Here is a 144,179-nt window from a genome sequence, read left to right on the forward strand (position 1 = left end):
CTTTGGACACCTTCAAACATATCCACAAGTTTGTAAATGTCATAACTACCCCATAATAGTGTTGTCTGCCATTGTAGCCTCATTTCTAAATTGCAAGATAAAACTTCATGAAAACTAGGGTTCTAATGCATGGAAACCTCAACTCGTTCAATGAACTGATGGAAATTAGATAACCATTCAATAAAACTCAACCTCATAATCCTCATGATTAGTTATTAACAAATAAAATCTTGTTTGAATAATTCTTCCCCCCAAAGTCATGAAACGTGGGCTCTTTGCAATTTTGATTAAATCTAAATTCAAAACCATAAAAAAAATACTATTATTGCATTTCACATACACTATTTTGACTATATTTATTCCTTGTAGTTTTTTGTGCATTTTATTAATTAAAAAAAACCATAAAAAAGCAATGTGGGAATTCATTTTTGATTAATTACTTCCGCTTTCCCCTTTTCTATGCAAATAGTTATTCAAGAGAGACTATTCAAATCCACAACAAATAGCTTAGACACGTTTCAACAATTTGGACAAAAGGAAAAAATTAATGCTAACATTTATTTAAATTGCAATGGATAGAACTAAGGCTCATTAGCAGCATAACAAAGATGACATGATGAGACAAGGTATAAACCCATTTTAACATTAAATGAAAAAAAAAAAGTGTAACAAGTATATCCAAACTTTATTCTAGTTAATTAAATGTATTTTATGATGAGATTTCATGGAACTACTACCAAAATGTCAAGATACTTCTTAGCTTTCAAGTTATAGAAAATTTTTAACATTTGAAATGTATCAAGATATTTATTTTTATTTTCTTTTAATAATATCTTTATTTGTCTATCTAAATTTGAAAAAATATATAGGATTGTTCTATACTTCTATATACATTGAAAAAATCATATTTATTATTATTATTGTAGAAGTTATGTGATGTCCTCACTTAGTGATAATATTTTTAAGATACATTTTCTTTGAAAAATAAAAAAGAAAGATCAATGAATGATAAACTATACATCTTATAATGCTCTCTCTTAGTAATATGTATGCCAAATGATTTTGAAAATTACTTAATGTTACAAAAAATTGACGGCACACACTAGACATTGGCATATTTTAGTGATAAAAAAATGAACACTTATTATTGCATTAAATATTTGATTCTCTTAATCATAACCAATATAAAAAATATCATGTAGTTTAGAAACTAGATTTAAAGTACTATAATTATTATCTTTTTTGGATCTTCAAATTTTGAGTGTGAGAATCTTATCGTACTCATCAAAGTTTCAATTTAGTTGATTTAAGAAAAAAAGTGGCCATGCTTGATTCCTTTTTTGTCTCCCATTTTCTTACAGTTACTTACTTTGTGCCTCATGAGCGAAGCCAAATGCCTTGAGTTGAGAGACTATAATCATGTATTTGTAGATAGTTTGAGGTTATAAGTTGTCATTAGAAAATCGTATCAAATATCTCATTAGAAAGCATTTAAAGCATCTCACTACAAAACATTTGTGTTGACATTTCATTAAAATTGACATCCTAAACATTACATCACTTGCTTGGTGTCTCTTTAGTTTTTATCATCGATAATGGGTCTAAACTATCCATCAAGTCAACAATCTTCCCTTTGATTTACAATATGGCTTGTACTTTTCAACTTAACCTCTTGTTCCAATGAAGTTGCCAAACACAAGATCACACATAGGTCAATTAACACATGACATATTCACAATAAAAAGACCATTTGTCAATTAACACATGACATATTCACAATAACAAGACCATTTCATGTTGAGGAAACGTGTTTTAGAAAAATAGTATCATAAGGAAAACAGCAGACAACCTATTCATACAACAATCCTAATTTTGATCGATATTCATCATAAATCACTAATAGTATATTCAATAATTAAATTTCAATTCCAATTATCAATCACAATATATAACATAATCTTTCTATATTAAGGATACAAAATTGACAAGAACTAAACATCCCTTTCCATTGATCGTTACTTTTCTTTTTTAGGCTACAAGAATCGAATAACTACCCTTATAACAACCTATTCATACAACAATCCTAATTTTGATCGATATTCATCATAAATCACTAATAGTATATTCAATAATTAAATTTCAATTCCAATTATCAATCACAATATATAACATAATCTTTCTATATTAAGGATACAAAATTGACAAGAACTAAACATCCCTTTCCATTGATCGTTACTTTTCTTTTTTAGGCTACAAGAATCGAATAACTACCCTTATAAATGCAGTCTACTGAATAAACTTTTCAACATGTCCGATGATGCTGGTATGGCATGACCTTCGATACCATAAAAACTTGGAGAGGCTAAGAGAATTGATGGTTAATCATTTAATTAGAACCTAGATTTTATGGTAGTGTCTCTTTATTTTCTCTAAACAAACCCACTCCCTACCTATATCCCCGTATTAGAGATCTCGACAGACGTTGCCCGTCGGATTAACTCATTCAACCAAAGCTTTTTACATTTACGCTCTCTCAAAACCCTAGCCATCAGGGTTTTATGCATCCACTCAAACAATATTAATTCTGCAAGGCGAACGGGGTTGCGAAAGAAGTCGAATTAATGGCTATTTCGTCTGTCTAATGGACAGAAACGCCTTCAATATCGTATTGTGCTCATCGAGATAAGCTCGTTGGTACCACATTTGATGTTCTCTGTTACTCATTAGTCTTATTTCTCCAATGGCGTTTCAGGGTAGACTGAAAGAGCTGTTTGTCAAATACGGTAAAGTCGGTTTAGGAGTTCATTTATCTGTGTCTGCCATGTCTATAGCGGGCCTTTACGTTGCCATTAAAAACAATGTAGATGTGGAATCTATGATTGCCAAAATAGGGCTTCATAGTCATTCCAAGGAGGAGACAGCGAAAGAAAATGAAGTTGCAAATCGGTTGCCTGGGGATGAAGAAATATTGAGTGGAACTAGAGATGGGACAGAAGAGACGAGAAAGCGGGGTTCTGATGTGCTAGTATCGGGTGGGGGAGCACTGATGCTTGCACTTCTATGTAATAAGGCGCTTTTTCCTGTGCGCGTGCCCATAACCATTGCTCTCACGCCTTCTGTTGCCAAGTTCCTTGCCAGTCGGAGTCTTGTAAAGGGTGGTTTTAGATAGGGTTTTACTTTTTTAAATTAGGGTTTCAGGTGATTTCTGAATTGGAGTTTCAAGCCCTTTTTTATCTAGGGCTGACTGAAATTTTATTGGGGATTGTCGGGTTATTGACTCAAAGAAGGAAATTTTTTACAGTTTTAATAGAATGGACTTCATATTTTACCGCAGATATGGTGTCAACTGTGATGAATTGTGAGGAATAGTGTTTATTTAATGAATATCCTCTTTTCCGGCACGCATTTTGTTCATGGAGTGTTTGTAGATTTATTTTAAGGGGAAACTGCTTATAGCCTTTTTAGTATCCGGCCAGAAGTGTTTTATAAAATTGAATGTGCTTTCTATATTGGTACAAGATGGCTTCTGTGTTATGTTATATTTCTCAGTTTGTTACTAGGTGTTATTCTATGCTTCGGGAGCAAGAGTGTAATAAAAAGAATCCAGTTTACGGGGTTCATAAATAATCTGTGTCTCAGAAATGAATATTTCTTGCTCTGTTTATCCTTGATGTTATTTTTGCATATGTATTTTATGTTTTTTTATGGCACGATTTACTGTTTAGGAAACTTTAAAGACTCCTTACTTTTGATTTGTCTCTTGAATTTACAAGTAAATGCTTCAGAGATGTATGGCCAATTGCCTAAATAATAAATGAATTGTTATGTAATGCCAGTTTTTTCTCTATGCATATATATGTTGTCACCACTGACCTCTTCATCAAATAGTCATTTCTGATATGATTTGCATTTCTGGGCAGGCATCTCTATCATATTTACATTGTCACAACGGACCACTTCATCAAATAGTCATTTCTGGTATGATTTGTATGTCTGTTCAGGCTTCTCATTCATATTTACATTGTCACCACGGACCTCTTTATCAAGTAGTTATTTCTGATTTGATTTGTATGTCTGTTTAGGCATCTCATGCATGTTTGTATTGTTACTATGGACCTCTTCATCAAATGGTCTTTTCTGATATGATTTATTTATCTGTTTAGGCATCTCATACATATTTAAGTTGCCACCATAGACTTCTTTATTAAATAGCCAGTTCTGATATGATTTGTATATCTGTTTATGGATATCAAGCATGAGAGAATGTTGTTAAGGCGCCTCAGGCTTATGAGACTGTTTCTTAGGTATGTTATGCTGCTTGAGTCTGTGTTTTTCTGTCCTGCTTCAATTTTTTTAACTCATCCTATTTGTTAATGCTTCCTACGTATGTAATGTAATAAAAAGGGACCTATAGCCATTTTTAGTAAACATGGAAAAGCCATTTGCAGAAGGTTCAAAAGTAATAGAGCAAATGGTATCTGTAGTTCCTTAAACCAGAGATTAAATAAGGAAGAACATGCATACGATAACACACATTCACAAATATCAATTTCACTATACTAGATCATTAATGCAAATTGACATCGTAAGTTGTATTGCGCTCTTTTGAGAGGGTGTCTTAATCATAAAGTTTTGCTCCCATCTCTACATCTTTGCTTCATTATTAGCCATGATCTTTATATTCTCGATCACTTCCTTAAAATCCACATTCCCCTTTTGTCAACCATTTTTGTGCTGTGTGGGAGGGATCCTACATGATGTGGATTTGATTTGAAATTTAAATTTTTAACCATTTCCTTATAGCCATTAGGAGCTGATTTTGTACTTGTTTGTGGAAGGGATGTATTATGTCTTTCTTATTTAAAGATATTCATTCGAGTATTAACTATTTTAGTTATCATTTGAATTCCTAGAACATCAAGGATTATTTAATATCAACATTTTGATTTCGTGCACACAAAAAATAGAATAACTAGCATCAAAATTTTAAGTAGTAAACATTTGAGTGAATTGTGTTGTAGAAGGGAAAATCGTGCTAGGTTAGATTTGTCAATCAACACCACATCAATAATACATAACACCAATTTTTTTGACTTGGGAAGACTCATTGCCAGCATCTCCTCATGCTTGGTTATAGTTCCGGTTAAGCACACAATCTGATCTGCTCCGCCACACTTCTTCACACTTGTGAAGGATCAAAACATTTGTTCGCACACTTATCTGATCACACACATTTACTACGCAGATACTCTCACATGACTATCTTTCAAGGTTGGCTCAACACATTACAAATTACAAGAATATAACCACATGCTACAACATAACATGCGGACCAAAACAATGTCAGTTAAGACATAGTTAGGACCTAAATCACCACTTCGAAAACGAAACACTTCCAAGAACTATGCTTCGAACAGTCACAACACGCTACAATCATCCGGTTGGCCAAGAACACCACATAACATGAACTTACTGAGGAAATCATCAATAATGCTCATAACAATCAACGCGGACCATCAACACGGATAGGACACGATCTAGAAACATCCATAAGCATCATGAATTATCACAACAACAACCGCAACATCACCACTTACTAGAATCTTCATCATCATTATACCGAACCTCAAGAATATCAATTGAATTGACTGTCAAACTAAAAGATTCACTTGTGGACCTCCAAATCACAAATCATCTGAATCGAGGACACAGATGAACGTCCCAAACACTTTGCCAAACCGGCAAACCAAGATATTGCAACTCAGAGCAATGCAGAGTAAAATTCAGAACATTGATCAACACTGAGCAACAAAATAACCAACCACAATATCGGATCTCATAGCTCGATCAAATCTCCATGCGGACCATTGAAACTTTAGTTGAATCAACTAGAGATACTTAACTCAAAACTCTTTAATCCACAACAACTCATCTGCAACACACTAGCCAAACCATCTCATTTAAACTAACTGCAACACTAAGGAATATGTTGACATCAATGACAACACATTACTCAACAAACTTCTCAACAATATCCAACACATACACCTAGCAAGATTTGTGGGTTACAAAGTAGATCCATACAATGTCTCGTGTAATTCAACAACCTCACCAACATAGATCTAAATTATCTTGTAGTAGGATCTTGTAGTAGGAGGTATACAATGTCCCTTGTAATTCAACAACCTACCCAACATATATCTAAATATTTGTGTCCTTACATGTTAGGTAGGAGGTATAGACTTAGCAAATTGTTTTGTAAAAGTAACCATCTTTCTAGATAAGTCCTTGGGCTACAAACGAGATCCATTTGTGTGGGATTGATCCATTCTAGGACTAGGTCGCTACAAACAAGATCCATTTGTGTGGGATTGATCCATTCTAGGACCAGGTCTTCATAGAGTATTTTATCCATTGTTGTGGGTGTTAGATAGTTCAAATTACCAAAAAACAACTGAGAGGGGGGCGGGGGTGAATTAGTTGTCACAAATTATCAGAACCATTAGCAATTTAAACTTTAATACCGGAATCTAAAACATTAATACTGAAATAACAGGTAATTCAATTAAACATAAACAATAATAACAGAATACAAGCCATTCACATAACACCAAGATTTATACGTGGAAAACCCGGTAAAGGGAAAAACCACGGTAGGAAGCCTACCCACAGTCAGATAATACTCTTGCAGTATGTGAATTACAATTGAGGGCTCTGCACTTGCAGGAAGGCCAACAGCCTAGAGCGCACTGCTCATCACAAAAGGAGCCTCACTGACTACATATAAATCCTGACTACAATCCGGAGAAGTGTTGAATTGCAAAAGATAACATCTCTTATGCTTGAATACAGTTCCAGTTAAGCTCAATACTAGAGGACTAAATCCTCTTACATAAACCCAATTCGATCTCCAATGATCGACCAACTCCTCTACTTGAATGATACTACATTATTCGCACATTACATTCTCTAACTACGACCTCTAACAATAACCATGATGATCTACAATGAGATCTTACATCTATATAGACAAACCCTCGACCATAAACAATTAGGTCAGCCACCAGATAATAAACCAATTACATAATTACAAACCATGTCAGCTTTAGACTAAACAAATAATATCTAACACAAAACATCCCGAAAATACATCGATAGGTCCAATCCACACGTTACATTAAAGTTTGTCCATAACCTAGATCAATTGGGACCCAATATAGGTCCACATGCCTCAACAATGATCTCCATTCGCCAAGTCTTGAAGATGATCACCAACAACATCCTGAAACTCCACCAGAAGTTGCACCAACACCACTTATGCAATTCATCAAAGATCTTCACCAAAAGCTCTGTCGGTGAAACCCACGTCGGAACCAGAAACCAAGCTTCTAAGCAACCAGGATAACATCCAATTATCAAACCAAAACCAACTGATCAAATATGAGCATGAGTATCATGAACAAGCCAGTTCCATCACCAAACTATTCCGGAGCCTACCAGATCATGCCGGATCCAAGTCAACCAGAAACCATTCATCCTATCGAGACCAGAAGGGTGTCGGTAAAGCATCCAAACAACTAGTGTTGACATTAATGACAAAACATCAATGCAACACATAATCAATTCCACCAAACCACCAACATTCTCCTCCTTTGACATTGATGGCAACACTAGATGTGAAAAACATCAAGTACCAAAAAAATGTCAAACAAGTCTCCTCCAATGGAAGATAACCAACTTCCAACAATCTCTCGCATACAACTCTGAATATCAATATCACCCCCCCCTTTTTTTTTTTCACATCAATATCACTCCCCCTTTGACATCAATTCCAGAAATCTGACAAAAATATCAAAGCAAGAACATAAACCACTGGATCACAAAGCTAACTACTCCCCCTAAGCAGTAGCATCCCACATCAATGCCAAAATGAATAGTTTGATAATGCATGCCAAACTGATGTCAAACCGCATCAATCAAGTTTCTACTGGAAAGGCAGAAACTCCCAATTCCTTGGGCAAAGGTTTAGTGAAAATATTTGTATACTGCTCTTTAGTGTTCACATAAATGTTTAACTTCATTTGCTTCCACCTTCTCTTTCAAAAAGTTGTACTTGATAGATATGTGCTTTGTTTTGGAATGAAATACTAGATTCTTTGATATCAATAGCAGTAGAGTTATCACAGTGAATAACTACCAGTGCATCACAATCCACCTTTATATCCTTCAACATTTGCTTCATCCATAAAACTTGTGTACAGTTAATAGCAACAACAATATACTCAACTTCAACAGTAGATAAAGAAGTACATGACTATTTCTTGCTGATCCATGAAACCAATTTCTTTCCAAGAAAGAAAGCTCCACCGAAAATATTATTCCGATCATCAACATCTCCAACCCAATCAACATCTATATATGCACATAAAGTAAAGTTATCATCCTTAGGGTACCACAAGCCATATTCCGATGTACCTTGTAAGTATCTAAAAATTATTTTCACCGCAATCTCATGATTTTCTTTAGGATCACTCTGAAATCTTGAAACAATACAAACAACATTCATAATGTCAGGCTTAGTTTGAGTCAAATAAAGCAGACCTCCAATCATAGATTTGTATCTTGTAGGATTTACCGATATAGAAACATCTTTTCTTGTCAATTTATCACTTGTAACCATATGAGTACTTACCAGTTTAGAATCTCCCATACCAAATTTCTTCAACAATTCCTTAGCATATTTAGTTTGACAGATGAAAATACCTTTGTCAGTGTGAGTAATCTGCAAACCTAAGAAAAATTTCATCTCACCAATCATAGACATCTCAAATTCTTTCTCCACATTCTTAGAAAATTCTTTGCATAACTTATCTTCACCTCCAAAAATAACGTCGTCAACAAATACTTTAATAATCAGTATATCATCATCAGTGATCTTATAATATAAATTACTGTCAACACCACTCTTAGTAAAACCAAGCTTTAAAAGATATTTATACAACCTTGCATGCCAAGCTCTAGGTGTTTCTTTCAATCTATATAAAACTTTCCTTAACCTGCAAACCATATTTGTATCATCTGATAGTGAAAAACCACCAGTTTGCTCAATATAAACTTCATCATCAAGATTCTCATTCAAAAATGCACATTTAACATCCATCTGATAAACCTTGTAGTTTTTATAAGCAACATAGGCAATAAATAATCTTACAGTTTCAATTCTAGCTACATGTGCATTCCTTCCTTCTAAGGATATCCTTTACAAACCAATCTAGCCTTATTCCTTATAACTTGACCATCTACATTCAATTTATTCTTAAAAACCCATTTAGTTCCAATAACATTTTTATTTTTAGGCCGGGGAATCAAGGTCTATGTGTTATTTTTCTCAATCTGATCTAATTCTTCTTCCATAGCTTTCAACCAATATTCATCTTTACATGTCTCAATTATTGATAACTGTTCAACTTGTGAAATTAAACATACCTCATTAGTTGTCAGTCTTTTTTTTGTCATGATCACTCCATTTCTCTTATCCCCAATGATCTGATCTTCTGAATGATTTAATCTCACATACCTAGGAGTCTTCTGACTTTCTATTCATCTTCCTTGTTCTTCACTAACTGTAGAATTCTCTGATGTTGTCGGAGTAACTGGTTCAACACTATGTTCCAGTAAAGGTGCTACCGGTTCAGATATAATCATTTTCACTGTCGGTTCCTTCTCATAAACTCGTATTTGACTTATGTTCAGCTCATCTACTTCGACATTAGCACTCTCCACAATTCTCTGCAATCTCTTGTTATAACATCTATATGTTGTGCTTTCATTAGAATAACCAAGAAATATGCTTTCATCACATCTAGGATCAAATTTCTCAATAATATCATCTCTCTTGATATAACATTTAATACTAAAAATTCTGAAATACTTAACTGTAAGTGTATTGTCAAACCATAATTCATAAGGTGTCTTATCAGTTTCTCCTTTGATATGTACTCTGTTGAATGTATAAACCGCTGTGCTCATTGCTTCTTTCTAGTAGATATGAGGTAGACTAGCTTCCATCATCATTGTTCTAGCAACATCCAAGATAGTTCTGTTCTTCCTTTCCACAATTCCATTCTGCTGAGGTGTCTGAGGAGTAGAAAATTGTCTTCTTATACCATGTTTCTCACAAAAGTTAGTAAACTCACTGGATGTGAATTCTCCACCATGATCCGACCTCAAACATTTAATATTCAATCCTATCTTAGTTTCCACTTTAGCCTTAAAGATCTTAAACTTCTCAAATACTTCAATTTTTTTTATTCAGAAAAATAACCCACATCATTCTAAAATAATCATCAATGATTAGCATGAAATATCTATCACCTTGAAAACTCTTAACTCTAGCATGGCCACACAAATTAGTATGAATAAGATCAAGAACATCATTTGATTTATCCTATTTACCCATTTGACATTCTTTACATACCGTATTATAGGGCTTTATAGTCTTAGGTATATCTCTAACTGCCTTAGCTGAACTGATCTTCAAAATGCAATCAAAATTCACATTATTAGCCTTTTATGCCATAGCCAACTCTCATCAATCTGTGTAATCAAACATGTTTTCTCACTAGAGTTCAAATGAAATATATTACCTTTTGTCTATGTACCGGTTGCAATCTCCAATCCAGACCTGTTAACGATTTTGCATTTTCCATCTTTAAACTGTAATTGAAATCCTTTATCTACCAATTGTTCTACACTCAAAAGATTATGCCTCAAACTTTCAACATAATAAACATTGTCAGTATTGTTCTTACCATCCAATGATATAGTTGCCTTTCCTTTGATCATACATGCTTTGTCATTTCCAAATCTAACCAAACCGCTATCAAATTCTTGCAAAGACAAAAACTTCCCTTTATCTTCAGTCATATGATGTGAACAACCGCTGTCAATTATTCATTCATCCGTGTCTTCAATTTTAGTAGCAAGTGCCTTTTCTTCAGGTACATTCTCTTCCAGTGTCGGATCATCCTCTTTGATAGCCAGGAACGCCCATTCCTTCCCATTGCCGAAACCACTAGCAGAGTCTTCCACCGGTTCATCATCTGAATCAGTAATGCCTTCCTCATTCGCTATGTAGCATTATTTGTCTATGATTTTCTTGTACTTATACCTCTTCTGATATCCAAGGTTAGGCTTAAATGATCTTCTAACTCTTTCTTCAAATCTTGAATTCCTTTCAAGACATCTAGATGCAAAATGGCCAATCTTATTACATGCAAAACATTTAAAAGGTGTTTTTCCTTCATACTTACTTCCTACCGGTCCTTTAGGTACTCTTGTAGCAAATAGTGCTTCAAGTTGCTCAAACTCATCATCTTTTCTCTTCATATCTTCTAATTCCTTTGCATACAAAGCTTTCCAATCTTGCTTACTAGTTGTAGATGTAGATGCATGAAAAACAGGTTCAGTCTTCACAGCTCCAGAAGGTCCAAAATCTTCAAGCTCAAAAGTAGATAGTCTCCCAACCAAAGTATCTCTGTTGACAGATGTATTAGCCACTGTTCTTAATTCATTGATAGCAGTAGCCTTCATTTTGTAAGCCGGTGGTAGGGCTCTTAGGACTTTAGAAACAATTTCATCTTCGCTCAGAGTTCCACCACAACATTGAATTCCCATAACAATCTCATTTACTCTTTCCATGAATGCAAAAATCCTTTCACCTTCTTCCATCTTCAGGTTTTCATATCTCACCTGGTAACCATCAAGTTTAGCAATCTTCACTGTAGGGTCACCTTCATTAAGAGTCTCCAACTTATCCCATATAGCCTTTCTAGATGATTTGCCAGTTAATCTCATTATTTGCTGATCATAAAGTGCACACAAGAGGGCTTCTCTTGCTCTACAATCATTCTCAAGCTCCTTGTCCAGGTTTGCTGGAGGAGGATTGCCAGATCCCAAATTATAGGGTGTGACACCATTTTGTGTGACCTCCCAAATCTCCTTGCCAAGACATCTCGGATGAGTCTCCATCCGAATCTTTCATACTATATAATTTGTTCCATCAAGCCTCAGAATATCCCTCCAAAAGATAGCTCTAGAAGAACTGGATGAACTTGAACTGTTAGTCGCCATAGGATCTTCCTCAAGCGGTTAAGCTTTTTGCAGATAGGATCAAGGCTCTGATACCAATTGTTAGACAATTCAAATAACCAGAAGACAACTGAGAGGGGGTGGGGGTGAATCTGTTGTCACAGATTACTGGAACCATTAGCAATTTAAAATTTAATACCAGAATAACAGGTAATCCAATTAAGCATAAACAATAATCACAAAATAAAAGCCATCCACATAACACCAAGGTTTATACGTGGAAAATCCGGTAAAGGGAAAAACCACAGTGGGAAGCTTACCCACAGTCAGATAATACTTCTGCAGTAAGTATGTGAATTACAATTGAGGGGCCTGCACTTGTAGGAAGGCCAACAACCTAGAGCGCACTACTCATCACAAAAGGAGCCTCACTGCCTACATATAAATTCAGACTACAATCTGGAGAAGTGTTGAACTGTAAAAGATAGCATCTCCTATGTCTGAGTACAGTTTCGCTTAAGCTCCTCTTACATAAACCCAATTCGATCTCCAATGATCGACCAACTCCTCTGCCTGAATGATATTACATTATTCACACATTACATTCCTTGACCATGACCTCTAACAATAACCATGATGATCTACAATGAGATCTTACATCTATATATACAAACCCTTGACCATAAACAATCAGGTCGACCGCCAGACAGTAAACCAATTACATAATTACAAACCATGTCGACCTTAGACCAAACAGATAATATCTAACACATAAGACATCCCGAAAATACATCGATAGGTCCAATCCACACTACATTAAAGCCGGTCCATAACCTAGATCAACCGGGACCCAATATAGGTCCACACACTTTAGCAATTATCTCCATCCGCCAAGTCTCGAACATGATCACCAACAACATCCTGAAACTCCACCAGAAGTTGCACCAACACCACTTATGCAATTCATCGAAGATCTTCACCAAGAGCTATGCTGGTGAAACCCACGCCGGAACCAGAAACCAGGCTTCTAATCAAGCAGGGTAACATCCAATTATCAGACCAAAACCAACTGACCAAATATGAGCATGAGTATCATGAACAAGTCAATTCCATCACCAAACTATACTGGAGCCTACTGGATCATGCCGGATACAAGTCAACTAGAAACCATTCATCCTACCGGAACCAGAAGGGTGTCAATAAAGCATCCAAACAGCTAGTGTTGGCATCAATGACAAAACAGCAATGCAACACATAATCAATTCCACCAAATGGCCAACAATGGGTTTAATATTATACTTTACTAAAAATAGTTTATAGCATAATATTGTGCCTATTTTTAAGTTCACTTAGGTGTAAAGGAATAAACTCTCCTTGAGGGTAGTTTAGGTTAATCAACTAAAATACATACACATAAGTACAATTAGCTTACAACAATTAATGAATTAATGAATGGTAGACGTGATTGATAATTTGTAATAATTATTTTAGGAAAGTAATACAACATAAAATAGGCACTTTACTTTGTAGCAAAAGTGGGGAATGCTATATGAAATGACATATAATTTTGAAATGTCTTGGAATTTGAAATAGTAAACTATAATGAAGTATATGTCTTTGTCTTGGGATTAGAAATTGTTGTCATTTAGTTTGTGATAGTCGATATGTCCCATGCCTATAAATTTATATTGTGAGATAAGTAGACATTTATTCTTCATTTAGCTTATGCACCTCTATGTATTTTGCAACTTTTGATATCTAAGGGTTAGTGGTATTTGTAAATACCCTGCTAAGGTTGTTAATCTATCACTAGGGGACACATTCTCTTAGGTCAACTTGTAGATTTGTGTACTCATTGATGAAAAACAATATTCAGTAGTTATGATTATGCACTAGGATGAATATGCATATCTAAATTCAGAATTTAGACATTACAAATGTAAATGGTTGCGATTTATTACTTCTATCTAATCATTATTACAATAAAAAATGTTGCTTCTTCGGGGAATACTCTTTGGCTCCATAATTTCATAAACTCTTTATCTTCTAAGATCTTAATCATAAATTGCATCAATTTTTGGAGCGCCTATTTCTTTCCTCACATTACAAAAGATATTTAATTTTATGATTAATATCACTAATATCTTTTTAAAAAGATAACTATATAATAATTCCTTTCTCATCAGTAATGTATGTCACTTGGTGTAGGCCATCATCATAAGAGACTTTTACTTGATTAATATTTTTGATTGATATCATTAATCTCTTTTTGATAAAGATAACTATATAATAATTCCTTTCTCAATGACAATATTCCTTTCTCATTAGTAAAGTATGTCATTTGATGTAGGACATCATCATAAGAGACTTTTTTTTCAAAAAGATAACTATATAATAGTAATTCCTTTCTCATTAGTAATGTAATATATGTCACATTACTTTTTTTTTTTTTTAATTTGTTAATTAGCACTAGCTTTTCTTTCATCATCCCGTGTATGATACTCAACATCAAATTTCAGAAACTCTAAAATTTATGTTCAACTATGAATCTCTTTCTCTTAAAGGTTAATCCTCTATAATAATAGGGAATGGAGGGAATAAGGTGAAGGTATTCTTTTATTGACCAATAAAATACATTCGATTTATATCCTTCTATTTGTCTTAGATAATCTTAGTAAAAACCTCTTTATCACATGTTATGGAAGATTGTTGGGTTTTATTCCTAATCCATGAAGTTTTAAGACTATAATTCCATAAGTATCAATCAATCAAACTATTTTTAATTCTTAGTTGAATCATTTTTTTTTTCAAAACATAATTGTTTAGTAAACTTTTTTTTGGACTAATTAACAATTATATAATATGATTTTATAATAGGTTTGAATATAAAGCTTGTCATAGTCAACATATAATAAAAAAATTATACAAATAAATAGCAAGAGTATAATATAAATTTAAAAGTTTTTTAATCTACTTATTTAATCCATGTATGGATTTTGAAACACACTAAAAGTTATATGAAATAAGATTAGTACCTCATTGTAGTATAAACCAATTTAAGGAGGGAAAAGTTATCCATTAATTCATCACTATATAATCTATAACCAAATACAAGCATAGAAGATTAAATCCATGTATGGATTTTGAAACGCACTAAAAATTATATGAAATAAGATTAGTACTTCACTATATACTATAAACCAATTCAAGAGGAAAAAGTTACCCATTAATTCATCACTATATAAGCCAAAACTAAATACAAGCATAGAAGTGGATTCTTGAAACCATAGTTTAAATATTGCCCTTTATCTTTAGGTGCCATTTCATCTCCTATTATTTTATGCAACAAGCATCCTTTGTTTTAATTTTTGGGCCACCTTATAATCACTACCAGTTATGCAATAAGCATTCTTTGTTTAAATTGTTGAACCATCTTATAATCACTACCAACTTAATTCGTTATTGGAATTCCAAGGTGCCAATAGTTTCCTCAAATACATACATGATGACTTCTTGGATGCCTTGCTTAACAATTGCTCTTATATTCGAGTCATAATTTAGAAAATAAAGGTTGAAAATTTTAGAGCAAGGAAAAGCCTCATCTAAATCTACACTTCCATAACTACTCAAATAAGAATGAATTCCTCTACTTTGTGACTTAAATTAAGAGAAATTTAAGAATACCATTTTATTCATTAATATATCCATTGATATTATATAATCTTTCATATGAGAAATAGGTTTAGTATCACTCTTTTGACCTTAGTCCTTTACATATTTAACTTCCTTATAATTCAACTACTGCACATAATGGTAGAGATGCTTCTATCCAATAAAATTTAATTGTGAGAAATTTAAACTTCAGAGCTTGGATAAAGGACCCAATTTTTTTTTTTATCTGCAAAAAGAACATGCCCATATGTCCCACTAGTGATATACACCTTAGTGTTAGCTCAAAGTAGACGAATTATTTTTATTATATTAGCTTAAAGCATTGTCGCATTGTGTTCTTTCTTCTATAAGTTAAATAGTCTAGAAGTATTCATTAAAAAGAAAGAAAGGGCTAGCATGAACTCGTGATGGACTTGGAATTTTTTGTGTATATTAACACTTGTATTTAAATTGAAAATATTTGGAAGGATGTAATCATGACTAATTTCATTTCACCAATTTTTATATCGATTTCGATAAAAAAAGATACAAGATGGAAAATCATTATGACCTTCAAAATCAATTTTGTAATTTGTTCAATGTTCATTGTAAATTAAAAATATAATGATGCTTGTGTAAATTATATTCAAAATTGATTTTTACAAATTTTGATTGTTGATCTAATAATGTAATAATTAAATTTTTATTTCAAAATTTATTTCACCTATCAAATTTATGTTCCAAAATAGGAAATATAATAATCAAATAACGTTAATAATTATAATATTATATATAATTCAAAAATTAATAAAAGGAACATATAAAATAATAGAAAATTAATGAAACTAGTTTTCTAAATGGGAGTGATAATTAATGTGCATTGAATAAAATTTAGTCATCAATCTTTATCATTTTTTTTATTAGTAAAGGGTCGAGGCCGATATATATATATATATAACTGTCTCAAAGATTATACCCTAGACTATAGATAGTTACAAAAAACCCCTTATATTTAGAGGGCAATAACCTGATTTTCTCCAAAAACCAAAGTACGAAATTGAAAATGAAAAACTAATTCTAAAATTAACTGAGACAAAAGGAAACATAGCTTCCTAACCCGAGCAACGAAGATTTCTGTCAAGAAAGAGTTCATCAAGCCGAAGAGGAAGAGCCTAGAGAAAGGGGAGAGTCTATCCATTCAATAATAAGAGGAATCCGCTTACCTCAAACCAATTGCTTTGGTTTCGGAAAACATTCAATCACCTCTGAAGGTTCTTGGCCTTAGCAAACCATGATATCTTTTAGCTCGGCTTCCCATTTCAGTAGCTTATCTTTCAAGACAATTCCAGAAAATCCATGAAAATCAAAATAATTTTTGATCCAATCTTTATCATTGGGTGTTGAAACATAAATTCATAGGTGGAGAGATTGAATTTGATGCGTTTTTCCCTCCATATAATGTCCTACTACATGCACTTAATAAAAAAATACCTTCAAAATCAATTTCTCATATTATTTATTGCAAATGAAAAAAAGATATCCAAGTCAATCTTAATAGATTCAACCATTTACTTATCTAAACAAATCTAATAGATAATCATTTATTTTGTATTTTGTTTCACCAAAGGTTGCCTTATCATATTTATGTTTTATAACAAAATTCTATTTATCAATCTTCAATCAGCATATGAAAAATTATATCATAGAGAAAATATATCTAACCAAACAAAGTTAATTTTAATATTAAGCTTCATCTAATTTTCACTCTTCTACACAAGAAAATTAGGGATTCTTTTGGCTCCTTTCTGAAACGTGAGCTAGATTTTGTGTAATGCCCCGCCAACAAACTCCGAAGGGATTAAGCCATAACACAAGAATAGAGTGCAATAATTTTTTTTTTAAAGTTACACAACATTAAAATACAACAAGATATCAAAGATTCAGATTACATAGCGAAAGACATCAACTAACACCTAAAGAGTTTCCCAACAAGATTACTTAATTCCACATTTAACTTAACTCACACTAATAAATCCAATAAGCTGATTATCTTATAACGAGATAATTATTAAACAAGGATAATTTCTTTCTGAAGATGAAAATATAATTCACAAAATAAAGTTCATCTATTAAGATTTATCTTTACCCTTCGTTAAAACTTTTCATTAAAATATAAGCCATGCATCTAATATTCTAACACACAAGAATTTCATCATAAACTTATGAGATCTTTCCATGCATACTATATTTCCTTAACAACAACTGAATATATTCCATTACTCTAAGCTAAATTCTTTCGTGATACAATTTACTGCATTCAAGAGAGGACTGCATACATGCATTTTAAATTAATTTCATCTTATCCACTTATACATTCTATCAAAATGTCATCCATACATGCTAACACTAAACATGAAACATAAGAATAAAAGCATCACATAACACCAAGATGATCTCGGAGTTCACCCCTAAAGGGCTACATTTCCGGGTCTGCTCAACTGCAAGACCCCTCTAATAATTAATAAAGGTTAAGAATACATGAGGTTCTCATAATTTACAATCCTGCCATCAAGGCGAAACATAACCAATATACAAATGACCACATCAGTCAATAAATACATAAACGATCCCTGAAAAGGAAAGGATCCAGCTGAACATAATCGAAGCTAATACAAAGGTCCACTAGAGCATCCATAAAACTGAGTCATCGTAACCCCAGGTCTAGCATAAAATCAGGTACTCACAAGGGTATAAGCAACAGGACGACTCCACAAAAGGTGCTCCTATCAAGACCATACAACAACACACTAGCGAATGTAGGGACAAGTGTCATCACACAACCTGGTATGGTTACCATGGCAGGTCTTCATAGGTTCCGACCCCATACACTGGGTTACCCTGGCAACCTAATCCAAACTTCCAGCCCATCCAAGCCTCATGTGGACCCACACATCCTTTTACGAAGACAAGGATGATGGTTTGCCATTTCAGGCCTTCTCACAGCATGTTGAGTCTTTGTTAGCACTCGTCCCATGTGTGAGGCACAATTATCTTACTTAGAGATTAACATTCTAATCTACTGTTAGGTTATCACTTATTAGACTTACTTTCGATGGGTTACCCAACAGCCACTTTGGGCGCGGCCCCCAATTGAAAGCCACTTTCCCATATGACACTAGACTATACTCAAACGAACTCAAAAACCAAGGAACACACAGGGTCAAGCAAACAAAGTTCAAAAAGGAGGAAACAACCATTTGGTCAAACACGACTCAAAAGAGGTACACTTACTGACGGTACTCTAACCAGAGACCTGACCAACTATGGTCAACCACGAATCATCATTCGACACCCCCATAAAGGATATGACCAGTACAACACCACAACAAAATAACAATCAACTCAAGACCGAGGACAAAAACAGGTACCCAAATAAACCTTAAGACAGGGTCCAATCAAACAAAGCAAGGCTTGCCATTACTTAAGCAAAAGCGAATACAGAAATTAAACTCGCATAGGCAATAACCAACAAATACAATCTTTTTCGAAATGATTTAAACATTAAATGTCGATCAAGTTTTCTAAATGGTTTAAGTTAGATTACAGTTATTCACCTCATCTAGGTACAGGTTGCTCTTGGTTTTCTAACTCTCTAAGGTTCATTTGCATCGAACATACATAAATACGCCATTATGAGTTCTTAAACCAATTTCACATGAATATAATTAAGCAACCATTAACCAACTAAATATGATATTTAATCTTCAATTAAAACATCATTGTCATACTGGTTCAAAAATAATTCCTCCAAATTCGTCTTTTCAGAACCAAGTTAAACTATACGGATCAAGGAAACATAAACATATAAGGAATCCAATTAAAGATAGTCCATTCCTAACTTAACAATTATTTCCTTATGCATATAGAAAATTACCAGAATTAAATATTAATTACTATATATTTATTAATCCGCAATTAATAAAATATATACAATTGATAATAACAAAATAACAAATTAAGTTTCTAATTAGAAAATATGCATTAATAATAAATACAATTTGAAAATTAATTAAAGTATATTGCCACTATACAATTAATTAATTACAAATATCATAATTTATTATTTAAATACCATATTTAAACTTAATTAAAATTTACATTTAATAATATTAAATTATTATTATATATATATATTTTTATTATAAAAAAAAAATATTAAAAAAAACATTTACTTTTTTTAACGGAAAAAAAAGGGTAGGGGGGGGTGGGGAAGGGGATGGACCCCACGTAGGTCCCCCTTGGTATCTCCCCCCATACCCTTTTTTTTTTCGTTAAAAAAAAAAGGGTTTGGGTGGGGGGGGGGATACCAACGTGGACCCCACGTGGGTCCCCCATGGTAGCCCACGCCACCTTTGGCAGCACTGCTACCAAAAGGTAGTAGTTTGCTACCTTTTGGTAGCAGTCCGCTACCATTGGTAGCGTTGCTGCCAAAAGGTAGCAGCCGCTACCTTTGGTAGCAACTGCCTCCCGCGTGGTGGGGGTTTGTGCCCTGCCACATGGGTTTATATTATTATTTTTTTTAATTTTAATTTAATCAAAAAAAATTTTAAACATTGTTTACTGTGAAAAAACACAGTCAGTCTCCTAGAGACTTAAAATTTATTTCCAGCATGATAGAGGTTTTCAAAATTGGAAGAATTTGTGGAATAACCATCCAAATAAATAATCTTTTTGGGCATAAGGAAGCTCATTTTTCATACAAGAAACAAGCAATCAGCCAATCTTAACTAATTTCCACAATAGTTCTTAATCTTGGGCAATCAATGGATAATTTGAAACCAAGATTGCATGAAGAGCATTCAAGCCCTTTTTTTTAATAAAATTTAAACAATAAATAATTGATAACCAAAATTCCTACCTCAATAAGCATTCCTGAAAAGGATCTGATGAAGAGCCCCAACCTGCAGCTCAAGAAATCCTTCTCCTTCCAAAACCCCCAAATTTTCCATCCAAAAACATTTTCCGAAAAAAATCAATCCGCAATATTTTCCAAAAGTCTAGGTTAAATGGGAAAAGTTTGACCAAAAAATTTATTTTTGGAATTAAAAATATTTTATTTAAAATAAATCCCAAAAACAATTCTTTTCCAACTATATCAATAAATTAACTTTTCTTTTCAACTTAAAATTGATTTTTCCAAATAACTGAATTTAACCTTTCTATTTCCAAAATGCTAAGAAGATAAAATTAATTCTATTTCAATTAAATTTCGATCTTTCATTTCATAAGCATAAACATAATGCATTTAATATTTAAATTTAACCATTTAATTGCACTTGCTACCAAACTGAATTGGGCAATTCAATTAACGATTAATCACATAAAGAAACCCTGTTTAATTTAGTCCATTAATCTTTAATGCACAAACACATAAATAATCACATTAAATACTAAGGACTAATTACTCAATTTAACCATACACACCAAACACGCCACCCAAGAACACCAAACAAACAGACGACCCGCAACCCAACCAAAAGGGAAAACAGACGAACGATTGACGATGCTCACTTGAGCACGACAATGGTCAAATGAGGGTATCACGACCACCTAATCCAACTCTAAGGATTAAAGAGGTACACTCAAACCTGCGAATCCAGGTGGAGACGAACCTCGCACCCATGCGGTATTGTACCTGAAATCTCCTGCAACCAAGAGTCACACATGCATACATATATATACTTAATGAAAGTGTTAGCTCGAGACAATAACAATAATATGATAATTAATTAACTTGCATACAAACTGGTGCGAAAACCACAATAACAACTATGCACTAAAATCAAAACACCTGACTATAATCATTATATTATGATAAACTAACCAAGGTCAAACCGAGATTAGAAGTTGATTAGGGCAGGGGTACTACATTCTTCCCCCCTAGGTTCCGACTTACTCCTGGAAGTCGTAAGGCTAGATGGAGAACATGTCGCACGCATTAGCCCTGAAACTCATTCAACAAATATCAAATTGCACATAGGAATCTTTCCATAAATAATTGAAACATTATTGCTAAGTCCTTTACAAATGCCATTATCCATTGGCAAGATACATCTTAAAACCATACACTTCTTAAAATATTCCAGTAATCATCAATAATCATAGTAGAGGAACAAGAATTTTCTCTCTTTCATTACACCAAATTAATGTATTACAAAGAGGTAAACAACAATTACCATACTCATCTACCAAATATGACAAGAAAACATGCCATCAGGATTAATTTCTGTTACCATTACAAATTTTTCATAAAACTTTATCACAAAGAACTAGCTTCAAATATCAATTTATACAACCAAATTAACCTTCATGAATAAGAGCAACGTAAATAACTCAACTGTTTACACTTGCCAGGCATAAGAAAACCTTTCCAAAGACTATGTCCCATAACATAGTGACAAGTTAACACAATTTACTCCATGATACACATAATAACCATCCACAAACTGGAATGCATAACTCAAAAGGCCACATGTGAGCATGTCTAATGCTCAATCAAAGATAACATGCACGATCAACATCTCTATGCCTGATCTCAGAACAATCATATGATCATAAATATCCAATATCTCACTCAAGGCTCGATGGTGCTAGGCACACCATAGCAGTGCTACCTTCCATACAAGACCTTCGTGAACATCCCTTGTTGAGTAAGGTGGTTAGCCTCCAAGAGATAGTCACCACACATAGGTAGGTAGTGGATCCTAGCTGCATCACAACCTCACATACCCCCATCCTCAAGGTTCCTTACGTGTACTTCCTTGTACACACTCTGCCAAGACTGTCTCGTACGTCCTTGGAGAGGAATTTCACATTTCAACACAAGACCAGCATACGAAAACAATAAGGATAAACCAGTTTAGCCACCAAAGTACAGATGAATAAAGATAATAAGTCATCAATTCCAATAGTAAGACAAGAAAATAATTTGGAATTTGCAACACCAAATCAAGAATGCAAAAGATCACAAGATCATGGCTAAACCTTCAAAGTCAAAGTAAAATAAATTGCTGGTCCCCAAAGAAATATAAAGAATATCACAACTGCACATAAAATCACTATGTGAGCATCTAGCCACCAACGAGGAAGGAAGGAACAATCGTCTAGCTATTGCAGTAGCTCGTCATGTGGTGTGACATAGTCACACTACCCACATGGCATGGCGGTGTGCACCTCGACATCACCCCGCATCACGTCGTCACACGACATGGCAATACCCCAAGCGGAGAAGACACGCAATGGACATATCCCGCATGGTAGTGTACCTCGCGGAAACAAGCACACGCAGGTCACGTCCCGCACAACGACGTATGTATAAGGATACTCGCCGTAAGTCAGAGGTATACATGACTAAGGTCCACCCACATGCCCACCAACACATACTAACTGGAAGCTCATGTGGATAAACCTACCTTTCATGAAGACAAGGCAAAGGATCCTCCAAATTACACCATCACTATGCTCAAGAATCACCATCAAAATGCTCAAAAAAAGGAAGGAATAGGCTGCCACACATAAAACTATAAATAGATTCATCAAAGGGAAAGTATTGAGTACACCTTTGATACAGTTTTATTGTATAACTATATCATTCCTCAAAATAGAGAAGCTAAAGTCGCTTCGCACCGACATTACTCGTACGCCAATCCATACTATTCAAGGAATGATGACTTCTAATACTACCCCTTAACATACTGAATTACCCACAACTCGGGGTTTGGTACTTAGTAGGGAAACAAATAAGCAACATCACATAAACAATATGGTTTCCCATACTCATAAGCAACATATCCTCCATGGTTGATTACTTCACCAATCCATGGGCACATACAATAAGTACTGGTTTAGTCACATTTACGGGGAGTACTTTCCAGTACGCTATCATCTACACAAGGAAGATTTAAATAATGCTTCCCACCTGCATAACTGAATAAAGTTTACTCTAGATACAAGTACTGAAATTATTAACAATTCACAATTACATAAGGAAATAACATCATTCCTATATCTTTCTCGAATTTCACTAAGCATCCGTATTCACATGCTTAATAAACATTCTATTTAAATCAATGCATTCTTTAATACCATTTCTAAAAATCTTATAATATAGTCAATGAGAAGGGAAAGAGAGTTTGATAACCAAACTATTTCCTACATAGACACAATATTAACAAAATCACACTATATACTAAAATTTCTCACTATAAGCCTATCATTTTAAATGCACGGTTTTCATTTCGCTATCATTTTAGAAGGATGCCAAACAACCTAACATGACATTTCCAATTAGTATGGTTGCAATAGGAGGTTCTAGTTTTTCCAAACAACAAAGATCAAAACAGGCAATCTTTCGATAATACCAAACCTCTTGAGAACACTCACTTATTCTTAATACAATACAGACACATGTCATAATTTGCAACCTATCATTGAAAAGCAAGTTACGATCAAAAGGTAAGCGAGGAGCTATCACCAAAATAATACATACTAATGCATGCACATCAAACAAGCTTTTCATTTGCACTATCTAAACATAATAAGGCAATTACATATATTCAAAAGCAAGTTCAATGGAGCATTGCTAAAATAGATCCACAATCAAACTGGTTTAATGAAACACATAAAAGAATCTTTCGTGGAACACATTAATACACTCTTGAAGCTATTATAACATGTTCCCTTTAACACCTCTTTTACAAACAAAGTAGCTTCACATAACAACTATTCGCATACTAATGCACATTACTTAAAATAGAACTTAATTATGTTACTCCCACAATACACATGGATAATTCTTTAATGTAAACATACCGTTTCCTCCCAATTACCACTATTAACTTTCAAACCCCTAGCCCCTTTTATTATCTAAAACACATAAGCGTCATAGGGTTCACACAAGGGTTCAAGAAGTCACAACCTTTCTCTTGCAAAAAGAAACCTCATATAAGAGATAATTACACATATCCCAAACATTTTAATTTCTAGAGAGAGAGAAGAATGGTCATAATCATTCAATTTGCTACAAAATAAGAATTCAATATCTTCCATACAAGTCCTTTAAGCAAACAACACTAAGCTAGATCATAATCTTAAACAAGCACATTTCACACTTTCTGATTCAAGACAAGCACTGACCAACCCAATTGGATTAGTCTAAAGAATACAACAATCAATAAGGAAGGTACATAGGAATCTCTTTCAGAATATGAGTAATCGTAGACCAAAAAATCAATAAGCAAACAAAGCACAGATAATCACTTAAAAGCACCAGCATCAAGAAGGTGAGAGCAAGGTGTGAACACACACATTACACACAAGTTAAGGTCTGCTCAATCACTCACATACAAAAAGGAGGATAAGCATACACATAAGGTCGATACACCTCACACCAACTAAGGGAACATACAACACCAGAGATCCCAGTGTTTGCAACATGGGCTCTGATACCAAATGTAATGCCCCGCCAGGAAACCCCGAAGGGATTAAGCCATAACACTAGAATAGAGTGCAATAATTTTATTTATTTTTTTAGTTACACAACATTAAGATACAACAAGACATCAAAGATTCAGATTACATAGCGGAAGACATCAACTAAAACCTAAAGAGTTTCCCAACGAGATTACTTAATTCCACATTTAACTTAACTCACACTAATAAATCCAATAAGCTGATTATCTTATAACGAGATAATTCTTCAACAAGGATAATTTCTTTATGAAGATGAAAATATAATTCACAAAATAAAGTTCATCCATTAAGATTTATCTTTACTCTTCGTTCAAAATTTTCATTAAAATATAAGCCATGCATCTAATATTCTAACACACAAGAATTTCATCATAAACTTATGAGATCTTTCCATGCATACTTAATTTCCTTAACAACAATTGAATATATTCCATTACTCTAAGCTACATTCTTTCATGATACAATTTACTAAATTCAAGAGAGGACTACATACATGCATTTTAAATAATTTTCATCTTATCCACTTATACATTCTATCAAAATGTCATCCATACATGCTAACACTAAACATGAAACATAAGAATAAAAGCATAACATAACACCAAGATGATCTCGAAGTTCACCCCTAAAGGGCTACATCTCCGGGTCTACTCAACTGCAAGACCCCTCTGATAATTAATAAAGGTTAAGAATACATGAGGTTCTCATAATTTACAATCCTGCCATCAAGGCGAAACATAACCAATATACAAACGATCACACCGGTCAATAAATACATAAGCGATCCCTGAAAAGGAAAGGATCCAGCTGAACATAATCGAAGCTAATACAAAGGTCCACTAGAGCACCCACAAAACTGAGTCATCGCAACCCCAGGTCTAGCATAAAATCAGGTACTCATAAGGGCATAAGCAATAGGATGACTCCACAAAAGGTGCTCCTATCAAGACCATACATCAACACACTAGCGAACGTAGGGACAAGTGTCATCACACAACCTGGTATGGTTACCATGGCAGGTCTTCATAGGTTTCGGCCCCATACACTAGGTTACCCTGGCAACCTAATCCGAACCTCCAGCCCATCCAAGCCTCATGTGGACCCACACATCCTTTCGCGAAGACAAGGATGATGGTTTGCCATTTCAGGCCTTCTCACAACATGTCGAGTCTGTGTTAGCACTCGTCCCATGTGTGAGGCACAATTATCTTACTTAGAGATTAACATTCTAATCTACTATTAGGTTATCACTTATTAGACTCACTTTCGATGGGTTACCCAGCAACCACTTTGGGCACGACCCCCAATCGAAAGCCACTTACCCATACGACACTAGACTATAATCAGACGAACTCAAAAACCAAGGAACACACATGGTCAAGCAAACAGAGTTCAAAAAGGAGGAAACAACCATTTGGTCAAACACGACTCAAAAGAGGTACACTTACTGACGGTACTCTAACCAGAGACCTAACCAACTATGGTCAACCACGAATCATCATTCGACACCCACATAAAGGATATGACCAATACAACACCACAACAAAATAACAGTCAACTCGAGACCAAGGACAAAAATAGGTACCCAAATCAACCATACGACAGGGTCCAATCAAACAAAGCAAGGCTTGCCATTACTTAAGCAAAAGCGAATACAAAAATTAAACTCGCATAGGCAATAACCAACATATACAATCTTTTCCGAAATGATTTAAACATTAAATATCGATCAAGTTTTCTAAATGGTTTAAGTTAGATTACATTTATCCACCTCATCTAGGTACAGGTTGTTCTTGGTTTTCTAACTCTCTAAGGTTCATTTGCATCGAACATACATAAATACGCCATTATGAGTTCTTAAACCAATTTCACATGAATATAATTAAACAACCATTAACCAGCTAAATATGATATTTAATCTTCAATTAAAACATCATTGTCATACTGGTTCAAAAATAATTCCTCTAAATTCGTCTTTTCAGAACCAAGTTAAACTATATGGATCAAGGAAACATAAACATATAAGGAATCCAATTAAAGATAGTCCATTCCTAACTTAACAATTATTTCCTTATGCATATAGAAAATTACCAGAATTAAATATTAATTACCATATATTTATTAATCTGCAATTAATAAAATATATACAATTGATAATAACAAAATAACAAATTAAGTTTCTAATTAGAAAATATGCATTAATAATAAATACAATTTAAAAATTAATTAAAGTATATTGCCACTATACAATTAATTAATTACAAATATCATAATTTATTATTTAAATGCCATATTTAAACTTAATTAAAAACTTAATTAAAGTTTACATTTAATAATATTAAATTATTATTATATATATATTTTTTATTATAAAAATATATATATTAAAAAAACATTTATTTTTTTTAACAAAAAAAAAAAGGGTAGGGGGAGGGGGGGGGGGGGATACCCATGTGGGTCCCCCTTGGTAGCCCACGCTACCTTTGGCAGCGCTGTTACCAAAAGGTAGCAGTTCACTACCATTGGTAGCGCTACTGCCAAAAGGTAGCAGCCACTACCTTTGGTAGCAACTGCCTCCCACATTGTGGGGGTTTGTGCCCTGCCACGTGGGTTTATATTATTATTTTTTAATTTTAATTTAATCAAAAAAAATTTAAACATTGTTTACTGTGATAAAACACAGTCAGTCTCCCAGAGACTTAAAATTTATTTCCAGCATGATAGAGGTTTTCAAAATTGGAAGAATTTGTGGAATAACCATCCAAATAAATAATCTTTTTGGGCATAAGGAAACTCATTTTTCATACAAGAAACAAGCAATCAACCAATCTTAACTAATTTCCACAATAGTTCTTAATCTTGGGCAATCAATGGAGAATTTGAAACCAAGATTGCATGAAGAGCATTCAAGTCCATTTTTTATAAAAAATTTAAACAATAACTAATTGATAACCAGAATTCCTACCTCAATAAGCATTCCTGAAAAGGATCTAATGAAGAGCCCCAACCTGTAGCTCAAGAAATCCTTCTCCTTCCAAAACCCCCAAATTTTCCATCCAAAAATATTTTCCAAAAAATATTTTTTTTCCAAAAAAAATCAATCCCCAATATTTTTCAAAAGTCTAGGTTAAATGGGAGAAGTTTGACCAAAATTTTTATTTTTGGAATTAAAAATATTTTATTTAAAATAAATCCCAAAAATAATTCTTTTCCAACTATATCAATAAATTAACTTTGCTTTTCAACTTAAAATTGATTTTTCCAAATAATTGAATTTAACCTTTCTATTTCCAAAATGCCAAGAAGATAAAATTAATTCTATTTCAATTAAATTTCGATCTTTCATTTCATAAGCATAAACATAATGCATTTAATATTTAAATTTAACCATTTAATTGCACTTGCTACCAAACTGAATTGGGTCAATTCAATTAACGATTAATCACATAAAGAAACCCTGTTTAATTTAGTCCATTAATCTTTAATGCACAAACACATAAATAATCACATTAAATACTAAGGACTAATTACTCAATTTAACCATACACACCAAACACGCAACCCAAGAACACCAAACAAACAAACGACCTGGAACCCAACCAAATGGGAAAACTGATGGACGACTGATGACGCTCACTTGAGCACGACAATGGTCAAACGAGGGTATCATGACTACCTAATCCAACTCTAAGGATTAAAGAGGTACACTCAAACCTACGAATCCAGGTGGAGACGAACCTCGCACCCATGCGATACTGTACCTGAAATCTCCTGCAACCAAGAGTCACACATGCATACATATATATACTTAATGAAAGTGTTAGCCCGAGACAATAACACGAAATATGAGAATTAATTAATTTGAGAACAAACTAGTGTGAAAACCACAATAACAACTATGCACTAAAATCAAAACACCTGACTATAATCATTATATTATGATAAACTAACCAAGGTCAAACCGAGATTAGAAATTGATTAGGGTAGCGGTACTACATTTTGTGAATGGGGTGTTGTTGATAAATTAAAGTCTAAAGTTTGATTTTGTAATGTTTTGTAATGTCAAAATATAATAGTAATGAATCATTAGAAACATCTTATTATTGATCAAAAGTACCAAAGAATTGATCAAAAGAATAGGGCAATAGCTAATAAACATGGTTCAATATCTCAAAAGTGCATTTTTGTCAATCAAATGTGCAAAATGATAGATCAAAAGTGTCACTATGTTAGTGAGATCCATAGGAGGATAAATCAAAAGTGTCACTTTGTTAATTAGATGCATAGAAAGATAGGTCAAAAGTGCACCTCTATGTGTCAAAAGCACAATTTTGTAGGTTAAAAGTGTGACTCTGTGTGTCAAAATTACAATTCTATAAGTCAAAAGCATATCTCTATAATGGATAATTTTTAAAAATCTTGTTTTCCAGAAAGAGATCAAACAACAAAAGCAATGGCTAATGAATTTTCACGATGTGAAGCATGAATTGTCTTTTACTAGTCTCACATAAGAAGACACCAAGCACATTAACAACCTAAAATCATTCAAGTGGGTGTGTATCCCCAGTGCAAGCCCAATGACAAAATACCTTCAAAAGTCAATAGGTAGGTATCTAGTGGCATAAAGGCTCATCTTTTCCCTTTTTGGAGGCCTTAAAACCTTTTCCCCAAAAAGTCTCTCTCTACTTGGGAAGGTACATGTTGAGTAACTTCAAGCTTGATATTGAACCTTGCACCACACTAGAAAGATGACCAAAGGTCTTAGGCTGTCCAAATACAAGGTTTTTAGGGGAATATATGAACTAAGGGGCCTGTCTACATCAACGAGATTAGGAGGGTCTCTCCTTCTCTCTTTACCACCTAGTCTTGATAGATGGACGATCTTAGGACTCTACTAGACATGACAAATCCCTCTAAAAGTACAATTTTTTCTCTCCCCCCTTTACATACCCAACCAAAAAGTGTGGTTGAGTTTGTCCCTTGGGGTGATGAAATCCACAAATAGGCCTCTCAAAGGGAAAGATTGATACTAGTGTTTCTAATCCTTAGGCTCACATAAAGTGCAAGGAGAGATCATACACAAGATAGGTCAACCTTGGGTAAACACACCAAATAAGTTTGATCTCCAAGTACACATGAAGCACAAGGATAAATCATACGTGCACCACTAGCCTACACAAGCACAACAAGAGGTTCATTTACCCTTTAAAAATGAAATTTAATTCATGTGGATGAAGAGGATAAATTATTCAAATAACTAAATAATTCAAAACTATTTAATTAGTGTTGAGAGATGAATTTGATTAATTAAAAATTATTTAATTAATGGATGTAATGTTACTTGATTAAATAATTAAATTCAATAAATATTTGATAGAAGAATTGATGAAACACAATGAAGTATTTTGATTAGATAAGCATGGGAAAGGGCCCAGACTCATTATAATAAAAATAGCCTTTGAGGCAAGTAGGGCTAGTGTCACCAACAATGAGATTGGGAAAACCAGCCAAAGAAAAAAACATGCTTTTGACTGAAGCAAAGAATTGATGGGAAATAAGGGTCTTGACCCTATACTAAAGACTTCTCTTTCACAATAGAAGAAAGAGTTTTGGATGAGGTAGAAAGACCTTTCCTCCTACAAACTATATTCCAATAAATATCATTATATAAGATCCGACTACAAGGGGAAACGAGAGGTGACCCCTTGACCCACAAGGGACCAACAACTAAAGGGGGACACAAGATGATAAGGAGAAAGGCATTCATTGACCACATGAGAAGACAAAATATGAGAGGAATACGTCGATACAATAGGAGTAGAACACATAGTTGGAGGAACCTCAACAAGGATCTTAAGGCACGACAATACCACACCAAAAGAAAGATGCTCATTGAAATCTTGGGAGGAGCCATCCTTCAAAGAGACTAGATTCTAGAAAGTCGAGTAGTCCTTTGTGGCATTCTTCCACCAAGTAGCAATTCCTTTTCGACATAAAAGAGAGCAATTCAAAGCCAAGTGACTAATAGCAAAGCAATGGTGACATCTAAAGGGGACACCCTTATAATCCACCATTTGTGTCCAAGGTCTTATCCCCAACCATCAAAACCACATCTCCATGAATACACTTGGAGATGTTAATATCCATCAAAATGCGAGTATATGTGGAATGCCTCATATGAGAAGTGAAATCATCAACCTTCAAAAAATGACTAACAAAATTGTCTATCACCTCGTAACAAGAATCTCCACAAATTGAAGGGAAAGATTGAGAAGTCTAATCCACATAAAACACACATTGAGTGGTTTGGAAAGGGGGTTAAAGGAAGAAGATCAAGACTTGACTAAGAGAGAGTGCTCTCCCAAAACCCATAGCTAACCTAGCATGAAGTTTTTGTCCTTTGAAGATGAAAAATAAGAAATGAAAAACCCTTTAGTATAGGGGAAGGGCTCAATCTTACTAGCCACAATGGGCTTCGAAGAAGCCATAACCTAACTATGCAAGTTAGGAAGAGAAGCCTAGAGGTTGGAGAAATGACACACCAAACCTCTATGTTGGTAGAAATCCTCATTTTCAGCCACGTCTGTACTACAAACAACCACTTGGGATGGTATGACACAAGAGAGAGACTGAAACACAAACTATGGACAAGCATGGCTAGACCTAGCAGCTTGAACAAAAAGTCAAGCCCTCGCAATTCAGTTACAAACATTAGAGGAGGGGCAACACGACTGGCCTCAACACCAAAAGTAATCTTAACATCATCAACAATAGTAGAGACAACCTTAGGTGCCAAAGGTTGGCTAAAGGCAACAAAAATGCCTTGTAGAGGACCATGGCAAGCAGAGACAACCGCACATCCATGAATATGTGACAACTCATAAGAAAGAGAAATCAAATCCACTAGAGAGACTTGACAAGGAGAACAACCAAGAGGATGGGTGCCAACCAGAACATCCCTCACCCCAAATGAATATACAAAGAGCAAGGGAAGGGTTATGCCTATGACAAGTGCAAAGGCGAGCTATATGAGCTCTATTTGAATTTTTGTAAGAAATAAATTAAAAAATGATAAAGTGTTGACACAGAAATGTGTTAATCATTTATAGGTGTCTATAAAATCTTTATGATGTCTTATTCTTTGATATTGGAGTGACAATAGATGAAAAATATTTTCACATAAATCATTATTTAAAGAATTTTATTCAAAGCTATATATTCTAAGATAGATTTCCTCTTCCTAAAATTCATATTTTGTATTCAACAATAAGTATATATAAAAATAATTTTAGGCAATCATATATATATATATATATATATATTTATACAAAATTAGTTTATTTCTTCTACTAAGATGTAACCCTCTTTTTTTCTCAACCAACCACCACTTAACCATTTACTCAAATAGATTAACTCTTAATCATTTCTAATAACTAAGATTAAATGATTATTTTTTCGGTCCTATTTGAATATCAACTAAAGTAATTATTTAACTACCATACCCATATTTTAAAAAATCTATGTAAAATACATCGAGAGATATCAAATTTGAAAGTATATAATATTCATAAATAATAATAAAGATTTTCATTGTAATGAATTTGAAGCAAATTTTTTAACAATTTGAGATAATATCTTAATCTAAGAATATAGACATTTTGTTTGTTAAACAATATACACATAATAAGCAAATTTGAAAACCATTCTTCTTGTCTCTTGCAGGCATAACGCAACATTAAATGCGTCATCTTATAACTATGCCATCTAAATTACCCCAAAATTTGATGAAAAAATTCACCATTAGAATTTTATTTTGGAGAAAGCAAAGCTGATAAATGGCTTTTGAATTGTTCACCAGACAAAATCCCACAAGGCTCTTTTGCCTCCGCCTAAGTGTTACTATTGGTATTTTTAGCCATCCCTATTAATTTATTTATGTGGTCTTACAATATTTTTTGAACTTTAATTCAGAGATAAGCAGACATAAACATAAGGAAATCATGCCTCAAAAAAAATTCAAAATCACTCTATGAATTATGATCAAATAAAATGTTCCATCAAGCTTCTCGACTAATTCACAATCACCCAAATGAAGATCACATTAATAAAAAAAATTAAACCACCTAAATTACATGTTGAACCCATATCAAACCTAGATTAGATAATCATTGCAACTTCATTATCATTGAGGAAATAAAACTATAATGTAAGGGAAAAAATACAACTTTCCAACTGTCACAACCCTCCCTTATCACTTTTGGATTTAAAATACAAACTCTATTATATTTTTGGATAAGCTATTTAAATGATTGAATGAATATTATAAAAAGATAAAATAATAAAACACACACACACACACATGGAAAATATACATTTTTCTTATTTATTTATTTAGTTTTCCACATCCAATTATGGTACATGTTGTAGGAAGAATAGGAAGCTTCTAGAGGATTCTCCACCACCTTGCATGTAACTCCTCCACTAAGTCTAATCAATTTGCATGACTTCCAAAATTGGGAAAGAATCTTTTTTTTTTTAATTAAAATTCTAGATAGTGGAATAGAGGGATTTTTCTTATAAATGATATGCAAGTTTTCAAAAATGAAATTCTTCTCTCAAGTAATTTTTTTTTGGTAGTCATATTTCATTTTTGAAAATAGCTTAGATTGCTTTGGAGGATTTCTTTCAAGTTTGAAGGATCAAGGGAGGCTAATTGAAGGATTCATAGGGGATTCTACATCAATTGCAAGCATCCAGGTTCTTTTATTTAGTTTTATTTTATTTTGAATCATGCATCTTATTCTTGTTGTGAATTAGATTAGATATTTTTGTTTCAATTTCCTTGATGAGAATCAAATCAATTTGTTTCAGTTTCTTGCTGAGAACTAGATTAGATCAATCTTTATTCATCTCTCTGGTTTTTTGAATAGAAATCTAAATCTCTTCCTTTTAATAGATCTCGTTGTGAATAATCCTCTGTGATATTCTCATTTGATTTCATTATCTGGTTATATATATATATTCTCTGTGAAAATTAGTTGAAATGAAAGGATAGATTTCGCTATGAATAATCCTCTGTGATATTCTCATTTGATTTCATTATCTAGTTATATATATATTCTCTGTGAAAATTAGTTGAAATGAAAGGATAGATTTCATTGTGAATAATCCTCTGTGATATTCTCATTTGATTTCATTACCTGGTTATATATATATATATTCTATGTGAAAATTAGTTGAAATGAAAGGATAGATTTCGTTGTGAATAATCCTCTGTGATATTCTCATTTGATTTCATTATCTGGTTATATATTTTCTCTATGAAAATTAGTTGAAAAGAAAGGATAGGTTTCACTGCGATTATTTCCTCTGTGATTATTTTGAATCTCTCTGTGATTATTAATTAGATAAATCTCCCTATGAGTTGAACAAAGACCTCTCTATGAATATCAGTTGAATAAAATCCTCCTGTAAATACTGGAAACGAATCTTGGAAATAAACAATTTCCTTGTGAAATCTGGAATTAAACTCCCTCCCTGTGAATGCTGGATAAAGCTCTCTCTCCCTCTCTGTAAATGTTAAATTCCTGTTTACTGTGAAAATCATTCTTAAAAAAAATAAATATTTATTTGATCATCTATTTTTGTTCTTACTTTCATAAATAAATCTCTTTTGTTTTTTTTAAAGTAAGGGAATATGAAACTATATATATATAAAGTTATTTTGAATGTTAATGCATATTAACGTCACATTTTAATTATAATAAACTGCATTCAAATGTCAATATGCATTAATGACTACAACACACTCTTCAAAAAACGTTTGAAGGCATGATGGCAACGTGCAGGGTGGTGGGTATTGAAACCACCGAGGGTAGCAGTACCCCCCACTACCCTGCGGTCACTGTCAGTGGCCGCAAGGGAGTGGAGGGGACCACGAGGCTCCCTCAACCCTACGGGCCTGCATATGCAGGACCGCAGGGGGGTGATGGGACCCGTGGTCCTCACTTCCCCAATTGCAAATAAAACAAAAAATTCGTTATCACTTCCCCAATTGCAAATAAAACAAAAAATTCGTTATTCTTTTTTCATTTTGTAAATAGTTTTTTTTTATATAATCTTTTAATTTGTAAATTAGAAATTTTTAGTAATTACTTTGGGATTAAATTTAATTGCTTGAATTTTAATTTTAATTGTTAATAATTGCAATTTAGGGAATATTAAATTCCTTCCTTAGTATAAATTTTAAGTTGTGAATTTAACTTAGAAAAGTTTATAAATATTGGGGATTATTGTGCAGTGAATTCATGATTAAAGTATCCTTGGTAAATTTTATATTCGTAAATTATAATAGACCAATTCTTTTAACTAGAATCATTCGTTCCATATAAGATCCATTCGACACTTAGTTGGCCTTTAGCAACTAATTCACATTAATATAATTTGAATCGAATGCCTAAATTAATCACTATTTTTGGATTGCTTAATTATGCTATTCTTATATCATGCAAATTTCTTATAAATTAACTACATTTATTTGACGATATCATGCAAGTACACATGTAATTATTAATATACAAGTTTTTTGTATCCAAGTTATATTTCAAGTTATGGTTTTATTCTACGTAATTCATCAAGTAGTTATTTCAATCAATTAGAAATTATGCACGTTCAATTAGTAATTGTTTTCAAGCATGATGTTTTCACAACTTCTTAGTTAGAAAACTAAATAAAGGAAGATGGAAACCTAAACCTAGTAGCATTCAGTATATACGGTGCCTCTGGGTCACGCTTACGAGTAATGCCATCGTGTTGAGCTACTGCACTTAATGCCTAATAAAGCTACATCAATGACGTCTGTGGCATTGTCCCTATAAATCATCGAGGAGTAATAAGGGACACTTGGAAGTTAAAATCCAAGGGGCGAGTAATCCCCCTTGGATCGATAATCTAATAAGATAATTTTTAAATGATTTTTCATCCGTTGAGAGAAACCATAGTAAACCCCCTTTAGGGCTGGTTTAAGTAAAATGCTTTTATGAAATTGATTTTTAAATCTTGAAGGGATATTGGTGATTGACAATTTGGTCAAGGGTGATGCTCATGATAGGTGTTAGGATGTAGTTGTTAGGCCACAAACAATAGGCCATCTTGATCCTTTGTTTAAGTGCTACCGCCGTGGGTAGCAACCGCAGAGAAACTGTCTGGGACATTGACCCTAGAAAGGGTTGCGTACCCACTAATCAGTTTACATCAAACCATAGAGTAGAAAATAGAACTACATACTTTATGCCTTGATCCCGTGCCGAAGCGGTTATGTAGGTAGTCTTGGGATGGAGTTGTCCCTCGTACTTAGGTGTTCGTGGGTGGGGTCTAGGCTTGGTAAAGGAAGGATTGAGTAATAATCCTATTTTGAAAATATAAAGATAATTAAATTGGAAAAAGTAATTCAATGCATACTCGGAAGGAATCCCGTATGGATTCGCTTGATTTCTTGAGGCTTGAAGCCAAATTTTGAGGTGGAATTCAAGCTTTTATTATGTTATTTAATTACTCCTAAGGATGGCGACCTCGGTGCACTTCTGTTAGAAGAGTGTAGTACTTAGTGAGTGGCTCAGGACCCGAATGGTCTCGATGAGTCTAAGTCTTTGGGCAGAGCACCTCCTATCCCGATTGGATAGATGCCTACCCCGTATGGGTAGATGCCTACCCCGTATGGGTAGATGCCTATCCCGTATTGGATAGATGAAATCTTATGTCTCGTATGGACAAATGCCTAACCCATATGGTTAGATGCTCATCTTGGATGGATGAATGCCTAATCCAAATGGATGGATGCCCAGAGTATGCGATTGAATAAAACATAATGATTAAATTAAACACACACAAAAAAAAGAGTACTCAATTTTGTTGAGTTAATTATGGTGGGTTATTACATGTGGTATCAGAGCAAAGGTTCAAATCTAGGCCTTGTGCTCACTTCAATTTATTCAACTAAGGAAATGTTTTGCAATGGTAGAAATTGAATTTTAAAATCCTAAATCAAGAACTAACTACATAATTTAACTTTTAGGTAAAAACCTAGAATGGCTAGAGGAAGAGGAAGAGGAAGGGGTAATGGAAGACGTACTAGGAGTCAAAGGGAGGAAAACCATGAGGAAAACCATGAGGAAGACCATGAAGAGGATCGACACAACCCAGGAAATAACGAAGATGGGGTCCAAGCTATAATCGACCTTCTAACTGAACAAAGAGATAAAATAAACTTCCTAGAATAATGAATGCAGGACCTTAGGGAAAGGCATAATGCCTTTGAAAATAGAAGTGATACTGAAAATGGAAACCCTGGTAGCAATTAAGGGAATATGATGGGTAATAAAAAGGAAAATAACATATTGGAACTCTCCAAGGACTTAAAGAAAATCACCCCTCCTAAGTTCGATGGGAGGCAAATTGGTGAAGGAGTTGAGAATTGGCTATATGAAATGGAAAAGTATTTTGAGCTGAGAGATTTTAGCGAAACAACCAAGGCTTTATGGGGTTCCTATCAACTCACAGGGGAGGCAGCTAGTTGGTGGACCAACACCAAGGAACAAAATGGGTATAGCAGGGATACGGTCACATGGGATCAATTTGTTAACCACTTCCGAGATAGGTGGCTCCCTCAATTATTATTTGATGAGAAGGTGACAGAATTCCATAATCTACGTCAAGGGCCCCTATACGTTCAACAATATTGGGATAAGTTCGCCAAGTTGCTTAAATATGTACCTATGTACCAGAAAGATGAAGAAGGCCAAGCAAGGAAGTTCATTTTGGGGTTAAATACCAACATAGGGGCAGAAGTTGACATGCATGGACCCAAAAACATGAATGAAGTACTTGAAAAGTCCCTAAGGCAAGAGAGGAAGATTCAAACACTAGCAGGGCAGAACTATAATGGGAACCACTCATTTAAAAGGAAACAAGAATTCAATGGAAACACTAATTTCAACAAGGGTCAGAGGAATAATTCTTCCAAAAGAAGGCCACCTCCTAATCAATATCAAAGGAATGGAAATAATAATAATAATAGGGGCAATAATAACAGAGGCAACTATAACAGGAATGACCAGCAGAACATGATAACTTATCCACCCAGGGCTAATGAAACAAGGAATGATCCCCCTAGGAATCAAGGTAGGAGGGGTCCTCCAAGTGGATGCTTCATGTGTGGGGGAAACCATTTTGCTAGAGAATGTCCCAGAATGCAAGGATAGATTAGGGCCAATCAACCCCAACAAGGCCCCCAACAAAGGATTCATGCAGTAGTTAGGAACCAAAGAGGAAGATACCAGAATGTTCCCGTGGAAACCACAGGTACACTATTTGAGCAACCAATATCAATTCTAATTGACACTGGATCATCTGAATGTTTCATCTCACCTGAATTAGTAAGAAAATATGCATTAAAAGTTAATCAAATGGAGTCATCATGGATGGTTCAATATGGGGATAAGGCAACTAGGGAAGTAACTAAGTGTTTTCCAAGGGCAAGGGTACAATTTCCTGAGTTTGAAACAATGGTAGATCTCTATGTGGTACCCCTAGGATTATATGATGTAATTATTGGAATGAGTTGGTTAACAGACCATCAAGCTAATGTGGATTGCTATAACAAAGTTGTTGAATGTTTGGATGATGGGGGGAAAAGGGTCAAAATCCAAGGAAAGTTTAAACCCATTGATATAGAAACCATATCAACAATGCAATTAAAGAAGGAAAGAAGAAGAGGAGGCCAAATCTATATGGTTGAAATTGATGAAGGAAAAGAGGAAAATACACCAACCTTTGAAAATACCCCTTTCTTAAAAGAATTTAAGGATGTTTTTCTAGAAGAATTACCCGGCTTACCCCCTAAGAGGAAGTTTGACTTTTCTATCGAAGTACTACCAGGAGCTGAACCAGTATCAAGGGCACCTTACCGAATAAACACAACTGAATTACAAGAGCTCAAAATGCAATTAGAGGAACTCTTAGCTAAGGGATTAATAAGGCCAAGTGTGTCACCATGGGGAGCGCCAGTTTTGTTTGTTAAGAAGAAGGATGGAACCTTAAGGCTATGCATCGACTATAGGATGTTGAACAAGGTCACGATAAAGAATAGGTATCCCTTACCTCGCATAGAGAATCTTTTTGACCAAATGAAAGGAGTAGCAGTTTTCTCAAAGATAGACCTCCGGTCAAGGTACCATCAACTCAGAATTAAGGAGGAAGACATTCCAAAAACAACCTTCAGGACTAGATATGGACATTATGAATTCACCATAGTTCCTTTTGGTGTAACCAATGCCCCAGCTGCATTTATGAACCTAATGAATAGTGTACTCCATGACTACTTGGATAAATTTGTTTTGGTATTTCTGGATGACATATTGATTTACTCTAGAAATGAGGAGGAACATTTAGTACACCTACAAATTTTTTTTCCAAAGGTTGAGAGAACATAAGTTATATGGGAAATTGTCAAAATGTGCCTTCTTTGAGGAAAAGATTCACTACCTTGGGCATATAATATCAAAGGAAGGAATAGCAGTTGATCCAAATAAAATAAAGGCAATAATAGAATGGCCAATCCCTAAAAATGTTTCAGAGGTAAGAAGCTTTATGGGGCTAGCAGGTTACTATAGGAGGTTTGTGGAAGGATTATCTAAGATAGCAAACCCCATCACCTCATTACAAAGGAAGGGTAAAAGGTTTGTGTGGACAGAACAAAGTGATAAGGCATTCCAAATTTTGAAAGGGAAACTAACTTCAGCACCCATTCTAAAGGTACCAGATCCAAATGGACACTTCACAGTCGTAACTGATGCTTCTATTGAAGAGTTAGGAGGAGTACTTGTCCAAGATGAAGGGGTAATAGCTTACGAATCCAGGAAGCTAAAGACTCATGAAGTCAATTATGCACCCCATGACTTAGAGTTGGTAGCAATTATGCATGCCCTACAAAAATGGAGACACTTCTTGCTAGGGAATCCCTTTGAATTGAAGTCAGATAACCAAGGACTATAGTACATCTTTACCCAACCCCACTTAAATGCCAGACAAAGAAGGTGGTTAGAGTTTCTAAGTGAATATGATTTTGAAATTGAATATATTAAGGGGAAGGAAAATAGGGTGGCAGATGCCTTAAGTAGGAGGAGACACTTGATGACTATAGCAACTTTCAAAACTTCTTTCAAAAGACAAGTAATGGATGAACAAGGACATGACCCATGGTATGAGCAAGTCAAATTGACTTTAGAATACGATCCAACCAATCCTAAGATCGAAGGGTATACATTAGATGAAGATGGTTTCCTCAGATACAATAATAGAATCTATATTCCTAATTCAGGAAACTTAAGGGAAGTAGTCTTGTCAGAGGCTCACAATGCCCCTTATTCAAGGCACCCAGGAGTTAACAAACTTTATGCAGATCGAAAGAAGTTATACTTTTGGCAAGGGATGAAGAATGACATTGTCAAGTATGTGGCTAAATGTTTGGAGTGTCAAAGAGTAAAGGCAGAACATAGACATCCAGCTGGATTGTTGCAATTGCACGATGTACCTCAACACAAGTGGCAAGATATTAGCATGGATTTTGTACAAGGGTTGCCCATGTCACCTTCTAGGAATGATGCAATAATGGTGATAATTGACAAACTCACTAAGGTGGCACACTTTATACCAGGGAATCTGACAGATGATGCACCTACCTTGGCTAGGCACTTTGTTAAGGAAATATTTAGGTTGCATGGAATACCAGAGAAAATCATATCAGATAGAGATGCTAGATTCACTTCAAGGTTTTGGACCACTCTTCAATCAGCTCTAGGAACTCAACTAAATTTTAGCACCACATACCATCCTGAGACCGACAGTCAGACAGAAAGGACAAATCAGATTGTGGAAGACCTACTTAACATGTATTGCATGGACCAACAAAGGAAATGGGAAGAGTACCTACCTCTGGTAGAGTTTGCTTACAATAATACATATCAAACATCTTTGGGAATGACACCTTTCGAAGCTTTGTATGGTAGACCATGTCGAACACCTTTGAGTTGGGATAGTATTGAAGATAGAGTAATTGTTGGACCAAATATGTTGAAAGAGATGGAGAGGAAAACTAAGGAAATTAGGAAAAGATTGAAGGAAGCCTCAGATAGGCAAAAAAGTTATGCAGACAAAAATAGGACACCAAGGGAGTTTGAGGTGGGAGAGAAAGTCTTCCTAAGGGTTAGACCACACAAGAGTTCCATAAGGTTTGGGAAAAAGACTAAGCTTGCACCTCATTATGTTGGACCCTTTGAAATATTGGGAAGGATTAATCCAGTTGCATACCGGTTGGCCTTACCTCCCCAGTTGAGCCGAATCCATGATGTCTTACATGTATCTCTTCTTAAGAAGTATGTACCTGATGAGAAACACATTTTGAATTGGGATGCCTTATAGGTCCAGGAAATGGGAGGAATAATGATAGAGCCATTCAAAATCTTGGAGAGGTGCCAATGCCAGTTGCACAACAGAGAGGTTGATCAGTGCAAAGTACAATGGGACCAGTATGATGAAAAGAATGCAATGTGGGAAGCTACTAAGGAAATGCAGCAGTTGTTTCCATTTTTGTTTAAATCATGAACTACAGTGCATCGGAACGATGCACAAATTAAGGCGGGGAGGATGTCACAACCCTCCCTTATCACTTTTGGATTTAAAATACAAACTCTATTATATTTTTGGATAAGCTATTAAAATGATTGAATGAATATTATAAAAGGATAAAATAATAAAACACACACACACACACATGGAAAATATACATTTTTCTTATTTATTTATTTAGTTTTCCACATCCAATTATGGCACATGTTGTAGGAAGAATAAGAAGCTTCTAGAGGATTCTCCACCACCTTGCATGTAACTCCTCCACTAAGTCTAATCAATTTGCATGAAGTCCAAAATTGGGAAAGAATCTCTTTTTTTTTTAATTAAAATTCTAGATAGTGGAATAGAGGGATTTTTCTTATAAATGATATGCAAGTTTTCAAAAATGAAATTCTTCTCTAAAGTAAATTTTTTTTGGTAGTCATATTTCATTTTTGAAAATAGCTAAGATTGCTTTCGAGGATTTCTTTCAAGTTTGAAGGATCAACAGAGGCTAATTGAAGGATTCATAGGGGATTTTACATCAATTGCAAGCATCCAGGTTCTTTTATTTAGTTTTATTTTATTTTGAATCATGCATCTTATTCTTGTTACGAATTAGATTAGATCAATTTGTTTCAATTTCCTTGATGAGAATCAAATCAATTTGTTTTAGTTTCTTGCCGAGAACTAGACTAGATCAATCTTTATTCATCTCTCTGGTTTTTCGAATAGAAATCTGAATCTCATCCTTTTAATAGATCTCGTTGTGAATAATCCTCTATGATATTCTCATTTGATTTCATTATCTGGTTATATATATATTCTTTGTGAAAATTAGTTGAAATGAAAGGATAGATTTCGCTGTGAATAATCCTCTGTGATATTCTCATTTGATTTCATTATCTGGTTATATATATATTCTTTGTGAAAATTAGTTGAAATGAAAGGATAGATTTCGCTGTGAGTAATCCTCTATGATATTCTCATTTGATTTCATTATCTGGTTATATATATATATTCTCTGTGAAAATTAGTTGAAATGAAAGGATAGATTTCGCTGTGAATAATCCTCTGTGATATTCTCATTTGATTTCATTATCTGGTTATATATTTTCTCTGTGAAAATTAGTTGAAAAGAAAGGATAGGTTTCACTGCGATTATTTCCTCTGTGATTATTTTGAATCTCTCTGTGATTATTAATTAGATAAATCTCCCTGTGAGTTGAACAAAGACCTCTCTTTGAATATCAGTTGAATAAAATCCTCCTGTGAATACTGGAAATGAATCCTGGAAATAAACAATTTCCCTGTGAAATCTGGAATTAAACTCCCTCCCTGTGAATGCTGGATAAAGCTCTCTCTCCCTCTCTATAAATGTTAAATTCCTGTTTACTGTGAAAATCAATCTAAAAAAAATAAAAAATTATTTGATCATCTATTTTTGTTCTTACTTTCATAAATAAATCTCTTTTGTTTTTTTTAAAGTAAGGGAATATGAAACTATATATATATATATAAAGTTATTTCGAATGTTAATGCATATTAACGTCACATTTTAATTATAATAAATTGCATTCAAATGTCAAAATGCATTAATGACTACGACACGGTCTTCGAAAAACATTCGAAGGCATGATGGCAACGTGCAGGGCGGCGGGTATTGAAATGTCAATATATATATATATATATATATAAAGTTATTTCGAATGTTAATGCATATTAACGTCACATTTTAATTATAATAAACTGCATTCAAATGTCAAAATGCATTAATGACTACGACACGGTCTTCGAAAAACATTCGAAGGCATGATGGCAACGTGCAGGGCGGCGGGTATTGAAACCGCCGGGTGTAGCGGTACCCCCCACTACCCTGCAGTCACTGTCAGTGGCCGCAGGCGAGTGGAGGAGACCATGAGGTCCCCTCAACCCTACAGGACTGCAGGGGGGTGATGGGACCCGTGGTCCCCACTTCCCCAATTGCAAATAAAACAAAAAATTCGTTATTCTTTTTTCATTTTGTAAATAGTTTTTTTTTATATAATCTTTTAATTTGTAAATTAGAAATTTTTAGTAATTACTTTGGGATTGAAGTTAATTGCTTGAATTTTAATTTTAATTGTTAATAATTGCAATTTAGGGAATATTAAATTCCTTCCTTAGTATAAATTTTAAGTTGTGAATTTAACTTAGAAAAGTTTATAAATATTGGGGATTATTGTGCAGTGAATTCATGATTAAAGTATCCTTGGTAAATTTTATATTTGTAAATTATAATGGACCAATTCTTTTAACTAGAATCATTCATTCCATATAAGATCCATTCGGCACTTAGTTGGCCTTTAGCAACTAATTCACATTAATATAATTTGAATCGAATGCCTAAATTAATCACTATTTTTGGATTGCTTAATTATGCTATTCTTATATCATGCAAATTTCTTATAGATTAACTACATTTATTTGACGATATCATGCAAGTACACATGTAATTATTAATATGCAAGTTTTTCGTATCCAAGTTATATTTCAAGTTATGGTTTTATTCTACGTAATTCATCAAGTAGTTATTTCAATCAATTAGAAATTATGCACGTTCAATTAGTAATTGTTTTCAAGAATGATGTTTTCATAGCTTCTTAGTTAGAAGACTAAATAAAGGAAGATGGAAACCTAAACCTAGTAGCGTTCGGTACATACGGTGCCTCTGGGTCATGCTTACGAGTAATGTCGTCGTGTTGAACTATTGCACTTAACGCCTAATAAAGCTACATCAACGACGTCTGTGGTATCGCCCCTATAAATCATCGAGGAGTAATAAGGGACACTTGGAAGTTAAAATCCAAGGGGCGGGTAATCCCCCTTGGATCGATAATCTAATAAGATAATTTTTAAATGATTTTTCATCCATTGAGAGAAACCATAGTAAACCCCCTTTAGGGTTGGTTTAAGTAAAATGCTTTTATTAAATTGATTTTTAAATCTTGAAGGGATATTGGTGATTGACAATTTGGTCAAGGGTGATGCTCATGATAGGTGTTAGGATGTAGTTGTTAGGCCACAAACAATAGGCCATCTTGAGCCTTTGTTTAAGTGCTACTGCCGTGGGCAGCAACCACAGAGAAACTGTTTGGGACATTGACCGTAGAAAGGGTTACGTACCCACTAATCAGTTTACATCAAACCATAGAGTAGAAAATAGAACTACATACTTTACGCCTTGATCCTGTGCCGAAGCGAGTATGTAGGCAGTCTTGGGATGGAGTTGTCCCTCGTACTCAAGCGTTCGTGGGTGGGGTCTAGGCTTGGTAAAGGAAGGATTGAGTAAGAATCCTATTTTGAAAATATAAAGATAATTAAATTGGAAAAAGTAATTCAATGCATACTCTGAAGGAATCCCGTATGGATTCGCTTGACTTCCCAAGGCTTTAAGCCAAATTGTGAGGCAGAATTCAAGCTTGTATAATGTTTTTTAATTACTCCTAAGGACGGTGACCTCAATGCACTTATGTTAGAAGAGTGTAGTACTTAGTGAGTGGCTCAGGACCCGAATGGTCCCGATGAGTCTAAGTCTCTGGGCAGAGCACCTCCTATCCCGATTGGATAGATGCCTACCCCGTATGGGTAGATGCCTACCCCGTATGGGTAGATGCCTATCTGGTATTGGATAGATGAAATATTATGTCCCGTATGGACAAATGCCTAACCCGTATGGTTAGATGCTCATCCCAGATGGATGAATGCCTAATCCAAATAGATGGATGCCCAGAGTATGCGATTGAATAAAACATAATGATTAAATTAAACACACACAAAAAAAAGAATACTCAATTTTGTTGAGTTAATTATGGTGGGTTATTACACCAACCACCATAAGTGCATAGATGACAACCCATTGTGGTTAGAAGAAGATGAATAACCAAAAAAACTTATAGTATTCAATTTTCTAAGATTCTATTTATAACATACTTGATGAATTTCTTCAAATTGCTAATGCCTCCTTCTTCCACTGGTCAAACTCTTCTAGATCAGGAATGGATGATATTGTCATGGTTTCTTTTCTTGCTCATTTTAAATAGAATTTTACCTTTTGCATCTTTGATAGTATTTTTTTTTTTAAACAGTGGTTGTAGAAATATTTATTTTTAGAATAAAAAAGAACATTGGGTTGGTTGCACAATTGATAGATTTTCTATTTTTATTTTTAAAACAAAAAACATTGTTTTCATAAAATGTAATAGAATTTTTATTTTTTGTTTTCAAAATTTAAAAAAAAAACATTGCTTTTATCAAATTAATCACAAACATAACATCTATTTTGTTTAATTTTTCTTTTTGTTATTTAAAAATATTGTCTTCATAAAATGTAATATAAATCCTATTTTCCTATTTTTAAAATGAAAAATGTTGCTTTTATAAAATTAATAAAAAAAATAGAATCTATTTTGTTTTAGTTTTTGTTTTTGTTTTTGTTGACGAAAGTATTTTCGTCCATCTGTGACTATAATACACAGCCCAGTGTAATTAACCCAACCAATATATTATGTGTAATAATTTCTTACATGAATATGTATTTAGCTTCCATGACAAATGTAATGGCCTACCCAATACATAAGGTAAACTAGCAGTTGCAAGCTATGTGCGTGCAACAGGAAGTAGATAGGCAAAGTTGTTGCAAAATTGCAGTATAGAAGAGGCATATATGCACACAACAACATTAATTTAGAAAATAATGTATTCACATTAGCATTTGTATTGAATTAAAAAGGTCAGTGAATAAGTAGTGGCAAATGAAAATTTGAAATGGAAGCAAATCCCTTCATAGAAGAATGTGCCTGCAATGTCATGCAGTTCATGGAACCTGAAGAAATGAAATGACAATAGAAGTGAGGATTTAAATAGCGTATATTGTCGAAGAAGCAAATGAAGGAAATAAGAGGAGTGTAAAGGAGGGGAAAGAAATGTGTACCATAATAGAGTAATGTGCATAACTGCTAGTGTAGCAGACTTCAGGAAGGGAGCGACCATGAAGAAGAGCGTTGTTATGTAGAATTGTGTGCAACTTTAGCAGTAATTTTACATAGAATAAATGAATGGCAAATAACAATGTTGAAAAAAACCAGATGATTGAGGTATACAAACCTAAAACGGATGAATGGATGTTGAACCTTTGATCAGTTTCTTGTTAGTCTCACAAATTTGCAGTAGAAAAATGGAGAAAACAACTAGCATGTGCAGAAAGGTAAAGAGTATCCCTAACTCCTAGTTAGAATTATACATGCTACAGAGAAAAGGACAACATGTCATTAAACTTTGAACAACATGCTAATAAAATATTTTGATATAAACATGATTTGAAACAAAGAAGCAAGTTAATGCATGCAAAAATAGGGCATTGTAATTGTTCAATCTCAAATGAGAATGGTAAGACAAGTAAATATTTAATATTAGTGAAATACCTGATGGTAGCAACAGGAGCTTTAATGTTGCTCTATGTAACAATAGCAAGGATATGAACAATAGTTTTGCAGTCAAAAATGTGGAATGAAGAATGCATGTAGTACGAATGTGCAATGCTGTAAAATCTATGTATATTTTTAGAGCCAAAAAAATAAAAAGAAAGGATTTTTTTGTACTGTAAAGGATGCAACAATCAACTAGTGAAGAGCAAACAAAAAGTGCCAAGTAGAGTAACTTTTGGAATGAAACAAAATGTGCATTATTGAGAAAAAGAAGTATTTACCTAGGTAGGTTAAGATTGTTTGGAAGTGGCTTTGTGTTAAATGCTGATAATGAGAGAATGATCTAACAATTAGGTAGCAAAGGATGAGTAGGAAAATGTTAAGAACAACAAGGCTTGAAATAAAAGATAAATGTGGACAACTTAGTAAGAAGAGGATTTACCTGTAGAGGTAGTTGATATCGCAAGGATGAATTAAACCTACAAGATAAGAATGGACATCCTGTTTGAGATGCAGAACATATAAGTACAGAGACAAGAGAGTTAAAATAAAATGAAAAAAATGTAACTGAAAGGTTGGAGCAGCACCTTGCTGTTGTTAGTGAGCCAGTAAGCAAAAGTAGAAGAGAAAGATAAAGGCATAACTGTATACTATACATGCAAATAAACCTGTGCAAAGGGCGCATCAAGAGCGAGCTGGTTTTTTTCTTTTTTTCCTAAGAGGTATCCTACACAATGTAGCAAGTCAAGAAATGAGGAAATCATAGACATGGTGGAAGGAAAGTGGGATTTTAAGACAAAGTGTGAAGATGAAATGAGTAGAGTGGATTTTTGGAAGGGGAGGTGGAAGTTTGATCAGAGAGATCCAACAATCTATTTTCTTCTTTTTTCCTGATAGTGGTATAAGCATTGTTTTGTAATTTTGAGTACCTTTCAAAACTGAAAGGGGGATCAATTCTTAAACCTTGAAGTGATTTGACTCTTGAGATTGTAGTAAATGTGAGGCCTTGGTTTTCAGTCTTCCCAATTTCTTTTGTTGCTCTGTCCAAAGTGAGACCTTGGGATTTGTGAATGGTAATAGCCCAAGACATTGTAAGGGGGATTTGTGTGCAAATCCCTCAAGTTATAGGAGGTATAGAAACAAATTTTGGATTCACATTGTCCCAATGTGGCCCACTGTAATGTTGGAATTGAACAACCACATACTTTGGCAAGTTAGGAGGTTTAGAATTTGTATAGTAGACAATGGTTTTGATTTGTCCTAATGAGCCATTGACAAGACCAACTTCTATCCATAAATTAGTAATTAACATTACTTGTTCATTTGGACAAAGGAGTATCTTAGAAGGGATCTGTTCGTCATTATCGTAATAAATATTAGTTTGCCTTGCTATTTGAGCAACACATCACACAATTGGCAAGTGCAATTGCTTTAACATTTTAATATTGTGCTACTTGGCAGATGCATTTGTTGCGAATAAATGTATCGAAGTGTCAAAATCTTTGCTCTCTTTAGCAATCAATTTAGTGGATGATCGAGACACAAGAGTATCCCAATCTTCTTGAAGCACACAGGCATTTCTAATGTTGTGTAGGATTGCACGAAATCGTTGTTGCATTCAGATGCACCTTGCTATCAGAAAGTGGTATCCAATGTAACCACAATTGTGAAAGAGCCCCATAATGTAAGTGTTGTAGAGTGTGATGCATACAAAGGTTTGTCCATCACAGGAGGTAGCTGACCAAGATCACCTACAAATATTATTGAGATACATCCAAACGGTTCATGTTGTTTATGAGGAAATTCTTGGCATAATCTGCTGTCTATTTTCAAAAGCAATTTAGGACCCAAAAAGCTCATTTCGTCAATTAGAATATATTGTAACTCTCTATATTGCTCTTGGAATAGCATTAAATCTTGGCATGCCAAAGGTTGGATATCTTTAATAGGGACGCGAAGGGCAACGTGGATTGTTGTTGCTTGAATATTATATGTAGAAACGCCTATTGGGGAAAGTACAAGCAATGGATTATGCTTTTCATTAGGGAAAAGGTTTAGTTTTTTTCCTAATAAATTCTATCAAGTAGGATTTACCAGTGCCTACAGTCCCTTGTATAATCATTCGGAGAGGTGGAATGCTTTGACGAGCTACATAATGGGAAAGTATAATGTCAAGTGCAAGTTTTTGTTTGGCTGCCAATGGGAAAGTAGTATTGTCAGAAGAAGTTGTTTGGCGAACACCAGGGTAGAATTCTATTTTTTTGTGGATATGAAGTGAACAAAAATATTATCAAGTTGTTTGGCGAGGTTAGTGGCATTCCAATTGAAGTCAATATCATAATCATGTTTGCCCAACATTTGCAGGGCATTCATGTTGAAGTTGTTTGAAGCACCCATTTGTGAAAGGTACTCTAATTCATATTGGTATGCATTTTGTGAATGTAAGAAATTATTATCATCAGAGTTTGCATCATTTTCTGTTGTGCAATCTTCTTCGATTCCATTAATATGCCAACGTAAGTAACCATTCATGTGCACTAACCTCCAATTTGTAATGATCTGGTCTCTTGATGTTCCTATATTCCTATGAATATGATAAAATGGTTTGTATAGGAGCAACTCACTCCAACAATAGGCTTCAAAGTTGTCATCATCCTCATTTGGCTAGCATTTAAATTGTGGGTAAACATTGACAACTGCTCGTTTTTGTAGTTTTTGCCATTTTTGTTTCTTGTGTTGCCTATTGTATGAAAATTGTTGTATTGATTGTATCAATGACACATGTTCCAACTCAATAGGCCTTTCCATATAAGCAAAAATAGAAGATATACAAATTTTGGTATTGTCAATTGGACTAGCAACAAGCTGGAGAACTTTCCTACCAACATTGAGGGAGACAAATTAACGGCTACAACTGATAAATGGTAGCTTTTGCAACATATGGCAAGTTTTCTTGTGCACTAATGTCTCAATCAACAACTATCCCCATCATGAATTTTTGATATGTCAATAAAATGGTATCTTTAGTATTAGTTGCAATGACTATTTTTTTGAGCATGTCAACATATCTTTCTAATTTTCGTTCTATTTTTGAAGCATATTTGGAGATATATTGGAGAGCAACCTTTTTGGAACAAACAGGTTGGCAATCGACATTTGCTCACCAAATTACAAGCATAATTGGGTTGTGGATATTTAAACGTCTGTCATTGCTTGCTGGTTGATAACATGGCTTGTGGTCATTATCAATATTTAATGTTGATATTTCTTGTTCGAGCCATGGAGCTCTATATCGACAGTGCACTGTGGAACCATTTTTTTTCAAGCAAGTATGTTCAGTTGACTTTATATGTCGCTGCATAACATTTACTAGCTCCTCATAATTAGAAAAAGGGTCAGCAGATAAAATTTGGTTTGTATCAGCCATGCATGGATCAAACATTGAACCGGTATGGAGTCTATTGTCTCGATCAAGTTGGCTGCGAGGATTCCAAGTTGTAATATACCTATCAAAGAAGGAATTTTTTGATTGCACCTCATCGTAATTAGACCAATCTATGCCGTCTATATCAGGTGCACTAGGAAACCACAAAAAAACCGTGTATGTGTACTGAGCCGCGATGTTGCCATTCATACATGTACCAATGGTCTTTTGATTTCAAAAGTTTCTCTATAGCCTCTTCACAAAATATTGTAAATTTGAAACATAAGAACAATGCTATCATGTGAGGATTGTGTACAACATTTTCTATAAATTGCTTCTTTGTGGATTGCAAAGCTGTAGAGGAGTTTGTTGAGAAGAATTTATGCAGATCTACCCATTTTGTATCAGCTGAAATTAATGTGAAAAACAACGTGGGCATTCCCAATTGGTATATCATTGTAGTGAGGTCTCTACAAGATCTATTCCAATAAGCTTGAGTGCCTCGTAATGAAGCTGCAAATCGCATCAATTGGTATGGCAGTTGATCAAAAGGTGTATCTTGCAATCATTGGTGCAAATCTTGCAAAGTAGTTGGGAAAGAGTCTTGTAAATTGGTCCTTATGAAAACAACAACTGATTGTTGGGAACGATGTCTCATTATTAGATTATAAAGATAATATCTAAATCTAACATATCCAAATCTCTAGTCATGATATCTAATTAAGTGCAAAGCATATTGATGTAAATGAACATGTTTTGTTCTTGGTTGGAGTGGTAGTGCAGATCCATTTGGAAACAATGTTGGGAAATCCATTGAAAACAACCCTTCAGTGTTGTATTCATTTATGGATGAGCAAGCTATTTCAGGCCAAGCTATTACATTTTCATCATCCTTATCTAGCTACAATATTTTCTTAATGACATCTAGTTCACATGCTGAACATGGTAGCTTTGGAATAAATGATGATGTGCTCTTTGATTCAGCTCCATTATCAGATGGTGTCTCTTGAGTTGTCGAGATAGTTGGTTGATCAATGCAATCTTCAAAGCCATGCAACAAATCCGATATATCAGTAGATGTTTTTGGCAATAAATTTGTTGCAGCAAAATCAATTATAACATCATTGTAGTATTGGTCATGTTGGATTTTGTAATTTAATGCATCCATAACATGGAATCTGTTTACATAATAGTCATAATTTTTCCCTTCTAAATTTGTTCTTCCAACAATAAGTATTTCCAAATGTTCCAATTTGCGTGGCAAAGTAATTGCTATTTCTGAAATGTCTTGCGGGAAATTTATAATGTGTCCTGTATATTTGTATGGACCACCTCTGGCATGGCTAACTTGCAAAATAGGAGCAACCCTTTCTATAAGCATTTCCTCCACTTGTGAAAGTCATTTTGAAAAATATGGTTGTTCACCGAGATCCATATGGTTTGCAATCGAGAAGCGATGAATACCCTTTTCATTATAGCATCTTGAGTAAATGACCTCAGGTTGATTTGATCTCAGAAGCATACCAACATACTTTTCTTTACAAATTGCACACATGTGTAGCTGTGATAAGTTATCATTTCTTGTTCAGAAAGCAGCCAATGCTTGTGTAAATTCAACAAATTTAAAAGGGTTTGACATTGGTGCAGTTATAGAAATGGAAGGTGCGTTTATTTGTTGAATCATTGACAAAGGATGCTCATGGGGTTGATGTGTTGTGCAACTGAATGAGGGAGCACAATCCTATGGGGTTGGAGCGCATATAGAGGATGGGTTTCACGTTCGGCACATAAAGTTTGAGCAATCGCAATAAGTTCAGATTGGGTTGCAGCCGATTCTTGCAATGGTTGTAGTAAACTGGAGGCCATTTTTTGATTTCATCATTTGAATTGCCACTTTTTTTAAATATCTTCTTTATGTTCCGCATAATAAAGCCTATTCTGTTCTTTCTTTCTAGATTTTTTGAAATCAAATTGTTGCACAATGGTCTCATTGCAAATTTGAGAGATATTGGAGCATGAAGGTGAGTTAGAATGACAATTCATGAAGGCAAAAGGAATGCACATAGGACTATTTACTATGTGGCGCACACACACACACACACACACACACACACACACACACACACACACACACATGCACACACACACATAGATACATATACAGTATGTGCATCACAATTTGGTTTTGTCTACAATCAATGGACAGTTCAAATGAGTGACAAGAATCAATTGTGGGAATTTGTATTTTGGTAATCAACATTGCTTGGATCCATGAAAATTTTAAACAATGCATATAAATATAGGCAGATTTGGAAACCAAAAAACAATGTACATATAAGTGTAAGTATGAACTGTACTAACTATGCATATGAAGGTTCTGAACAATTGAATGAAAACAAATTTCCAATAGGAGGAAAAAAAAGTTATATGGACATACAATTCTGCAAGTGGAGTTTTTTTGTTTTTTTTGAAAGTATGCAAATGAATAGAGGTATTGTCCAAATAACAACAAGTAAAAATTGAAGAGGAGCCATCAAACTGTTGACAAAATTGTAGATTGAACAAAATACAAAAATCTTGGACATATACATGTGTGTAAAATGGTTCTGAAAACAATGTAGATAATTTTAGGCACTCTTTAAAATGCAATTTTGTATTTGAAAAGCCATTACAATTCATTGGAGTAAGAGGGCAACAAAGAACATCTATATAAAATAAATTTTTAAAAAGCACGATATGAAAATTTACATGGACATATACATATAGAATTTTTTTTCTTGCAAAAAAAAGGAACGTACATCAATACAGGTATGTTTGGAAATAAAATAATAAAATTTCAAATTTCAAATAGTTATTTTGACCTAAAGCATAGTAGACATAAAACTACAACATCTTTGTAATGGTTCTCATTCCAATTTTAAACAAGGCATATGAATGGAGTTACATCATAAATGGAGAAAACAATGTTGATTTAAATATAATAATGAATTGTACTACCTTTGTATATGAAGGCAATCAATAGTTAGTGAAATAAGATAATTAAACATTAGAAAGGATCTTCCCAATTTGAAACAAAATTGCAAATTGAGCAAATTTCAAGAACTATGCAGATCATTCAACTAAACCTAACTAGACATATTGTTTATATATGCACATATACACATGACTTTACAATCAGGCCTATTTGCACCTATACATATGCAGACATCAACGAAGGAGCAGGTAGAAGTAAGAATACAACTTGTTTCACATACAAACATCAACACATAGAAAGATAGTTAAGTATATATCTATGTGTTAATGGTAGTATGTCTAGGCATTTTTTATTTCTTCGATTTTGTACTTGCCTATGTCTACATATGAAAAGATGCACATAGTAGCAGAAATATTTAGAGCGCCATATAAAAGTCAAAATCTTGTTTTATTTATTTATTTAAAAAGAACAAAAATGAATACAAATATGCTGCTAAATAAAACAATGAAAATACAAATTCTCAAAATACTTATTTTGAACTAAACCTGATCAGACATAACATTTATATATGCACATATACCCACCACTTTACAATCAAGTCTATATGCACCTATACACATACAGACACAAATGAAGGAGTCGGTAGAAGTAATAATACTACTAGTTTCACATACAAACAACAACACATAGGAATATAGTTAAGTATATATATGTGTGTGTGTGTGTGTGTGTGTGTGTGTGTGTGTGTGTGTGTGTGTGTGTGTGTGTGTGTGTGTGTGTGTAGGCAAATTTCAATTTTTTCTTTTCATACCTGCCTATGTTTGCATATGCAAAGATGCACATATCAGCAAAGATTATGTGTATATATGTAGATAAAAAATGCAATGTTATTAACATTGACTCGAAGTGTTTGTTGAAATGTAAGATTGTTACAATAAAAGAAAGCGATAAAAAGAGGTATTTAACAAGATAGGGCATTGTAAGACCTAGCCGCAATTAGCCAAAACAATTATTAGTAAAAGTTCTGAGAAAACCCTCTTAAAATGCAAAACAACATAATATTGATTTGTCCTCATAGTTAAGAGTACACTGTTTGCAATAACTGAAAAAGAGTTTGTACGAACAAAATATTGTCCAATCGTTTGAAAATCCATAGAGAGCAGCTCAACATAGTGCATGAACCAAAATGGGAATCTAGCTTTTTTTTTGTGCAGTATGGAATCATGTGGTTGCAGCCATATGAGCAATCTCTGCAAGTAAATTGCTGCATTCAGCTTCAAAATCAATCTTTTGCACTTTGTTAATTGTAACTTTCAATCCACGCTCAGAGTTGTATGTTTCAGTAGACACCAAAACTATAAAGGTGTAGTGGGTGAACATAGCTTTATCAAGTATACTACGAGGTGTTTTATCTGTTGTCAAATCATATTGCAGCATGTATAGATCCTTGGTAGATATGCCCAACAATTGTGTCCCAACCTCATCAAATGCATTACCCCAAAGGGTGCCTATTCAATCTTGTAGTTTCATCCGCAAGAGGTATTTATAACTCCATTCAAGGACTTGTGTTTGACATCTAGGGACATTCATAAATTTTTGCCTGATTTAGTACATTTCTTTTTACATTATTTACCATTGATTTGTAATGGACAAGATGTATAATAAAATTGGTCATCTCTTATGAATTGCAAAACAACTATAATAGTAGTTTCAATAGTTTCTAGCACAACACTCATGCATTCAAGGATGGATGAAATTGTCATTCTACTATACTGGCTATTAATGTGATAGCCACTTGAAGAGTGTGGGTCAAGGCATGCTAGTATTGGGCCTCTCAATCTAAGGGGTTCTGCTTCAAGAATGCAAGGTTTAATATTGAAAGTTGTTGAAGCTGTCATATTGATAACTTTTCCATTGAAATAACCTACTCGAGCATTCTGAAAAACAAGGATGCCAAATGTTCCAGATGCATGCATATTTTTCAAGTCAACACCTAATTGTTCTGATGGTGGTCCCTATAGGTTAACATCAATTGTGAAAGTTGACATATCATTTATTTTGACTATTCTCTTCTTTATGTTAGTCCCATCCTTTCTACGAATTACCAAATTATCTCCAACTTTGACCACAACACCAATAACATCAACCAAAGCATTGTTGTTGCAGTCTATAACTTCATTAATAGGGGTGTATTAAGAATTTTTTTTCTGATTCAGCAACATCAGAGGCACAACGCTTCAAAACATAAGTTACAATAAAAAAAATCTCAAGGTGGCTGTTCAACTTATTGTATATTGTGTTTGCTTCTTTTACGAAACCTTTGGAAATGACATAGTATGCTCCTTTTTCAACTCGATGATAATGCAATTCTACTATTTCATCAAAGCAAGTAATTCTAACTTCACATACCTCTTCATATACAATATCAAAACTAAACACTTTCCCATTGCATTTTGTTGTATTATATTGGTGCATTTTCCTCTTATTTGTCACCCGACCCTTTATTGTCCATTTATTTTGATAAGGGTTCAAGCTTGTAATGGGGCTTATATTTCCAAAGGGATTGTTCTGTGCAGATGGCAGATCTATACCAAATCTAAGAGTACGTTTAGAGGGGGGCTTTTTTTTTTTAATCCCAAAGTTAGTTTTTGTTCTTTAAAGAGATACCCAGGTTTCCAACCAAGCCACAATTTGTAATTTTCATTCTACAGTGAATACAATTATGAACTTGTAAAAGGAACAAAGAGGATTGTTCAATTGTATAAAAGTTGTTTCAAATCAACATGTAATTAGTTAAAGATAAATGAAGAAAACATACTACACATGCTACCTTGTGTTCCAAACATATCTACAAGCATAGTTTGTGAACAGGAGAATGGAACCTATCTTGAAAGTCTTTGTATGTAACAAATTAGTATACTTGGGTGGTAAAATGGCCAATTACACATGCGTGCCATCAAATAAGACTATTTTGTATCTATCATCCTCATTTGGATCACCTGTCATTTTCTCAAATGACATAAGTTGGAGAAATGTTAAGGGACATCATCTCCAACATTGATAGATCAGATTGCATAGGGTAAGCTCAAACTGCTTGTCAAGTCCCTACAAGGACAAGACAACAAGGCTCGATATATACACCAAGAAAGTTTCATAGCAGTAATACAAATATCAATATCAATATATATATATATATATATATATATTTATCCAACCTTATGTTAATCTATATATCTATTTATGTAGTCACATTAAAATGAAAGTTGTACTTGAAGATGTTGGAGCACTTTTCAGTTTCAGAATGCTTTTCTGTATGTCAATGTGTTTGTACAGAAATGTATCTCCCTAATCTATGGATAGAATATATGTCCATACTATTAAATATAGGAATCTTGAAAGCCAATAAGAGGCAACCAAACATCCATATAACTATTCCTTTTTTTGTTGTCGAAACACCCAAAAGAATGCTTGAAACTTGAAATTTGCAACAGTACGTAATGTATTATCTTACCGAAGTTTTTGGGGGAGGTTGCTATGAGGGACCAATAGAGCTTGCTGGAGATGACATGGTGCTTAAGACTCTTTACAATTGGAGGAAGGGATTTTGTGTGACAATAAACAATGTCTATAGAACAATAAGGAGCATAAAAAGAGATTAAATATGAAATTCAAATGAATTTTCTATAAAAAAATGCAACATTAAAAATAAACATTTATATATATTCAAAGTGATATAGATGCAGACTCCATTGTGTAACAAAGACAAAGCATTTCTTGCAGCTAGTCAAATTTCTTCTCAAACATATTGTATGAGATTATATATATATATATATATATATATATATATATATATATATATATATATAAAGCCATATACAATATATTCAACAAAAAAATTGGATTCTTACATATACAACATGTTAAGTGAAACAGACCACAAAATTATAGCCTGCCATATAATCAAAACTTCCAGAGGTGGAGAATGACCTTTGTGTAAAACTCAATGATCACAAAAGTGTAAAGCATATTTGAAGCTATGATTTTTGCAACTATCACGATCACGATTGATGTTAATATTAATCAGGGCAACTAAGGCCATGGAGAATGACCTTTGTTTAAAAGTAAATGATCATAGAAGCATACAACGATATGTATATAACACAAGCTAATCATTAACAAAGAAAAACTCCGAGGATAGTCCCAAACATGGGTTACAACACCATGTGTCTTAGATTTTGTAAGTAAAGAAAAGAAGGACAATCTTTGCAACAAGGTTTTCTTATTAAATCTCATTGACTTGTTTGTAAAAGCATATAATGTCAAATGGTTCCATTTTGAACATCAACATTTTAATCCATTTTAGAGATTTTCATTGCATGTAATATATTGGTATTTTGGTTTCCTTTCAAGTTTTGAAACAGACAAATGCTAGTTTCCTTCATAACTCAATAGGATTCATTATGAGACTGATTGCTGTGTACCCATAACATTAATAGACATATAAACATCATGTATGTGCAAATAGACCGGACATACATAAAATATGAGTATATACACATACTTTGAATCCAATGAATATACGTTGTTCTCTTCAGGAGATGATAGGATTCTTTGGAAATCTTAGTCTAATTTTTAAACTCTCATTTCATATACATACACATTCTTATAACCATATGCATATCAATGAAATGGATACTTAGCAATTCAGACCTATAAAAAAGATATCAATGAAATGGATACTTTGTTATTCAACAGTTTAAACTTCTATGAATCAATGAGAACCTAACTTGCACATGTGCAATCTTTCAATATTTGGTAATATTGCTGCAATATGAAAAGCTCCGTTCCAAAAATCCAAATATAAAAAATGTATCACCATAAAACATCCAAATTAATGGGGCTGTCCAAAATCGAAAGTAACTGCCATTTATTGTCTGAAACCCTCAGCTCAAAAAACAAAATTGCTAGCACAAATCGAAAGAGGTGTTTTCCCTTAAAACCCTTTGCCGCCTAATTGACAAAATTTTAAAACCCATACAAAAATGTATGTAAACATGCATATGCATATATGTTTACAATATATTTAAGAATTTGTTAAGGTTGCCCAAATTTCTCCTCATGGTTCTTAGTGTCACACTTTGCAATTCATTGTCCATCGTTGAGAGATTTCATTCTTTGTGACAAGTGGGTTTCTAAAACTGAAGCATCATAAGAGAATAACAAATGCAACATGTAGAGCATAATCATCCATTTTTTTCATGCAATTAAATTAACTAGCTCCCAAAAACCGTAGACCATGATTTCTACCACTATCAGTTGATACACAAGAAATGGAAAATGAAAAAAAGATCTGCTAGACACAAACCCACACAACATAATAAACACTAAACTAACCATAGTTTCAAAAACCAAAGAACAAATAGCATGCATATTAATTTTAATGTTCTTCCCCTTATTTCATGGGAATCCTTCCATTCATTCTTACAAATTTATGATCTGTATTTTATATCATATTTTGGTATCTGTTACATCACATTTTATTTTGTATATGAGGAGAGCCTTGGTGTTTAAGTTTATAAATTGTTTAACTACCCCTAAGATAGGGGAAATTAAAGTTATGTACACTTTGACTGATTAAATGATTGTCAGGCATGGACAATGCGAGTTTTTTCAGCTTTTTTATTTCCAAAAACTGAATATGATGTTATCTTTACATGTAAATTGTATCTGTGATTTTCTAAGATAATATATGTTTGAGTTTTGATTCCAGATTGTATCATGACAATAGAGCACTATACTATATAAAATCTATGTCCTAAGTATGGTAGCTGAAAATAAAATGCTCTTTTGACTCCACCTCCTTAAGAATATAGTGGATTATCACCATTTAGAATAAAAGAATGAGTAAAATCTCCTAAAATTGCCTCCTCCATCTAACAGACCGATACATATTATTATAGCTGGAAAATAGTAAAGCTTTCGACAACACTGATAACCATCATACCTTAGGTCGTGCATGTATACAAAACAGGTTAAAGAAATTGGATAATATAATTTTTCTATTGTTATTTTTGTAGTGTATTGCACATATTCAGGCCAATGCTCTCTATGGATTGCATTTGGATATATGTATGTATCTTCATGTGTATATTTGTATGCATACAAACGTGAATATACATATCTTATGCACACAAAAATATACACATATATGTTTGTATGTATACTTATATGCATATACATGCATGTGTATAAATAGTTTTGTGTGAGCCTAAACATAAACATGCATAAACAAAGAAATATACATATATACATGTTTACATACGTATGTGTATATGCATGTGAATATATATATATATATGTGTGTGTGTGTGTGTGTGTGTGTGTGTGTGTGTGTGTGTGTGTGTGTGTGTGTATTCTATATATTTATTCACATACAAATAAATATATACACAATTTTTTTATAAACATGTAAATATGTATTCATGTACATATGCAAGTCCATACAAAGATACAAACTTGGATCAGAACATGCATAGAGCCCGTTAAGAATGAAAGTGTGAAGATGGAGCTACTTTTAGCATAATCGCCAAAATATTATTACAGAGAAAGATGCAATAGGACTTACAATAGAAAATTAACTAGACGGTACCTAAAGTCATTTTGCAATGTTTGGAATGTTAGACAATTCAAATAACTGGAAGACAACTGAGAGGTGGGGGGGGGGGGGGTGAATCAGTTGTCACCAGATTACCAGAACCTTAAGCAATTAAAACTTTGATACCTGAACCCAAATGGTCAATACTGGAATGTATAAACCAATTACCGAAATAGCAAATAAACTAATTAAGCATAAACAACAATAAGAGAATAAATACCATCCACATGACACCAAGATTTGTACATGGAAAACCCGGTAAAGGGAAAAACCATGGTTGGAAGCTTTCCCATAGTCAGATAATACTTCTACAGTAAGTATGTGATTACAATTGAGGGGCCTGCACTTGCAGGAAGGCCAACAACCTAGAGCACACTGCTCATCACAACAGGAGTCTCACTGACTACATATAAATCCAGACTACAATTCGGAGGAATGAATGAAGTGCAAAGATATCATCTCCTATGTGTGAGAACAATTTTGGTTAAGCTCAATACCAGAGGATTAAATCCTCTTACATAAACCCAACTCGATCACCAATGATCGACCAAATCCTCTGCCTGAATGATTATTACATTATTCTCTCCTTACATATCCATATCCCATACCCATATGATCTATAATGAGATCTTACATCATATATATACAAACCCTCGACCACAAACAATAAGGTCGGCCACCAGACAATAAAACAATTAAATAATTACAAAACATGTCGGCTTGAGACCAAAAAAATAATATCCAACCCATAATACATCCTAGAAACACATTGAGAAGTCCAATCCACATGTTACATTATGTTGGTCTATAACCTAAATAAAGCAGGACCCAATTTAGGTCCATACATGCTAAAGCAATGATCCCAATCAACCAATTCTTGAACACGAACACCATAAACATCCCGAATCTCTACTAGAAGTCGCACCAACATTTTGACATTAGCACTCTCCACAATTCTCTGTAATATCTTTTTATAACATCTATATGCCTTGCTTTCATTAGAATAACCAAGAAATATTCCTTCATTACGTCTAGGAACAAATTTGCCAACGATATCATCTCTCCTGATATAACATTTACTACCAAAGATTCTGAAATACTTAACTATAGGTGTATTGCCAAACCATAATTCATAAGGTGTCTTACCGGTTTCTCCTTTGATATATACTCTGTTGAATGTATAAAATATTGTGCTCACTGCTTCTCTCTAGTAGATATGAGTTATATTATTAGCTTCCATCATCATGGTTCTAGCAGTATCCAAGATAGTTCCATTCTTCCTTTCCACAACTCCATTTTGCTGAGGTGTCTGGGGAGCAGAAAATTGTCTCCTAATACCATGCTTCTCACAAAAGTTATTAAAATCACCGGATGTGAATTCTCCACCATGATCTGACCTTAAGAATTTAATATTCAATCTTGTCTCAATCTCAACTTTAGCTTTAAAGATTTTAAACTTTTCAAAAGCCTCAGATTTCTCCCCTAGAAAAGTAACCCGCATCATTCTAGAATAATCACCAATGATTATCATAAAATATCTATCACCTTGAAAACTTTTAACTCTAGCAGGGCCACAAAAATCAGTATGAATAAGATCAAGAATATCATTATACTTGTCTTGTATACTCTTAAAAGAGGTTTTGACCTATTTTCCCATTTGACATTCCTTACATACCGGAATATAGAGCTTCACAATTTTAGGTATATCTCTAACTGCCTTAGTTGAATTGATCTTTACAATGCAATCAAAATTCACATGACATAGCCTTTTATGCCATAGCCAACTCTCATCAATTTGTGCAATCAAACATGTCTTCTCACCGGAATTCAAATGAAATATATTATCTTTTGTTTGTGTACCGATTGCAATCTCCAAACCAGATCTTTTAATGATTTTGCATTTTTCATCCTTGAACTATAATTGAAATCCCTTATCAACCAATTGTCCTACACTCAAAAGATTATGCCTTAAACCTTCAACATAATAAACACTATCAGTAGTGTGCTTACCATCCAATGATATAGTTCCTTTTCCCTTGATCATACATGCTTTTTCATCTCCAAATCTAACCAGACCGCCATCAAATTCTTGCAAAGATAGAAACTTCCCTTTGTCTCCAGTCATATGATGTGAACATCCACTATCAATTACCCATTCATCCTTATCTTCAATTTTAGCAGCAAATGCCTTCTCTTCAGGTACATTCTCTTCCAGTACCGAAACATCTTCCTTTATAGCTAGGAACACCCATTCCTTTCTATTGTAACACCTTCCTAATCCGCTGTGTAGCACTATTTGTCTCTGTTTTTCCTATACTTATACTTGTTCGGATATCCAGGGTTAGGCTTAAAATATCTTCTAGCTCTCTCTTGAAATTTTGAATTCCTTTTAGGACATATAGATGCAAAATGACCTATCTTATTACATGCAAAACATCTAAAAGGTGTTTTTCCTTCATAATTACTTCCTACCGGTCCTTTAGGTACTCTTTTAGAAAATAGGGCTCCAAGTTGCTCAAATTCTTCATCTTCTCTCTTCATACCATCCAATTCCTTTGCATATAAAGCTTTCCAATCTTGCTTTTTGGTTGATGATGCAGATGTATGAAAAGAAGGTTTAGACTTCACAACTCCATAAGGTCCAAATTCTTCAAGCTCAAAAACGAATAATTTCCCAACCAAGGTATCTCTATTCACAAAAGTATTAGCCATTGTTCTCAATTCATTAATTGAAGTAGCCTTCATCTTATAAGTCGGTGGTAAAGCTCTCAGAAATTTAGAAGCTATCTCATCTTCACTCAGAGTTCCACCACAAGATTTAATTCTCATAACAATTTCATTTACCCTTTCCATGAATGCAACGATCCTTCTCCAACTTATCTCATATATCCTTTGCTGATGATCTGTTAGTTAATCCCATTATTTGCTGATCAGTAAGTGCACACATGAGGGCTTATCTTTCTCTACAATCATTCTCAAGCTCCTTATCCATGTTTTTCGAAAGGAGGATTTCCAGATTCCAGATTATAGGGTGTAACACCATTCTCTCTGATCTCCCAAATTTCCTTGCCAAGACAACTCAGATGAGTCTCCATCTGAATCTTCCATACTCTGTATTTTGTTCCATCAAGCCTAGGAATACCTCTTTGAAAGATAGCAGCAAATGAACTAGATGAACTTGAACTGTTAGCCACCATAGGATCTTCCTCAAGCGGTTAAGCTTCTGTAGAGAGGACCAGAGCTCTGATACCAATTGTTAGACAGTTAAAATAACCGGAAGACAACTAAGAGGGGGGAGGGTGAATCAGTTGTCACCAAATTACCAGAACCGTAAGCAATTAAAACTTTTATACCGGAACCCAAATGGTCAATACCAAAATGCATAAACCAATTACCGAAATAGCAGATAAACCGGTTAAGCATAAACAACAATCAAAGAATAAATAGCATCCACATGACACCAAGACTTGTATTGGAAAACCTGGTAAAGGGAAAAACCACGGTGGGAAGCCTACCCATTGTCAGATAATACTTCTGTAGTAAGTATGTGATTACAATTGAGGGGCCTGCACTTGCAGGAAGTCCAACAACCTAGAGCACACTGCTCATCACAAAAAGAGTCACACTAACTACATAGAAATCCATACTACAATCCGGAAGAATGAATGAACTGCAAAGATAGCATCTCCTATGCCTGAGTATAGTTCCAATTAAGCTCAATATCGAAGGAATAAATCCTCTTACATAAACCCAACTCGATCACCAATAATCAACCAAATCCTCTCCCTAAATGATTATTACATTATTCACTCCTTACATATCCATATCCCATACCCATATGATCTACAATGAGATCTTACATCATATATATACAAACCCTTGACCACAAACAATAAGGTCAACCATGAGACAACAAAACAATTATATAATTACAAAACATGTCGGCCCAAGACCAAACAATTAATATCCAACCCATAATACATCTCGAAAACACATTGAGAAGTCCAATAGACACGTTACATTATGTTGGTCCATAACCTAAATAAAGCGGAACCCAATTTAGGTCCATACATGCTAAAGCAATGATCCTAATCAACCAAGTCTCAAACATGATCACCATAAATATCCTGAATCTCTACTAGAAGCCACACCAAAACCACTTATGCATATCATCAAAGATCTTCAATATTGCTCTGCTGATGAAACCCTCACCGGAACAACAAACCAAGATTGCCAGCATACAAGATAGCATCCAATCACTAAATCAAAACCAACTAATTGAACATGAATTTAGTAGCATGAATAAGCCAATTCCATAACCCAAATATACCAGAGTATACCAGATCATCATGATCTAATCCAAACAACTTACGAGGACTAGAAGGATTGTTGGAAAATGCACACTCCAATGAGATATTGTAGGTGATTGAAGGTTTTTTTAGTGATGGCAACCTTGCAATCCTATGACATCGGCAAGACAATTTACCGGCACCAACAACGACAGACTCTACACCAACACATAGAACACTGATAATGAAAGGAAGTATACTGGCACCCAGGCCAATAGGAATTATGTTTATAACATATTTTGTAATTAATTATAAAATCATTATAAGCCAACTTGGAAAGTTGTAAAATGACTCATATATGTATGAGATCATTATAGAACATTTTATAGGAAAGTAGATAGGCGAAATAAGGCAGACCTATTATGCGAATTATAGGTTAAGGGTTTATGTATGAAGTAGAGCTAAAACTGGTACTAGATCTGGCATAGTAGATGCTATTTTGAAGTAGTACAAGGCATTGGATTTGCATAATCCATTTTGTAAGTCAGTGAGACTTCCCATGTTGTAATTGAGCAGTGAGCTCTAGGAACTTGGCCTTCCTGCATGTGCATGCCCCTATTGTAGCAGTAATATTCTCTTATTGGCCAGTAAGTGAATATTGTGGGTCACAAATCCCACTGAGGTTTTTCCCACACCGGGTTTCCTTGTTAAAACAATGTGTTATGGCGTGCGTTTCATGTGGTTGATGTTATCTCTATTTATGGCATTACTTTTTGTTTACCGATATACAATACTGATATGCTTTACATGTTTTAAGTTAAGAAAATTATCAAACCAGTTAGATACTGATTCACCCCCCCCTCTCAGTATCTTTGGGAATCCTAACAATTGGTATCAGAGCTTGGTCCTCTATTTTCAGAAGCCTAACAAATTGAGGAGGATCTTGACACCGGTAGAGATGGAAAACTTGATGAAGCAATTAGAAGCAACTCTCTCAGACTATGATACAAAAAGTTGAAAAATATCAAACTTGAAGATGATCTAAAAGTTGCACAGGACATCATTCAAGCACTTCAAGATAATCTTACCATTGCAAGAAACAAGAGAAGAGAACTTTGTGAAAAAATGCAAAATGAGAATGATGAAAAGGAAACTCTTAGCGATCTGATGAATAAGCTGAAACAAGAAAACATGACAACAAAGAATGAGATACAGGATATGACTATGAGATTTTGTAAAGAAATTGAAGATAGAAATAAGAATGAAGAAGACTTGACTAGAAGACTGAATGATGTTGCAAATGAAAACCCAAGACTTAGTTATGAAAATGATGTGTTGAAGACAGATCTGATGCATGCACAAAATGACTCAAATGAACTTATGAGACAGAAAGGTATCTTGGAAAGAGAACTGGCTACTGCAAATCAGCACATGGAAAAATTCAAGAAAAGCTCAGAAGAACTTGGTGACTTGCTAAAAAATCAAAAACCAAATGGTGATACTAATGGCCTTGGCTTTGAAACTGGTGAAAGCTCTGGTACTGCAAACACACATGATCATAGCAAACCGGTAAGACAACCTACTACTTATAAATTTAATGGAAAATACTTTAACTGTAACAAGTATGGTCATAGAGCAAATCAATGTAGATCTAGAAATTATCAGAGCACTAATACACCCACCGGTCAATGCTCCAAATGAAACAAAATTGGTCATAACTTAGAAAATTGCAGAATGAATGTAAGATGTTATGTTTGTGGAAGATTTGGACACTTATCTAATCAGTGTAGAACACAAACCAACATAGGATATGGGAAAGCTATTCAGAAAAACAATGTGACATGTTATGCTTGCAATAAGATCGGACATACTGCAAAATTCTACAGAAGTAAGGCATCACCGACAAGTAATAATGGTGCTAGCTTGAAAGGTAAAGAAAAGGTTGAAGAGGTAAAGCAAGAATTCTCAAAACAATGGATCAGAAAGTCAGATCTAAATATTGATAGTAACACTCCACTGACAGAACAGAGTAACACTCCACCGACAGGAAACTCTTCATCTAACTGAAGAAAATTCCTTTGAGGGTTTGGCAAATCAAATGTGAACATGCTATTATTCCCTCGGTTGATGGTGAGAAGCTGAAATTACTTCTATACCGGCAGATAAGTAAAGTCATTATTTAATTGACAAGCATTAAATGTGGTGGTTGGAAAAATTAACATTATAAAACAAGTGTTTTGGCTCCATTTTCATTTCACCGAGCATTCAAATCTTCGAGAGCATGAAAATTCCCGAGTGAAGGCATTCCAAGCAAGAAGTGAAGCAATTCATCAAGCAATCATTCCTTAAGGCAGATAAAGGTATTTATAACCATGGCTTCTTCATCTGTTCTTGAATTCATTGCAAACCCTACTATTGTAAAAGTTATTAAATGCCCTAGACCTGTATTCCAATTAGTTCCTGAAATTGCCAAGAAAGATGATAATATTGGTGCATTTTCCCAAATCCCTAAAGGAGTAGTTTTTGTTGAAGACCCTAGAATGTATATACATTGTCATATAGAGGAATTAGGTAATGAGGAAATTAAGAATATGTATAAATCTGTAATTTGTGATGAATCTGGAAATATCAAACCTAAACACAAGATAGTTGAAACCCTAGGATTCACTGAAATTCTCAGTATCTCGAATTTCCCCAAGGATGTTATAAGGATAGTTCTAAGCAGTGTACATGGTGCATTCTTCTGGTTGGACTCAGTTCACAAAATCACAAAAGAAGTAGTAAAGGCTGTGATAGGGTTACCCTCCACCAGTAACAGACCTGATAAAACAAAGAAGGTCTCAAATGAGCTAGTGATTAACCTAACTGGTGCAATGTCTGATAAGAGATCCTTTAGGGTAAATGATGTAATGGATATCAACGTCAGATTCATCAGTATGATCTTAGGCTACAAAACCACACATGCAAATAGGTTAAACTCAGTCTCTAGCCTATGCATAAAGAGTGCCTATGACATGGTTAATGATAATGCAAAAATAGATGTATGTGAGTGGATTAAAGATGAACTAATTGACAATTTGGGAAAGATAAAGAAAGACAAAAAGGGGACATTCAGATTTGGAAACCTACTTGTCTGTCTAATGCTACACATAACCAAACAAAAACCTGATATCAGTAACAAAAATCTTGGTTTTGATATATCGGTAGGCAAACAGTTGTCAAATTTACTAAACAACATGGGAGAGAACAGAGAAAAGAACATAAATGAGTATTTTTAGACACTGAAGGCCCGGATGAAGACCAAAGTCAGATTGTCACAAGCAATTGTGAACAAGTATAAGGATGAAATATGTTTTGTTATAAAGAAGGATGAAATTTGGATGGAGGCAGTTATCCCAAGAACCATCTGGGTTACTGAAATGGGGTATGAAGCTGATGACCACATAAAGAAACATATGTAAAAGCCCTCCTAGAAGCACCTAAGGAACCTAAAGAAGAGGTATTTGGCAGTGCTGAGACTATTGAACAACAAATTCAATCAAAGAAAAATGTTAAAAAGGTTGAGGCAACAGTTCGAAGAGGATCCCGGCAAGCAAAAGCTATTAAGGAAGATGTACTTGAACAAACCAGTATTACTGAAGATCAGTTAGAAGCACTTAAACTGGAAATCCACCTTTCACCGGTTGGAACTTCTTCAGAAAGTGATATACTAGCTACATTCAAAAGAGTTGTGAGAAAAAGGAAATCTTCACCAGTATCTTCACCTTCTCCTAGAAGAACAAGACAGAAACAATAGGCAGTAAGGCCCCTAGCAAAGAAATTAACTCCGAAGAAGAAAAAGGTGACTCCTAAGAAGAAGTCTATAGCTTTTATTGATAAATTACTAGATGAAATTACTAAGGATGGTAAATTGAAAAATATCAGCAAAATTTATAACACACTATCAGATGATGACAAAGATAAAGTAGAGAACAATGTAATATTGCACTTAGATATTTTTAAGAAATTTTTGATGGAAGTTGTTGATGAAATACCGACAGATCTCTACAACAGACTTGAAGCTACGAGAGTAGGTATTATTGAACTTGATAAGAAAATAAAAATTGAAGAATTACTTACTATACATCTTGTTAACTCACCTAAAGAGATAGATGAACTGATCTCAGAGGCTAACTGGTTAGTATTTTCAACTGCCAACCAGCATGTAGCACTAATGACAGGGAGAGTAAATGAGGTAACAGAAGAAACAACTAATGCATGGGACATATTCCTTGTAGAGAAGGAAAAGCATGAAGAGTATCAAAGCCCTAAACCCATCAAGGTATATTAAAAGGATAAGGGAAAAGGTAAGGTTGGTGGACCACCCAACATAAAAATAACAGATAACTTATCCCCACCACCTCTAGATACTCCACCGATAGTTACCACTGACAATCAACCGGCTAGTGAGAGTATGGACATACCACATGAGGACACAAATCCTGATTCTGAGGTGTTATATACAATGAACATTGTCACTCAGAAAGTCAATATTGTGGTAGATAAGGATTCAACAGGGAAAACAAATGTGGCAAATGAGCCGCCAACAATAGATAGCACAGAAGGTAAACCGATAGGTGACAACACTGAGAAACAGGCAGAGCAACATGCTCCCTCACAGCAACAGGTTCATGCAGAGACAATGCCACCGGCAATAGCTGAGTAATCCAAACCTTTGCTTAAAGAAATGCAAACACAAACTGACCTACCAGAGGTCACCACAAGCAAATAAATTGCTCCCACTAGCGGAATACAAATTGTTGGTTCTTCCATTGCAGAAATCCGACCAACAAATGTGATAAAAGTTCTTTTGGATTCTATCAAAAAGATAACAGAGTGTAGTTCACAAGCATACAAAGCAATTGATGACACAATTCCAATTTTGAAAATGATAGCACCCAAATGTAATGTGGATAATAAAGATTCTTTGAATCAACTTGACACATTGTCTAAGTATATTACTGACAACATTGTGACAGTTGAACAAATAAATAAGGAAGCATTTCAAGAGAGACTACAGAAGGAAAAACACAAATTCTTTGAAGAGGAAATAAAGAAGTGCATGAGACAATTTGACACTCTTTTACCGACACTATGTAATACACTAAAAGAATTTAAAACTTTGTACAGAGATACATGCAAAAACAAACTTCTTGACAATAGACATAGACAAGAAGATTAGCAAGGTACATGAAGAAATAAATCAACTAGCTGACAATTTCATTAATTCGTCTGAACCATTATCAGTTTTTGAGCAGAAATTAACAAGTTTTGAGGAGGAACTTCTAAAGTTGGAAAGAGAAAAGGAAAGAATAAAAGGAATGACAAAAGATCTAAAATGGAGACTTAGTCCAAAATTGGACTACCTCGCCTCCTTAAGAAAAGAGGTATCCGAGGCTTTAACTCAAGGACATAAAACACCAGAACATCAAATGCAACACCTCACCAGTACAATTCAGAGGATAGAGGCCGCATTAAAGGATAGTGAACGGTCACTCAAAGCTTGAATCTAGTATTGGCAGACCTTTTTCAGATTGTAACCAACTAGTTACAAGGATGAAGCTGGAAACCACACTCAATTGACACTTTGACAACCTTTGTCATTGATGCCAAAGGGGGAGTAGTGGAAATGAGAAAAATAATCAGCAAATGGATCATCAGCTTAGGGGGAGCACATATTTTTTTTGGTACACAATTTTTGGTAAGACAATTCTAGCAAATTCTTTTTGGATGACAATTTTTGTACTTTTCTCATGAGTGTTGCCATCAATGCCAAAGGGGGAGATTGTTGGCAAATGCACACTCCAATGAGATATTGTAGGTGATTGAAGGTTTTGTCATTGATGGCAACCTTGCAATCCTATGACACCGGCAAGACAATTTACCGACACTAGCAATGACAGACTCTACACCGACACATAGAACACCGATAGTGAAAGGAAGTATAGTGGCACCCAGGCCGACAAGAATTTTGTTTATAACATATTTTGTAATTAATTATAAAATCATTATAAGTTGACTTGACAAGTTGTAAAATGACTCATATATGTATGAGATCATTATAGAACATTTTATAGGAAAGTAGATAGGCGAAATAAGGCAGACCTATTATACGAATTATAGGTTAAGGGTTTATGTATGAAGTAGAGCTAAAATCGGTACTGGATCTAGCATAGTAGATGCTATTTTGAATTAGTACAAGACATTGGATTTGCATAATCCATTTTGTAAGTCAGTGAGACTTCTCATTTTGTAATTGAGCAGTGAGCTCTAGGCACTTGGCCTTCCTGCATGTGCAGGCCCCTATTGTAGCAGTAATATTCTCTTATTGGCCAGTAAGTGAGTATTGTGGGTCACAAATCCCACTGAGGTTTTTCCCACATCGGGTTTCCTCGTTAAAACACTGTGTTATGGTGTGCTTTTCATGTGGTTGATGTTATCTCTGTTTATTGCATTAATTTTTGTTTACCGGTATACAGTACTGATATGCTTTACATGTTTTAAGTTAAGAAAATTATCAATCCGGTTAGATACTGATTCACCCCCCCCTCTCAGTATCTTTGGGAATCCTAACAAGGATATTAGTAAAAGCAACCAAAACAACTAGTGTTGACATCAATGACAAAACATCAATGTAACATATAATCAATTCCTCCAAATGGCGAACAATCTCCCCCTTCGGCATTGATGACAACACTAGATGTGAAAAACATCCAAGTGCCAAGAAATTCCAAACAAGTCTCCCCCAATGGAAGACAACCAGCAATCTCCCACACAAAGATATATCAATGAAGTTTTGAAACAAAGACCAAACTCCCCCTGTGAATGATATCTCTATAAAGCTTTGTTTTTCACATATATCTCTCCCCCTTTGACATCAATGCCAAAAATCTAACAAAAATATCAAAGCAAAAACATAAACCATTGAATCACAAGGCTAACTACTCCCCCTGAGCAGTAGCATCCTCACATCAATCCAGAATGAATAATATCTCTGATAATGCATACCAGATTGATGCCAATAAAACATCAATGAGTTCTCTATCGGAGGGCCAAAAACCCCTAATCTGTCTCTAAGGTACTCAAATGATTCTTTAGGCAAAGGTTTAGAGAAAATGTCTACATTCTGCTCTTTAGTATTCACATAAACCAGTCTAACCTCATTTTCTTCCACCTTCTCCTTCAAAATGTTATACTTGATAGATATGTTCTTTGTCTTAGAGTGAAATACTAGATTCTTTGATATGTTTATAGCAACAGAGTTATCACAATGAATAACTACCAGTCCAATGCAATGCACTCTAATATCCTTCAACATTTGCTTCATCCATAGAGCTTGTGTACAATTAGTAGCAACATCAATATACTTAGCTTCAACAGTAGATAAAGAAGTACATGATTGTTTCTTGTTGATTCATGAAACCAACTTCTTTCCAAGAAAGAAAGCTCCACCATAAGTACTTTTCCAATCATCAACATCTCCTACCCAATCTACATCTGTATATACACAAAAAGTAAAGTCATCATCCTTAGGGTACCACAAACCATATTTAGATGTACCTTGCAAGTATCTAAATTTTTTTTCAATGCACTCTCATGATTTTCTCTTGGATCACTTTGATATCTTGATGCAATACAAACAACATTCATTATGTCAGGCCTAGTTTGAGTCAAATATAGAAGACCTTCAATCATAGACTTGTATCTTGTAGGAATTACTAATGCATATTTATCTTTCCTTCACAATTTCTCACTTGTAACCATGGGAGTACTTACTGGTTTAGAGTCTACCATACCAAATTTCTTCAACAATTCCCTAGCATACTTAGTTTGACAGATGAAAATACCTTTATCAGTATGAGTAATCTATAAACCTAAGAAAAAATTCATTTCCCCAATCATAGACATTTCAAATTCTTTCTCCATATTTTTAGAAAATTCCATGCACAACTTATCTTCACCTCCAAAAATGATGTCATCAAAAAAGACCTCAATAATCAATATATCATCATCAATGACTTTATAATATAAATTACCATCAGCATTACCTTTATTGAAACCAAGCTTCAAAAGATATTTATCTAGCCTTGCATACCAAGCTCTAGGTGCCTATTTCAATCCATATAAAACTTTCCTTAACCTGCAAACCATGTTTTTATCATCTGAAAGTGACAAACCATTAGGTTTCTCAATATAAAATTCCTCATCAAGATCCCCATTCAGAAAGACACACTTAACATCCATCTGATAAACCTTGTAGTTCTTATGTGCAACATAGGCAAGAAATAATCTTATAGCTTCAATCCTAGCTACAGGTGCAAAAGTTTCACCATAATCAATTCCTTCCTTTTGAGAATATCCTTTACAAACCAATCTAACTTTATTCCTTACAACTTGTCCATATTCATTCAATTTGTTCCTAAAAACCCATTTAGTTCCAATAACATTCTTATTTTTAGGTCGGGGAACTAAAGTCCATGAGTTATTCTTCTCTATCTAATCTAATTCTTCTTCCATAGCTTTCAACCAACATTCATCTTTACATTCTTCAATTACTGATACTAGTTCAACTTGATAAATCAAACATACCTCATTAGCTACCAATCTCCTTCTTGTCATCACTCCATTATTTTTATCCCCATTGATTTGATCTTCTGAATGATTCATCCTTACATACCTAGGAGTCTTTTGATTCTTTGTTGCTCTTCCCGGTTCTTCAGTTATTGTTGAATTTTATGATGTTGCCGGAGTAACTGGTTCAACATTATGTTCTGGTAAAGGTGTTATCAATTCAATTATGATCATTTCAACTGCCAGTTCTTGCTCATAAACTCTTATTTGACTTCTATTCAACTCATCCACCTTGACATTAGCACTCTCCACAATTCTCTGCAATCTCTTTTTATAACATCTATATGCCTTGCTTTCAATAGAATAACCAAGAAATATTCCTTCAACACATCTAGGAACAAATTTGCCAACGATATCATCTCTCCTGATATAACATTTACTACCAAAGATTCTAAAATACTTAACTATATGTGTATTGCCAAACCATAATTCATAAGGTGTCTTACTGGTTTCTCCTTTGATATGTACTCTGTTGAATGTATAAACAGTTGTGCTCACTGCTTCTTTTTAATAGATATGAGGTAGATTAGCTTCCATCATCATGGTTCCAGCAGCATCCAAGATAGTTTTGTTCTTCCTTTCCACAACTCCATTCTACTGAGGTGTCCGGGAAGGAGAAAATTTTCTCCTAATACCATGCTTCTCACAAAAGTTATTAAACTCAGCAGATGTGAATTATCCACCATGATCTAACCTTAAGAATTTAATCTTCAATCCTGTCATAGTCTCAACTTTAGCTTTAAAGATTTTACTTTTCAAAAGCCTCAGATTTCTCCCTTAGAAAAGTAACCCACATCATTCTAGAATAATCACCAATGATTATCATAAAATATCTATCACCTTGAAAAATTTTAACTCTAGTAGGGCCACAAAATTCAGTATGAATAAGATCAAGAATATCATTATATTTGTCTTGTATACTCTTAAAAAGAGGTTCTGACCTCTTTTCCCATTTGACATTCCTTACATATTGGATTATAGGGCTTCACAATTTTAGGTATATCTCTAATTGCCTTAGTTGAATTGATCTTTACAATGCAATCAAAATTCACATGACATAGCCTTTTATGCCATAGACAACTCTCATCAATTTGTGAAATCAAACATGTCTTCTCACCAGAATTCAAATGAAATATATTACCTTTTGTTTGTGTACCAGTTGCAATCTCCAAACCAGATCTATTAATGATTTTGCATTTTCCATCCTTGAACTATAATTGAAATCCTTATCCACCAATTGTCCTACACTCAAAAGATTATGCCTTAAACCTTCAACATAATAAACATTATTAGTAGTGTGCTTAGCATCCAATGATATAGTTCCTTTTCCCTTGATCATACATGCTTTTCCATCTCCAAATCTAACCAGACCGCCATCAAATTCTTGCAAAGATAGAAACTTCCCTTTGTCTCCAGTCATATGATGTGAACATCCACTATCAATTACCCATTCATCCTTATCTTCAATTTTAGCAGCAAATGCCTTCTCTTCAGGTACATTCTCTTCTAGCACCGAAACATCTTCCTTTATAGCTAGGAACACCCATTCCTTTCTATTGTCACACCTTCCTCATTCATTGTGTAGCATGATTTGTCTCTATTTTTCCTATACTTGTACTTGTTTGGATATCCAAGGTTAGGCTTAAAATATCTTCTAGCTCTCTCTTCAAATCTTGAATTCCTTTCAAGACATATAGATGCAAAATGACCTATCTTATTACATGTAAAACATTTAAAAGGTATTTTTCCTTCATACTTACTTCCTACCGGTCCTTTAGGTACTCTTTTAGCAAATAGGGCTTCAAGTTTCTCAAATTCTTCATCTTCTCTCTTCATATCATCCAATTCCTTTGCATATAAAGCTTTCCAATCTTGTTTTTCGGTTGATGATGCAGATGCATGAAAAGCAGGTTCAGACTTCACAGCTCTAGAAGGTCCAAATTCTTCAAGCTCAAAAGAAATAATTTCCCAACCAAGGTATCTGTATTCACAAAAGTATTAGCCATTGTTCTCAATTCATTAATTGAAATAGCCTTCATCTTATAAGTCGGTGGTAAATCTCTCAGAACTTTAGAAACTATCTCATCTTCACTCAGAGTTCCACCACAATATTTAATTCTCATAACAATTTCATTTACCCTTTCCATGAATGCAGTAATCCTTCTCCAACTTATCCCATATAGCCTTTGCTGATGATTTGTTAGTTAATCCCATTATTTGCTGATTAGTAAGTGTACATGTACAAGAGGGCTTATCTTTCTCTACAATCATTCTCAAGCTCCTTATCCAAGTTTTCTGAAAGGAGGATTTCCAGATGCCAGATTATAGGGTGTAACACCATTCTTTGTGATCTCCCAAATTTCCTTGCCAAGACATCTCAGATGAGTCTCCATCTGAATCTTCCATATTGTTAGGTGCTGGAGACAACTGAGGGGGAGGGGGGGGGGGGGTGAATCAGTTGTCTATGAATTTCAAACCAAAAATAACTTAACCAAACTTACTGCATAATACTGGTAAACCAATCTTTAATGCCAGTAGACAGTTTAACAATTAATTGCAATACCAATAAAGTTTAATGCATGAAACAGAAAGACAAATAACATACACAACACATAACAAAATTATTTGTATGTGGAAACCCTGTAAGGAGAAAAACCATGGCGGGAAACCTTACCCACAATCAGATGATACTACTACAGATAGTATGTGTGTACAAATGGGGTCTGCACATGTAGAAAGGCCAACTGCCTAGAGCTCACTGCTCAATCATAAAATGGGAGTCACACTGACTACAATTGGATGGTTAAATCTAATGATAATGTACTACTCAAAATAGCATCTTCATATGCTAGATTTAGTACCGGTTAAGCTCTAATTTTCCTTCTCCAAAATCCTCCTTGAACCTTGAATGATGTCTACGTGTATAGCTCTTCTTATATTCACATATACCTTATTACAATCCTTTTTCACACTCCTCTCTACTACTACTTAATCTCATAAATGAGATCTTACATATATACCAAGACCTAAGACCAAATGTGTAGGTCGGCTTACTAAGATATTGCAATTAAATCAATTACGAATGAATCAATATGCGATGCATGATGTCGGCTCAATGTATTTACAACAATAACAAATCATCTCCATAACGTGTTGTGCTGATCTGGAATAGATAATGCTTGCTGGTCCATAACCTAGACCTATTTGTCGGTAACAACAATAATGCAAACCTGATTAGATCAATGACCAAATAACCAAAACCAAGTGTCCAAACAATGTCTTCGACATAACCAAGTAATCTCCAGATGATAACTAGTCATCCTCAGTGTCGGTAAACCAGATACCAGTGACTGTGCATAAGTCACTGAACATGCCGGTGAACATAACCAAAGATCTCCAAGTATTCTCAAGTGTTGACAAGTGTTGACATCAATGAAAAAACAAATTCAACTCATCCCTAATACCAACAATCTCCCCTTTTGGCATTGATGGCAACACAAGATGGAAAAACCATCTAAGTGCCAAAGCAAAAATGTCAAAAACCAAAAACCAACAATCTCCTAAAGAGATCATCAAAATACAGATACAGAGAGTAACAATCTCTCCCCAAAAGATAATGTGTTTTTCCATAGATATCTCTCCCCCCTTTGACATCAAATGCCAAAGCAATACAAAACCAAATACAATCAGTTCAAAGAACTTTTTACAAATACCAATTGTTATAACCACATTTGTTCAATCTACTCCCCCTGAAAGTAGCTCTCCTTCATCAAAGCCAGAAAGAAGATTTCTCTGTTAATTCTGTCGGTCTGATGCCATGCTCCAACTATCTAAGTTTCTACCGGTGAGGGTATAACTCCAAGCTTCTCTCTTAGATATTCAAAAGTTTCCTTAGGCAAAGGTTTAGTAAAGATATCTACAATCTGTTCTTTAGTAATCACATAAACCAATTTCACTTCTTTTGCTTCAACATTCTCTTTTAGAAAATTGAATTCGATAGAAACATGTTTAGTTTTTTAGTGAAATACCAGATTCTTTGATATATCAATTGCTGCCATATTATCACAGTAAATGATTATATGTTCCTTGCATTTTACCTTTATATATTTCAACATTTGCTTAATCCATAATACCTGTGTACAGTTAGTTGTTGCTGCAACATATTCTGATTCTGTTGTTGATAAGGATGTACAACTTTGTTTCTTGCTCAACCATGAAATTAGTCTACTGCCATGAAAAAATACTCCGCTGGTGGTGCTTTTTCTGTCATCTACATCTCCTACCCAATTTGCATCTGTGTATGCACATAAATCAAAATTTTCATCTTTAGGATACCATAAACCAAGATTTGTTGTGCCTTGTAGATACCGGAAAATCCTTTTCACTGCTGATTCATGATTTTCTTTAGGATTACTCTGAAATATTGAAACAATACATACTACATTCATAATATCAGGTCTTGTTTGTGTCAAATATAGTAAACCTCCTATCATAGACTTTTATCTTGTTGGATTAACAGGTGTTGATTCATCCTTCAAAGATAGTTTATCAGTTGTAGTCATAGGTGTGCTTACCGGTTTAGAGTTTTCCATGTGAAATTTCTTAAGTAATTCCTTCAAGTAATTTGATTGATTTATGAATATATCTTTATCAGTCTATGAAATCTGCAATCCTAAAAAGAATTTTATCTCTCCAATCATAGACATTTCAAATTCTTCCTACATCTTATTAGAAAAGTCTTTACACAATCCATCTTCACCTCCAAAAATGATATCATCAACAAAAACTTCAATAACCAAGATGTCATCATTAGTCACTTTTTAATATAAGTTGCTATCAGCATTACCTTTGGTGTAAGCAAGCTTCAAAAGATATTTGTGCAATCTAGCATACCAAGCTCTAGGTGCTTGCTTCAATCCATATAAATCTTTCCTTAACCTGCAAACCATATCTTTTTCATTTGTCAAAGAAAATCCATCAGGTTGTTCAATGTAAACTTCCTCTTCAAGATCTCCATTAAAAAATGCACATTTAACATCCATTTGATATACTTTATAGTTCTTGTGTGCTACAAAAGCTAAGAATAATCTGACTGCCTCAGTTCTAGCTATCGGTGCAAAGGTTTCATTATAATCAATTCCATCTTTCTGTGAATATCCCTTACACACTAATCTTGCTTTGTTTCTGATTACCTTACCATCTTCATTAAGTTTATTTCTGAATACCAATTTAGTTCCAATTACATTTTTGTTTTTAGGCCAAGGAACTAATGTCCATGTGTTATTCTTTTCAATTTGTTCCAATTCATCTTCCATAGCCTTAATCCAATGTTTATCTTCACATGCCTCATTAATAGTTGCTGGTTCAAATCAAGAAATTAGACATACCTCTTCATTTGCCAATCTTCCTCTAGTCATAACACCTTGATACTTATTCCCAATTATCTGACTTTCAGAGTGATTCAATCTTACATACCTAAGTGTGTTCACTTGCTACTGTTCTTCAGTCACTGTGGAATTCTTAGATGATGCCGGTGTGACTGGATCAACATTCTGTACCAATGTGCTCATAGTAGGTTTATTTCTGATTATCTCAACTATCGGTTCAGAGTCTATAGACCTTCTAAACTGTTCATCAAGCTTTACATTTGCACTTTCAAGATTTTCTGCAATCTCTTATTAAAACATCTATATGCCTTGCTCTTAGATGAATAACCAAGAAATATTCCATCATCACTTCTAGGATCAAATTTGTCAATATAATCATCTCTCCTAATATAACATTTGCTTCCAAATATTCTAAAATATTTAAGAGTAGGAGTATTACCAAACCATAGTTCATGAAGGGTCTTACCAGTTTCACCTTTGATGTGAACCCTGTTGAATGTATAAATAGTTGTATTGATTGCTTCTCTCCAATACACATGAGGTAGGTTTGCTTCTGATATCATGCTTCTAGCTGCATCCAAAATAGTTTTGTTCTTCCGTTCCACAACTCTATTTTGCTGCGGTGTCTAAGGTGCTGATAATTGTCTTCTGATTCCATTCACTTCACAGAATGTATTAAATTCCTTAGATGTTAATTCACCTCCTTGTTCTGATCTCGAGAATTTGATTTTCTTACCGATTTCATTCTCTACCATGACCTTGAATAGTTTGAATTCCCTAAATGGTTCTGATTTATGCCTGAGAAATGTAACCCAACATATTCTAGAATAATCATCAATGATTAGCATAAAATATCTATCTCCTTGTAAACTTCTAGTTCTTGCTGGATCACATAAATCAGTATGAATCAAGTCAAGAACATTATTGGATTTTTCTAGAATACTCTTAAAAGTTGTTCTAACTTGCTTTCCAAATTGACATTCCTTACATACCGGATTGTGAGGTTTAACAATCTTAGGTAAATCTCTTATTGCCTTAGCTGTACTGATCTTCACAATGCAATCAAAATTTACATGACATAGTCTCTTATGCCATAACCAACTTTCATCAATATGTGCAATCAAGCATGTTTTCTCATTGTTATTCAAATGAAAGATATTACCTCTAGTCTGATTACTGGTTGCAATTTCCAAACCAGTTCTATTCATGATTTTGCATTTACCATTCTTGAATTGTATTTGAAATCCTTTTTCAACTAATTGACCAACACTCAAAAGATTATGCTTAAAACCTTCGACATAGTAAACATTATCAGTATTATGCTTACCATCAAAAGATATAGTGCCTTTTCCTTTGATCAAACAAGCTTTGTCATCTCCAAATCTTACTAGACCTCCATTGTATTCCTGAAAGGTTAATAATTTACCCTTACCACCGGTCATATGATGTGAACATATAGAATCAATAATCGATTCATCCTTTTCTTCAATTTTAGCTGCCAGGGCTTGCTCTATCGGTTGAATAGTAGGTGTCGGTTGATATTCTATTATAACAACAAAGCCCATCCATTGTCTGTCAGTTCCTCATTAGAATCATCAATAACTCCTTCATCAGCATAGTAACATGATTTGTCTCTATTCTTCTTAAATCTATACCTTTGATATTCAAGGTTAGGCTTGTATGTTCTTTTAGCTTCTTCTTTTAATCTTGCATGTCTATCAGGACACCTAGATTCCTTATGACCAATTTTATTGCAGTTAAAACATTTAAATGGTGCTTTACCTTCATACTTACTTCCAACTGGACCTTTAGGCTTTTTCCTTGCAAATAGTGCTTCAAGCTCTTCAAGTTCTTCATTCTCTCTTCTGATTTCTTCAAGTTCTCTAGCATAGAGTGCTTTCCAATCAGATTTTTCAGATGATGATGATGATGTTGCAGATGATGAAGCTTTGAAAGACAAATATGTCTTAATTGTAGCAATAGGACCAAATTCCTCAAGTTCAAAAGCTGAAAGTTTTCCAACCAAAGTATCTCTAGATACTGATGCATTAGGCATTGTTCTTAGTTCATTAATAGCAGTTGTTTTCATTTTGTATGCTAGTGGCAAAGCTCTTAAAACTTTAGAAAGAATTTCATCTTCACTTAAGGATCCTCCACAACATTGTATACCCAAAACAATTTCATTAACTCTTTCCATAAAAGCAAAAATCCTTTCATCTTCTTCCATTTTCATATTTTCATACCTGACCTAGAAGAATTCTAGTTTTGCAATTTTGATAGTTGTATCACCTTCATTCAATGTCTCCAATTTGTCCCAAATAGCTTTAGCAGTAGATCTATCTAATAATCCCATGATTTGTTGATCTGACAATGCGCTCAAAAGTGCTTCTCTTGCTTTGCAATCATTTTCTTCATCTTTAGCCAAGGTTGGTGGATTAGGTTGACCTTGAGTAGGAACAACATAGCCATTATTTGTAACATCCCATATGTCCTTTCCAATGCAATTCAGGTGTGTCTCCATTCTGATCTTCCATATACCATAGTTGGTTCCATCAAGCTTCGAACTATCCTTCTTGAAATAGTTAGTAGACATAGGATCTCCTCAAGTTGTTAAACTTCTACAAAAAGAGGACTAAGCTTTGATACCAATTGTTAGGTCCCTGAGACAACTGAGAGAGGGGGTGAATCAGTTGTCTATTAATTTCAAACCAAAACTAACTTAACCAAGCTTAGTGCATAATACCGGTAAACCAAACTTTAATGTCAATAGACAGTTTAACAGTTAATTGCAATACCAGTAAAGTTTAATGCATGAAATAGAAAGACAAATAACATACACATCACACAACACAATTATTTGTACGTGGAAACCCTATAAGGGGAAAAACCACGGTGCGAAACCTTACCCACAATCAGATGATACTGCTGCAGATAGTATGTGTGTACAAATGGGGTCTGCACATGCAGAAAGGCCAACTGCCTAGAGCTCACTACTCAATCACAAAATGGGAGTCACACTTACTACAATTGGATGGTTAAATCCAATGATAATGTACTACTCAAAATAGCATCTTCATATGCTAGATTCAGTACCGGTTAAGCTCTGATTTTCCTTCTCCAAAAGCCTCCTTGAATCTTGAATGATTTCTGCGTGTATAGCTCTACTTATATTCACATATACCTTATTACAATCCTTTTTCACACTCCTCTCTACTACTACTTAATCTCATAAATGAGATCTTACATATCTACCAAGACCTAAGACCAAATGTGTAGGTCGGCTTACTAAGATATTACAATTAAATCAATTACAAATGAATCAATATGCGATGCATGATGTCGGCTCAATGCATTTGAAACAATAACAAATCATCTCCATAACATGTTGTGCTGATCTAGAATAGATAATGCTTGCTGGTCCATAACCTAGACCTATTTGCTGGTAACAACAAATATGCAAATTCAATTAGATCAATGACCAAATCACCAAAACCAAGTGTCCAAACAATGTCTTCAACATAACAAAGTAATCTCCATATGATAACAGATCATCCTCAGTGCCTATGAACAATATAATCTAGCGGTGAACCAGATACCGGTGACTGCGCATAAGTCGCTGAACATGCCGGTGAACATAACCAAAGATCTCCAAGTGTTCTAGAGTGTTGACAAGTGTTGACATCAATGACAAAACAAATGCAACTCATCCATAATACCAACACATACTATGTATTTTTTTCCATCAAGCCTAGGAATACCTCTTTGAAAGATAGCAACAAATGAACTAGATGAACTTGAACTGTTAGTCGCTACAGGATCTTCCTCGAGCGGTTAAGATTCTATAGAGAGGACCAGAGCTCTGATACCAATTGTTAGACAGTTCAAATAAGTGGAAGACAACTAAGAGGAGGGGGGTGGGTGAATCAGTTGTCACCAAATTACCAAAACCTTAAGCAATTAAAACTTTAACAACAGAACCCAAATGGTCAATATCAGAATGCATAAACCAATTACCGAAATAGCAGATAAACCAATTAAGCATAAACAACAATCAGAGAATAAATACCATGCACATGACACCAAGATTTGTATGTAGAAAACCCGGTAAAGGGAAAAACCATGATGGGAAGCCTACCCATAGTCAGATAATACTTCTACAGTAAGTATGTGATTACAATTGAGGGGCCTACACTTGCAGGAAGTCCAACAACCTAGAGCACATTGCTCATCACAAAAAGAGTCTCACTAACTACATAGAAATCTAGACTACAATCTAGAAGAATGAATGAACTGCAAAGATAGCATCTCCTATGCCTAAGTATAGTTCTGATTAAGCTCAATACCGAAGGAATAAATCCTCTTACATAAACCCAACTCGATCACCAATAATCAACCAAATCCTTTGGCTGAATGATTATTACATTATTCACTCCTTACATATCCATATCCCATACCCATATGATCTACAATGAGATCTTACATCATATATATACAAACCCTTGACCAAAAATAATAAGGTTGACCACTAGACAATAAAACAATTACATAATTACAAAACATGTCAGTCTGAGACCAAACAATTAATATCCAACCCATAATACATCCTGAAAACACATTGAGAAGTCCAATCCACACGTTACATTATGTTGATCCATAATCTAGATAAACCAGGACCCAATTTAGGTCCATACACGCTAAAGAAATGATCCCAATCAACCAAGTCTCAACACGATCACCATCGGCATCCTGAATCTCTACTAGAAGCCGCACCAACACCACTTATGCATATCATCAGAGATCTTCAATAATGCTCTGCCGGTGAAACCCTTGCCGAAACAACAAACCAAGATTACTAGCATAAAGGATAGCATCCGATCACTAGATCAAAACCAACTGACTAAACATGAATTTGAGTAGCATGAATAAGCCAATTCCATAAACCAAATATACCAGAGCATACCAAATCATCATGATCTAATCCAAACAACTTGTCGAGACCAGAAGGATACCGGTAAAGCAGCCAAAGCAGCTAGTGTTGACATCAATGACAAAACATCAATGCAACACATAATCAATTCCTCTGAATGGCCAATATGGAAATCATATACCAAACCCTAAGCATACAGTCACAATAATTCCCACTGAATTTATAGCTTAAATCCCTCATGCATGCAATTCAATAAATGCCGTATTTGTAATGGAACCCTAAACTAATGATAGTATATAAAACCAAACTCGATATATTTCACCAATTGTGAAAATAAAACCCCTGAACCAATCAAGGCTCCTAAAAATGAAATAAAAATGAAGCAGACATTTTGTCTGCAAACCCTTATCTGCCCAATAAAGCAATACTGAAACCCCACAACATATTGCACACAAAATGAAAGTTCTTCTGAAAGCAACACTTACTTGCACATCTAATGCATGACCGTTTGATTAACACCATCATAGAAAATAACCTGAAACTGGTTCCAAAAAACACGCCAAATATTTCATCAATAGAAATTACAGAACCGAAAAATAGTATTATAACCCACAAAGCATAAGGCTTCAACAAATTGAGGCGAGAATGAAAAAATATCTTTCAACAATTGCTTTTGCTTTCTTAGGGTCCATCTTCAAACCATCCTTAGATATCACATCCCAAATAGACTAACTCATCCTTCATGAGAGTACACTTCTTAATATTTATCAGCAACGTCTCTTCTCTCAATCTCTGCAAAACTTGCCTTAACTTCAACAAATGCTCCTCTTTTGTCTTACTGAAAAATCATAATGTCATCAAAATACACAATAAAAAACTTACCGAATAATTTCTTCAATACCTCATTCATCAGCCTCATGAAAGTACTTCTTAATATTTATCAGCAACGTCTCTTCTCTCAATCTCTGCAAAACTTGCCTTAGCTACAACAAATGCTCCTCTTTTGTCTTACTGAAAATCATAATGTCATCCAAATACACAATAACAAACTTACCCAAGAATTTCTTCAATACCTCATTCATCAGCCTCATGAAATTACTCGATGCATTAGTCAATCCAAAAGGCATCACCAACCATCCATATAGTCCTTCATTGGTATTAAATGTTGTCTTCCACTCATCACCTTCTCTGATCTTGATATGATGATATCCACTCTTCAAATCTATCTTCGTTAAGTATTTCACTCCACTTAAACAGTCCATTATGTCATCCATCCTAGGAAAAGGAAACTGGTATTTCACTGTGATCTTATTTATTGCTTTGGAATTAATACACATTCTCCACTCTCCATTCTTCTTAGGTGCTAACACTGCTGGTACTGCACAAGGGCTCAGACTCTCCCTGATCAAACCTTTCTTCAACAGCTCCTGCATTTGTCTATTTTGCTCTCCATTCTCTTTCAGTGTCAATGGGTGTGCAACTTTGTTAGGGATGTTGGTGCCCAAAACCATAGATTGGAAAACCAAAGACTTGCCTAATCCTCAGTTGATCCAATCAGCCTTGGCCAATGAATAGGAATGGTCGAAGACCAAATTGCTCTGCACTTTAGGCTCCACTAAACCCAAGTGGGTGTACCTTACGCTCTCAAGCACAAAAGAGGTTTGTTTTGAGTGAATTTAAACTGTGAGAATTTGCAATTGCAAGGATGGCAAAAGGTTTTCCTGCAACTATGCTAACAAAAGTGCTTTGTATTGAATGCCTTTAAAACTGATAAAATGAGTGTGAGTATAGTTGTATTATGCAAAAGATTACTATTAGGACTTTAAGAAATTATGAAAAAGAGTAGTACTTATAGAAATTAGAATATTTGTTTCTTTGATAAGGACCTAATACATACAAACTTATTCAACAAAGATTAGTAACAGACCAGTGCCTTTATCTGACAGTTAATGCATAACTTTGTGGACAAGGTTCACTATCAACTCAGGAGACAATTATAAGACCATCACTGTGAAAGTTTCATTATGTGTTGCATGAATAATAAAAACCCAATTTTAAATTCAATACAACATCATGTGATGGCACATCACAACAAATCTAAAATATTTATCAAGAGGACAGATGATTCCATCAAACACAAAACTACACATAACGATATGAAGATAAAAACATGAAATCTTGTATATTAACTTCTGGAATAAGTGTACAAAAAAAGTGCACTTACAAATACTCCAATACATTCAGTTTGTACAGAATGAACTCCTCATTCCTATTAGACCTTTCTAAAACATAACACTTGCAGCCCAACTAGTGGCATAAATTATCTATCTCCTCATGATACAAAAATGACTCACTACATATATGTGAGCCAAAGGATTTGAATGAAAGGACACACCCTTTCATCTTGTTAAACTAAACTTAACTAAAACCTAACACCTAACTACTTAACTACTAGACATAAAATATAATAAAAATCAGTTCTGGCTGTCCAGTATTGTATCACACTTTTGTATATGCTCCAAATACTTGTTCTTGTGAGTGCTGGTGTTGAATACAGTATCCCTGACAACATTTTCCATGGTAACCAATCTCTCCATCTGCTCACCTGTCTCCTTCATATCCAAAACATCAACCCGGGCAACATTAAGGGATGTGTTAAGTACATTCTAGCATTCTGCAATCCAAATCTCTTTGTCCTTTAACTGCTCTGCATCATCCACAATATCTGGTACACCACATACCTAACGATATCTTTGCAATAGGTAAATTCCTGCTTAATGTCTACACCAAAAGCCTTATGCTTGTTCAACCTTCTCTAAATCTTCTCAACCATTTTGTCATCGACACTCTTCTCTTTCAACAATGCCTTCACCATGTTCAAAGTTCTTTCATGAGAATCCATATTGGTGTAGGAGCACCTAGTGAAGCTCATGGAGCACTTCATCAAATTTTGGTTTGAAATGGCCTATGTTGGTCACAATTGAATAATGGACTTTTTGTATGTCCAAAGGGTGTGGTTAGTGTGTTTAAGTGTCCTTTGTGTCTTAGTTTTGTTGTTTGTTGAGTTTTTGGTCTATTTTTGACCTTTTATGCTTTGTAAGCCTAAAATGGGCAAAATATGGAAAAATGGTCAAAATGCTTTATAAAGCCTTGTTAAGTCTATTTGGCTTACAAGTCAAAAATTCTCATTATACCAAAAATTGTCAATGTTGTCAAGCAACATTTTGACAATATTTGGAAAATTCATAAAAATAATGCAAAAGATCGTTATTGGTCCGTACCTAGGCATGATTTGGGTGGTGAGTGACTATTTAAAGCCTCACACAACTTTGTATCAGGTTGGCATTCGAAGAAAAGAAGAATACAATACAAAAACTAATAATTATGTCCTTTTTCTTTCATTTTTTGCTCCAAATGGTATAGCAGTCTGTACTTCCTATGCATTTGGCCGCACTATTTTCATTTGGGAAGTTGTGCCATGTTGTGTTGAAGCTCTTTAACCTGGGTTTGTGTGTTGGTGGGTAGTTTTGACATTGTAGCAAATTTTTTTTTAACCCTGTTCTTGGTTGAGTAAGGGTTTGACTTCATAATGGAAGCAACTTTATTTTCTTTGGCTCTTTCTCCATGGCCTCTGAAAGTCAAGTTTTTTTATATAACCTTCTTGTACATACAAGTTCTTGGTTGTTGGCAATGAAAAAGAAAATGGTTTTTTGTTGCTTACTAGGTGAGCTCCTATAGCTTGGCTAGTGAACCTTCATGGTGAAAAACAAAGTTTCTTTGCAAACCCCTACCAAATGAACCTCATTTTGGTTTCCTAAGGTGGATTTAAGTTTGGAAAAATCTTTTAGACTAGATGGAAGGGTGTTTCAATGAATAGTTAGTTGGAAATGTATTTTGAGTAGCCAAAGTGTTGTAATACAATGGTTTTTGAGTACTTTTCCTCTTGAAGTTTGGTTGCACATCAAGTGTTTGTCTTTATGCTTGCAGGGAAGGAAGTTGGAAGGCTTCATAATGGTATTATAGACCTTCTCAAGAGTTTTTTTGGTTTGAAGAAGTGTTTAGAGTGGTGTTAAGGTGTTAGAAGACTTAAAACCCTTGAAAACCCTTATTTTTAGGCACATATATAGGACAATCATTGTACGGCCCTATCAAACCTCCTCATAGAAAAAATTTGAAAGATCTCCATAAAGGGTATCCATAAATGAAAAGGTTTTATGAGGTGTTTTGGCAATTTGTGGAGTTATGAGCACTTTTGCAGTTTTAGAGGGCTAATTAGGGCTCTTTTCTTGTAGCCTTGTTTTGAGCTTTTCTTCTAATCGGGTAAGAGGGAAATTGGATAGATCACCAAACCAAGTTGAATTAAGCCTAAGAGGATGTTTTTTGATGTCCTAGACCTCCTAAAACTCTTGGTGAGTGATTTGGGTGATTGGAGTTACAGTAGCAAAGTCTCTCCTTTGTGATACTTGAGAGCAAGTTTGTATAAGGACAAGAGCTAACATGGTAGGAAGATCTCAAGGTTGGTATGAAGCTAAGAGAAGGAAAAAACCTAAGAGATAGTACTTAAACAAATAAAAAAACTTTTAATAATTACCCTTGAAGGAACTTGTAAGCTAATTTGATCATAAACCCTCAATTTGAGCTAATTCTTGAGTCCCTCCCTATCATAGTGGTATCAGAGCCTCCAAGATTTGGGAAGAAGCCAACATATGATAGAAACTATATCAGTAGGAGAGAATAGTTTAAGGATGGTGACCAATGTAGAGATATAAAAGAAGGTAGAAGACCAAGAAGAAGAAAATAGGCTCCTCAGAGAAAGATTACTACAACTTTAGAGCAAACTAGATGTAGTTGAAGACAAGACTGAGAAAGTTACAATCAAGGTCGATGAAGGGAAGGGAAAAGAAGTTGTAGAAGAGGATAGGACTCCTAAATGAGACCCTATTCTTCTTGAAGAACCTTTCCTTAAAGAAATTAAAGCCTTAGGAGGAAAATCCTTAGAAGGAGTGCCACTTTTTTATGGAAAAATGGAGCTAAAGGTAGTCTTGGAATGGATAGAGGGATTGGAGAATCACTTTGAATGTGATAGAATAATTGAGGCACAAAAAGTGAATGTGGCCAAGTCTAGATTGAGAAGGGAAGCATTGACTTGGTGGAAATTTATCCAAGAAGAGAGGCAAAAAGAGGGCAAGAACCCATAGCTACATGGAAGGGCATGTTAGCCAAGGTGAAAGAGGCATGCATCTCTGAAGATTATGAAATCTAGTTGCACGAGAGGATACAAAACTTGAGGCAAAGAGACTTGGATGTGAGTAGTTGTACTGAGGAATTTTAGAAGTTGTGTCTGAGATCCAAAGTAGTAGAGGATGAGAACATCAAGGTAGCAAGATACTTGAATGGCTTGAGATGGAATATACAAGAAGAGTTGAGTTTGTTGTGCCCTAATACAGTGCATAAGTGCTACCAACTAGCACTCAAAGTGGAGGAGAAAAGTAGGAAGAGGCAAGAACAAAGCAATGGAAGTAGAGGTAGGGGAAGAGATGGTAGAGGCCATAGAGGCAATTTTGTTGGAAGAGGAGCTGATCAAAGGTCCCAAGGAGAGTCCAAACTTATAGAGAAAAGTGGGGATTCTAATAGCAAGAGGAGCTATAGAGGAAGGGGATCTAGCAACCCAGGTAGAGGTAGATCTAGTGGACCAGGAAGAGGGTCCCACTTCTCCACCATGAAGTGTTACAATTGCCAAAAGTTGGGTCATCCCACCTATAGATGCCTTGAGAAATCTTCTTCATCTCAAGGAGGTGAAAGAAGAGTGACATATGTGCAAGAAGATGCAACAAGTGGTAAGACACAAGAAGTGAGCTTAGCTTCAGAAGATGGGGAAAGTTTAATGATGAGAAGACTCTTGATTAAGGAGCTAAACAACGAGGAACCAACTCAAAGAATATCTTTATTTAGAATTAAGTGCAATATCATGGGTAAGGTTTGTAGAGTGGTGATAGATTCAGGGTCTATAGACAATATTGTGTTTGAGGAAGCAGCAAATAAACTTAAATTGGAGAGAATTCCACATAGTAGTCCATATAAGGTCACTTGTCTCAATAAGGAGCAGCATGTGGTGGTGAATGGACAAGCTTGGGTTGAGTTCACAATAGGGGGTTATAAGGATAAAATCTTGTGACATACTCCCAATGGATGCTTGCCACCTACTTTTGGGTAGGCCATGACAATTTGATAGAAAAGCCATGCATAATGGTGAGAAGAACTCTTATTCTTTTCAAAAAGATGGAGTTACATACAAAATTCAGTCCTTAAATGATGAAGGAGAGGGCAGCAAGTCCAAAAACCCAAATGCCTTGTTGGTGAGTGAAAAAGAGTTTATAAACACTCTTGAAGAGGGTGAAGGAGTGGGATTTGCTCTCATAGTGAAACAAAAGGAAGAAAAGAACAAAAATAAGGTTCCAATACCTCTTGAAGTGCAACAAATACTAGACAACTTTAAAGAAATCATAAGTGATGGAACACCAACAACCTACCACCTACTAGAGCCATAAGCTATCAAATTGACTTCATTTCTGGAGCTTCATTACCCAGCAAAGCAACCTACAAGATGACCCCAGAACATAATAAAGAAGTGACTAGACAAGTACAAGAGTTGTTAGATCAAGGATTGATGAGGAAGAGAATAAGTCCTTGTGTCGTACCTATAGTGTTAGCACCAAAGAAAGGAGAAACATGGAGGCTATGTACAGATTCAAGAGCCATTAACAAAATCACTATCAGATATAGATTCCCTATCCCAAGGATTGAAGATTTGATGGATTTCTTAGGAGGTGCAAAGATTCTCACAAAGATTGATCTCAAGAGTGGCTACCACCAAATCAGGATAAAGGAAGGTGATGAGTGGAAAACAACCTTCAAAACCAATGAAGGACTTTATGAGTGGCTTGTTATGCCATTCGGTCTCACTAATGCTCCTAGTACATTCATGAGACTCATGAATGAAGTGCTTAAAGATTTTATTGGTAAATTTGTTGTTGTATACTTAGACGATATTGTGATTTTCAGTAGAATGAAAGATGAACATCTAAAGCATCTTAAATTTGTATTGTAACAATTGTATGATGAGCAACTTACAATAAACTTGGAGAAATGTGAGTTTATGAAGCATGAACTAGTCTATCTTGGTTTTGTAGTTTCAGGTGGAGACTTGAAAATGGACACATCAAAGGTGGAAGCCATCACCAATTGGCCAACACCAAAAACAACAAGTGAAGTGGTTTGGCACAATTCTACAGGAAGTTTATAAGGGGATTCAGTGAGATTTGTGCACCTATGCTAGATACTATTAAAGGAGGAGTCAAGACATAGTTTCAATGGACCAAAGAAGCTAATAAGAGGTTTGAACTCTTGAAACAAAAGGTAGCTACACAACCAGTACTCATTCTTCCTAGTTTTGATAAGTTGTTCACTATTGAATGTGATGCAAGTAACATAGAAGTTGGTGTTGTTTTAAGTCAAGATAATAGACCAATAGCTTTCTTTAGTGAAAATCTCAATGATGCAAAAAAGAAGTATTCATCCTACGATCTTGAATTGTATGCTCTTGTCCAAGCTCTTTGAAAATGGAGGCACTATTTGCTACCCAAAGAGTTTGTTGTTTACATAGATAATCAAGTTCTTAGTTTTTTGAATTCACAGGATAAGTTGAGTCATAGACATGTCAAATGGGTTGAGTATTTGCAATCATATACATTTTCCATTAAGCATAAAAAGCGACAATGTAATAAAGTAGCAGATGCTTTGAATAGAAGGCTGCTAACAGTGCAACAAGTGCAGATTCAGAGTATTGGAGTTGATTGCTTCAAGGATTTGTATCCAAATGATGAAGATTTTACAATCATTTACAAGGTTTGTCAAGAATTTGAAAACCATTTTCATAGTGAATATGATGACTTTACCTTGCAAAATGGTTTGTTGTTTAGAGGTGGAAAATTGTGTGTTCCTAAAGGTTCTATGAGGGAAAATTTGATCCAAGAGAAGCACAATGGGTGTTTGAGTTGTCATTTTGGTCTAAATAAGACATTGGAACTGATGGAACATTTCTACTAGTGGCCAAGAATGCAAAGGGATATCAAGAGGTATGTTGAGCAGTGTATGGTTTGTCAAAAGACAAAAGGTACATCTACTAAGTATGGTCTTTATCAACCATTACCCATTCCTACAAGGCCATGGGAATGTCTGAGTATGGATTTTGTGGTTGGTTTACCCAAAACAAAGCTTAGTTTTGATAGCATTTTTGTTGTTGTTGATAGATGCAATAAAATGGCACATTTTGTTCCTTGTAAAACTACCCATGATGCTAGTCACATTGCACACTTGTTTTTCAAAGAGGTTATTCGAATCCATGGTTTGCCTATTAGTATTGTTTCAAATAGAGATGTCAAATTCCTTGGACATTTTTGGAAAACTCTTTGGAAAAGATTGGGTACTAACTTGTCTTTTGGTTCAGCCTATCATCCCCAAACTGATGGCCAAACAAAGGTGGTCAATAGGACACTTGGTAACCTCTTAAGGTGTTTAACAAATATTGGTGCAGGAGCACCTAGTGAAGCTCATGGAGCACTTCATCAAATTTTGCTTTGAAATGGCCTATGTGGGTCACAATTGAATAATGGACTTTTTGTATGTCCAAAGGGCGTGTTTAGTGTGTTTAAGTGTCCTTTGTGTCTTAGTTTTGTTGTTTATTGAGTTTTTGGTCTATTTTTGACCTTTTATGCTTTGTAAGCCTAGAATGGGCAAAATGTGGAAAAATGGTCAAAACACCTTATAAAGCCTTGTTAGGAATTAAAATATGTTTTTATGGTTATAGGAAACTATTTCACATGGTGGAGTTAAGTCTATTTGGCTCACAAGTAAAAAATGCTCATTATACAAAAAATTGTCAATGTTGTCAAGCAACATTTTGACAATATTTGGAAAATTTATAAAAACAATGTAAAAGGTGGTTATTGGTTTGTACCTGGGCTTGATTTGGGTGGTGAGTGAATATTTAAAGCCTTACACAACTTTGTATCAGGTTGTCATTCGAAGAAAAGAATAATACAATACAAAAACTAAGAATTTTGTCCCTTTTCTTACATTTTTTGCTCCAAATGGTATAGCAGTCCGTACTTCCTGTGCATTTGTCCATACTAGTTTCATTTAGGAAGTTTTTACATGTTGTGTTGAATCTCTTTCACCTGGGTTTGTGTGTTGGTGTGGAGTTTTGGCATTGTAACAAAATTACTTTGTTTTAACCCTGTTCTCGGTTGAGTAAGGGTTTGGCTTCATAATGGAAGCAACTTGATTTTCTTTGGCTCTTTTTCCATGGCCTCTAAAAGTAAAGTTTCTGTATGTAGCCTTCTTGTACATACAAGTTATTGGTTGTTGGCAATGACAAAGAAAATGGTTTTTGTTGCTTACTAGGCGAGCTCCTATAGCCCGGCTAATGAACCTTCATGGTGAAAAATAAAGTTTCTTTGCAAACCCCCACCAAATGAACCTCATTTTGGTTTCCTAAGGTGGATTGAAGTTTGGAAAAATCTTTTAGACCAGATGGAAGGGTGTTTCAGTGAATAGTTAGTTGGAAATGTATTTTGAGTAGCCAAAGTGTTGTACTACAATAGTTTTTGAGTACTTTTCCTCTTGAAGTTTGGTTGCACATCAAGTGTTTGTATTTATGCTTATAGAGAAGGAATTTGGAAGGATTAATAATGGTATTATAGACCTTCTCAAGAGTTTTGGTGGTTTGAAGAAGTGTTTGGAGTGGTGTTAAGGTGTTAGAAGACTTAAAACCCTTGAAAACCCTTGTTTTTAGGCACATATATAGGACAGTCATTGTACGGACCTGTCACACCTCCTCATAGAAAAAAATTGAAAGATATCCATAAAGGGTATCCATAAATGCAAAGTTTTTATGAGGTGTTTTGGCAGTTTGTGGAGTTATGAGCACTTTTGCAGTTTTAGAGGGCTAATTGGGGCTCTTTTCTTGTAGCCCTGTTTTGAGCTTTTCTTCAAATCGGGTAAGAGGGAAATAGGATAGATCACCAAACCAAGTTGAATTAATCCTAAGAGAATGTTTGTTGATGTCCTAGACCTCCTGAAACTCTTGGTGAGTGATTTGGGTGATTGGAGTTAAAGTAGCAAAGTCTCTCCTTTGTGAGACTTGAGCGCAAGTTTGTATAAGAATGAGAGCTAACATGGTAGGAAGATCTTAGGGTTGGTATGAACCTAAGAGAAAGAAAAAACCTAAGAGATAATACTTAAACAAATAACAAAACCTTTAATCATTACCCTTGAAGGAACTTGTAAGCTAATTTGATCATAAACCCTCAATTTGAGCTAGTTCTTGAGTCCCTCCCTATCACATATTATCCAGGGTCTTCTGACAGTTTGTCCAAAATTCTTTGAGAACTTACAACAAATTTTCAAACCCATTTGTCAGTAAAACACAAGCAGCATCTACTCTGGCAGTCCTGATTTGGCTCTTTAACTTGATGTTTTCCTTCATCTAGTCTTCATATTTCTTCTTCCATTGAACACCAGTATCAACTATCTGTGGTACTTCATGCCCATGACTTCTCAATAGGTCTTCATATAAATTTTTATATTTTGACCCTCTTTTACCACTCACTGCATTTGGGCCTGATTCAGTTTTGCAATGCCAATCCCCAAATCTACGGTGATAATTGGATTAACCTCTCCCACTTTCAGCTTCATCATGTGCCCAAACCCCTTATCTACATCTATGATCTTAGGTCTTTTATTTGAAGGGTATAGGGCCCAAAGAAACATTTCCTCTTCATTTGGATCATACCTTGATCCAATAAAGATATCATCAACACCCTGTATGTGCAATTTTACATCCTTTCTGTCAAAATGCAACAAGCTATCAAAGATAAAGGAGGCACTTAAGTCTTATCCTGGGAACAAAATGATGCCTACCTCACTAAGAAGTTGATGAATACTAAGAGGGGGAGGTGAATTAGAATGCCAAAAATCAATGTACTTAAACACTTTACTAGACTACCAGTAAACCGGTAAAATAGTTTAGCAGACATACCGATTAGCACACATGCAAACCAAATAACAAATAATGCATTCACCCACAGAAGCACAAATACCATAACACAAGAGATTTTGACGTGGAAACCCAAATGGGAAAAACCACGGTGAGATGGAACTCACAAGTAACTATCTGCAGAATAGGAACCAGACCAGTTAAGGTCAGACCGGTTAAGGTCATACAATGTTCTTTACCAGAACATATCCTGTTAGGAATCTTCAATCTCTGTTAGGAGATAAGTCTGGTTAAGGACTACCTTGCTAGAGGATTTTAGATCCATAGATGTGAACCACCTTTTTAGAGGATTTACAAAAGGCTTTTGGGCCTACCCAGTTAAGGGCTTCAAACTTGTCGAAGATGTGAGTAATCAACAAGTGAGTGATCTAACAAATAGCACAGATTGCTTGGTTAGATCCTTGATAGCTCATTCCTAATGCATTCCAGCATTACTTTAGTCTTCAACACATTCACACTCTCTCTAACTCATCAACCACCTTAAACCCTAGCAACAACCTAAAACCCTAGACATGATGTCCTTACAAAGGAATCTGATTTCTTGTCGGTCCAATAGGATTACAATACAATTTCCTAGGTTCAATGCATCTAGACATATTCTGTAACACGACACAAAAGGCACCGTTAAAGTGTTGGTACCGTCAAACAATCGGTGGATGGTAACTCATCACAAAATGTCAGTTGGTAACTCATCACAGAGTATTACCAGTTCATACAAAATACTGATTAAAACAAAATACCGGTTGTCGATTTGACAATAACAAAGACTGGGAAATATGAGTTGTGTCGCTTCATTCCTTTGTACTGCTTGAGATCCTCGAACTGCTTGGGGTCTTCATATCACTTCAGATCGGTACACACTTTCTCCAAAACACCAATAGTCTAAAGACTATAATACATCATATCAGTTGATCTTTAACTCATACATATAAAAAGTGATCTCAAATCAAGTGTGTGTCCATCAATGATAATCACAGCATTAATCATCAAAAATGCCAACAATCTCCCTCTTTGGCATTGATGGAAACACTTAGGCAAAATTTTGACATCTAAGTGTTTTACAACAAAAATATGCCATAATCAAAATTACTCCCCCTAAGCATATACACTATCCTTTTTGCAAACAAAACAATGTATAACTATTTGCGTACAGAGATAGACATGAAGATATACAGAGCATACATCAAAATTTTAAATACCAGAATACTTCTCCCCCTTTGCCAACAATGACAAAGTACAGCTGAACAACCCCTGTTTCCATTTGGTATTAAAATAATAAGAGTTTATGACAATAAAGAGGAAAACTTGTCAAAAACTGATTTAAAGTCTTGCAAAAATTGTTTCATAGATAAGGACCAGGACTCAAGTAGGGAGGTAGCCACTTATTTCTCTGTCTGCATCTGGGAGACCTGTTCTTCCATGGTGTCTATTGTGCTCATCTTTTGAGTCACCGTTAAGGCATCCAGATTGAGATAACATTTCTGAAGTATTTGCAGGTGTGGGAATAGAACCAGTTGTAGTTCCTGCAAATCTCGAGTCCGGTTACTGATTTCCAACTCTATTTTGGCAGATTGGATATGAAACCGGTGAATGGTTTGCCCATAAGCTGTAAAAGAGTCATATGGTGGCTTGAAGGTGCTCATGTATAACTGCAAGTAAAATTGTATCTTTTGCTTCTGTGCAAGCACATCATCATAGAAGAGATGGGGTTGGCAGATCTTACTCAGAAGTAGATTCCCTCATCCAGAGCATTCCTTATATCTTTTTGAGCTTGTTGTAGATCGGACCAGAGCTCATTTAGCTTCTTCACTAGGGCAATGTTGAGAGCCTTTTGATGCTATTTCTTGGCATTTGCCTCTACTACCTCTTCTAGGATTTGCACCTGATCATCAACTACAGTGCATAGGAGCTTCAATTGTGCTAGTGATGAATCAGTATTGGGTAGGTTTGTGTCGGGTAACAAACCGGTAAGAGTGTCCACCGTAGCTTGGATCACATCTTGCTCCTTCTTCCTCCTTATCACTTCAAGGCGTTCTTGAGAAACCTTAATGCTCTATAGAAGCTCCATTTCATTTGCAAACTGGAGATCAATAGGACTGGTGAGGTTAGCCAGTTTGGCTTGACTACCGGTTGCGTTTGGAGTCCCCATCTAAGTGCTTTTTGCTGCTTCTTCTTTCTCTTCTTCCTTCTTTTTCTTCTCCGCTTCTTTTTGTCGCTCCTCTTTCTTTTCCTCCTCTGCTTTCTTCTTCTTTGCTCCCTTTCTCTTCTCCTCTTCCTTATCCTCCTCTACTTTCTTCTTCTCCGCTTCCTTTCTCTTCTCCTCTTCCTTATCCTCCTCTGCTTTCTTCTTCTCCGCTTCCTTTCTCTTCTCATCTTCTTTATCCTCCTTTGCTTTCTTCTTCTTTTCATCTTCTTGTTTCTTTTTCTCTTCTTCCTCTTTTCTCTTTTCCTCCTCTTTCTTTTTCTTCTCATCCTCTTTTCTCTTTTCCTCCTCTTTCCTTTTCTCCTCATCCTCTTTTCTCTTTTCTTCCTCTTTCCTTTTCTCCTCATCTTCTTTCTTTTTCTTCTTCTCCGCTTGCTTCTTTGCTTCCTCCTTTTTGTCCTCTGCTTCCTTTTGCTTTTCTACCTATTCTGCCTACTTCTCTTGTCCTGTTGCTTCTGATGGTGTATCCCGAGTAACATTTTCCCCATCTAAGGCGTCTACATCAATGGGGTCCATTTGTTCTGTGACCGGTTCTTCTTCACTGTCATACACTACATCCGGTTTGCCAGTTTCTAGTTCTTGCTTAGCTTTTATGTTGGCTTCAGCCACTTGATGCATCTTAAGAGCTTCTTGAGCATGAGTATGTGTATCCTTGATCACTTCTTGACCCTTTCCTTCCAGTAACATGAGTCTTCTTCTTCTCATGAAGAAGAGGCCTTTGTATTTATTCATAACTTTGAAAAGTTCCGAATTAGATACATCAGGAAAATGTTGAGCAAATATTTTCTCCCTCATTTCCTGTTCCTTTTCTATGGCAATGCGTCATTTATTGTCTAAATAATTATACAAAGAATCCGGTGTCTCAAATCTAATTTCTGAAGGCGACCGGTCATTAACACACAAATACTTAATGATTTCCTATTCAACTGCTTCCTTTTCATCATCATTGAAATCATCAAAACAATCAATTAAATCATTCAACACTTTTCTCCTAATGTTCTTTATAGTTCTTTGATAATGTGTCAAAGGTTTGTAAGAAGAAATGTTAATATTTACCAGTGCAAATGATGTCAGTTCATTCTTTGTCTTTTTCTTTGTTTGCCTAGTCTTCTTCTTAGGCGGTTCTTCTGACACAGTTTCTTCTGAGTCAGTTGTATTTCTTTTTGTCTTCCGCTTCCTCTCGAAGACTTTTGCAGGTGTCGCTTCCGGTTTCTTCTTAACTGGTGACTGCTTGGTCACTTTGGGACTGGTTGCAGTAACCGGTGCCGATGCTGAAGGCACTGCCTTTCCTTTCTTTTCAAAGGATTCTATAACCGGTGCAACCCTTTCCAAATAGGTGCCAGTTCTCTTTGCCTTAGGATCAAGGTGTGAGGCGATTAGGGTAGAAGCATACCCATCCAGCATATCATACATCACCTCATAGCCCATAGGCTCCACTTCTTCTTATCTGGGCTCAACAGCCTCCATTATGCATTCATCCACATTGATGATAAAGCAGATGTCCTCTTCATATTTCTTGACAATGTCACTGGATATCCTCATCCTTAGGCTCATCTTGCTTCTGAACTCATCAAAGTACTTGTTCAAAACTTTAGGGTAACCAGTTCCAACTGTTTGCAGGCTCTCCTTTATTTGTTTTGTTATTGGTTGGTCGGTAGACCACTGAATATCACCTACTCTTGGAAAGTAGCCTTGAAAGTAAAAGAACAACCCAACCAGTAGTTGTCCGAACTTGAATCTCAGTGCATTGTCCTGTTTGATTGAATTAAGATTCAACATAGGTTATCTTTACATACAAGTGCACAGATCAAATGATGTATCCTCCTTGATCATCCTGTAAGTGGCATTTACAGCTGCAACAAAGACAAAATTAATTCTACTAGCAGAGAACGTCCGGTAACCTATCACCATGCAGGATACTTGTCCAAATCGTCCTTGATTGAGTTGACGGTCATGTCATGTGAGTCACTCACTGAACCAGTGAGCTTGGACATTTTACTCTTGTTGACCTTCCTCAAGGTTGACACTTCCCCTGTATTGCAGAAACTGGTGACGACATGAATCGCTTCCGGTGTGATATCATGTGTTCTCTCAAGATACATCTTTTCACCATGAACTCTGCTAAGAATGATTTGAATGTGGTCATCTGTGAAATCCTCTAGGAAGTAAATTGCATTGTGAAGTTTCTTCTTCTCCAAAATGCTATAATCCAGTTTGATCTTTTTATCCTTCCCACAGAATAGACCTAGCTGAGAATGGATCACAAGAGACCCTAGGTCTTTGATTTTACAGTCTATGTAATCATAAATCCCTTCTTCTACTATAACACCAGCCGGTACTTGAGACAAGGCATTATATTTTGACTTTCATTGTATGAAGTCCGTAGAATCAATAGTTGCACTAGAACTATCATGAGATGTGGAAGCCATGATAAAATAGAAAAACTCGAGAAATACCTTTTGGAAATCGATAATTTAGGGTTTGCAAATTCCACTTCGCCTCACACTTCGTCGGTTGCTAAATCACCACTTTGAGTTCTTCTCTTGACCATTTGATATTTGCTTCTGAATCTTCTTTAGGGTTTCGAAATTTCTTTGAATCGCAACACAAATCACTTTTTCTTCGCTCTGCACTTGAAAAACTTCTTCGCTCGAAAAATGATAGTGAGAAATGATTTGAAAATTCCTTTTAAACATATTCCTCACCTACCATAGTAAATGCTCCACCATTAGGGCGTAAACCCTAATTTGCCTGTTACTGTTTCTGGTCTTCTGCCAAATGACAGGTATCACATACTGGTTAAGGTCATTTACCGGTATAAACTGGGGGTTCGAAACATTTCGCCATTTGCTCCCCCTAAGCTTTTCTGATGCTTAGTTCGCCAGTTCCGTGATTTCCACACTAGGTGCAGAAACCGGTTCTTCTTGCAACACCACTGGTTTCTTTTTCTAGGTTTTGTTCATATCCGCCTGAACAGTTTCTATATACACTAAAAATAGTTTGAATATAGTTAAATAAATATGCAGATATTTGATTAATTCCCCTTCCTAATTAATTGAATTCACAAGCAATTTAATTAATTTCTCTATTCATCTACTAATAAATAAATCTAAATGATTTATTTATATAGTTCATCTCACATCCACCTTTGATTAATTAATTCTCAATTAATTAATGTCTCCCCATACTAATCAATTCTTCTAATCCCTAATTAAGATTAACAAACTCAAGTTTGTTGAGATTAATTACCATTTTTCCATTATTTGATTTTCTAAATTCAAATGAGCACATGGCTCCTAACTTTAACCACCCAACCTAACCATCCCCTAACTTAACCCATTCAATCTAATCTTGGGTCTAACTAAACCTATCCTATCTTGCACATTCTAACCTCCTTATCCTAACCTCTCATGGTGTGGATATTCTCTCCTTGAGACACATGGCACTTTTTCCACATGTCTCCTCCCTTGGACACTTGCCCTCTCATGAGCAAAGCTCCTTGACACTTGTCACCACAGAGATGACAAGTGTCCCTTCCTCCAACCTCTTCTCCAACTTCCTCAATCTTGGCCCTTGATATGTTCAGATCAAATCTAGACCATCGATTCCTGCCACCTCAGCTTTGGCCTTGGAATTCCTATAAATATCTCCCATTTTGGAGCAATATCAATCCCATCTCATTTCATCTTATGTATTGTTACTATAGGCACATCCCATCTCATATTAATTTAGGCATCATTACTATAGGAAATTTGCATTTCGATTATCTGTAATTAGATTTGGAATTGATCATAGCATGTTAATCTAGTTTCTTACATCATGCATTTCATATCATCTCCATAGTCAATCATGATCAAATAGCTACTCAACTCTTGAGTTGCCACTTTGGAGGTCATTGCTCCGCTGAGAGCCCAGCAATCCAACACCTTCAAGGACCTCAAGAATAGAGGAAAATGGAACATTTCAAGGAAGGCTTATGGTTTGCGTCTTTGATTTAGTTTTTCAATTATGTTTTTATTGTCTCATTATATGTGTATGCCTCTTGTACTAACCACATTTTAAGCATCACAATTTCAATATCAATCTTTCCTTCCGGAGTGACCAGTATATCATCCGATATACTCTTTCTACTTCTGTAGAATCTTGCTAAATGACCCGGTTTGTTGCAATGATAGCAAACCATTCCAGGTGTTCTCCAAGGTCCATTATTCATATTTCCATTCTTCCTTCTGCATGTTGTAGCTGTGTGACCATGACCATGGAAAATCCAATAGTTTGCTCTCCATTCGGTTGCCGCTTGATAACCACCGCTTCCTAACTGATGATTAAAGGCATTAAATCGGTTGTGATTCTGGTTCACAAAAGGTTCCGAACCAACTCCTTGAGTCCTCTGGGGATATCTTCCAGTGTTGTTCATAACAGACCTGCATTCAAATGCTCTATGCCCAAACTTGTTGCATGCATAACAATTACCTTTGAACTTATTGGATCTAGGTACATTGTTTATAAAGTAAGGAAAATTATTGTAGGCTTTGCTTCTACACACATTGGCAGTATGTCCTTCTTTAAGACAGTTAAAGCAAATAGGTTTAAACTTTTGGTTACCTTTATCCTTTGATGCCGGTTGTTTCTTCGATGCTCCAGCATTTGTACTAGAGGTCTCACCTTCCTCATGACTAGAAAAACCAAGTCCATCAGTATTCTTGACAAGTTTAGCTGATTCAAGTTTTTGCTTTAGCTTAACAGTACTCCTATTGAACTTAACAAGTATTTCCTTTGACTCAGAGAGTTCTTTGGAAATAGCAGCATTTGTTTCCATCAAGTTTGCATTCTTGGAGATGGTCATGTTCAATTCTCCTTGTATGTCTTCCTTTTTGACTTTGCTTGCATGGAGTTGAGCAGTTAGGGCACTGATCTCTTGCTTCAGCTTGGAGATTTCATGATCTTTGTCTTTTACCAGATCTTCAGCTTTCCTCCAGTTCTCAAGCTGTTGGCACATTCGAATAGTCAGTCCTTCCAACTCCTTTCTTAGGTTGGAATTCGATTCATTTAGCTTTTCTACTTCTTGAATCAGGGCTTCCATTTCCGCTTCATCAGAAGAACTATTTTCAGATAGCTCCATCAGTTTTTCAGCATGTTCTCTCCTTTTTGCTTGAGAGGCCTTATATTTGACCATAAGATCATCATAGGCTTGCTTAGACTGCATGAGCTGATGAGTAAGTTCCCTCATAGCGTATTCCCCCATATCTCTTTCCAAGTGGTTAGACTTATAGAAAGGTTGGCTCTGACACCAATTGATGAATACTAAGAGGGGGGGTGAATTAGTATGCCAAAAATCAATGTACTTAAACACTTTACTAGACTACCAGTAAACTGGTAAAACAGTTTAGCAGACAAACCAGTTAGCACACATGCAAACCAAATAGCAAATAATGCATTCACCCACAGAAGCACAAACACCATAACACAAGAGATTTTGACCTGGAAACCCAAATGGGAAAAACCACGGTGAGATGGAACTCACAAGTAACTATCCGCAAGAACCAGACCGGTTAAGGTCATACAATGTTCTTTACCAGAACAGATCCTGTTAGGAATCTTCAATCTTTGTTAAGAGATAAGTCTGGTTAAGGACTACCTTGCTAGAGGATTTTAGATCCATAGATGTGAACCACCTTGTTAGAGGATTTACAGAAGGCTTTTGGGCCTACCTAGTTAAGGGCTTCAAACTTGTTGAAGATGTGAGTAATCAACAAGTGAGTGATCTACAAAATAGAACAGATTGCTTGGTTAGATCCTTGATAGTTCATTCCTAATGCATTCTAGCATTACTTCAGTCTTCAACACATTCACACTCTCTCTAACTCATCAACCACCTTAAACCCTAGCAACAACCTAAAACCCTACACATGATGTCCTTATAAAGGAATCTGATTTCATGTTAATCCAATAGGATTACAATACAATTTCCTAGGTTCAATGCATCTAGACATATTCTGTAACATGACACAAAAGGCACCGTTAAAGTGTCGACACCGTCAAACAATCGGCGGATGGTAACTCATCACAAAATGTCAGTTGGTAACTCATCACAGAGTATTACTGGTTCATACAAAATACCAGTTAAAGAAAAATACCAGTTGCCGGTTTGACAATAATGAAGACTGGGAAATATGAGTTGTGTTGTTTCGTTCCTTCGTACCACTTGAGATCCTCGAACCACTTGGGGTCTTCATACCGCTTCATATCAGTACACACTTTCTACAAAACATCGATGGTCTCAAGACTATAATACATCATACTGGTTGGAACAAATACTGGTTGAGCTTTAACTCATACATACAAAAAGTGATCTCAAATCAAGTGTGTGTCTATCAATGACAATCACAACATTAATCATCAAAAATGCCAATAGAAGTTGTCTCCCTCTCTATGGTGTCATTGTGGCCACTTCTGCATCAATGTCTTCTTTTAATTGTTTAAGGCATCTCTGCTTCATTTTCTGGGGTAACATTTGGGATGTTCTCTCTCAAATTTTTCCCTTTGTAATGGCACAAAAATGACTTGAACTCTTTAGACTATACAAAAACCTCATTTGCAATAAAAGTTGCATGCTCTTCAAGTCTTACATCTACATTGACATTTATTCTCACCATGATTTGCTCCTAGCTTTCTGCCACTTCTTCTAATTCAGGTACATGGAGGGTTGATACAGCTGCATTCTCATCAGACCCACTCTCATAATCTCATTCTTCTCTTAGTTCATGAAGCCTCTACTTTCGCTCTTCTAATTTTTGGTTTAATTCCTCTAAGAGTACAACAACCTCATCTCTTTCCTTATTTTTAAATAAATCCTTAGCCTCCATGGGTATATACAAATACTCTCCTAGAGTCTAGCTCTTCCTGCAGTGGTGGATATACCCCTCTGGATCATAAAATTTTCCGAGCCTGGTGTCCATACAAATTGTACTCCTCTACCAACTTCTTTTATCATCTCATAAGCCTTGGTAGATACAATGGCGAAGTCTCCAAAATGCAAAGTGCTAGGAATAAATACCTGCTTGTGTGCACCACCCAAATGCTTTGCATTTGACATACTAAGTTGCCTGACAATCTCTAAATAAGCAATCATGTTAGGAACTAATCTAGGCAACATATATGGAACACCCTCAAAACCATAAACCCTAAAAAAGGTGAAATTCTGACACACAAACCATTCACCCCAATTGTGACTAACCCTGGTATCCCCAAAAGCATGGGGTCTCAGGAATCTCTTAATCTCAAGTGAGATAGACCCATCACATTCTACTCCAAACAATCTGTACAAAGGCTTAACAAAATATTCTTCAAACAATACATAATGTGATTTGTCAAACCTCAAGTCCCACATGGATACCCATAATTGAACTAGTTGGTCCTGTCCATCTTTATTTTTGGGAGTCACCCTTAATTCCTTTAGCCACAAACCTTTCATCTACCCATGAAACAAAACCATATGCATTAGCAATAAGTAAAATTTAAAAGTAGGGTTAGGTTCCGTTTGCAAACTAAAAAACCCATCATGCAACTTATCTGCCAAGTAAGTTGCATAATCAAACGGCCTAGGCTCATGCATTTAAATATCTGCAGGCAACATCAATGGGCCTATCTTTGTGACATCAGGTACTTCTTCCCCGCAGACCTGGCCGCATGCCCAATATGTGTATTGCGAGTATTGTCTGAACAAAGTAATTTCGAAAGGAGGACCATCCTACTCTGTGAGTCATCCTTTCTCCTTCTTGTGAATTTCTAACTTCCACACCATGTGAGTGGTCTCCATTTGGGTATATTCCCCTTCCAAGTCTGTAAAAGATAGGAGCATGTAAGGCTCATAAGACATACCAAAAACCTCCCGAATAGACCCGACAAATATCCAAATGAATGGATCCCCATTGGGCAATTGAATACACCTTCTTTGTTGTATTTTCTGGTAAGCAATTCCAATAATCTAACATTCAAGAAAACATTTGGGACCACTAGTCTGCCCAAATTTGTCGTACAAGGGTTCGACCGTGGCATCTCCTTGTTTCGCCTGAGGTAATGATATAGAAATAATTCATGGCCCCTTATGGTTGTCCAAATATCTCCAACCACTTTGTACTTGTCCTCCAATTGATCCTTGGGCGACCAATAGGTTATAGACCTCCTTGACTTAGCACCAAATGACTCCATTTGGTCAATCATGTCCTGGTTCAGTTTTTTCTTTTGCACACCCTCTACAGACTTCATTTTTTTGATTTAGCAGACTGTGTCTGAAATCTCTGTGTCTTTCCTTTTCCCTTGTGAACTAGAAGCCTCCATGATTAAATGCTTGAACTTTCAAATTACCCACGCAACTTGTCTACAACTTCAATGTTGATGGCTGAAAACACTATGAATAATTCTGGCACGAAAACTCTTTCTTTATGTTGGATATGCAATGGCTAGAGTCTATAACAATCATAAACTCATCAGATTTTCTTTGTGCGGATCCAATCCACCCAATCGTGAGCATTAAATAATGGCTGTCGTATCAAATATTCCAATGGCTAATTGGCATAACCCTACCCGATAATTCAATTACTTGGCACCACCTGCATTTTGCGTTCCTTCAATTACCTTTTTGTCTTTCTGATCGGTATAGGTCACTCCAAGCAGTCCATCGGATATCGCCTCGACCATTTCACTTTCTTCCTTGAAGCTTGGCTTATCCCAATGGATCAACCTTTCCATTCTATTAGTCAACTTTTCTTTAAGTTAGATCGGGGTATGTTTCTTCGATGAAACCTCCTTCTATTTATCCCTCAAGTCACTCCATCGGGCTTCAGAATGAATCGCTCAATACTTTATTTGATGGTCCCATGACATCTAACTTTCCTTTTGATCAGCATAACTTTCCCCGATTGCTTCATCGGGTGTCGGCATAACACATTTTCCTTGCTTCCTATCATGCCCAAACTTTTGGGCAAAAACGGAACAACAAACTTTTTTAAAAACAACCTAATAAAACTAATTATGCTGAAATAATAAATAAAGCAATAATAAGTCTTGTCTTAACCGTGTTAAAAGTTTGAAAATTAAAAGAATTGTTTACTATAGTCAAACTAATTAACTTAGTCAAGCATGCTAAAATAAATTAAATGCGGAAACTAACTCTCCAAAAGAATCATTACTATATCCTTAATTAATAAATTAATTTAAACAAAAATCTCTAACTAAATTGACAAGAGATATTATTAATCTCAAATAATCATTTAATTGCTCTAGGAATTAATTAAATTAATTCTAGTACTTAGATTATTGAAATTTAATAATCAATTGGGTAATAAATATAATGTGTCTCAAATTTAACTAAAGGGTTAAGTAAATTCATAATATAAATTGCCCTATAAAATTTATTTAATGTTGGCCAAATAATGAAACCCCTAAGGTCTAAATATTAACAAAAGCATGATAATAATACTTATTAATAAAAATAACCAAGAAAGATTTTAATTTATATATCTTATATATACATATATACCTATATGCTTATATATATATATATATATATATATATATATATATATATATATATATATATATATATATATATATATATATATATATATATATATATATATATATATATATATATATATATATATATATATATATATATATATATATATATATATATATATTAACCCAACTAAACCTACACATACACATTCTTATATATATACATATATGTGTGTAACTATATATAAATACATATATAAGAGATATTGAAATTAGTTGACTAAAAGTTAATATAATCTTATAATTTTTCCAAAAATATATGGGGATACCCTATTCAAAATTTGAATAGGGTGTCCCCCCTTATCATTCACTAAAATATTAAAATAACAAATGAAAACCTAAAACTAAATGTTATAAAACTAAGAAGCCATACACTGTTTTTAAAAGCTAGCTCACGAATACCCTAACCCAAAGGTTTCATGTTATGCAGCAGGGACAAAGCAAGAATGGTGGAGGGCTCTCATGTTAATGGTCGCATAGAATTTCAAAGTACAGAGGCGACGTTTTATTTAACAGTGGCGGCGTTTTTACAGAGAGCGGTGGGGTTTTGCCCCCGCAACGACATCGTGAGCACCACTGTGGGTCGCGACCCGTAGTGACACCACGACGTCCCTGCGAGATGCAGCCCACAGCAGCGCCCCGACGCCCCTATGGGCCTCGGCCCACAGAGGGCTCGCGCCACACGGGGAGCCCGCGGAAGCCTCGGCTCCGAGGTGCCTTGGGGGGGTGCATTGGATTTTTTTTTTTCTTATTTTTAAAAGGCAATAACTTTAAAATGTTTTAAATATAATATATATATTTATATATATACATGTACATTTATATGTACACACACACACACACACATATATATTAATCTCAAAAAGATATCTAGGGTTAGATTATATATATTTCTTTTTTAAAACATGCAGGAAATTAATAAAATAATGACAACATATAAAAGATATACATTTCATTTCTTTTCAAATTGATGTAAAATGTGATCTAGTTAAACATGTATACAAATATTCACTAAGTTAGGTTAAATAAAGTTTGAATATGTAGCATTGAAAATATTATGACAGTCAGATTTAAAAACATGATAAATATATCAAAAAGTTCATTTCTTCAATAAACATTAATCTATTAAGCATATAATAGATTTATTTTATTTTGTCCATCTTTTCTTTTCAATAATACAAGGCATATAAAATTTATAGTTTTCTTTATAAAAATCTATTGGATATCTTGATCTTTTTTTTTTTTTATAAAACTATTATCTTTAAAACACATTAAGGTAAAAATAATACGCATCTAACTAAATGCTTTCTTTCTAAATCATATAGTGAACTTTAGAGGTAGTTTATTAAATTTAGATTTATTTTCTGCAATCATAAAAAGAAAAAGAAAAAAGACAGAAATAAATAAATTACAGCAGCACTAATATAGTCTAGAAATCTCTTTAAAACATTACCATCATGTAAAATGCATTTTTATTATTCATATTAAAAGCTATTTATCTCTATTTTGCATTTGGAAATAAATAAATAGAAATAAATGTGTATTTCTCTCTACTATCATTCGTGCTTTACTACTTTATTTATTTTCCATTATTTTCCAATGTGCATAAAAAGATAGAAATGACCTTAAATTCCAAGAAATAAATGCAAATAGATTTTAACTCCAAACTATAGAAAACTTACTCCCTTTTTTTTTCTTTTTTCTTTTTTCTTTTCTTCCATTCCTTTCTTGCAATAACAAACTTAATAAAAGAATATTTTTCTTAAAAGAATACTTTGAATACAATATGTCAACTTTACAAATGGGTGAAATACCCAACTAGCCTCTCATTTCTATTAAATGAGGACTCAAATAAATAAATACATTTTCATTTGCAACTAAAACAAATAACGATGGTAGCATTTCCTAGCTTCTTATTTCCTTCTTTTCCAAGCAAACTTGCATATACAAAGTCTTAAGGTTGTGACCATGGATGCTCACCTCCCAACCTAGGCTTACTAGAAGCCACCCCCGAGCTTGGAGAACCAAGACCCAGACAAGTTACACTCAAGAAATACACAAACAAGCATGGATAAATCACAACAAACACATTCCCATCCCAAGCCTTAACACCATCACATAATGTGATTTTTTACATGGGTGGAAGTGGACTAAGCACCTTGAGGAGAAACTGCAAAATAGTAGAACACAAGCCATCTCATGGAAACCAAGAACACATCACAAGTCCAACTTGTCCCAACATCCTTGTGACCCCCAAGGCATACAAGCCATAATATCTCCCCTTATGACCCCCAAATGCATAAACAATAACTATGCAACAAGTTTCACAAAAAACAAACCCTTGAGGCCACTCTCTTCCAAAGAGAGCCTCTCACTCTAAGGTTGTCATACAACCCTCCACCCCAAGGCCACTCTACCCTCCCAAGGGTGAGTTGGCCTTGGATACTCCCAAACACAAATAAAATGCATAACCAAAACAAGTGAAAGCTCACATATCTTTCTTCACAATTTAAACACAAAGGAAGAAAACAAACTACATTCAAGCAATCTTTCAAAGCAAAATTGTAACATACAAGAAAAAAGATTGAACCAACCTTGAATCTGCCAAGGGTTTACAAGGGATAGTTTGGAGAAGAGCAGTCCAAATCCACACTTCTTTCCTTCAACACTTAGCCAAAAATTCTATCCTAAACTTGCTTCCAAAATTTCAAGAACTACTCTCCAAAGATGGAGAGTGGGTGATTAACTTCCTAAGTCTCTAACCCTTGCCTAAGAAGGCTTCTCTCACTCTTCCCAACCTCTTGGATAGAGTGAGAGCTCACATTGGTGCTCACATTGGTTGGTCTTCCCAACCTCTTACAAGTTACTAAAAATGGAAACTGAAAAGGTAAGAGAAACTGGGGAAGAGAAACTGTCACAAGAAATGAAGGTTATCTAACCTAGGAGGAACCTTCCAAGTTGGATTTTCGCTCATCTTGGGAAAACCAATTTTTTAAGGGTCAATTCAGTCACATGGGAGTGGTTACATGCTTAAAAATACCACTAACCCATAGGTATACCCTATGAACCTTTGGAAAAGCCCCTAAACTAACCCTAGGAGTCCATTTGACCCCTTAGATAACCCATCTGAAGTTAATCTACGGGTCAAACCTGAGTTGACCACTCCAAAGACTCTCTACCCAAGGTAAATTTGGGACCACACTCAAATATTTGAAAAAGGCTTTGGTTGAAACAATTTCCCTCCAAGAGACATGTCAAAATCAAAACACTATTCAACACATGTGTCAACTGACACAATAAAATACATTACTTAATTTACACATGGAAATTGTCTCTTGTTGAATTTAAACAAATTAATAAATACAATTTAACACACATGCAAACATTTACGTTTACGAATAAAATATGATACATACAGAGTGTTGTCTCTCCAAATAGACAACCCCTAGTTTTACGAACATACATAGATTTTAACTCCAAACTATAGAAAACATTATGGAGAATTAAGCCTAGACCTATGTACTCTTCCCATCTGGTCTGATGATCCATGACGTACATGCGAAGCATATCCTCTAACACTTGGTTAACCCTCTCTGTCTGACCATCCTTTTTCAAATGATAAGTTGTACTAGAGTTGAGCTTGGTGCCCATAGCTACCTATAATGCCTTCCAAAAGGTAGACGTGAAGAGGGAATCCCTGTCAGAAATAATCTTGCGTGGAATGCCATGAAGTCTGACAATGTCTCGCAAGAACACCTATGCTATTTCTAGTGCTGTGAAGGTAGTCCAAACTGGTTAGAAGTGGGCCACTTTGGTCAACTTATCAACTGTCACCAAGATGGTATCATGGCGATGAGATGACATGGGAAGACCAATGATGAAATCCATGGATATAGTATCCCACTTCCACTCTGGTATAGCATGAGACTGGATCAACCCACCTGGATGGCGTTGCTCTGCCTTGACTCTCTGGCACTCAAGACATCAAGCTACTAACTCAACAATAAGCTACCACATACCTAGCCAATGATATAACTGTCTCAAGTCAGCATGCATCTTCTTAACCTTGGGATGCACTGCATAAGGAGCTCTATGAGCCTCCATGACATTGAACTCTCACAATCTCCTAGAAGAAGGTACATAGATGCGCCCTCTATGGCATAATAGTCCATCGAACTCTAAGGAATAATCAACATACTTCCTCTTCAGGGTCTCCTGTGATCGAATCACCTAACAAACCTCTAAATACCATCCATCCTTTGAAAACTTCTGCAATATACGATCTCTCAAATCTGTGCCCATAGATATGGACTATACCTCATGACGTCTCCTACTCAAGGTATCTGCAACTTTGTTTTCTTTCCCCTTGATGTAGTGGAAATCAAAATCATACTCGCATAAGAACTCCATCCATCTCCTCTGACGTGCATTAAGATTTGGCTAAGTGAATATGTACTGTAGGCTCTGATGGTCTGAATGAAGCTCCAAATGATGACCCAAAAGGAAGTATCTCCACCTCACAAGTGCATGCACTACTGCTGCAAACTCAAGGTCATGAGTAGGGTAGTTAAGCTCACAAGTCTTAAGTTTCCTAGACTCAAAAGTTATAGCTCTACCATCCTGCATGAGGACTGCTCCTAAACCCTCTAGGGAAGCATCTGTGCAAACCATGAAGTCAACTGAGGGATCTGGCACTACAAGGATGGGTGTGCTAGTAAGTGCCTTTTTGAGTTCCTGAAAGGCCCTTTCACACTTTTCTGTCCACTTGAATTTCTTCCTTTTATGCTAAAGAGAAGTAATTGAATGTGCGACTCTAGAGAATCCCTCAACAAAGCATCGGTAATAACCTGCTAAGCTCATGAAGCTCCTGACCTTTGTCACACTGGTTGGTGCTAGCCAATCTATAATAGCTCTGATCTTTGATGGGTCAAATGAGATCCCATCACCAGATATAACATGCCCAAGGTACTTGACCTCTGATCTAAAGAAAGAACACTTCGACAAACTGTCGTACAACTTATTGTCCCTCAAATACTGCAAAACCCACCTCAAGTGCTCCTCGTGCTCTTTCTCATTTTGAGAATATATCAATATGTCATCAAGGAACACAATCACAAAACCATCAAGGAATGTGCGGAATACCCTATTCATGAGGCTCATCAAAACAACAGGAGCATTCATAAGACCAAATGGAACCACAATGAACTCATAGTGGCCATATCTAGTGTGAAATGCGGTCTTGTGGATATTGCTCTCCACTATTCTCAACTGATGGTACCCTGACTTCAGATCTATTTTGGAAAATACTTTGGCTCCCCGAAGTTGGTCGAATAAATCATTGATCCTGAGCAAAGGGTATCGGTTCTTGATGGTTACTTTGTTCAACTGACAGCAATCTATGCATAACTGAAGAGATCCATCCTTCTTCTTCATGAAGATGATTGGTGCACCCCAAGGGGATATGCTAGGATGAATGTGACCCTTCTCTAGGAGTTCCTCAAGCTGCATCTTGAGCTCATTAAGCTCATTTGTGGTCATCCTATAAGGTGCTCTCAAAACCGGCTCAACTTCTGGTACAAGGTCTATATGAAAGTCAATCTCTCTATGGGGTGGCATACCAGGTAGCTCTGAAGGAAACACATCTGAATATCCCTTAAGGATAGGATGGTCGTCAATTGATGGTTCCTTTTCGTCCTCTTCCTCTCTATCACTGATGGTGATGGCAATTAACTGGCATCCCTTTCGCATGCTTCGCTTAAGCTGCATTATGGAAATCAAACAAAGAGACATGGGTCTCTGAATCCTAGTGATCATTATGGGAGAACCATGATCATCCTCACACTTGATCTCTTTCTGGCGACAATCCATCTTGGCTTTGTGGGTGTAAAGCCAATCCATGCCAAGTACGATGCCATAAGATCCAAGTGGTGTAACTCTAAGGTCTACTAGGGTGGTGGTATTACCAATATGGAGCTGGCATCCCCTAACTTCTGATTCCACTAACACTCTAGCCCCTTAAGCTACCTCCACTTCCCAACTAACACCTTTCCTAATTGCCACTAGCCTACAATACTCCACAACCAATGGAGATATAAAGGAGTCAGTAGCTCCCGAATCAAACAATATAGATACACTACTACCACTGATCATACCTGCAGCCTCAATAATTGTGGCGTGGTGCTCTGCCTAGCGGTTGTCAACCACTGCAAAGACCCTATGGGACTTGCCCATATCCCCAACCATAGGCTCTAATGCTGCCATCCTCTAACTGCCTGCCATCTAACCTTGCAGACACTCTCTCGCCATGTGCCCCATGGCTCCACATGTGAAACAAGTACCGCATGCCTAAAACTATACGCCCTGAGGCCTAGAGAAAGTCTATCCACTTGTCCTACTCGAACCACTGTACCCACCTCTGGAGGACTGCTGAGTTCATGCCGGAGGTGTGTAAAGAACCTGGGATCACTGATCTCGCCTCTGACCATGAGACTGCCACTACTTGGGCTTTAAGCCCTACTGACTCTGTGGAGGCCTCTGCCTCTGGTTCTGCTGTGACTGCTGTGGAGGAGGGGGGCTGTGGAGGAGGGGGTTTGGAAAACCCTGATGTATGTTTGCTATTACCCTTCCAATGGGGTTTCTGAAACCCGTATGTCTGGGGTATAGGGGTTTGGTCCTGGAACCGATCCCTTGTGTCTTGTGGCTTGACATGAATTTCCTCTGCTATCAAGGCCTTCTCCACAGCAACCCAAAGGCTTCCTAGAGTGGCCATCCTCATCGGTCTTGCTATCCCGATATTCAGTCCTCTGATAAAATGGTTGACAAGAAGCTTCTCATCTTTTAGGTAATCCACGTATGGTAAGAGCTCGAAGAATTTGCTCTCATACTGGGTCACAGAGAGACCCTTCTGTTGGAGGTCATGGAACTCATCTACCCTACACTGTCTGTAGTGCTCTAATAGGTATCTCTCCTTGAACCTCTCTATAAAAATCTCCCATGTGAGGGTGTCTACAACTAGGCCACACTTGTATTCCTCTTGTTTCCACCATGTGAAGGTCATTCCTCTCAAAAGGTGGACTGCTACTCATGCCTTCAGATTGCTCTCGTAGGAGCATAATGAAAATCACCTATCTAGGCTCAAAAGCCAAGCCTTGGCTTCTACCCCATTGGTAGATCCCCCAAAAGATGGTGGCTGGAGGCACAAAACCTCCCTGATCAGATCCCCTGGATCATGACATGATCTCTCATAGTACACTAGTGCTACTACAAGAGATGGTCTGGGTAGGTGAATGGACTCAAGCTCATGCTCAGCCTGTCCCTCTAAGGAATTAGGAGGTGGACTCCTACTCCATTCCCTAATCACTAATCTATGACTCCCTGAGTTCTGGTTTTCTGCCTGATGCTCAACTGCTAGAAGCCTATCCTGCACTATCCCTATCAGGTTCTAAAGTGCTAATAAGATGTCCCAGTTTGGGTCAATAGGTCATTCGAGAGGAGCCTCTGGGTTCCTTTCCGGAACTGATTCCTCCCTCTCAACATCTTCACGTGCCATGCGTGCACGCCTAGGACCCCTACCGCGCTTGTGATCTTGTCGCGTAGTCAGAGACATCCTTATGAGAAAATGAAATAAAAGAAATAAATAAATAATCTTTGGAGAAAATATTAATTAATTAAATAATTAAAGCAAAACATAATAGAGAAAGGTTCCTAGTGTTGGAAACCTTGCTCTGATACCAAAATATCATGCCCAAAATTTTGGGCAAAAATGAAACAACAATTTTTTTTAAAATAAACCTAATAAAACTAATTATGCTAAAATAATATAAATAAAGCAATAATAAGTCTTTTCTTAACTGTGTTAAAACTCTGGAAATTATAATGGTTGTTTACTATAGTCAAACTAATTAACTTAGTCAAGCATGCTAAAATAAATAAAATGCAGAAAATAACTCTCCAAAAGAATCATTACTATATCCTTAATTAATAAATTAATTTAAACAAAAAATCTCTAACTAAAATGACAAGAGATATTATTAATCTCAAATAATCTTTTATTTGCTCTAGGAATTAATTAAATTAATTCTAGTACTTAGATTATTGAAATTTAATAATCAATTGGGTAATAAATATAATGTGTCTCAAATTTGACTAAAGGGTTAAGTAAATTCATAATATAAATTCCCCTATTAATTTATTTAATGTTGGCCAAATAATGAAACCCCTAAGGTCTAAATATTAACAAAAGCATGAGATGGAGCGAAAAGGAGCGGAAATCCCAAATTTCAAATTGGGAAATGGCAAAATCCCTGGGAACAACAGATTTCCTGGAGATTGCAGTTTTTTTGGGATCGGAACTGGCGATCAGGCAGGGGGTCAGGCGCCTCAAGGGTCAGAAGAGGACAAGGAAAAAGCAAAACCGAGAGAGGACAAAGATTCAAACCCCAGGGACCCAAATGACAAAGGTAAAGGAAAAAAATGGTCTTCGCTCTTCGGAGTGAAACCACTGGTTAAATCTGGGCTCCCGGAAGTAACAAACATTTCAGACCCTGCCTCTAGACAGTTTGCTATTTTTGTTCCAGACAAAGTGGTCGATATGACTGTTTCTAGCCTTTCTATGACATTAGTAGGACGATTTTCTAGCTTTAGGCCTAAGATTGATGATGTTAAGAATTTCATAAGGAGAAAATGGCTTGTTAAAGGACAAGTGGAAGTGGCAACGCTGCCCAGAGGGTTTTTTACCTTCACTTTCAACTCTGAAGGAGACATGAATAAAGCTCTTTGTGAAGGCCCTTGGATGTTTAGAAAATCATCCTTGGCTCTTCAGAAATGGGCCCCGAATCTTGTCCTTGATGAATCCTTCTTTGTTTCGGCGCTAGTCTGGATGCGCCTCTTGGGTCTTCTGTTGGAATACTGGAATGAGGAAGTCTTCAAGGGTATTGTGAAATCCTTCAGAGAACTCTTGTCGATCGACCCGATGATGGCGGCTAAATAGGTTAGTCTTTGCTCGCATCTGCATAAATGTTAATCAAATGACAGATATGCCTCAATCCATAGACATCATTTCTAAACTTGGAAAATGGTTCCAAACTATTGAATATGAATCTCTACCATTTGCTTGTTTCCATTGCAAAAACTTGGGGCATTGGGCTAAATCGTGTCCGCTCAAGAAAAACAAGGAAAACAAGATTGATAGCAACAACAAGAACAAAAAGACCTAGCAAATGATAAATAAAAAAGGAGACTCATCAACAACTGAGAGTAACCAAAATAAGGATATGATGGAACTTTTGAATGAAGCCAAGAGGAATGGGAGTAGTAGCAACGACCAACAAGATTGTGTTTGCTCCAATGACCAACTAGAGAGAACTAAAGAAGCAGTGCAAGGAACTGAGTTGAACAATAAAAAAAACCCAGAGGACCAGGAGACTAGATCTGTTAGTCAGGAGAAGGAAGACTCCATTCTGGACTAGGAGGCCGGATCAGTGAGTCAGGAGAAGGAAGAGACCATTCTAGCCCTATCTCTATCAAATCTGGCTGAGGAAAGCTTTTATGAAGCTCAAGTCCCTTCTGATACTTATCCTTTAGTGTTTTTAACCAATGGAAGCCCAAAGCCCAACCTCTGTAAAACCCCTTCCCACAGTGTGGATTTGCTAGATGGGAATCTCTGGATATTCGGATTGAGAGAAGGAAAATTGAACAAGGAGGAATTTAATGGAGGAATCTCAACTAGAAGCAAGATCAAGAAAAAGGCAGATGTTGGAGGTCAGAACAAAAAGCAGGGTAGGCCATCCCTAAAACATCAAAGGGAACAGGAAAGCTAGAAGAACCATGCTAATGGAACACAGTGTTCCATTGAGTCAGCCCTATCCCCAATTAAAGTATGAAGATAATATCTTGGAATATTAGAGGGCTGAATGCCCCTGATAAGCAGGATGTGTTACAGAACATCATCAGAGATCATAAACCGGATGTAATCCTTGTTCAAGAAACCAAGATGTCTAAAGAAAAAGTTGAAAAGATTAGAATTTTCAAAGAAAATGGAGTCATAGGATCAAACTCGAAGGGAGATTATGGAGGAACTGTGATTTTTTGGAACTAAAAAACCATTTCTAGAAACGAAATCATCTCTGCTACTAAAATGATCTCTGTTCAGCTTGAGCATATTAAGGACAAATTTTTTTGGGTGTTATCTAATGTCTATGCACCTAATACCAAATCCGAGAGAGCTAAATATTGGAAAAGCCTTGCAACTGACAGACTCCAGTTTGCTAATCAAAGTTGGATTATTATGGGAGACTTCAATACCGCGCTCAAAGATGAAGAGAAGATGGGAGGTATCCCCTTACAACTTGATGGGAAATAAGACCTCATGGACTTCATTAATGACCAAGCTCTCATTGATATGGATCTCCAGGGCATCAATTTCACCTGGACCAATAGAAGAACCAGAGCTGATCTGATTCAAGTCAAACTTGATAGATCTTTAATTTCTCCTGACTGGCTTTCTAAGTATAATTGTTCCCTTGCCTCTGTTATCAAAATTGGTTCAGACCATTACCCCATCTCCTTTACTACCAACTCTTTTTCGGCAAAGAGAAACTTCCCTTTCAGATTTGAAAAAGCTTGGCTCTCCCATCCTTCTCTAGAAGCTTGCATTGCTGAATGGTGGAACTTTGGAGTGGAGGACAAGGCTCTTTTTAGAATTGCCAAAAAGCTCAACATCATAAAAGCCAAAATTAAATCCTGGAACAAAGAGTTTTTTAAGGACATATTCAAGAACAAAATTCAAGTCAAAGCTTAAATAAAGTATGTTCAGGATAGAATCCAAGAGGTGGGGTTGACCGAAGATCTTAGGATGGCTGAAAATGATCTTTTATCTAAATACCACTCCATCATTTCTAATGAAGAGACTTTTTGGAGACAAAGATCCAGAGCTTTGTTTCTGAAGGAAGGCGATAAAAATACCCGCTTCTTTCACTTAACTGCTCTTAAGCATAGGGCAGCCAACAGAATATCCAGACTAAATTGCAATAAAGGCATCTTAACAGAGGACTGCAACATAAGGAAGGAAGCTCTCGAGCATTTCAGTACCCTGTTGGGTGATGTGGAAATCCTGGATTTCAGCAAGCAAAACACCCTTTTACAAGCTATCTCTCCTATCCTGTCAGAAGTTGACAACCACCTTTTATCCTGTATCCCCTCTAATCTGGAAATCAGAAAGGTGGTGTTCTCCTTTCAGGGGGATAAATCCCCTGGTTTAGACAGCTTCCCCATGTTTTTCTTCCAAAATTCCTGGCACATAGTGGAGGCTGACATATGCAATGGTGTTAAGGAATTCTTTGGCTCTAGAAGACTCCTAAAGGAACTGAATGCTACCTTCATTGTATTAATCCCAAAGATCCCCGGAGCTGATTCTCTTAACAAGTTTAGACCCATTAGCTTATGTAACTCTATCTACAAGATCTTATCTAAGGTTCTGACTTCCAGGTTATTGGAAATTCTTCCAAGGATTATATCTGTCCAGTAGAATGGCCTTGTCCCTGGAAGACAGATTTTGGACTCCATCATTTCCATTCATGAAAACATCCACTCCTTGAAAGTGGTGAATACTCAGGGATTCTTCTTAAAGTTAGACATGGCTAAAGCTTTTGATAGAGTGAACTGGCAGTTTCTGCTTAGGATCATGAAAGTGTTTGGTTTTGGTGACAAAGTTATTCAGCTCTGCTCTCAACTTATGGAAACTTCCTCCTCTGCTGTTATTGTCAATGGCTCCCTATCCAGTTTCTTCAAAAGCTCTAGAGGTCTCAGACAGGGGGGCCCCATATCCCCTATCCTATTCACTATTCTTATTGAATGCCTGGGAAGATTCATCCTTAAAAATGTGGAAGATGGCAATCTTAAGGGCCTGAAACCTTCTTCTTCCAATGTTGTCTGCTCTCATGAACAATTCTTTGATGACTCTATCACCATGGGGTAAGCCACCATCATGGAAGCTAAAAATATGAAGATTATTCTGAATACCTATGAATCTGCCTTTGGCCAAAAAATCAACTGGGATAAAAGCTCTCTGTTTTTCATCAATACCTCGGTTCAAAGGCAAATAAGGATTGGCAGGATTCTTGGATGCAACATCTTTGAGTTTCCCTCTACCTATTTGGGGCTTCCTCTGTGTCTCAAGCTTGAGGATTCCTTCTGGAACAAGCTAATTGACAGAATTAACTTGAAACTTGTTGGCTAGAAAGGGGTTGTCCTAAGTCAAGCAGAAAAATCCACTCTGCTCAAAGCCACTCTCCAAAATCTTCCTGTGTATGCTCTTAGCTTGTTCAAAATCCCCTCAAAGTTTGTGGAAGCCATTGAAAAAATCCAAAAAAAGTTCATTTGGTCGGGAGTGGAAGCTAAAAACAGAATTCCCCTTATTGCTTGGAATAAAATTCGCTCCCCTAAGACCTCTGGTGGGTTGGGCTTAAGGAACATTGGTTCTATGAATAAAGCTTTATTAGCCAAACAAATATGGAGATTCAAAGGGGAGGAAAGAGAATGGAACTCTATCTGGAAAAACAAATATCTCTATATGCAACCTTCTGAGGAAGAATTCTTTGATAACTCTTTTAATGTTGAAGGATCCGCCATATGGAATGTTGTGCAATCAGCTAAAAGCTAGGCTGCTGCTGGCAGAACTTGGAACCTTGGAGATGGGAGGAGAATAAGATTTTGGGAAAATATATGGATCCTAGATAAACCTCTGGAGGAAATCCCAATCCTTAAAGATTGGAAAGACCAATTCAAAAGAAGGTATGGAGAAATGGTTAGAGATTACTAGAGAAATGGAAAATGGATTGACTTTAGCCAGCAGTGTCCGGGACTCAAGTTCCTTCAAATAGCTCTCTCTGCCAAAATCCCTAGAGACAACAAAGATGACATATTGATATGGAGGGAAACTCTGGATGGGAAATACTTTGTTTCCTCTATTGTGGCTATTCACAATGTATCGGTGGAAGAAATTCCCATCTGGGCTAAAGTCTGGAACAAGAAGTTAGTTCCTAAGGTCAATATCTTCTTCTGGATTTTCATCCAAAATAAGGTATTAACCCTTGACAATCTTCACAAAAGAGGTATTGTTTTTCCTAACAGGTGTTCTCTTTGTTGCAGGGAAGAAGAGACAACTTGTCATATTCTCAATCAATGCACCTTTAGCTAGGATATCTAGAAAATCATCCTTTCCAGGTGGAACCTGAGTTGGGTCTTCCCGAACTCTCTTGGTGATACCTGGCTTCAATGGCATTGCCCTAATTTTAATCCTAAAATTGTGGAGACCTGGAAACTTACTCTGTCGATTGTTATCTGGAATATCTGGAAAGAGCGCAACAATAGGATTGTTAGAGATAAAAGGGCTTCTCCTGAAGTGGTTGCAAATAAAATCTTTAGGAGTATCTTTGAAAGCCTCTACTACATTGATCAGGGACCTGCTGCTAAAGACGATTTTAAAGACAAGTGGAACCCTTCTACCACTACTACTAGCAAGGAGACTGGAAGAGAAGGTCCAGTCTGCTGTTTTCCCCTACAGGGATGGATTAAAGCTAACTTTGATTGGGCCTCTAAAGGGAATCCGGGTAAAGCTGGATATGGGGGCATTGTCAGGAGTTTTTCTAGAAGTTGTTTTAAGGTGGTGGCTGGTCCTCTAGGGAATCAAACTAACCATTTTGCTGAAGCCTCTGCAACCTTGAATACTTTAATTATAGCCTAAAATATAAATTATAATAAAATATGGCTTGAGGGAGATTCAATCAATATCATAAAGTGCCTAAAGGGGGAATCAAAGCCTTCTTGGTCTATTGAAAATATCATCATGAAAGTTAGGGAGATCATTGTCAGTTTCAAAGAAATCATTAGTCAACATGCCTTCAGAGAGCAAAACAGCGTGGTAGATTGCTTAGCAAATACTGGAGTTAACTCTGACTCCCAAATGATTTGGCATGAGGAGGATCTCAATTTAAATATCAAAGAGTTCATTAGAAAGGACTGTTATACGGGGAGAGAAGGACAATTTAATCATGACAAGTAAAAAGCATCATTTATGCCTCGCTGGAAAGGCCATCATTACTTGGCGCTGCGATAGATATTCTATTATCTCTAATAAAGTGTCACACGCTTTGTGGGTTACCTAGTTCAAAAACTTGAGCAACATCAGAAAAGAAGGTGATATCTTGTAGAGAAATAGAGCAGACAACCCATATCCGAAGATGGGAGGAGACCTAAGGCAGGAAGAACCAGACAATACGTCGACCGGGAAAGCGATGTCAAAAGTCTGGGTGAAATTGGAGAAGGGCTCTCTTACTAGCTTCATGGAGAAACTTGAGGACTATGACAAAGGTAGGATTAACTTAGTCATTTCCAAGATTTCTGAAAACTGGTCTAATGGCTCTTTTAAACTTTATGGAGTTAAGTTTAAGCTGGATGCTGGGCTCATTTCCATTGTGACTGGAATGCCCCATTCTGGGCTTAATTTCTTTTGAGACCTTAAGGTCTCCAACAATGTGGTTAACCTATTCCCGCAAAAAGAGAAAGAGAGAGCTAAAATTGGCAAGGCTACTGGGGGCTACTAGGAAGCTACAAACATCAAGAAGTTGTGGGGCTGGGTTCTGAAAGCAATTATGGAGTACATCACAGTTGAAGGCCATTTTTCTAGGGCCCACACCTACCACTTCATGCTCTTAAACCATTTCAGACACAACAAAAAGGTGTCCCTACCCTACTACCTCTTTCGGTCCCTCTTTAGGTCCCTCAACAAACACAGGACTAACCCTTCCAGCCCAATTCTCCACTGCGGGCTTCTGTTGCTCATCTATGAGCATTGCAAAACCCTCGCCCTAGTGGAGAATAAGAGGATTTCCACCTCTCCGGGCAAGAGAAATAAGGAAGAGGGAGAAACTAGCAAGGAGAAGGCATCCTCCAGCAAAAAAAGGAAAAACATCCCTGGGTTGGAAACATAGGACATTGTTAAGGAAAGTAGCGGAATGGAGACAGACGACTCCAACGGTGAAGATAGCTGGAAAGACGAGGAGCTGGGTAACGAGGAAGAAAGCGACAACAATGAGCCTGGTCAAGAAAGCCCTACCCTTAGTGAATACCCTGGTAAGGACAACAGCCATCTGATGGAAGAAGCGGGTCCTAAGGATAACGAGGAAACCAGAGTGAATTTTGAGAAGGAAATGAACAAAGACTCTGAGAAGGACCTGACTAAGGATAGGGATAGCGAGGACAAGGAAAGTGCTAGTAAAGGGCTTATCTTGGATAACCTCAAGAAGCTCTCTGACACCAAAATGGATTTCGATAGATGGACCTACGAGACCCTGAAAAACCTGGATAAGAAAGGGATTAAAATGGATGAAAAGAGGGAGGATGAAAACAAAGAGCAGATTAATTGGAAGCAGGAAATGGAGAATAAGGTAAAATCATTGGAAGAGGGAAAAGAAGCGATGAAAAATCTAATGGGAGTTATCCCAAGTATCCTCTCTGCTATCATTAAAAACCTGGAGGACATCACCAAGGTCATTGATCATACTTGCACTCCTAAACCAGTCATGGATCTTGACCTGGAGGAAGAGACCATCCAGACTGGAAGCGGTGATGCTAATCCGGTGGGCGGTACTGCGAAGAGAACCAGGGCCAGTATCAAGAAAGTTGTGGCTGCTTCAGCAAAGGATCCCCCTAACTTCAAAGACAACATCAAAGAGCTGTACGATATCAGCAACACCCTGGCTAAAGCCCTGGAAAAAATCTAAATGCTGGAAGGCCTGCTGGCTTTTTGGGGCTTTTTTGGGTTTTCTTCAGTTTTCCACTGGTTTTTTGTGGTTTCTGTTCTTTTTTGTTTCTCATAGCTTTCTTGTTCAAGTTCTGCTTGTAAAGGGTTTTGAGGCCCCTTCAAAACCTGCTTTTTCCTTAATAAAAAACAAAAGCATGATAATAATACTTATTAATAAAAATAACCAAGAAAGATTTTAATTTATATATCTTATATATACCTATATGCTTATATATATATATATATATATATATATAATAGATTAACCCAACTAAACCTACACACACACACACACACATGTGTGTGTGTGTGTAACTATATATAAATACATATATAAGAGATATTGAAAATAGTTGACTAAAAATTAATATAATCTTACAGTTTTCCCCAAAATCTATGGCGATACCCTATTCAAAATTTGAACAGGGTGTCCCCCCTTATCATTCACTAAAATATTAAAATAACAAATGAAAACCTAAAACTAAATGTTATAAAACTAAGAAGCCATACCCTATTTTTAAAAGCTAACTCATGAATACCCTAACCCAAAGGTTTCGTGTTATGCAGCAGGGATGAAGCAAGAATGGCAAAGGGCTCTCATGTTAATGACTACATAGAAGTTCAAAGCATAAAGGCTGCATTTTATTTAACAGTGGCAGTGTTTTGACAGAGATCCGCGGGGTTTCGCCCCCGCAGCGGCGTCGTGGGCACCGCTACGGGTCATGGCCAGCAGTGATGTCACGGCGTCCCTGCAGGACGCGGCCCGCAGTGGTGGCCGCCCACACCACCTGGAGAGCCCGCGGGAGCCTCGGCTTCGGGGTGCTCTCAACAGGGGGGTGCGTTGGATTATTTTTTCTTATTTTTAAAAGGCAATAACTTTAAAACATTTTAAATATAATATGTATATTTATATATATATACATGTACATTTATACACACACACACACACACACACACACACACACATATATATTAATCTCAAAAATATATCTAGGGTTAGATTATATATATATATATTTCTTTTCTTAAACATGCAGGAAATTAATAAAATAATGACAACATATAAAAGATATACATTTCATTTATTTTTAAATTGATGTAAAATGTGATCTAGTTAAGCATGTATACAAATATTCACTAAGTTAGGTTAAATATATTTTGAATGTGCAACATTAAAAATATTGTGATAGTCAGATTTAACAGCATGATAAATATATCAAAAAGTTCATTTCTTCAATAAACATTAATCTATTGAGCATATAATAGATTTATTTTATTTTGTCCCTCTTTTCTTTTCAATAATACAAGGCATATAAAATTTATAGTTTTCTTTATAAAAATCTATTGGATATCTTGATCCCTTTTATTTTCTAAAACTATTATCTCTAAAACACATTAAGGTAACAATAATACACATCTAACTAAATGCTTTCTTTCTAAATCATATAGTGAACTTCAGAGGTAGTTTATTAAATCTAGATTTATTTTCTGCAATCATAAAAAGAAAAAGAAAAAGACAAAAATAAATAAATTACAACAGCATTAATATAGTCTAGAAATCTCTTAAAAACATTACCATAATGTAAAATGCATTTTTATTATTCATACTAAAAGCTATTTATCTCTTTTTTGCATTTGGAAATAAATAAATAGAACTACATGTGTATTTCTCTCTACTATCATTCATGCTTTACTACTTCATTTATTTTCCATTATTTTCCAATGTGCATAAAAAGATAGAAATGATCTTAATTTCCAAGAAATAAATGCAAAAAGATTTTAACTCAAAACTATAGAAAACTTATTCCCCCATTTTTTTTTTCCATTCCTTTCTTGCAATAACAAACTTAATAAAAGAATACTTTGAATACAATATGTCAACTTTACAAATGGGTGAAATACCCAACTAGCCTCTCATTTCTATTAAATGAGGACTCAAATAAATAAATACATTTTCTTTTGCAACTAAAACAAATAATGATGGTAGCATTTCCTAGCTTCTCTTTCCCTTCTTTTCCAAGAAAATTTGCATTTACAAAGTCTTAAGGTTGTGACCATAGAGGCTCACCTCCCAACCTATGCTTACTAGAAGCCACCCCCGAGCTTGGAGAACAAGACCTAGATGGTTTACACTCAAGCAATACACAAACAAGCATGGAAAACTCACAACAAACACATTCTCATCCCAAGGCTTAACACCATCACATAATGTGATTTTTTACATGGGTGGAGGTGGACTAAGCACCTTGAGGAGAAACTGCAAAATAGTAGAACACAAGCCATCTCATGGAAACGAAGAATACATCACAAGTCCAACTTGTCCCAACATCCTTATGACCCCCAAGGAATACAAGCCATAATATCTCCCCTTATGACCCCCAAATGCATAAACAATAACTATGCAGCAAGGGTCACAAAAAACAAACTCTTGAGGTCACTATCTTCCAAAGAGAGTCTCTCACTCTAAGGCTATCATACTACCCTCCACCCCAAGGCCACTCTACCCTCCCAAGGGTGAGTTGGCCTTGGATACTCCCAAAACACAAATAAAATGCATAACCAAAACAAGTGAAAGCTCACATATATTTCTTCACAATTTAAACACAAAGGAAGAAAGCAAACTACATTCAAGCAATCTTTCAAAGCAAAATTGTAACATACAAGGAAAAAGATTGAACCAACCTTGAATCTACCAAGGGTTTACAAGGGATAGTTTGGAGAAGAGCAGCCCAAATCCACACTTCTTTCCTTCAACACTTAGCCAAAAATTCTATCCTAAACTTGCTTCCAAAATTTCAAGAACTAGTCTCCAAAGATGGAAAGTGGGTGATTAACTTCCTAAGTCTCTAACCCTTGCCTAAGAAGGCTTCTCTCACTCTTCCCAACCTCTTGGATAGAGTGAGAGCTCACATTGGTTGGTCTTCCCAACCTCTTACAAGTTACTAAAATGGAAACTGGAAAGGTAAGAGAAAGTGGGGAAGAGAAATTGTCACAAGAAACGAAGGTTATCTAACCTAGGAGGAACCTTCCAAGATGAATTTTCGCTCATCTTGGGAAAACCAATTTTTGAAGGGTCAAATAAGTCACATGAGAGTGGCTACATGCTTAAAACTACCCCTAACCTATAGGTATACCCTATGGACCTTTGGAAAAGCCCCTAAACTAACCCTAGGAGTCCATTTGACCCCTTAGAAACCCATCTGAAGTTAACCTACGGGTCAAACCTGAGTTGACCACTCCAAAGACTCTCTACCCAAGGTAAATTTGGGACCACACTCAAATATTTGAAAAAGGCTTTGGTTGAAACAATTCCCCTCCAAGAGACATGTCAAAATCAAAACACTATTCAACACATGTTTCAACTGACACAATAAAATACATTACTTAATTTACACATGGAAATTGTCTCTTATTGGATTTAAAAATAATAATAAATACAGTTCAACACACATGCAAACATTTACATTTATGAATAAAATGCAATGCATATGGGGTGTTGTCTCTCCAAATAGACAACCCATGGTTTTATGAACGTACATAGGTCTAGGCTTGATTCTCCATAATGATTTCATGGTCACATGGTTAATTTTCCCGCGCATCTCAATTACACATTAGTAATTCCCAAATAGCCTCATATAATATTAAACACATAAATAGAAATACAAATCAATCACTCTGCATAGAATTGATATCATACAAATCAATTTACCATATATCCAAAGCAATCCACATAAGCAATTATCATAATCCTCATAATTTCCAACCATTCATAAGACATGCATCATATTTCTAACATCATAATAAAGTCTTGCAAATAAAATAAATGACATACACCATCTCAATGTTATCTTATCCTAGAATCATAAAAAATTATATATCCATAATGCATAGAAATGAAGCATCAATATAACAATGTTATCCAATCCTGGGATCATATAAAGTTCTATATCCATAATGCATAGAAATAAAGCATCCATAATAGTTCCAACATTAAAATCACTGAAATGCTAGGATGGGTCAGGGTAGGGCATCACACTTCCGATGGTTATAAATCCCTCGATGGATCCGCCATCTGTGGCATTCTGCCCATCGGGCCTCAGCATAGTTTTGAAAATGCTTCCCGATAATGTATGCTATCTCGATGAGTCTTCTTGCACCTTACTCTCCTTGTCGGATTTCTTCAATCTATCAGCGTATGTTTTCTCGATGTAATCACTTTGTTTTCGACGTGCTCATCTTCCTCATCGGGTATCAGGATAACTCAAAATGCGTCTCCTCGATGTTGTATGTTATCCCAATGAGTCTTGCTCCCCTTCTTGCTTGGTATCGTTTTATCAAAGAAAGTCTCTCTGATAGAGTCACCTTCTCCACTTAGTGCATTGGGTATCGAGGTAACATAAATTAGGACCTCCTGATAACCTGATGTTATCATTATGAATACATAGCCCCATCGGTTGTTGGCAAGAGCTCCACCGATAACCCCATCGAGTATCGGGATAAGATTTTTCCTTGTTGTCGATAGTGTATGTTACTCTGATGACTCTGACTTCTTATCATATCATCACCATAACTTTTCCCAATGGATTACCACTAAGCTGCACTTCTTCACACCACTCACGCCTTTTAGGAAACACCGTCGACATGAGTTACTCTGATGAACACACTTCGTTCTCCCTGGGCGATCTCATCGGGATGACTTATGGCGATAAGCAAAATTTTGCATTTTTTGCAAAGGAAGCCCTTCTCCATGGATGCAACTTTTAATAACCATACTAAAAGGTTTCTCCCACACCATTGACATCTCTGAACATGTTCACAACCCTGCTCTATGCTGATCTTCCAAAAGTGCTTTTGCAATGAAACTAATTGTGAAGATGAGGATTGCCAGAATGCCATCATACTTAACATTCCCCTTGAATATTCTCAAGTGATGTTTTTTCATGAAGACACTGCAACATATCACCTGCACATACAATCTAGCAATAAATTTTCTTATGATAAAACTATATGCAAAAAGCATCCATATATAGCACATAAATATACTGTAAAAATATGTGCTAACAAGGCAAACTAGCTCTGGGAACCAAGTCCATGCAATGACTAATACTTCTCACATGTGGAAATCTATCAGGTACATTATCTAAAATGATGTCTTCATATTCTATTAGAAAATCTTTTATCTCTTCTGGTTGTTCTCCTTCCGGTTCCAATTTCTCAGTCTTCTTAGGAATTAAAGAAAAACACACATTCTCATGTCTAAATCCATCCATGAATTTCCTTCCATATACCAAAAAAATTATAGCATTCGTACATACTTCATTCTTCAAAGGTTCCTTCAAAGGAAAAAAGGTTTGCTTCATCCCATTGGCCACAATAGTGTATGTATTCTTCCTCCCATCATATACTGCTTATCTATCAAACTGCCAAGGTCTACCCAACAAAAGATGACAAATATCCATAGGCATAATATCACACAAGACTTCATCATGATAATTCCCAATTTTTAATTTCACCAAACATTGTTCACTTACTAACAACTTATGTTCATCCTCAATCCATGCTATCTGATAAGGCTTAGGGTGTTTCAATCTCTCCAATTTCAACTTATTCACCATTTCTTCTGAGACAAGATTATCTGAACTACCACTATCAATAACAACTTTACAACACTTACTGGATACCTTACATCAGGTCTTGAACAAATTCTTCCTTTGCAAAGGCTCGTCATCTCCTCCAGTATGACACAAATCTCTCCTCATCACCAACAGTTCTCCACCTTCCAATTTGTTGTCTGATCCGGTAGGTTTTTCTTCCACCATTGCTACTCTTCTGGTATTTTCTATCTTCTTACACTCAAATGCACGATGTCCTTCTCCACACTTAAAGCAGGTTCCTCTAAATTTTCTCTTGTCTTGTCTTCCAAAATTTTCATTCTGGTAACCATCCGATTCTCTCCTCCAGTAGAATTTCTATCATCCTTCCGATATGAATTACCTTCTTTGTTCACTTCTTTGTCCTTGTTCTGATCTGCATTGGTTCCTCTACCTCTGGTATATCCTCTTCCTCCTTGAAATCTTCCTCCAATAAACCTTCCACCTCTGCCTCTCTACCTCTACTCATGTCTATTGTTTAACTTCTCTTCTCCCTTTAGGGAATATTGGTAAGCCTCTTCAGCACTCTCCAATTTGATCAAATTGAGTTCATATTGTATAGACATCCACAATCCATTCAAATATCTTGCAACTTGTTCAACTTCATCATCAACATGTTCGAATCTGATATTCAACTTGTAAAATGCTTCGGTGTACTCCTTCACACTAGATTCCTTCTATATCAAATTCTGCAACTTCCAAAACAGATTCATTTGATAATCAGCTGGCATAAACTTTGACTTCAACTTAGCAATCATTTGATCCCATATCTTAATCTTCTCTTTACCTCTTCTCTATCTATCAACTTGCAAATGCTTCCACCAAAGAGATGCACGACCTTTCAACAGGGTACATGCATACTTCACCTTCCTCTCTTCTGCAGTGTTTTCAAAATCAAAATACTTCTCCATCTCTGAGATCCAATCCATCAATTCATCTGAATCTAACTTACCATCATATTCTGATGGGGTAAAATGAGGTTTAGTATTTGCCCTACTCAAAACCCTCAAAAACCTTTCCTCATCCGAATCAACCACTGGTAGGTTTGCTTGTTCTGTCACGACTTCTTCTCTTTCATCTTCACTCACATCTTTGATGTGTCAGCCTCTTCTTTGGGTTGTCTCCATGGCTTCCAACTAGGATGCTATACCTCACAACATCTCCATCACAATTGTTGGCATTGTGTTGTCATTGATGTCAACTGGTATAAAATAACTATTGATATGAGAGATGAATGTGCAACACTTTCATTGAGGAGTATAGGATGAGATATCCTTGATATCACCTTGTCTTGCATAACACTAGTAAGGTAAGGAAGAGAATGTCATTCAGAGGAATGATCACTGGAGTCATCAATACACAAGTTAGTGCCTAACTTGTGTGGATGAAAGGGCAAGGTTACCAGTACAGTGTATCACCCGTAAGGAAAGGATGTTAACTGATAAGTGTTGTGTTGACAGTGTGTAGTTTCCAACTGGAAAGCTCATGACTAGTATACAAACAGGATAGGCAAGGTGCTTGAGCTGTTGTTTGTGATGAAGAGGCAAAATGTTACCTAAAATCACATCAATGCCGAAGGAGCAGAAGAATAGGTCACCGGTATGTTGTAAGTTTGCAGAACAATAGGACTCCCACCAGATGAAGATGCAATCACCATGTGAAGAGATGACTAACAGTGAATGTGTCCATGCCGGATCACATTTTCCTGGTTGAAGATATGTTGCACAAATAGGGAAGTCACATGAGTGCATTGCTCGATGCAAATGACAAGGATCCACTATCACCCGTAAGTGGAGCTTATCTCCTATTATGCATAATGTGCATTATAGTTCTATGAGATAAGAAAGAAGAGGAAAAGGCAAGTGTTTGAAGGCTCACACCGGATCTACCAGTGAAACAAAAGGAATGCCTTGAATGCATGAAATCAGGGCTATGCACTGAATCGACAAAGAAGGCATGTTGGGATGTCTGTGCAGATGAAGAGTGATGGGTTTGTCATCCTGACAAACTGGCTGAGATGATATTCAGTCTGATGATGAAGAAGGCAAAGTGGAGAAGCTGAAAATAGAGAATGAAACCGACATCCAGATTCCTTAGATAGAAACCACTAAAGGTTGATGACATGATGTCATCAGCATGGCTACTGGTAAGCATGAGAACCAATAAGGAAGTGAAGAGGCTAAGAGATGAGACTCTACCTGATGAGAATGAGCATGCTATGGATAGACATGTCTGGTGAATGATTAAGGAGTTCCACCGGTAGTTCAGAAAAGTGCAGACATGAGGAGTTAACTAGTAAAGTGTGAGATACCGACAGGATTAAAAAACTGACAGAAAACAAGAACTGGTTGTGTGGTAGGTCGATGATCTTGTTCATACTGACCCAAATGATCTAGCAAAGGTGGAGGTTGACATGGATGCCACATAGAGATGAAGTGGAAAGCTTGTAGAGGTCGATGAAGTGTCGTGTAGGGATAGGTGTTTCTACAATTGTGCATTTAATATGGATCCCGTGATTTGTGGATTAGATTAGAGGAGTGTGGCTCGAGGAAGAATGAATGATAGATAAAAATCAGGGAGTTGTTGGTGCCTAGATCAAAGAAAGGAAATCGAATTGGATGAGGACCTCGAGAAGGAAACAACATAAGTATTAATGGTGTTTTGATAGATGTAGGTCGATATACAGGGCTGTGGTTGCTAAGTTTAGAAAAAATGTATTGGAAGGCACATTAATGGCGGTGATGTGCAAACAACTGTCTGTGCGATCAGATCGGATAAGATCTGATTGGATTTTATTTGCCTCGAGGTTGATGAGGAAACCCTAACCACCCACATTTTTGAATTGCCTTTTGGCTAGAAAACCAGGTTATAAATAAGGAAGCCAAAATCATTGAAGGTTGTTGTTGAATGGAAGAGGATAGAGTTGCTGCAAAGTGATTGAGTTTTGTAGATCAGTTTAAGTGGAAAAATAGAAGAAGATAAATGTGACTGAGAGATTGAAGGTTTAACTAGTGATAGGGCTTAACAATGAGTGAATCGGTATGGTTTGAGCAACCGGTATAGTGGCTAGAGTACATCTGATGAGATAACCTATAGGTATTTGTACCAGTAGGAAGATAGTTGAGAGGACTGAAGAGCAGAGCATTGAGGAGGAGATCTAGTAGAGTAGAAGAAGAGTAGAGGTGAACCAATAGAGTTTACTGACAATGCAGCAGCAAATGAGAGCAACAGAAGAGTGAATTGGTGTAGCAGAGAAGGTGTCTCACCGATAGAGTGAGGTATATGAAATGGTTACAAGATTCACTTGTAACAATATGACTATTTTTGTATTTGAAGTTATCATTGAGATCACTCGGTTGTAGCTCAGTGTAGGGGTTGTAGCTCCTTTGGGTTGTAGCCCATAAATCATTTAGGGGTTGGTGCTCCTTGGGTTGGTGCCCTAAATCAAGGGTTGGTGCTCCTTGGATTGGTGCCCTAAATCAATGTTTTTAGCTCTTTGGGTTGGTGCCCTAAACATTGTAACAAAGATTTACTATGAGGCTAGATTGGAGCAGTAGACTCCAACAACATTGCTCACTAAGGTTTTTTCCCATCTTGGGTTTTCCTCGTACATATTGGTGTTATGTGATGTCTTTGTGTGAATGTATTTGTATCTAGTCTCCTCACTAATCGGTAAGTCTGCATTTAACTAGATCTGTTAATCAGTTTACTTTCATAAGGTTAGTTCAAGGGAAAAGTTTGAGAACCACTTATTCACCCCCTTCTCAATGGTGCATTGTGTCTAACAATTAGTATTAGAGCCAGGTTCCCTGTTTATCAAGCTTTCTCTCACTTGGTTAGATTCTGGCTTAAGGACACAATGGTTTATTTAGTGTCAATCCCTACTCCAGTTTTTGATGGTTCAAACTATTATATTTGGAGTTGTAGAATGGAAGTCTACTTGTCCTCTCTAGGGTTTGATGTATGGATGTTGGTTGTTAATGGTCTCCCTAGGAATGTTTGTCCTCCCACCGGCCCTGAAGAAGAAAGAAGATGCATATGCAATGAAGAAGTCATGACGGCTATATTCAATGGGCTCACTGGTGATGTTCCCTCTCAGGTGGATAAGTGCAAATCAATAAAGAGTCTATGGGATAGACTATAGAAGCTCTATGAAAATGAACCCTGCACCACTGGATTAGTTTGTGAGATAGAAGAAAAATGCAACAAACACATGTATAGATGACAGAGGCAGATCAGAGTGTTGCAGTAGCAATGGTGATGAGGAGACTCATCTCTTCATGGCCCATGAGATAGATATTGAGAATTGCACATCAAAAGAGGTTAATGTATATAGATCTCATCGGTATGATGTGTTTAGAAATGATAATGAAGAAGATGAAGAAGAAGGAGATAACGTAGATAGATCTAGCCAACAATATCTATTTAATAGTGAAGGCGAAGAAGAAGATGAAGCAGAAGTTGATCTTGAAGGAGAGCTTGTAAATGCACTTGAAGAACTCAATAAAGTAAGAAAGGAATACAAGCTATCCAAGAATGCTACTATAGTCGAGCAAAATCGGTTGAATAAATGCTTTGAAGAATATGAGAAATGTATCTCAAAGTTGAAGTCTCAAGAAGAAGGCACCAAGGAGTGTTGGTGTAATGATCTAGCATCTGTGCTAGAAGTTAAAGATAAAGAATATCTGCAGCTGGTTGGAGAAATGGAGATTCTTCAAAATGACCTTGAGAAATATCAGGATGAGCTCAAGGTAAGAATCTGGTTTGATGGAAGCAATGATGCCTTGGACAAGATGTTGAAGAAGCAAAAGCATGCCAAGAATACTGAAGGTTTAGGAAGTGGTGTTAGTGAATGCTCCACCAGCAAGAATGTCCCCCACAATGACATTCTATTTGTCTCCTTGAATGGAGAAAACAAGGGACAGACCTTCACAATCGTAAATGCTCCCTGGAAGAAGGTTGATCTAACCACAACCGGTGAAGACTTGCAAACAAGAATGAAGACGGGTGCTGCAAGAAGGAGAAATAATGTTGATCCCAAAGGAAAAGAGAAAATTGGAGAAGATAGCTTCATCAAAAGCAAGGAAATGAGAAGACAACAAAGAAGAACTCCTACTGGTAGAAGACAAGGAAGTGCTACCACCCACAAGATACAACAAGTGTGGGAGAAGAAGAGACCAGATAGAAGGACTGCAAAGAATGGACAACCAAGAATCCATCCTCAAAGAAGGATAAATGGAGATGCTAGACTGGTAAGATCTCCCCATGCATGGCAAGATAAATTTGTAAGTCATATGCCATCCTTCTCTGGTTATTGCTTTACATGTAATGCTAATGGTCATAGGGCAGAAGAATGTAGAAAGAGATCTAGAAAGAATAATATAAGATCTCATAAACATCATGCATGTGAGAAAAATGTATCCAAGAGTAGATGCATGCATGCCCCCTCTCCCGGTTATGCTAGAAAGAATCCATTTGTTGTTCCTAATAATGTAAATGTTGTGTGTTATAACTGCAATGGATTTGGCCATAGAGAGTTTGAGTGTAGGAAGAGGAACTTGCAGTCATATGGAGCTCGGTACAACAACTATGCTCTGTAGAAAAGTGGGTACAGAGCATATGGAAGTCAGAGACCTACATGGAACCAAAGAAGAAATGCCCCTACAGGAGCAAGAGATCCACCGATTTTGGTTGCTAGTCACAACAACATGACCATAAGAAGATGATCAAACCAGTATGTCAAGAGATTCCCCAATCATGAAGTTGGGATAAAACTTGTGTGCTACTATAGCACTACTTCCGGTTGTGAGGCAAAATCAAGAAATAAAAGGACCCATCAGCAAAAGAAGGAAAGACCTGCTCCCAAGCCTGAAAAATGGGAAGAAGAATGAGACCAAGCAGGTATGGAGGAAGAAGACTATGGACTGGCACGGTGAATTCATTACACAAGTGATATCTCCTAAGGCCTAAAGGAGATGCAGGATCTCAGGGGGAGTAGTATATTGAACTAGAACATTCACCCCCTAAGTGAAGAAGGAAACTTGAATAACAAGCTGTTGCCGGTATGAAGGAAGAAAATGAGATGATAAGTGCATGTAGTCAATGTAGAGGCTGCCTTGACTACACACCTATAGATGAAAGTTGGATCACTATGACATTTGTCAAGAGATGGAGATTAACAATTAGAATCAGATACAAAATGACACAAAATATCAGGAGTCACAAGAAGATGCTTTGGTAGTGATAGTGGATTGGTACAGGAAATTGGTATGTGTAGGATGTTACCAGTATGAATGCTAAACAGGTACTTGCAGGTTATGTAAGACAATGAGGACGGAGATCATTGCATTAGCCCCGATAGCATGGAATGAGGTGTTTATGTCTCAGGAGATGATTGGAGCCCTAGTTTTGGACCTGACTGGTGATGAGGACCTGAGATGTATGACGCAGGGGGAGTTCAAGTGCTTATGATGCTGAGCTGACATACTTGAACTTGTAAGGGTACTGACTGACCAAACTACAGATGCTAGAAATTGTTGTAGGCATACCCAGGAGAATTTCATGGTTATGGATGTCTTCTTGTCATTTGGTTGGTTGTATTCATAGTACAATCACATTTGATTTTAAGAAAATTTGGGATCAAACGGGTGGTGATGCAGTTTGACCGACAAGTGAGTAGTATTCACTGACACATCCTTCTGCAGTTGAGTGTTTTAACAAATGTTATCAAATTTTCATACACAATTGGTGTCAGTTGATGGTTTAGTCCTCTATCTCAAGTGATGTGACTTGAGAAAATATAACAAGTGGTATCAAAAGAGGAGACACATCCAATGAAGATAAAAGGGGAGAAAGAATTTTGTCAGTGACCGGTATATACAAAGAAGGAATGATATCCTGACAGTGCCCTTTGTCATTTTTGTCAAAGGGAGAGAAAGATTTTGTAGTATGCCACATACTACATGTATGAGAATCCATTGGATCATATAAAGGGGGAGAGATTATGTAGTAAGCCGGATACTACACGAGTTGACATCAATGCGAAAGGGGGAGATTGTTGGCATTGTGTTGTCATTGATGTCAACTAGTATAGGATAACTAACAATATGAGAGATGAATGTGCAACACTATCATGGAGGAGTATGGGATGAGATATCCTTGATATCACCTTGTGTTGAAAAACACCGGTAAGGTAAGGAAGAGAATGTCATTCAGAGGAATGATCACTGGAGTCACCGGTACACAAGTTAGTGCCTGACTTATGTGGATGAAAGGGAAAGGTTACCGATACAGTGTATCACCGGTAAGGAAATGATGTCAACTGATAAGTGTTGTGTTGACAATGTGTAGTTGCCAATTGGAAAGCTCATGACCAATGTACAAGCAGGATGGGCAAGGTGCTTGAGCTGTTGTTGTGATGAAGAGGAAAAATGTTACCTAAAATCACATCAACACCGAAGGAGAAGAATGAACAGGTCACCAGTATGCTGTGAGTTTGCAGAACAACAAGACTCCCACTGGATGAAGATGTAGTCACCATGTGAGGAGATGACTGACAGTGCATGTGCCCACACTGGATCACATGTGCCTAGTTGAAGATATGCAGCAGAAACAGGGAAGTCACATGAGTGCATTGTTGAATGCAGATGACAAGGATCCACTATCACCCGTAAGTGGAGCTTATCTCCTATTATACATAATGTGCATTATAATTCTATGAGATAAGGAAGAAGAGGAAAAGGCATGTGTTTGAAGGCTTACACTGGGTCTACCGGTGAAACAAAAGGAATGCCTTGAGTGCATGAAATCAGGGTTGTGCGCTAAACTAACGGAGAAGGCATGTTGGGATGCCGGTGTAGATGAAGAGTGATGGGTTTGTCATCCTAACAAACTGACTGAGATGATGTTCAGTCTGATGATGAAGAAGGCAAAGTGGAGCAATTAAAAATAGAGAATGAAACCGGCATGCAGATGCCTTAGATGGAAACCACTGAAGGTTGATGACATGATGTCATCAGGATGGCTACCAGTAAGAATGAGAATTGGTAAGGAAGCGAAGAGGCTAAGAGATGTAACTCTACCTGATGAGAATGAGCATGCTATGGATAGACATGTTTGGTGACTGGTTAAGGAGTTCCACCAACAGTTCAAAAAAGTGTAGACATGGGGAGTTAACCGGTAAAGTGTGAGATACCGGCAGGATTAGTAAATCGGCAGAAAAGAAGAACCGGTTGTGTGGTAGGTCGATGATCTTGTTCATACCAACACAGATGATCTAGCAAAGGTGGAGGTTGATGTGGATTCCACATAGAGATGAAGTGGCAAGCTTGCAGTGGTCAGTGAAGTGCCATGTAGGGATAGGTATTTTTATAGGTGTGCATTTAATATGGATCCCATGATTTGTGGATCAGATCAAAGGAGTGCGGCTCGAGGAAGAATGAACAACAGAGAAAAATTAGGGAGTTGTTGGTGCCTCGAACAAAGAAAGGTAATCAAATTGGATGAGGACCTCGAGAAGGAAACAACAGAAGTATTAATGGCATTTTGATAGATGTAGATCGATATACAGTGTCGTGGTTGCTAAGTTTAGAAAAAGTGTATTGGAAGATGCGTTAATGGTGGTGATGTGCAAACATCTGTCTGGGTGATCAGATCAAATAAGATCTAATTGAATTTGATTTACCTCAAGGTTGATGAGGAAACCCTAACCGCCCACATTTTTGAATTGTCTTTTGGTAGGAAAACCAAGTTATAAGGAAGCCAAAATCATTGAAGGTTGTTGTTGAATGGAAGAGGATAGAGTTGTTGTGAAGTGATTGAGTGTTCCAGATTAGTCTAAGTGGAAAAATAGTAGAAGATAACTATGACTAAGAGAGTGAAGGTTAAATCGGTGATAGGGTTTAACAGTGAGTGAACCAGTATGGTTTGAGCAACCGGTATAGCGGCTAGAGTGCATCTAATTCGATAATTGGTAGGTATTTGTACCAGAAGGAAGATAGTTGAGAGGACTAAAGAGCAGAGCAGTGAGGAGGAAATCTAGTAGAGAAAAAGAAGAGTAGAGGTGAACCGATAGAGTTTATCGATAATGTAGCAGTAGATGAGAGAAACAGAAGAGTGAACCAGTGTAGCAGAGAAGGTGTCTCACTGACAGTGTGAGGTATATGAAATGGTTACAAGATTCACTTGTAACATTATGACTATTTTGTATTTGAAGTAATCATTGAGATCACTCAGTTGTAGCTCAGTGCAGGGGTTGTAGCTACTTTGGGTTGTAGCCCATAAATCAATTAGGGGTTGGTGCTCCTTGCATTGGTGCCCTAAATCAAGGGTTGGTGCTCCTTGGGTTGGTGCCCTAAATCAGGGGTTGTTGCTCCTTGGGTTGGTGCCCTAAATCAGGGGTTGTATCTCCTTCAGTTAGTGCCCTAAACATTGTAACAAAGATTCACTTTGAGGCTGGATTAGAGCAATAGACTCCAGCAACATTCCTCACCAAGTTTTTTTCCCATCTTGGATTTTCCTTGTACATACTGGTGTTATGTGATGTCTCTTTATGTGAATGTATTTGTTTATAGTCTCCTCACTAACCAATAAGTCTGCATTCAACTAGATCTATTAATCAGTTTACTTTCATAAGGTTAGTTCAAGGGAAAAGTTTGAGAACCACTGATTCACCCCCCTCTTAGTGGTGCATTCCCACATGCTCCACCATTCCTAGCTCCTCTTCATGCCATCATTCATGCTACTCCTCTGCAGTTGCAAGTCAAATCCGTAATCCACCTCCCTACAACAAAATTTCAAGACACGCAACCTCTGGAATGAAACTTCGCTCTGATACCACTTGGAGTAGTCTCTGGTGAGGAGGGACCTTAAAGAGATCAATCTGGACCAATTAGCAAGAGTAAACACAATGGATACACAAAGATATGATAGATGAAATGCAGAACAAATTGTTTTATTGCATGAAAATTGATTACAACCTACCGGTAATAATCGGGTTATAGCATACCGACTCACATGCCTGGTAGAACATACAGAATAGGTCACAACCCAGACCTTGAATCATGAGATCTATCTTCTACGCACAGTCTAGCTACTTGATTCTTTGATTGATTATATTCTAATGTATAATTACAATTTTATATATATTGATCCAAAGGATCCAGTCGGCCCAAAAGGGATCAAAACCCGAAGAACAAGACCTAACATGTAAAATAACAAGGTCAACCTCTACCAAGAGATTCCTCTAGAAAGTCCAAAGGATGACACATAGATCATGGAAAAAGGATGGCCACATGCCAAGGAACATTGGATTCAACACCCAAGGCTCTGCAAGCTTCAGGAGGGGTTTCAGTAGATCACCAACATAGGCTCAGGCAATCGGTAGCAAGAAATTGTCAAGGAAACTGATAGCGATATCATTTTAGAAAATGATCCAAATGTGATGTGGTCTAGAAAGAAGAAAGATGATCAAATATTCAAGTAGAATCCAACTCCATAGGATCCGGTGACCCAAAATCGGGACACACAGAAAGGAAAACTGAAACTGCAAACAGAAAAAATGTTTTTGGCTGATACAAGATTGCTATGAACAGGGGATGCTCCTGCGTCAGAAGTCTAGTCTAGATAAGGTAGGAGTATGATGATGTCTTCACAAATGAATACCTCATGGAAGAGGAACAAAGTTAGAGTGCCAAGAGATACCTCATGGAGGAGGAACAAAAATTGAGTGCCAAGAGTGGTTGGTATTATAGATGTGCTGCATTAGTTTTGTCATTGATGTCAACACTTATCCTTCTGAAGATCTACATTGTTGGTTTGGCACTATGGTTATATTGGTTTACTGTTGAACCGACACATTATGTTCACCAGCAAGTTCAGTGACTTATGCACAATCACCGGTATATTGTTCACCCACAGGTTATATGGTTCACCGACACTGATGATGACTTGTTATCATCTGGAGATCACTTGATTATGTCGAAGACATGGTTTGGATACTTGGTTTTGGTGTTTTAGTTATTGTCCTAATCGGGCTGACATATTTTCTGTTACCGACAGATTGGTCTAGGTTATGGATTGGTATGTGTTATCTATTCTAGATCAGCACAACACATTATGGAGATGACTTATTGATTGAATATTGTTGTTAATGTATTGAGCCGCCATGACGCATCACACCAAAACTTATTTGTAATTGATTTTATTGTAATATTATTAGTGAGCCAACCTACACAATTGGTCTTAGGTTTTGTATATATGAAAGATCTCATTTGTGAGATGAGATATGGGACACGGTATGTAAGGTTATGGTATGGTATTGTAACATGGTATGTGCAAATATTGAAGATCATATGAGCGAACCATAGAGAAGGTTCAAGGAAGGTTTGAAGGTGTTTATCAAAGTTTAACCAGTACTGAATCCAGCATTGGAGATGCTATTTTGAGTAGTATATTATTCTAGGATTTAACCATCCTACTTTAATCACTACGACTCCCATTTGAGCAATGTGCTCTAGGCGGTTGGCCTTTCTGCATGTGCAGACCCCATTTGTATACACGTACTATTTGTAGTAGTATCATCTTATTGTGGGTAAGTTTTCCCACCATGTTTTTTCCCCTTACAGGGTTTCCACATCAAAATATCTGTGTTATGTGTTGGGGATTTTGTTTCTCTTTTTTCTTCATGCATTAAGTTTCATCGGTATTGATATTAACTGTTAATCTATTAACCGACATTAAGTTTGGTTTACTAGTATTAAGTATCGAGTTTGATTAAGTCATAATTGGGTTGAAATTCATTGACAATTGATTCACCCCCCCTCTTAGTTGTCCTTCCGGTTCCTAACAATTGGTATCAGAGCTAAGTCCTCTTTTTGCAGAAGTCTAACAGCTTGAGGAGATCCTATGGCATTAAACATTTTCAAGAAGGACAATCCTAAACTTGGTGGAACTAACTATGGTATATGGAAGATCAGAATGGAGACACATCTGAATTGCATTGGAAGAGATATATGGGAAGTTACAAAGAATTGCTATGTTGGTCCTACACCGAATCAACCTAATCCACCAACATTGGGCAAAGATCAAGAAAATGATTGCAAAGCAAGAGAAGCACTTTTGAGCGCATTATCAGATCAGAAAATCATGGGATTATCAAACTGATCTACTGCTAAAGCTATTTGGGATAAATTGGAGACATTGAATGAAGGAGATACCGCTATCAAAATTGCAAAACTGGAATGTTACCGGGTCAGGTATGAACATTTGAAAATGGAAGAAGATGAAAGAATTTCTGCTTTTATGGAAAGAGTTAATGAAATTGTTTTAGGAATACAATATTGTGGAGGATTCTTAAGTGAAGATGAAATTGTTTCTTAAGTTTTTAGAACTTTTCCACCAGCATACAAAATGAAAGTAGCTGTTATTAATGAGTTGAGAACAATGCCTAATACATCAATATCTAGAGATACCTTGGTTGGAAAACTTTCAGCATTTGAGCTTGAGGAATTTGGTCCTGTTGCTACTGTTAAGACAAATTTAGCCTTCAGAGCATCATCATCTGTAGCATCATCATCATCATCATCATCATCACATCTGACAAATCTGATTGGAAAGCACTGTATGCAAAAGAACTTGACGATATCAGAAGGGAAAATGAAGAACTAGAAGAACTTGAAGCACTATTTGCAAGGAAGATGCCTAAAGGTCCAGTTGGAAGTAAGTATGAAGGTAAAACACCGTTTAAATGTTTTAATTGAAATAAAGTTGGTTATATAGCATCTAGATGTCCTAACAAACATCTATAAAGTTGGTTATATCTAAGAAATTTAATACATTCTGTGAAGTGAATGGAATGAGAAGACAACTATCAACACCCCAAACACCTCAGCAAAATGGAATTGTGGAAAGGAAGAACAAAACTATTCTGGAAGCAACTATAAGCATGATATTGGAAACAAATCTACCTCATGTGTACTGGAGAGAAGCAGTGAATACAACAGTTTACACTTTCAACAAATTTCACATCAAAGGTGAAACCGGTAAGACCCCTTATGAACTATGGTTTGGTAATACTCCTACTCTTAAATACTTCAAAATTTTTGGAAGCAAATACTATATTAGGAGAGATGAGTATGTTGGTAAATTTGATCCTAGAAGTGATGAAGAAATATTTCTTGGTTATTCATCTAAGAGCAAGGCATATAGATGTTTTAATAAAAGATTACAGAAAATCATTGAGAGTGCTAATGTGAAGATAGATGAACACTTTAGAGGAAATTCAAGGTCTCTAGATTTTGAACCGGCAGTTGAGATGATCATAAATGAACTTATATAGAGTGCACTGGTACAAAATATGGATCTAGTCACACCGGCATCATTAGAGAATTCCATAGTGACTGAAGAACAACAACATGTGAATAAACCCAGGTATGTAAGACTGAATCACTCAAAAAATCAGATAATTGGGAATGAGTATCAAGGTGTTATGACAAGAGGAAGACTGTCAAATGAAGAGGTATGCTTAATTTCTCAAATTGAACCAGCATCTGTTATTGAAGCATGTCAAGATGAACATTGGATTAAAGAAATGGAAGATGAACTAGAACAAATTGAAATGAACAATACATGGACATTAGTTCCCCGACCTAAAGACAAAAATGTAATTGGAACTAAATGGGTATTTAGAAATAAAGTTAATGAAGATGGTAAGCTAATCAGGAACAAAGCAATATTAGTGTGTAAAGGATATTCACAGAAAGAGGGAATTGATTATAATGAAACCTTTGTACCGATAGCTAGAATTGAGGTAGTTAGATTATTTCTTGCATTTGCAGCTCATAAGAATTATAAAGTATATCAGATGGATGTAAAATGTGCATTTATGAATGGTGATATTGAAGAGGAAGTTTTCATTGAACAACCTAATGGATTTATTGAAAAATATTAAAGATATGGTTTGTAGATTAAGGAAAGCTTTGTATGGATTGAAGCAAGCTCTTAGAGCTTGGTATGCTAGATTGGACAAATATCTTTTGAAGCTTGGTTACACTAAATGTAATGCTAACATTAACTTATATTTCAAAGTGACTAATGATGATATCTTGGTTATTGAAGTTTTTATTGATGATATCATTTTTGGAGAAGATAGATTGTGTAAGGACTTTGCTAACAAGATTCAGGAGGAATTTAAAATGTCTATGATTGGGGAGATAAAATTCTTTTTAGGATTGCAGATTTCACAAACTGATAAAGGTATATTCATAGGTCAAACAAAATAATTGAATGAACTACTGAATAAATTTGGTATGGAAAACTCTAAACTGGTAAGTACTCCTATGACTACAACTGATAAATTGACATTGAAGGATGATTCAGCTCCTATTAATCCGACAAGATACAAATCTATGATTGGAGGTTTACTGTATTTGACACAAACAAGACCTGATATAATGAATGCAGTATGTATTGTTTCAAGATTTTAGAGTAATCCTAAAGAAAATCATGAATCAGCAGTAAAAAAGATTTTCCTGTAGCTACAAGGTACAACCAATCTTGGTTTATGGTATCCTAAAGATGAAAATTTTGATTTATGTGCATACATCAATGCAAATTGGGCAGGAGATGTAGATGATAGAAGGAGTACCACTGGTGGTGCATTATTTATTGGTAGAAGATTGATTTCATGGATAAGAAAGAAACAAAGTTGTACATCATTATCAACAACAGAATTAGAATATGTTGCAGCAACAACTAATTGTACTCAAGTATTATGGATTAAGCAAATGTTGAAGGACATAAAGGTAAAATGCAAAGAACCTATAATCATTTATTGTGATAATTCAGCAACAATTGATATATCAAAGAATCTGGTATTTCACTCCAAGACTAAGCATGTTTCTATCAAATATAACTTTCTAAAAGAGAATGTTGAAGCAAAAGAAGTAAGATTGGTTTATGTGAATACTAAAGAGCATATTGCAGATATCTTTACTAAGCCTTTGCCTAAGGAAACTTTTGAATATCTCAGAGAGCAGCTTGGGGTAATACCCTCACCAGTAGAGACTTAGACAGTTGAAGATTGGCATCAAACCAACATAAACTAACAAAGAAATATTTTTTCCGGCTTTGATGGAGGAGAGCTACTTCTCAGGGGGAGTAGTTGGTTGAATTAGTTGGTTGTGTGTTCTGGTATTTTTTATTGCTTTGGCATTTGATGTCAAAGGGGGAGAGAGATCTATGGAAAAAAATTCTTGGGAGAGAGATCTATGAGACATTATTCATTGGGGAGAGTTATTTACTCTTTGTATTTTGGTTTTGATTTCTGGTATTGATCTATTCTGGAGATTCTTGGTTTTTGGTTTTTGGCATTCTGTTTTGGCACTTAGATGTTTTTCCATCTTGTGTTGCCATCAATGCCAAAGGGGGAGATTGTTGGTATTATGGATGTGTTGCATTAGTTTTGTCATTGATGTCAACACTTATCCTTATGGAGATCTACATTGTTGGTTTGGCACTATGGTTATATTGATTTATTATTGAACCGACACATTGTGTTCACCGGCAAGTTCAATGACTTATGCACAGTCACTGGTATATTGTTCATCGACACTGATGATGACTTGTTATCATCTGGAGATCACTTGATTATGTCAAAGACATGGTTTGGATACTTGGTTTTTCTATTTTGGTTATTGGCCTAATCAGGTTGACATATTTGTTGTTACCAGCAGATTGGTCTAGGTTATGGACCGGTATGCGTTATCTATTCCTGATCAGCACGACACGTTATGGAGATTATTTATTGATTGAATATTGTTGTTAATGTATTGAGCTAACATGATGCATCACATCAAGACTTATTTGTAATTGATTTTATTGTAATATTCTTAGTGAGCTGACCTACACAATTGGTCTTAGGTTTTGTATATATGAAAGATCTCATTTGTGTGATAAGATATGGGATATGGTATGTAAGGTTATGGTATGGTATTGTAACATGGTATGTGAAAATATTCAAGATCATATGAGCAAACCATAGAGAAGGTTCAAGGAAGGTTTGAAGGTGTTTATCAAAGCTTAACCGGTACTGAATCCAGCATTGG

General features: G+C 35.8%; 1 protein-coding gene across 1 annotated transcript; it reads left to right on the plus strand.

The window, feature by feature from the left end:
* Positions 1–2,482: 2,482 nt before the first annotated feature.
* On the plus strand, positions 2,483–3,333 carry LOC131035916 (uncharacterized). Its single transcript, XM_057967685.2, has one exon. The coding sequence runs from the start codon at positions 2,741–2,743 to the stop codon at positions 3,167–3,169; it is 429 nt and encodes a 142-aa protein (XP_057823668.2). The 5' UTR covers positions 2,483–2,740; the 3' UTR covers positions 3,170–3,333.
* The last annotated feature ends 140,846 nt before the right edge of the window (positions 3,334–144,179 follow it).

Source organism: Cryptomeria japonica, chromosome 8 (assembly GCF_030272615.1).
Source record: "Cryptomeria japonica chromosome 8, Sugi_1.0, whole genome shotgun sequence".
Classification (NCBI taxonomy): Eukaryota; Viridiplantae; Streptophyta; class Pinopsida; order Cupressales; family Cupressaceae; genus Cryptomeria; species Cryptomeria japonica.

What these genes read in the sequence shown, in the direction of transcription:
- LOC131035916 (XM_057967685.2), top strand. Translation starts at nt 2,741, where the DNA reads ATGGCGTTTCAGGGTAGACTGAAAGAGCTGTTTGTCAAATACGGTAAA.